Raw genomic sequence first — 144,179 nt, forward strand, 5'->3', positions numbered from 1 at the left:
TACTTTCTCGAGTTTTAGTTCCTAGGTGATTATTCTACTATGATGCAGATGTTGTAGAACAGTAGGATGTACAACTACTTTTACACTCATAATCACATGCACACCTTCCCATACAGGGTGCCATGGATGTGGCTGAGTTGGAGCATCAGGGCATGCTGTCCTCACACTGTCATCTCAGCTTGTTGTGTCCTATCTTCATTAGTCTTAAGGTTCTCCAATATCTATTACAGCCCTGATACATAAATCTAAGAAATCTCAGACCTGGACAAATTCAAGCACCCATCTGATGCCTGAATTCCTTTAAGAACACATACATCCCCAATGTCACTAATCACTGTAATTATTGCTAGAGCATATATAGTTAGGAGTAAAAAAAACTAATAAATTACTACTACTTTTTTTTCTGTGAAAGACTTATAAAACTGGGGATTAAATTAGTTAACCTATATCAACATGCCTAGTAGGGTGCTAGGAAGGTAGAGTGCACTCACAATTGTTATATTTAAATCCACTTATATCACGCCCTGTAAAGTGAATTTATAATTCTAGCTAGTTTATATAAAAGAATCTTAATCCAGGTACATTACTTACAAACTGTAAGCCTAGATTGGGCAGGTCTGGGGCTATTCTAATTTATTCGCCAGCTATATATAGTCCCTTGTTACTTGCTGTTTCTCCTGGCCATGTGCTCATGGTCCATATCCTCTTATGGTGACTTCCTCCACCTTGCCTTCTTTCTTCCCACGACCTTCAGCCCACCTTTCTCCCTCCACTGCCCTAGTCTCTCCCTCCATCATCCAGTCAAAGGCTGTAGCTTTCTATTGACCAGTTAACCTGGAGAGCAAGGTCCACACAGCATCACCTGTGCAGGTGAGGATCTGCTCATTGGGGGCAACCAGATCTTGAGAGCTAGTATTTAGCATTATAATACAAGCAGCATCACACAAAACCATTACACATACTTGTTCACATGAAGATTTTGGCTCTTGTCATTATGTCAAAAAGTTGGGGTTGCCGAAGGGTCATTGGTCTAATAATATTGTCATTATCAATTCATAACTTTTTAAATGAAGGAAAAATGATGATACTTCTGTCATATGCTAGACTCCTGTGGTTTTAGGGCTTTGGCTATGTCAATATGAATTTGTATAAATGCCTGTTTATTTAATTCCAACTCGCTCTGTTACATAAAGCTCGGTCCAAAACTAAAAATGTAAAATTCTAGAATCTTGGCATAGTTTCAATATATTATCTTTACAAGTCCAAGATACTTCAACTTCATTCATGCCTTTTGACTGACTAGACACCGAGAAGTAGGGAAAAAAACTATAAACATTGACATCTAAAGTATCCCATGTGTCTGTTTCATAATTTCATATATAGATAGAAAAAAGTAAAGCTGCATTTTACTTGATACTATAGTTTTTGTGCTATGTTTTCAAAGATTCTTTAGGATTTCTAATTCTATGGTATGATTATCATTAAAACAATCTGACTATAAGCAGTTTTGTTGGAGATAAATTAATTCAGTTTATGAATACATGACCTAAAATTTTTTACAGTAATTAGCAGCTCTGGTTTACCTGAAAGATATAGTTATCAGGAGCGGGTAACTTAATATCAGCGCATTCTAATATCGATGTTATTTAAAGCCATATATTAAGAGTCATAAGCATCTGTAGTGACAGAAGAGACATGCAGCAAAGTACTTGGAAAACTGGAATAGAATTAATTGGTTTTGGTCTACCCACTTCAAATTAGAAATAGCAACAGAAAAAAATTAAACACTAAATGTATTCGTTAGGCGGGATCAGCAATCCTGCTGCCCACACATGATCTGCAAGTAATTTGTAAATAAGAAAATTCATCACCTGGAGAATAATAAACTCTAGTTTTATGGCCCCAAAGACTAGACAAGTAAAAGCCGCTAATGAATGCACCACATAAACACAGGGGCAAAAATGTACATTGCTGAACAAGGGAGGATAACAAGAAGGCTCTCCTTTTTTTTTTGGTTATTATTAAAGAAGACCAAAAGATGCACGGCATGCATCTGGAGATTTCCCTGAAGTGTTAACACTGCTCAAAACAGGGTCACTTAAAAGGCATGGGAAAGTGTTACTACAAGGGACTGTGGGTCAGTGCTTAGAATGAGTTAGCATTTTACCAAAGAAAGGATGGGTGTAAAAAAAAAAAAAAACTACCAAAAACAGCTACCTTGATTCTAATTATTTCTTTCTAATTGCATATCAGAAAACTTTTCTAATCAATGATCATCTGAAACAATTTTAGCTTATCATCCTCAGATATGAAGTGATTGGCCAACACATTATTTATTGAGAAAATAAATATTGAATGTTATTTTAAGTATTGTTCTACTTTGGATGAATCTTTGATGTGGAAAACTACATTTTTTTTTCTCTTGTAAACTGTGGTTATGTAACACACTTTAACCCTGAATTCAAGCAAATGCACTCAGCTCTATACTATTCAACTGAGAATTTCCTTTCCAGTGACAGCTAAGAATTCAGAAGTAAGGTTAAATTCCATTGGACTGTTTATTTAAAATACAGAGGTTCATCTGCCTAGTTTGGAAAGAGGAATATGTAGTCCATTTTACAAAGAGTTTAAAGAACTAGTAATTCTTTAGGTCTTTATATTTGATTGTTTGATTGATTTTGTGTGTGTGTGTGTGTGTGTGTGTGTGTGTATGTGTTCATACCTGCTAAGCAAGTGCTCTACCACTGAGTGGAATTTCCAGCCTTTGTCTTTTCTTTTCTTTTCTTTTCTTTTCTTTTCTTTTCTTTTCTTTTCTTTTCTTTCTTTCTTTTTTTTTCTTTTTTATTTTTTTAGACAAGGTCTTTCAGTGCAACTTAGACTTACATGAAGCTCAGTGGTTAGCTCACATTGGCTTTAAACTTGGTATGTGGCCAAGGCCTGGGCCTTAAACTTCTGACCTGCTTCCATATGCCAAGTGTTGGCATCATGGGCATCCATCTTCAATCCTAACTCACGAGACACCACATGTCTAAAATGAGTCCTTTGTGAGGCAAAAATGGCTTTTCTGGTTATTTACAGTTAACTAAAAATTTTTAAGTACAGGTTCCAGGAAATTGAGATGGAAAGAAAAACTCACCTTTGTTTATATTCTCAGTGATTTGTTAACATTTGATAAACAGCATTTAGTTATTAAGTAAGGAAAGTAAACCTACTAGTAAAAAATAATTTAAAAGGCACCTGGCGCCTATAGCTGTTGCTTACACAACTTAAGAAAGGGTTTCCTTGCTTTTTGTGGTGCTTTGTGACAGCTTACAAGAAAACAAACCTCTTAAATGACCCTGGAATACTCATCTATTTCTACATTGACACTTATTATTTTTGCACCATCCATTGTGGATGATGAGTCAGTATGTAAGTCAGGCAGAAGGAGATGGAGTTGGAGACAGGGGGGCATTGGACTGAAGCCTTGTTTTGCCAATGCTTAGTTTTGAGTGTATCTGCAAACTCTGGGCCACGGCCTTGTGTACTATATAGGATACATGATGCCAACTGTGTGAGTCCATACACAGCAAGCACCATAAGTAGCTTAGCCTTGGTTCCTACATCTTTTGGCCTTTTTACCAGCTCAAAAAAAAAAAAAAAAAGAAAAGAAAAAAAAAAGAAAAAGAAAAAGAAAAAAGAAAAAAGAAAAGAAAAGAAAAGAAAAAAAAGAAAAAAGAATCCTCAATAGTTGAGGAGAGACAGACAGAGAGACAGAGGGAGAGAGACAAAGACAGAGGCAGAGTGACAGAGAGAGAAGAGAAAGAGATGAAACGAGAAGAGAAGAAACAAGAAGAGAAGAAAAGAGAAGGGAAGGGAAGGGAAGGGAAGGGAAGGGAAGGGAAGGGAAGGGAAGGAAAGGAAAGGAAAGGAAAGGAAAGGAAAGGAAAGGAAAGGAAAGGAAAGGAAAGGAAAGGTAAAGTAAAGTCACCATTGGAGGCAAATATCTCAACTGGGATATGATTAGACAACGGAGGATCTAAGATGTTTTGAGCACGATGTAAAAGCCAAGTGACAGATGTAAAACGACAGAGAGAAAGCAGGTCTGCATGCTAGCCAGGAGCATGGAACTGGAAGTGACATGCAATATTGATGTAGAAGCCAAGGTAGATAGTAGGGGAAAAAACAACATGAGAACGGCATTAAGGTTATATAAGAATCATCTCTAGAAGATGTACGTTGCATGATAGGCAATAGGGAGCCACTGCATTTTCTTGAGGGGGAAATGAATACCCAGGAAAGCTGGTTTCTTACTGTATTTTGTCATTAAACTGACTCTGTAAATGCAGTGACATCAATCTTTCCAAGGAAGGAAATAGAAGTTGAAGGCTGATGGTCTTCATGTCTGTGTGTAACCAGGGAACATGAAGGAAAAGCAAACGATTTCTTTCTTTGTTTTCTAGACACATGGTTCAGTGGCTCAGTGTTTTCCTTCACTTCACTCATTCCTTCTAATTAAAATTTAGATATAAAATAATGACCATCTTCAAGCCCGTTAGTCATTCTACCTGAATATGGCCCTAGATGTTGAAAATTAACAAAACAGGAGAGGAAGACCTATTTTTAATAAGATATTTGCAACTTGAAGGCTTCCTGTTAACAGGGGTGTTTCCCATCCTGTCCACATCTCTTAATAAGGTTCTCATTAAATTTTCTTCTAAAAAGAAGCTTTTGAATATATGTGTTTCCTGTTGGAATGCTGACTGATATAAAGCCTCTAGTCAAAGTTCTAGGAAGAATTTTATTTAAAAAAAAAAAAAGAAGCTATCCTAAATGAAAGAGAATAGGTATATTTTTTATACAAAATGATGTATGTGGCGTATTTTACTTTTCACACTGGTCAAGGTGAACTTCTCCCAGCCTACATTGAGCACAGGATCCCCTAGGATCTTACTTCCCCTAGGATCCTACTTCACCTAGGATCCTACTTCCCCTAGGATCCTACTTCACCTAGGGTGGAGAAGCTAAGAGTAAAGGTTAAGCTCATTGTTCCTCCAGGTCTATGAATTCCTGAATTAAGCAGGTGACCTGAATTAAGCAGGTGACCTGAATTAAGCAGGAAAAGATGCCTGAGGAGTGGAGCCAATGCCCAGCGTCAGACCACTTCCCTGGAAACTCACCTCTGGGGCCCAAACTGTTAAATGGTCTGACTTTCATTAAAGTTTGGGCCTCAATTGGTAAAATATTGTCCTGGCCTCGTTCTTTTCGCCTCTTTCCCATCCATCCCTCAGCTTCTCTGCCAGGACCTGGTTCACTGTAGCTGCTGGCAGCAACATCGGGGCTCTTTTATTTTTATTTATTTATTTATTTATTTATTTATTTATTTATTTATTTATGTATGTTAGCACAATGCATTAGTTCCATCTAAATCCCAAAGTATTGCTTCATATGGTGTCATCAGAGAAGTAACTTCAAAGTACATATTAATATACTTAGATTAGATTAAAACACCAGCAAGGTCTTCTTATTCTCATCTCATAAGCTTATTTTATTACCAGGCATGGTGGTATTGAAAGGATAGAAAATACAGCCTCACTCTCTGATGACCCCAAGAAGTCAGAAGTTTAAAATGCTATCTCCTCCAAAGAAACTCTAACTCCAGCCTTCTAAGGAGCCCCAAACACTTCACATTCCAGAGCCCGCTCTTTGTGCTCTTTGTTAGAAACTAGGTAAAAGGTCACATTCCAGAGCCCGCCCTTTGTTAAGAGCTAGGCAAAAAGGCCTTGAATAGGTGATCCTGGCCCCAGAAGGTAACTATGAGCTAATTATTTGCTTATCTTGCTTCTGTAAACTGCTTACGCCATTACCCACATCCAGGAGTTAACACAGCTATAGACCTCCAAGTAAATAGGAAACTAATTGGTCCACAGAGCGAGGGCTCTGATAATTTAAACTGATTGGCCTAAAAACTATAGAGCGGTACAAATTGATTGGTTCACACTAAGTGGGCTCTCGATGCTAGGGAATGATTGGTTTGTGATTCGCAGGCTTTGTTGTAAACTTATAAAAGCTGTCGCAGTTCTGCACTTGGGGTCCACAGTCCTCTACCCCTGCATAGTGTATGGCTGTGGAACCAACCCAGAATTCTGGAATAAAAAATCCTCTTGTTATTGCAACGAGACTGTTTCTCGTGAGTGATTTGGGCGTCGCCTTCTGAGGCATGGGGCGCTGGGTTGCCCTTGGTTTTGGGGGGTCTTACAGTATATACTGTTAATACCAGCACTCAGGAAGTAGAGACAGGCCAATCCCACATTTGAGGCTATAGAGTAAGTTGTAGGACAGCTAGGGCTACACAGAGAACATCCATCTCAAAAACCACCACTAACACCAACAGTTATTTCATGCAAATATGTGTTTCATTTTGAGTTGTATGTTAACATTATTTTAAAATAGAATAACATAATTGCTCTTATTAAGGATTAATGACCCAACTATGCTTTGAAACATAAAATAAAAAGTTTTCCTGAAGAAAAAGTGACCTTTTCTCATTAAGTATTCTGTCATTTTTTTTGTAGTCTCAGAATTAGTACTTTCAAACCTATTCAGTGAACTTTTGGCATTTATTTTAACTGTGGGCAAATATTAAATTCTCCCCAGAAATGAGCCCATTGGGACCTATATTTAGTAAATGATAAAAGCTGGAATTTATCTATAGAAGTCATTATTATGTTAAAAGTTTCCTACATGACTTCATTTAGGTACATAAACCTATGTTGTTATTTTTATTGTTTCAATTTCAAACATACGAAACTACTTGTTTCCCTTTTGTGATGGTTTGAGTGAGAATGACCTCCTACAAGCTTATAAGTATGAATGCTTGGACCCTACCTAGTTTATGGAACTTTTTAGGAGGTGTGGCCTTGTTAGAGTAGGTGTGTCATTGTGAATAAGTTTTGAGACTTCAAAAGACTCCCATCAGTTCTAATGTGCCCTCTCTGCCTTGTGCCTGTGGAACAGGATATGAATTCTCAGTTCATCCTGCTACCATGCCTTTGCTTGGCCACTGTAGGCACAAATTTTTTCCAACCTACTTTAATAAGGGTGCAACCTTTTCTCTAGTCCGCCACCCACCAGAGGTAGTGGAAAAGAAAAGTTATTAGGACACGGGAGAAGTAGACCTGTTTAGAAATATTTTTTTTTTGGGGGGGGGGGGCAAGTCCAATCTTTGTTGTCAGGATTTCAGCAGTTCAGTCCAGTAGCAAACACCAAATAGGAATCAGCAGCTGCAGTCCAGTCCCTCTCAGCAGATACCACACACAAACCAGCAAGGTCAGTTCAATCCAGAAGAAAATGTAAGACTCACCAACAGGCCCAAGGCCGCAGAAGAAGCTACAAGAAGCTGGAGGAACCTCACGAGAAGTTCTTTAGTGAGTTTCTCTCAATGGCATCACCATAAGTGGAGCGCAGCAATACAATGTAAAGCGAACCAATACAGGTGTGTTGTTAGCAAAGAATATCCAGGTAGAACAAAGCAAACTAGTAACCAAGCTCCCACTGTCTGTGGACTCATATTTATATTTCTTCTGAACATCACGTGTTTGCTGTAGCAAAACATCCTTTTACCTGTGTCTGCTTCAGGAAAACACTCTTTCACATGATTGCTTCAGCACGACATCTTTTCATAACTGACTTTCCAAAGAAACCAGAAGTTTCCACTTCAGTTCATCAGGTACTCTAACTTTTTAAAACCACAAGCCCAATTAAATGTGTTCTTCTATAAGTTACCTTGGCCATGGTCTTTTGTTCCAGCCATAGAAAAGTAACTAAGACATGCCCCAAAGGTAAGAGGTAGATTGTGATAGATTCAGAACTGTCCAGTACCATAGTCTTGCTTGTGTTTGATAAAGTTTGAAGTTAGGCAATATAAATGTACCTTTTTCCGTTGATTTAGTTATTCTATGCACTATGTATTTCTATTTGATTCTGCTTGCAGATAACTGATATCTCAGCACTGGGATTGGTTCAGCTACTCAAACTAATCTATGCAAGTGTTTCTTCTGAGCTTATTAAACAGGAACAGACTTGTGATTAATCAAGTGCTAATTATTCCTCACTCTTGAAACATATCCTCTTCTTGGTGTTCTTCTTGATATTACCCATATGAGTCTCCACCCAAGCTTATGTTGGGGTATCCTTCCTCCCCCCAAACCTTTCACAGGCTTCTTTCCTTTAGCCACACTCACACACTGTGGAGTGGCCATTTTTCTGGATATTTGAGGGATCACTCTGCTCATCCTACAGTACCTTCTGTAAAACTCTCTCCTTTCTGTGCAATGCTCTGAATACTCTGCCCAGAAGCCATGCCTGCCCCAGTTTCCCACTGGTCTCTTCAATTCAGATAGGCCTCTGATTTCTTTCTTACCATGCTGAGGAATGGAACATGTTTCTAGACAGCAGGCTGGAACAAGACAAGGAACAGTTTATTTTACACCTCTTGGGGACTTTGTTGTTTGTTTGTTGTCCAGTATCTTGATTTTCATTTCATTCCTTCCTATTAGAGATGGCAGTTTCTTTTGTAATTAGCCATTAAAGTGCAAATAGTTTATGTAAGTCCTAGATCGGAATACATCACCTTTTCCCCCTTTCACATACTATGGTGTTAGAGGTGAAAGAACGATGTTATTGTGATCCTCACCACCTTGAATTTTAGCTTTTCATAGTGAAAGATAGAAATGTTAGAATTTGTTTAAGCCATTACCATTTTGGTCTTTGCTAAAAGTAAAGTCTGATTAAGCAATTAATGTGCAAATCCATTCAGCCAAGCAAGTAACTTAGTCGAATTCACAGGAATTGGCAATGATGGAGTTGATTCATGAAATCTGATCTGTCTGTACTAAAAAATCATTATTCAATAGTTTTGCCTATTTTGGTTATGTATGTGTGGCGGTTTGAATATGCTTGGACCAGAGAGTGGCACTAATAGGAGATGTGGCCTTGTTGGAGTAGGTGTAGCCTTGTTGGAGGAAGTGTGTCACTCTTCGGGTGGCCTTTGGGACCCTTCTGCTAGCTTCCTAGGAGACAGGCAGTCTTCTAGCTGTCTTGGATCAATCCATAGAGTTCTCAGCACCTTTTATAGCACCATGTCTGCCTGAATGGTGCCATGTTTGATAATGGACTGAACCTCTGAACCTGTAAGCCAGCCCCAATTAAATGTTGTCCTTTATAAGAGTTGCATTGGTCATGGTGTCTGTTCACAGCAGTAAAACTCTAAGACAGTAGGTATCATTACCACACTTTTAAACATTCACATACTACTTATGTCATTGTTTACTTTAAAATTAGAAACTTTTAAAATCGAGCACTGCCTCTTATAATGACCACTAAATCATAGTTCTGATGTTATTTACATATTTTATCATATTATAATTTATTTTAAAATTATGATATAATATAATTTAATATATCATATAATTACAAATATATAATATATAGTATATTAGAAATACATACTCACTAGTACAAATTTGATATATCTACTAAAATATATTATTATAGATTATTAGTCTATATAATAATATATATTACAATCTATTAGTTTTATTTGTAGTTATATTCGTGAAACTTTTTGTCAGACACAACAGAGGAAAGACACTAAGAATATTCATAGAAGTTTATAGAAACAAGTAATAGAAAATTGTACAAATATCCATCAAATGAAAAATAGACAATTATCTAGCCATAAAGCAATGAAAATTCCTGGAGAAAATGTATATAGAGACAACAGAAAATTTCATGTCCATTGTAATTAAGACTCTATTCCCCAAAGAAACCTTCAACAGAACCCCATAACATAGAAATGAGGGGTAGCCTATAGGGTAAAAAGACCCATCAATGTCCATTTTTAGAAAAAGCAAGAGAAATAAAGGTCCCAAAGATGTTTGCTTTAATAAGCACCTAATGCCAGATGCCTAATACTGTTTTGTGTAGGTTAAATGCTATTTCTGTGCCATCCATAATGTCTGTTTCATTAAAACCCTTTTGATACTCTGGAAAATTGTCTGTAATATAATTATCACTTTAAGAAAACACTTTTTAGGTTGTCCTGGGTTCCTCTGTGTAAGGCGAGTAAATATGAATCATTTGAGTTATCTGTAACTCAAATGATTCCACTTGTTTTTCTGAACAAGAAATAAAGTTCTAAAAGCCTTTGAAGCAGAGATACTCCCACCCACTGGTAATTTGAATATATACTGTAGATTCTGAATCGTTATCTGTAGGGTGTCTTTTTCTTAGTAGATAGATGTTAAGACAATTCTTCATTGAATTATTTGCTCAAATAGTTGAGGAAAACTAAAACAAATTACTTGGAAAGATGAAATTTAATTGACATCAGGGATACTTATACCACATCATCAAAAAAAATCATGGCAATATCAGTAAGTGCCTTTTAAATTAAATGACAAATTGGAAGTGTTTAACAACATATGGTCTCTTTTCCTTGACATATATGATTAAGAATATATCTTTTTATCAAAATGTAAAATACCATCTGGCAAAAGTAACAATTATTCTATTGGCTTTATACATTAAATTAATTCACTGTACTTTAAAATGTAAATATTTTCCTTTTTTTTCTTTTCCTTGTGCTGGATCTATATTTATTTATAATACAAACTGCATAACTCAAAAAACTATAATTAGGCATAACAATTAAAACCAATTTTGAATTTTGAACAGAAAGCATTCTTTAAATTCATACCAAACATTTCTTAAAATTTTAAATGGCAACAGCCCTTTTTTAAAACATTCATTATTATAAAGCAGGGTTAATGAAAAATTTACTATTATAACTTAAGAGGCAGGCCATCAGACCTGCATTTGAGAGTAGTTGTCTGTTAAACTCTTTAAAATAGGAAGTATTTTTTTTAATAAAGTCAGGGGTCAGTGCATCTTATGGTTTTGAACATGCATGTAGTAATGGTAACAATCCAATCATTCAATAGACATGCCAAATTCAGAGGATACTAAATAAGCAACAAAGTTCCTCTCTGACAAAACACAATGTACACTATAGATTCAGTGATGTGAACTTTCAGCAACATAAGTTTTAGGAAGCATGTTAAATATAATCCTTTATGTTACAGTGTTCTTAAAACCATAATGGGCCTAACTTAAAAGAGAATCTGTTATCATTGGTGTATAATATTCCTATCAGATATGTTGCAATAAAAGTTTTGTTGTTTGCTTTTAAAGAATTTATTATTTCAAGAGGAATTTTATTTTTATTTTAAATGTGCTCAGTGCTTTAAAATATTCTTTTTAGGTAGAAGAGAATAGCTGGATAAATATGTCTAGGATTGGATATTAAATTTTAATTTCTACTCTTGACCAGAGTATCTTTTCTTCTTTAAAAGATACTAAAAAAAACCATAAAATGTAGATCAAAGGCAGTATCTTAGTCGGGGTTTCTATTCCTGCACAAACATTATGACCAAGAAACAAACTGGGGAGGAAAGGGTTTACTCAGCTTACATTTTTTACAATTAATTTATTTATTTTATGTAAGTATACTGTAGCTGTCTTTAGACACACCAGAAGAGGGCATCAGATTTCATTACGAATGGTTGTGAGCCACCATGTGGTTGCTGGGATTTGAACTCAGGACCTCTGCAAGAGCAGTCAGTACTCTTTACTTCTGAGCCATCTCTCCAGCCCACAACTTACATTTCCACATTGCTGTTCATTACTAAAGGAAGTCAGGGCTGGAACCCAAGCAGGTCAGGAAGCAGGAGCTGATGCAGAGACCATGGAGGGATGTATTCTTACTGGCTTGCTTCCCCTGGCTTGCTCAGCCTGCTCTCTTATAGAACCCAAGAACACCAGCCCAAAGGTGGTACCATCCACAAGGGGCTCTCCCTCCTTGATCACTAATTGAGAAAATGCCTCACAGCTGGATCTCATGGAGGCACTTCCCCAACTGAAGCTCCTTTCTACTTGATAACTCCAGCCTGCATCAAGTTGACACACCAACCCAGTCAGCACAGGCAGGTTAAGTAAATCAAGGTTTATAAGTGGGGATATAGGAGATTACACAAGATGCAGTAGATTGATCATCCCCACCCCCGAAATGCAGGATTCAGTGTGGGGGTAGTGAGGAGAGAAAGAACAACAGATAAGAGGAACTATATAGGTTTGAAGATCCTAAAAAGCATGAAAAAAAGGCATGATTTAAATAAACTGAACCTATTTTCAGTTTGATGAACCCAAAGATTCAGTCTGATGAGTCCTACAAACCACTGCCATAGTAAATATATATTCTTTCTTCCCTTGATTAAGCCTGCTAGTAAGACCCACTATGTAAAGTTTTTACTTTTGTTAATGTATTTTCAATTCTCTAACTGATGTTTTTAAAATAATTGTTACTTTTTAAAATAATTTTAAGGATTTTTTTTTTGTGTGTGTGTGTGACAGAGTATCATTATGTAGCCCTGGAACTCTGTTATGTTAACCAGGCTGGTCTAGAACTAACAGAGTTCCACCTCTTTCTCTCCATCCCCTTCCCCCCTCTCCCTCCCCCCCTCCCTCCTCCTCTTTCTCCTCTTCCTCCTTGTCTTAGTCAGGGTTTCTATTCCTGCACAAACATCATGACCAAGAAGCAAGTTGGGGAGGAAAGGGTTTATTCAGCTTACACTTCTGCATTGCTGTTCATCACAAAAGGAAGTCAGGACTGGAACTCAAGCAGGGTTGGAAGCAGGAGCTGATGCAGAGGCCATGGAGAGATGATTCTTACTGGCTTGCTTCCCCTGGCTTGCTCAGCCTGCTCTCTTATAGAACCCAAGACTACCAACTCAGAGATGGTACCACCCACAAGGGGCCCTCCTCCCTTGATCACTAATTGAGAAAATGCCCCACAGCTGGATCTCATGGAGGCACTTCCCCAACAGAAGCTCCTTTCTCTGTGATAACTCCAACCTGTGTCAAGTTGACACACAAAACCAGTCAGTACACTCCTCCTCCTCCTCCTCCTCCTCCTCCTCCTCCTCCTCCTCCTCCTCCTCCTCCTCCTCCTCCTCCTTCTCCTCCTCCTCTTCTTCTTCTTCTGTGCTGGGATTAAAGGGGAGTACCCTCATTTTAGTTAGTTTTACTAATTTCTGATGTTCTCTTTTCCCTTACTTTTAGTTCTTCAGAAATGGTTTCCATTAGCTTTTTTTTAACACATTACAAAGTTCCATTATGTAATGGATGAGTACTCTGGACTCTGAACACATTAAAAACTCATTTTAGGGACTGGAAATGTGGCTTGGTGGTTAAGTATATTTGTTGCTCTTCCAGGAGATGAATTCCCTTTCCAGTGCCCAAAGCCCGGAAAGCCACAACTGTCTGTAACTCTAGCCATGTGTGATCTGGTACCCTCTTTTGGCCTCTGAAGGCACCTGCACAGAAGTAGCATTCATTCACACAGGCACACTTATATACATAAACAAAAATAATAAAAATAAATCTTTACAAATTATCCTTCTACTATAGAAACTTGCTAAAATATTTGCAAATACACATATAGATGAGGTTTAATTGTGTTACCGTACAATACAGAGTAGTACCCTGACTAGACACCACATGCTAACACATAAACATCAGCAAGTGTCACCTCTTTTCCAACTTTTGGCCAATGGATTCATATGTACCAACACCCAAGGATTGCAGCCTATTCCCCAGAACTTGACAGTCTGAACTGTTGTTGAAGAGTCCACATACTGGACACAAAGAACACAGAGAAACCAAGCTGGTACTCACCTGGAAGCTTCATTCCTATTGGCTAACTTTCTTGGTGCTAAAAGATGCAATGACCCAGCCCTGAACATTGCAAGCTACAAAAACAATTGGCCTGACAAGATATTCCATCTGATGCAATAATGGTATGAATGTTATGAGAGTAACCAACACTTTCTGATTATATCTAAGGTCTGTTCTATTAGACAGAACTCATACCTAGAACTGTTAAAGGGTCCAAGAACTGTGTCTAGGTAGGTCATAGGCTTTAAGAAAGAACTCAATCCTGTTATTCTGCTAAATGGACATAGTGATGACTTCTAATACTGTTAGGTCATAGCATAGATCAGAGCATATCCCAACCTTCATCAGAGATGCTTCTTGTAGTAGATGCCAGTTAACACAGAGCCTCTCCATGAGACAATGCACGGGAGTCTGTGGAGTGCTCAGCCTTCAATCATACATTCATATCTCATCCCTTCCTCCAAGGCTCAGGGTCTTTTCAGAAGAGTAGATATGAGAGATTGCCAGCAGCAGAGGTGGTGGATCAAAGAAACTGTTTTCTAGACGCCACTGGGCATTTGCACATATGAATTCATAGTGATGTGACAACATGCATAAGATCTAAGCAAGCTCAAGCCAGACAAAATCCCAGCATAGTGGTGGGAAGATAGGTACCAGATCCTACCACTAGCAAAGGAAAGGGAGAGGAAGAGACAGTTTTCTTTAATTATGTATCCCTGATAGGTCAACCACATTCCCAAGTCTAGTTGGGCAACACAGACTGGCCTAGATGGGGAAGAGCAGTTCCAGGTTGGGAGGAGGAGCTGGGAAGCGAATATGTTTTTTATTTTCATCTCCAACAGATTTATTTTTAAAGGAATGACCTCAGGGAGAAAAAAATGGTACAGAAGTATGGACTAGAACGTAAATACAAATGTAAGCTGTTTTACTACTTTTATAACCACAAACTGTACATAGATTGATGCTCTGTACAAAACACAACAGATTGAAACGAGGTGTTCCCCTAGCAAGGCTGAAGATTCGGTGTGTGGTATTTGGAGTTTAGGATGCAGTCCTCGTCTTTTGGATGCATCACAGGGTGTTTGGCACAAGTCCATGCTTTTAACCAGATTTGAACAGCAGAATGGTCACCTGACCCAGGTAGAAGTAGATGAAGTGTTTGGTTTCTTATGTCACGAAACTACCGAAGTTTCGGCCCACAATGCAGTGCCAGGTAGGGTTGTACTTCTTGTCAAACTCCTTCTCAGTACGGCTGCAATATCCTTCTCTGCGTTGTTCTTCTCCAATGCCTGAGTAGGGCACTCCATAGAGTCCTGTTGCATTTCTTCCGACATGTCTGCATTTTTGATCACCGCCTTCTGGTCGCACATGATTACTCTGGAGCAGGGGCCAGCGGGCTGCTGCGAACTCCCGGGGAAGATGCAGCTGCAGCTGCAGCAGCAGAGGACAGCTGGTCGCTACAGGAACAGTGGTGTATCTCGCGAATATGTTTAATGTTTATTAATTCTCTGAGAATTAATACAAATACTGTTTTAAAATGTGTATGTTTATGTATGCACGTGAATGGGGTGCTCTTGGGAGAAAAGAAGAGGTCGCTGAATCTTCTGGGGGTGAAGTTACAAGCGGTTGTATGTGAGCAGCCCATTGTGGTTGCTGGGAAATGAACTAGGGTCTTCTGGAAGGGCAGCAAAAGCAAGAGTGCTAAGTTGCTGAGCCACCTCTCCGGGCCAGGTAAGTCTTAACCATTGTCTTAGGGTTTTACTGCCATGAACAGACACCATGACCAAGACGGCTCTTTTAAAGATAACATGTAATTAGAGCTGACTTACAGGTTCAGTCCTTTATCATCAAGGTGGGAACACAGCAGCATCCAGGCAGGCATGGTACAGGAAGAGTTGAAAATTCTACATGTTCATCTGAAGGCTGCTAGCAGAATTACTGACTTCCAGGCAGCTAATATGAGGGTGTTAAAGCCCACACTCACAGTAACACACCTACTCAAACAAGGCCATACCTACTCCCACAGAGCCACATGTATTAATAGGGCCACTCCCTGGGGCAAGCATATGGGACAAACCATCACAATCATATTGTGAGTAATAACCGTATTCCTTGTGAGTTTTACTAAAGGGAAATGATTCTGTAATCCGTTCTCTTCCACCATTCAGTTTTGATTCAGGAATGCTTTTTTTTTTTAATTAGAAACACTTTAAAGATGCATTTAAACATATTTGCGAAAGTGAGAGTAATCCATAAACATAGTTGAGTGACCTAAACGGAGATTGCATCTAGACCCAGGGTGTGATATAAACTTGCCAAAGTTAATTTCTTGAGTAACTTTGTTTTGAAATCACAAAGATAAAAGGTCGTTTATTGTTTAATTATGCAGAGAAGTAGTTTTTTCAACAAGTACTGAAACAGCAGAAAACAAGAGGCAGGAACACTGGAAAAACGTCCAATTTCCTTGAGATCTATAACCCTTTTTAAGCAGTGAAGGCACAAAGAGGTAAACTCGGATGCGGAGTCTGTTTATTTCTAGGCATCTCCCCTTCCACCCTTTAATTTTTGCTTTTCAAGTGACCAAGACAACATTAATTCAAGATTTTACTTTTTGAGAAAGGCCACAAAGGCGAAGGACAGAACCAGGCAGATGCTAAGCTCCACAACGCTAACGCCTCTAAAATTTCCAAAGCAGGGAGACCTCTGTGAAGCAAGATTGGCGCTGGGAGAAAACCAGGAGGGCGGAGCAGCCCGCCTGACTTCCGCCTCCCCGGGCCTGGAACCAGCGGCGGCCTGCGCGTGCGCCGTGCGCTCCCCCGCCCCCAGCCGGCTCCGCTCCCCGGCGGACTCCAATTGGCGGTAGAGGAAAGGAAGCCTAAGGAAGCCGGGAACCCGGAAGTACTTCTCAGCAGAGGCCTGGGCGACTCTTTTGAATGGAATCGGGCTGATTCATCGCCGGTTCTCCGAGCCAGGTCCTTGTTGAGTGTGAGGCGCTGCCCTCGCCGCCGCGTCGCCACAAGGCCAGGTAGGATGCAGACTGCGACTTCTCTTCTGACGGCCTCAGCCGAGCCCCGAGGCGGGCCTGGGACGTCCGGGAGCCTGCCTCGCTAGGCCGCCGCAAGCCTTGGGCTTTCCTGAGTCACGTTGCCCAGCCAGGTTGCCGGTGGAGTCCGGGGCCTGATGGGGAGCGCGGGCCCCTCGTTCCTCCCTTCCCTCACCTCCGGGTCTCTGGCAGGGCCAGGTCTGGATGTCATCTTGCAAACGTTTCTGCTTTCTCCTAGCTTGGGAACCTTTAACCCATCAACTGGCAGAACCCGTTGTGGTCTACTTGTGTTCGTCTTTAGTTCCTCCTGTATTGAAAAACTTCCAGTCTAGGGGAGAAAAGGAGTGAGGGTGGGTCGAATTTCGGGAGAGTGCATGTTCGCTTAATTGTTTGTCCTGGTAGCTTTAAAACCTTCAGAGAAGCATTACTTTTCATCCTGAATGTTTTCAGAATAAAGTTAGGTTATTCCTGCTAAGCTATTACTTCTATTGCTCCACTCGTGTACTGGTCTGTGAATTGATTACATTTCCATTTTTGAGAAAAGTAGAAATCTGCTAACGCTGCTGTGGGTTATTGGAACTCCTTTTACTGTGTGTCGAGCTCAGTGTCTGTCAAAGAATAATGCCAGCATTTCAAAAGAGACTTAAGAAATTTTGGGACTCTTCGTTTACTTATTAATTTGGAGGTAGGCTCTTACTCAATATCTCTGCTTGGCCAAAACTAATTATGCACCCCAGGCTTCTACGATTTTCCAAGTGTTGCGCTTAAAGGTGAGAGCGGAATGTGATCCTACTCTGTGTGTGTTGCGCTTGTAATCCTACTTTAGCACAGAGTGGGGGGAAAAAAGTTAAAATGACCACCAAGTTCCACTTCGTGGCTGGTAGTTTGTAATTGGTCCCTGTAGTGTAGCATGAGGGCGTGGCACCATTAGGAGGCGTGGCTTTGCTGGAGGAAGTATGTCACTGTTGGGGTGGGCTTTGAGGTATCATATGCTCTAGTGTGGCACAACTGCTTCGTGTTGATCAAGATGTAGAACTCCCAGCTCCTTCTCCAGCCCCATGTCTACCCGCATGCTGCCATGCTTCCCACCATGATGATAATGAACCTGTAAGCCAGCCCCAATGAAATGTTTTGTAAGAGTTGCTGTGGTCATAGTGTCTCTTCACAGCAGTAAGAACTCTAAGCACTAAGAACTCACACTTTTAATCCCAGAATTCAGGAGACAGAGGCAGGCTGATCTTTGAGTTGAAGACCAGCCTGGTCTACAAAACGAGTTCCAGGCCAGTCAGGACTATACAAGAGATCCTGTCTCACAAGCAAAAACCAAAAAAAGCAAAACAAAACAAAACAAAACAAAAAAACCCAAAAAACCCAAACACTAATAAAGATTTAATATAAAAGGCCCTAAAACTTAGCTAAGAAATACAGTTCTCATGTGAACACTCCCAATACTAGGGAGGAAAAGGTGGAGGAATCTCTGGCAGTTTGAGGCCGGCCTGATCTGCATAACTTATTATAGGCCAGGCTGGTGGTGGTTCTGCTTTTCTGTTTGTTTTTGAGATGGCTTCTCCCTACACAACCCAGGCTAGCCACTGCCTGATGTAATAATCTTCCTGCCTTAGCTTCCACAGTCCTGTGGAAACTGGACAGATTGTTCATGGAGATAATTAATAATGGTGCCCATCTTGCCATGTTACCTCATGGTTCGTTTTTAATGTTTAAATTGTATTGCTTAGGGCCTAAGATAGCTCAGAGATAGCTCAGTGGCTAAGCTTGTGTACTGCTACAGAGCAGCCAGGTTCTATTCCCAGCACCCACGTCTAGTGGCTCACAGTGGATTGTAACTCCAGCTCTGCAGATGTACCTGTATTGATACCCGCCCCCACCACATGATTAATACAAATAAATCCTATGTCTTAAAGTGCATAGGTTGTATATGTAGAGATAAGATATTCGGTGGCTCATCATTCACTATAGCTAAGGTGTTTTGGTGAAGAACTGAAAGTTGGACTTGGATTTGTCTAAAACAAAGTTAAATCGTGTTAAAAGAACAACATTTTAAAGTTATGATCTTTTAGTCTCACCTGTTGGATTTGGGACGTTCATCCCACCCCCTAAGATCTTTATAATAAAAACATTGCAATTCTAGTTAAAAAGCTGGGTTTTAACTTCAGGGACTGGATCCATCTTCTTTTTATACTTGCTATATAAATAGTATACCTAGTCCCTACATTCTGAATCATTTGAAGATCAGGAACAGGAAGCCTTTTTGTGCCTTTTTGGTTTTCAGTGTTACCGCAGTGCTCTTGTGATGATTCGGGACTAGCCATGAACCTTGCCTGAGTGTGCACCGAATCTGCTTGTGATGAGTTTACTGTAGTGTTGCTGCTCTTACTGAAGAATCCATACTTTTGCTTTGGGATCCTCAGCTGCCAACAAAAGCATTAGATTGAATGATCTTTATCAACCTTAAAAGAGCTGTAACCATAAAGATGGTTGCATGCAGTAAATGCACAGTGGCAGCATTTACCTAGGATATTCTGTCCAGGTTCTGTTAGACATTTTGGATGTATTGTGACAGCAGACTTAGCAGGGTTGTGTATTTTATAGATGAACTTTAGCATCTGGCTCCAGAACAAAATAACTTGTTCTACATAATACAGTAGGTAGATGATGCTGTCTGGATTCAAATCTAAGTTGATTGACTCTAGAGGCATTTTTTACTTTATATTACAGTTTTTCTGTATGGTAGTACTTAGCAAATATTTTGCTTAGAAGTTGTAATTAGTGACAATGTGGTAGATAGCTGTATTTCTTGTAAGACTAAATTTTCAGTCTTCTACATGGAGCTTGGAGTGGAATCCTGTTTTTTAATATTTAAAATACTGATTCACTGATTGGTGTTTGTGAGGGAGGGGAGGGAGACAGACACAGGTAGAGAAAGTGGGTTTGGGAAGGGGAGAAAAACCAGTCTGACCTGCTGGCCTCTAGAAGTCAGTTCAGTACTTCAGCCACTTGGGTTCTGGGGCTCAAACTAACACATGAGGCTAAGAAGCAAGCCCTTCAATTGCTAAGCCACCTTGCTGGTGGCTCTCAGTCTTGCAATTCCAGTACTCCTGAGGCAGAGGTGACAGGATTGCTGCACACATGAGGCCGGCCTGCGCTAGCAAGGTCCTGGCTGGTGAGACCCTGTTTCAATAAAACCCAAAAGGTGGGGGAAAAATCCTACTTAAAGAGTTACATTTAGTTTTAATTCTAGTTCTGATTGTACTGGAAAAAATAGGGACAAAGTTCCTGTCTTCTACAAATCAGAGAATAGAGTAATTGAATGTAGATATACAGTGAGATCCCGAATATGAAGTAGTTTGAAAGGATTTACTATTGGTTTGAGAATATTATTATTTATGTAGAGGAATGGGGAGTAAACCAGTAAAGCAGTGCTTCATGACTTTAAATAAAGTTCAGGTGTTTTTGATATCTTAGTATCCCTAGGAAATGTTTGGAAGGTTGAAAAAAATGTAAATTAATTCAACTTTGAAGGATCTGCTTTTTAGGCAGCCATTGTTCCATGTAGTGCCTATAAATATTTGAGAACTGATTTAAAGCTAACATGAACATGATATAAAAATAATTACATTTTAGTCAGCTGTTACCCTGAGAGATTAAGTGGCAAGTTATCAACCTTCAAGTAGATACTTGTTTTATACTCTTTGCTAATAGGGGTTCTGAATATTGCTATGTATGTGATGTTATACTGGGTATGTAAAACACTTCGTATTGTGGTAAGAAATGTGTTAAGAGAAGTTATATCAGGGGTAGAGAGAGAAGGGGCTCAGTGCTTAACAGCACTTGTAAGAGCCACAGGACTGAGGTTCAGCTCCCAGCACTCACATGTCCATTCACAAACGTTTGCACCCCTGTTCAGGAGGATCTGGCACCCTTTTCTGGTCCTCAAGGGGTACCAGGTATTCATATGGTACGCATACATGCATGCAGGCAAAATACACACACAAAACAAAATAGATTAAAGAATATACCAAAGCGAATATTATGACACTCGGTTTTTTGATAGGTGGGAACTTAGGATCTGGAAACCTTTTGCATTGCTTCTGTTTCTGAGAATTGAAGGTGTTTTCTTTTAGTTAGGTGCTTATGGCTCATGCCTTTGGTGGCAGAGGCAGGCAGGTCTTTGTGAGTTTTAGGCTTAGCCTGGTCTACAGAGTGAGATCAAGAACAGCCAGGACTACACAGAGAAACCCTGTCTCAAACCCTACCCACCAAAAAACCCCCAAAACAACAACAAAAACAACAAAATTCTTACTTCTCTTTTATGTTACTGTGTACAGTTTAACTCGTGAACCTTTTTTGCTGAATTCTGAAAATGTATGCCCCTGTCTCCAATATGATGGATTTATTTCTGTGAATATACCTGGTGTTCTGAGGCCTTCTAAGTGGCTTCAGAGTGAGAAAGAAGGGTGGCCATTCTAGGATGGTGAGTGCTGACTATAGAAGTAGCATTCATTGCTTGTGTTATGCCTGTGGTTGTGTTAAGTGTTTTTTCTATGTGCATTGATTTATTTATTCTAAACAGCTGTGTGAAACAGACATTCTCTTTATTCTCTTTGTGAATGAGAAAATTGAGAAGTAATGTCTGAAGAATGAGTATCAGAGCCTATACTTGAGGATTTTTTGGCAGTCCTGAGGATTACCTGCAGGGTAACAGCATTTACCCCCGTATGCTAAGGAAAGTAGTAGTCATTATTTAACTCATCCCAGTGGGCTGTTTGTGTTTCTTGCACCTCTAGATGATCTTATTAATGACTTAATGATATGAAATAAAGATTGGGAGAATTACATTTGAGATGTTAGTGAATTAATTGTACATGTAGCATACGTAAGTGCTTATTTTGTATTTTTCTGATTTTGAAAGTCTAGGTAACTCAGATGAACAGCGTCCTTTGAGTGTAGCTAATTGCTCACTGTTTTACATGCGTGAACCCTTGGAATATATGTCTCTTGTGAAGATGAATTCTGTATTTCAAATACCTTGATAGGAACTGGAGGTATAGTTCAGTAATAGAATGCTTGCTCTCATGGACAAGTCCTAAGTGCAGTGGGCTGTCCTCAGGACTGCCAAAAAAATCCTCAAGTGTAGGTACATTTCTAGTAGGCCCTGTTTTTTTGTTTTGTTGTGTGTGTGTGGGGGGGTGGAGTGGGGGTGCGTAAAATAGACCTGGTAAAATGTATCATTTTAACTTTTTGGTATGTAGTTCTGCAGTGTTTAGTATATTTGCTTTGTTGAATCACCATATTATTGCCAACCATTTCCAGAGCTTTTCATCTTCCCACTTGTAATACTTTTTAAAAAAACATTGATAGCTCATGATTTTGTTGAATGGAGGCGAGCCATCATATTTGCTTCGATTGAAAACATTTTTATTTTTAGATTTATAAATACCAATTAGAATTGACAAATGGGCTTACATGAAATCAAAAAGCTTCTATACAGCAAAAAACAAAACAAAAAAACTTAACAGTGAACAGATAGCCTGCAGAACAGGAGAAAATCTTAGCCAGCTCTACTTTAGGCAGAGGGGTTAATGTAGAATATATAAAGAACTACAAAAACTAAACAGCAAATAATCCAAACCACACCCCCCACACACATATGGTATACACACACATAAATAGATGTTTGTTAAAAAGCTGCCAGTCAACAAATGGACTCATGAGTTGAAAGAGTGTTTCTTGAAAGAAGAAACACAAATGGTCAATAGAAATTTTTTTTTTAAAGTTTTGTGGATTTGGTTTTGTTTTTTTTTTTTGTTTTTTTTTTTTTTTTTTGAGACTGGGTTTCTCTGTATAGCCCTGGCTGTCCTGGAACTCACTGTAGAGTTCAAGGCTGGCCTCGAACTCAGAAATCCGCCTGCCTCTGCCTCCCAAATGCTGGGATTACAAACGTGTGCCACCACCTCCCGGCTTCAATAGCTATTTTTAAGTTTCCATCACTTTAGCCACCAGAGAAACAACAAAGTAAAGCTTCTCTAAAATTCCACCTCTTCCCAGGCTGAATGACTAGCACATGAGTACACATGCTGATGAGAGTGCTGGGGAAGCGAAAGGTGGAAACTTGGCACTGCTGGTGGGAGTCAGACTGGTGTGACCTTTCTGGAACTCTTATGAGTATTTTGTTTGTTTGTTTGTTTTGTTTTGTTTTGTTTTGGTTTTGGTTTTTTGGATTTGGTTTTTTGGAGACAGGGTTTCTCTGTGTAGCCCTGGTTGTCCTGGAACTCACTCTGTAGACCAGGCTGGCCTCGAACTCAGAAATCCACCTGCCTCTGCCTCCCAGAGTGCTGGGATTACAGGCGTGCACCACCACCGCCCGGCTGAGTTTTTGTTTTTTAGAAACAAAATGGAATTAGCACAAGACCTAGCTTTGCTACTCCTGGGTATATAGCCAAAGAATCCTGTGGCCTATCATGGGATACTTGCATAGCCATGTTCATTGCTTCTGTGTTGACAGTAACAAGGAAATGGAGCTAATTTTTCCATCCACCAATCAATGAGTAAATGGACAATGGAAATGTGGGCCATGTAATGTGATTTTATTGAATTGTAAAGAAAAGTGAAATTGTGAAATTTGGAAGAAAATGGATGAAACTGGGAAACAGTACATTGAGGTCACCTATGCTCATCAAGACAAATATCACGTGTTCTCTCTCATATGCTGATCCTGTCTTCTAATTTTTATAAATAAGTATTTGTGTGATATTGAGTATGGGTAGAGATGAGGAAAGTTTACAGGGGTGTATTAAAGGGAGAAACAGCTTTTAAAAAGGAGAAATGAGTGTAACCACAAATACAGCATGAGGGTGGAATGGTGTAAGGTGGGAGGGGACATGGAGATGGGGAAAAGGAGTGGCGATGGGTGAGGGTAAGGTTTGAATAGGTTATTTTGTGTTTCACTCAAGTGGAATCACATGATGTCTCTATTGCTGTAATAAAAGTACCCCAACAAAAGCAACTTGTGGGAGAAATGAATCACTGTTATCTTACAAATCCAGCTGTTAGTCCATCCTCATTTTGAAGAAGTCAGGGTAGGAATTTGAAGCAGGTAGTTCCTTTACATCGACAGTAACAGAGTAAGGAGTGAGAGTATGCCTAGTACTCTGCTAGTTTTCTCTGTTCTTAACAGTCTAGGGTCCCAAACCAGGTAATGGTATCACCCAGTTTCTGGCTCCGTCTTGCCATATAAATAAAGGCAATCAAGACAGTCAAGACAGTCAGTTCTTTACAGGCCAGCCTGATCTAGATAATCACTCTTCTCAACTCAAGTGATTCTAGGTTGTGTCAACTTAGAAGTTAAAGCCATTACATATGTCACCTTTTAGGTCTGGCTTCCTACTACTCCATCCCTTCCCCCCCCCCCTCTCTCTCTTCCTTCTTCCTTTCTTCTTGTGCTACGGATTGAACTCAGGTCTTTTTATACACCTAGGCAAGCACTCAGTGGCTGGGCTACATTTCCAGCCTTTACATAATGTTTTCAGGTTTGGCCAAATTGTAATATACATGTGTCATAATTTTGTTCCTTTTTATAGCCACATAATATTCAATGCATTCTATTATATATGATAGAATTTGTTTATTCAACACTTGGTGGTCATTTGGACTGTTTCCATATTTTGACTATTATGAATCCCAATGCTATGCACATACATGTATGTGTCTTGTTTTAAAGACCTGTCTTAAATACTTTGTAGCATATTTCAAGGAATAGAATTGGTAGACCATATAGTAATTCTGTGTTTAAATTTTTGAACAACTGCCAAATTGTTAGAACTCTTTGGTTCATAAGTTTGAAAAAGTAAGGATATTGTTGTCTCAAGATTCTTAGTCTCAGATTATCTTTATAGAAATGCTTCCCAGTTGAGTGATTTTGCCCTTCAAAGGGACATTTAGCAATATCTGGAGACATTTTTTATTGTCACGTTAGTTATTTCTGCTAACATATACTGTATAGAGGTCAGAGATACTGCTAAACACTCTGTTATACACCAGGCAGCCCCCACATGGTTCTGAATGTCAGTAGTACCAGACTTAATATTCTGATCCATGGCTTGAAATTTGCTCTTATTATTAAATGCAAAATTGTTTGCTACTTTGCACTTGTGATCACTTGTGATCTGCAATAAAATGGAACTTTTTTTTTCCTCTTAGTGTTTATTCCTTTGCGATTATGAGTGGAAAATCTAAAGTTCTAAATTCTGAAGTGTGTCTAGAGAGGGAAGGAGAAAAGCAGAGAGAGTTACCGTGTTTTGTTGTGGGTTTTGACAGAATTTCACTGTTTTAGATAGGCTTCAAACTCAGCTTCTTATTGAAAGCTTTGAGTAACACTGTAGAAATTAAAAGATGATAGTGTTGCTCTGATACTATCCCTCTTTACATTTTATAACTCTTAGCACTTTACATGTTCATATTATTTTCATTATATTTGTGAATAATTAAATGATGAACTAATTGCAGGGATCATAAATGCCCAAGTTTTCAAGATAAAAGAAAAATAACACTAGTAGGATCCTATATGCACAAGCATAGAAATTTGTATTGAACCAATATATTTTATAATAAAGTGATTTTTAAACTTTTTAAAAATATAAGTAAATATTATTCTTTAAGAGACCTCAAGGAATACTGAAAGCTATAAAATGTCAGTCTTCAGAGTCTGTAGAAAAAGCACAGTTCATAAACACAAGGTGAATCATAAACACTTGATGCATAATACCTGCTTAGGTAGTAAATAAGTCTATGCTCTCGAGATAATTATTAAAACTGGGTTTTAGAGCTGACTATGTAAGAGTGTTTGCCTAGCATGGGTGGCACCCTGAGTCCAGTCTCCAGCAATGGGGAAACCGTGACTTATGTTTCATTTGCAGGATTTTGCTTCTTTAGGGGAGGAGGAGTGGCTAATAAAATGTTCTCAATTCTCAAAATAATTAAGTACCTTTCTTTTTTAGGAGAGAGAGGAAAGAAAACTACTTGTGAAAAATTGTATCTGCCAGAATTAGCAAGAATTGGAGTTAATAAGAAATTTGTCAGATTCAACAAATTGAAGTTTAACACCATAAGAATTACAGTTACCGAACAGGTGAGGTTTAAGAATGTATTTTATCTGTATCTGTTGTTTTAGGATTTGATAGATACTATGTAAATGTATTATTTTTTTAACAGGCATCAAATTATGAATATGTGTGATAACCAGATTTTAGAAGTTGAGTGATTTAGAATATTTATCAATATATTTCATTTCCAAATGTTAGTATTTTTATAAAATGTGTTCATTTTAAGTGTTTTAATTTGTTAAATATCTTTTCCTGTTTGCTCAGACATCTAATTTTGTGAAAAACACAAATTTGACCTGCCAGATTTTCTTTCCCTCTGCTCCCCACATCGCTCATGTATATTCACAGCATCTGGAGTCTGAGTAATGTCATCAGAAACAGCGCAGGGAAAGAGAAAACTAACACAGCTGGGAGCTGACTTTGGCCTAGAATGAATGTATGGATATGTGCATATATGTGTATGTACTCTGAAGTGTATGCTGCCACCTCCATTGATTCTTTATGAACTTAAAATGGTCCAAAATAATTTCTCTTCTTTAGAAATATATTTTAGAGAAAATAATCTTTAATATTTTAAAAAATACAGGGTTGTCTAAAAGGGATTGTATTGAATGACTGAGTTGAGGAACTTGATGGATATGTTATTTGTAATTATAATTAGGCAGATAAGTATGGTTGTGAAGATTAGATTTTGCCTGAAATACCAAATTTTCTTGCCTTTTCATTTATACAGATGAATTAATTCATCTGTTGTGAATCTCATAAACATGTTGTGTGAAAGAAAAAGTCAGACCAAAAAAAAAAAAAATCTATGATTCTGTTTTTATTCAGTTTGAAAACAGCAGAACTATTTTGTACTGTTAGAATCCAGAATCCCACCTATCTGGAGTGGTGGAGTCTGGAAGGGGCATGAGAGGAATTTCATGTGGCTTCTTGATGCAGGTGATGGTTACATCAGCCAGTGTGCTGTCCAGGTCTTTATCTTTGTGTGTGCTATTCTGTATGCAGACTTCAAGTTTTTAATGTTACAATTGTCAAAGTTGTTACCAATTGATTCAGCAAACATAATTGGACAGAATTGTAATAATTTAAGTATGTTATTTAGGTCTAGTTTGCAGTCTTTCTAATTGATAAAGCATGAGCAAAAATTCCTAATCTCTTAGCATTTAGATTATAATTTGTGATGATCTAAATTATACACTTAGGAAGAAGACACATTTTAAGGCTCAGTAATAGTTTTAAAGTTAAATTGTTTTCATTTTTCTTTTCTTTTCTTTCTTTTTTTTTTTTCTTTTTTTTGTTTCTTGGTTTTTGTTTTTTTTCGAGACAGGGTTTCTCTGTGTAGCCCTGGCTGTCCTGGAACTCACTTTGTAGACCAGGCTGGCCTCGAACTCCACCTGCCTCTCTGCTTCCCAAGTGCTGGGATTAAAGGCATGCGCCACCACCGCCAGCCCCTTGTTTTCATTTTTACATGCTTAGTTGCACTGTTCTTTGTATGAATAATTTGGTTCCTTGTTCTGTAGCAGAGGCCATGTGAGTACACCTGCCATTTCTTTCCTTTATTTCTTTTGTGAGCTTCTCATGTTTATGAGTATCTTCTTTAGTTATTCCAGATGCTGATGATAAACTGATGTCTCAAAGTTGTAATAATTAACTCTGAAATTGTGATTGAGAATAGCAGCTGTGAAGGGATGTGTAGCTCTACAAAGTCTGATATAAGTGTATCTGTGTGGGCTCTAGAACACTATCTCAATTCATTTTATGTTTATAGTATTTTCTTTTAATATAATGAGTTCATTTTTAAAAAGCCTTTGATGCTAATTCAGAGATCTGTAATCTACTTACAATGTCTTTCACATGTAGTTTTGATGATAACTGACAAGCTGTAAGTTAATTAGCACAGCACTTACTAATGAGGATGTTAAAATTTAATTTAAAAGTGTAGATTTTTATTTGTACACTCTGAACAAATTGAAGGGAATTCAATCATACATATGATAAGCATTCTAGGCACTTTCCCCCTATCCAGGTGTTTTATTAGATAACAATAAGAAAATATAATTAACTTAAGGATAGCAAAGTTTTGAAAGTATGCTAAGATTGCTTGTCTTTAAAACTGGGGATAACCCAAAACCAAAGCAGTAAAATAAGGTCTGTTAATTAGCATGGAAGACAGCTTCTTGAATTAATATGTGGTGTTAATTAACAGGAAGTCTGATGTTGTGTTGTAATTACCACCAATATTTTTGACATACTGAGTGACTGAAGGTGAATTATATAGATAGCAATTGAGTAAACACTTTTGTACTTAGGAACATTTTCCTTTGTTTCTGTTTTCTAGAAATATGGACAGACTTCTTAGACTTGGAGGAGGTATGCCTGGACTGGGCCAGGTTAGTATGCAGACGGTTTCTTAGTGTGTAAACAACAATCTTTTATGTAGTTATCTTAAGACAAAGAACCAACATATCACCTTATGGTAAGAGGCATATCTTATTGGTGGTTGCTAAATTGCAACATGAAGTAACACTGGAAAGATTTTTATCCTTTTCTCCTGGGAATAAGAATTTTAGATGTTTAGTTGTTTGGTTTAAAGTGTTGAGATATGTGAGCTTATAAAGTTTCTTTTTCAAAAGAAAATCAAAAAAAGAACTTAAAACATGATATTCTTGAGTTTATAATGTAAACTTTTTATGTTATACATGAAAAATATAATATGGTATAATTTTTTAGTACTCCTGAAAATCAATCTGTATGCAATCTTAACTAAATTTCTGCTAGTAATTATTTGTACATGGATGAATTGATAATAGCTACTTTTTTCCTTTCAAGTTTGATTATTTTTACGGTTTTTTATACTGTTTATTAGAACTCAGTGATTTGTCAATTGTTTCACTATTATTTACTGTGTCCATTCCTATTGGGTATTGATATCTAGGTAGGACTGTCAGAAAGCCATGTGCTTGCTCTCAGCTAAGGAATTTCATTTGTGCTGTGTTGAGGATCTTTCACACACACTAAGAAAGTGCTCTACCTCTGCTCGACATGCCCGCTGACTAGCCTCTTCAAGTTTGATCCTATTTCTGCTTCTCTGTTTCCTTAATTAATGGGAGTGTTACCAGGCACCATTCTCTCCCTGCAGCTTTAGTCTATTAGTTACCAGCTTTCCCTCTTTTCCTATGTTACTATCAGGATTTGGTCTTTTTTCCTTTAAATTAAAGTGTATTTAGAGGAAGAAATACAGTTTCGAGACTTAATAAATGTTTTGTGTGTGTGTGTCTATGTGTGTTTTAAAAGCACACCTATAAGAATCTTGATTAGTCTTGTCATGATTTGTCACTGAGAATTCCTTTTAGAAAGGTGCCATCTTTTTGTGATTCTCTGTTTTATGCTGCTGCAGGCTTACTTTTCATTTTTGTTAGTTTTGAACATTTCTTATGCTTATTACTAGCCAGTTTCATCATGGTACTTCCTTTTCTTTGATGATGTAATTCATTCTTTGTCATGGAGATACTACAAATTTATGTGCAAATTAAGTCATTGCCTTAGCAAAATTTTTAACTGAAGTTGAATCATATCTGAATACCAAATTAACTTTCCTTAATTAGTAGATATAATATTTATCTTGTAAATCTGTTCTGAAAATTTGCTGTATGTGAAATAATGGCCGCAGACTGAGATACCCGTTTCACAGTGACCTCTGCATGCCTTTGGAGAATATGGGAAACTCCAGTAATCTCTCCTGTTTCCAATTTATTTGCTAGTCTCAGGATCCTCAGTTTGTGTGTTTGTTAGAACTTTAATATGTGTTATTTAAGAACATACTATTTCATATATTTTTCCTTCTCCAGTTAGATGGCAAGTTCTCAGAAGAATAATGTGTAGAGTTCTTATTTTTGTGGTATCTTTTTAAAAACACTAGATGATCAGTTCTTTTGTTTCTCTTTTAAATTTTACTTTTGCAAGTCAGTGTGCTCACCAGCTTGAAAGTTCCACGTGCTTCAGTAGGCCCTGAGTATCAGGATCTTTATTCAGATCTCATTACCTGGGCTGCTTGAGTCTGCCACTGACCTACACTGAGCCCAGTCTACAGCTATTTTTTCCTTCCTCAAAACGGATCAATCCAACATCCCTCCCATATTTGTTTGGTCTTTAAGTGGCTAGCTGATGCCATCTACAAGTCATTAAAGAACTACTTACTTATCATAGTAAACACCACCTTTAGGGAAGTCCAAAGATTTTTTTCTTTGAGGCTTTGTGCCAAGAACTCAAAGAGCAAATTAAATAACCAGGATTTGTTTTCATACTTTGTCTAATTATTTGTATGGAAATAATTCAGAATTTCATTTGAATGTTGTTGAATTCTTATTTAATGCTAGTTGTTTGTTTTGCTATGGTATTGGGGATTGAGCCCCGGGCCTCTGGTGTGACAAATGTACTACCACTGAGTTACATCACCAGTTGTGGTACTGATGGTTTTCTTCTTCCCTGCCAAGAAAAATGATTGCGTATTAGGCTTCTGGACAGAGACCATATGAGTTTTGCTCTATGCTGTTATTGTTAATTATGTTTTTCTTTTTCTTTTCTTTTCTTTTTTTTCTTTTTTTTTTTTTTTTGAGACAGAGTTTCTCTAATAGCTCTGTCTTGGGACTCTCTTTGTAGACCAGGCTGGCATTGAATTCTGAGATCTGCTAGCATCTGCTGACCCCCACCCCAACCCCCGAGTGCTGGAATTAAAGGCATGCAAATCTACGCCTGCCTGTTTTAAATGGAAGAGTTCACAGAAATAATATAGGAATTTCAATCATGAATACTGGTGGTTCACTGTTTTTTAATTACTTGACCTTGATTATTTTTTTAACTATTGTGTATTGTGACAAGAATAATAATTAGTTTTGGGCTGGCGGTGGTGGCGCATGCCTTTAATCCCAGCACTTGGGAGGCAGAGGCAGGCGGATTTCTGAGTTTGAGGCCAGTCTGGTCTACAGAGTGAGTTCCAGGACAGCCAGGGCTACACAGAGAAACCCTGCCTCAAAAATGACAAAATCCAAAACCAACCAAACAAAAAAGAATAATTAGTTTCTGAGCATGCTAGTGATTGACTGTATGGATACTATTACTTTTGTATAGATACTTGTTTGGATGCTTTTTCTTTCCTAAGGCTAATCCTTACATATTATCAGAGGATCTGACCTCTTGTAAGGCTCTTTATATGTGTATTGTAATGTATGTATTATATGTATGTGTGTGAGTGTGCACACTTGAGGTCAACAGTGAATATCTTCTGTTGCTCTATTCTCTCATATATAATATATACTTTATTTTGGCAGTTGTATATATGTAGTCTAGTTACTCTCATTCCCTCACATTCATGTCTTTATGTTTGTTTGTGAACAACTAAGTTTAACCAGGCGCATCTATGTGACAACCATAGGATCAAACTATGGTTGGAGCCTGATGGGTTCATCTGTGGGGACAGAAGTGAAGACAATGACTGGTAATTCAGCTGTTGAATTCACTAGCATCCAGTAATTCCTCAGGGTGTGACTCCCTCTCTGATCCATGCTTGATTTGATGAGGCCCAGTATAGGCACCTAAAACTGCTGTGATGTCATGATTACAGTGGTTGGGTTGTGCTCAGAATATAGCATTCTGCAGTCTATCTCTGTCTTCCACCTCATAGATTCTTTTGTCCCATCTTCTGCTATGTTTTCTGAGCCTTAACAGGGCTGGTATAGATATCCTGCCATAGCAGTCATTTATCTGTGTGCTCACTGTAGGTCATTGTAAAGGAAGCATACCTGGGGTAGCATTTTTGGATTCTGTGGTATGGGTTAGGGGTTTGGTAGAGAGAGTTTGGAGTCCAGCCCTATTTAGAAAAAAATGTTTGAAGTTTTCTTTTTATTTTCTGTATATGGGTGGTTTGCCTGTAGGAATGTGTGTGGACCATGGGTGTGTAGTGCCATTGGAGACCAGAAGAGGTTATCTGCTGGGTAGGTGCTGGGAACCAAACCAACCTTATAATTGCTGACTTCCCCCTCCCCACATCTGGGAAGGGTTCTTTTACCGAGCCTGGTAGCCCATCAGTTGACTTTTAGGCTAGCTGGCAAGTAAGCCCTGGGTCTCCTGACTCTTTCCAGTGTACTGTTCGGGGCATGTGCTCCCATCTCTGGTTTTGTACACATGTGATGCAGAACTGAGGTAAGAGGATGATTTTAAAGAAACAATGTCTTCCAGACACAACAGGATTGATGCTCATATGAACTTGAGACTGACTGTGCCAGCGCTCACAAAACCCCTACAAAGTTTTTGTAAAGCCAGACTCAGGCCCAGCACTAAGTGGGGATGTAAGTAGACTCTGGGTCCCAAGAAGTTACCTGCAGTTGATATCCAGCAGTGTTACTGGGTATATCAAACACACTTCAGGGTATGCCCATGCCCCACAACCAGGGGCAGACGACGACGACGACGACGACGACGACGACGACGACGACAGTGTCTTTTGCTATACAGAAGCTTTTCAGCTTCATGAGGTCCCATTTATTATTTATTGTTCTTAGTGCCAGTGCTTTTAGAGTCCTCTTTTCCTGTAGCAGTGAGTTCAAGACTGTTCCCCACTTCTCTTCTAAAAATAATCAGTTTGGGGCAACTGGTCTTATGTTGAGGTCCTTTGATCCATTTGGAGTTGAGTTTTATTTAGGGTGATAGATACGGATCTATTTTCATTCTTTTACATTTGCTGTCCAGAAATAGACTTTATATTTATGGAAATTATATAATATAGGTGGGGTTACTAGTGAAGTGGAAGTAAAGTCAGTAAATGCTGTTGAATTAAGTGGCTTTCAGCATGGGAAAATGAAAATTAGATCCCATTCTTATATATGCACAAAGTATTTTTCAGGTGGTTGAACCATCTACACAGGAAACCAGCCTTTATAGTTTTGGACAGTATACCTATTAGACAATTATCAGCTCAAACCAAAGTAGACATTGTTAGGAATGGGGAATTGGAGCATTTGTACCTTTACAGAGATTGAGAAATTATGTAGCTGTTGTAAAAAAAAAACAGTGTGGTGGGTCTTTAGAACATTAAAGGTAGAATTTCCACATAATAAAACAGTCCTGCTTCTTGTTATGGGACCAAAGAATTGACAGCAAGACTACAACACATTGAATAATAGTGTTTAAAGCAATGTTTATATAACAGCTAAAAGACGGCAACAATCCCAATGTCCACCAGCAGTTGAATGGGTAAATGGGGTGTGGCTTTTGTTTGCATCATGGACCCATGTAATCAGCCTGAAAGGAATGCACTTGTGGTATATGCTGTAAGATAGGTTTACTAAGACCTGGCCTTGTAGAGCAGGGTGACAAATCCACTGCCTTTGCCCTCGGAGCACTGGGATCAAAGGTGTGTGCCACCGTGACTGGTAAACTCATATTTTAAGTGAAACAAAGCCAGACCTAAAAAGTCATTTTGTTAAATCCTTGCACCCTTAGGACAGGGCAGCACAGTTGACTGCCTTAGGGTAGTATTTCTAGAAAAAAAAAATTATTTTATTTTTTGTGAGTTAGGGTATGTAGCCCTGGCTGCCCTAGACTCTATGTAAACCAGACTGATGTTGAACTCACAGAGATTCACCTGCTTCTACTTCCTCATTGCTATGATTAAAAGTGGTGTGTACCACTATGCCTGATTAGCTGTATGACTGATTCTTTCCCAAAAAGACAGATAGACTCAACATTTAAAGACTAGCAGTAAAGGAAAAAAAAATACTGCACATTTAGCTGATCTACAAATCATTAAGAACTACAGAAAACAAGTGAGAAAAACACATTTTTTATTTGTAAGTTTAGAATGGCCAACATAAATATGATAAGAAACTTAGTGTCAGTAAATCAGAGAAATGGCAAGCACAATTAGTTTTGTGGTTTTCATAAAAGATGTCAGTGTCTCAGATTGGCCTGGAACTCACTGTCCTCCTCCTCTGTGTCTTTGGTCCTGGGACTTTAGTCAAATATTATCATTTGTAGTGGTTTGAATGAGAATGGCCCCCTCATATATTTGAATACTTGTCCCATATTTGGTAGAAGTGCTTGGGGAAGATTAGGAGGTGTGGCCTTATTGGAGGAAATGTGTCTTTGAGGTTTCAAAAGCCCATGCCCCTCCCTCCTCCACCTCTTAGTGGTTGTCTTAACATATAAGCTCAGTAACTGCTCATGTGCCGTGCCGGCCATACTTCCTGTCATGATGGTCAGGGACTCTAACCTTCTGGAGACATGAGCTTCCAAATTAAATGTTTTCTTTTCTAAATTGCTTTGGTCATGGTGTTTTGTCACACCAATAAAAATATAACTAACTCGATATCCATAGCAGTTTTAATTTTTTAAAAGAAGTCTTTTGTGTTGTATGGTAATTCAAATATAAAGGAAAAGGTTCTCATAAAAGCTGTTTTCTCTTATTGGAAGAGTGATGGATATGGAGTAGGAGGAGTTATTAAGGTTGTAATTCAGTGCTTAGAACATCAATTAGCGGGCTTATGGGACTGTTGGGGGAGGGGGAACCAGGAGAGGGAAAGCCATTTGGAATGTAAACAAAGAATATAGAAAATTAAAAATTAAAAAAAAAGAACATCAATTAGCAAATATCTTTTAAAAGAACACATTGTATAGGAACTAAAAATGGTTTAAGTCACTTTGGCATATCTAGTAAAGCTGAAAATACCCAAACTTATGTGATTCAGCAAGTACAATTTTTCACTGTAGAGATTCTTAAAACATGTATATCAAGGAACACTAGAAATATTGACAAACTGACAAATGTCTATTTGGGGCAAATGTATGAGGCAGTATTATGTAGGAGTGAAAATGAACTAGAATCTGTATATAAATATGCACAGTAGCCCTTATAAACATAGTACAAGAAAAATTAAGGTTGTTTAAAAACAGTAGTACTTTTCAAGCAGACAGCACTGAGTAAAGTACTACGGTTTCTATGGAAACACTCAGCTTTACCACATCCTACATTGACAGTAATGTTTTTTGTTTTCTGTTTGAGGTAGGGTCTCCTTGTGTAGCCTAGGCTGGTTCACGATTCTGAGTGTTGTGATTACAGGTGTGTGCTATGATGTTTCCAGCATGTTTTCCTGTTGAACAACTTACTGGCACACACTGGGCCTTTCGTCTTAAATTTGCATACTGAGCTTCTAAGTTTTCAGTTCATGTCATCATTTAAGACAGTTTTGTTTTCATCATACCTATTTAAAACCTGAGCACACAGGATAGGTTCTTCGTTACCACACACCTTCAAGGCTCTTGCTGGGATGTTGTCTATGTTAAGTGTTCTAAAAGCGTCCTATTGAGCAGTGTGCAGTGGCCTTCCCAAGGCTGCCTTTGGTATTACATCTTAACCTGCGCCCAGTGCTTACACAAGCCTTTCCCTCTATGAGAGAGAAAGCTGTGAGTGAGGGGAGCACTGGGGGACATGAACAGGCAGTTAATGGTGACAACAGCCTTCCTTTCCTCTTACTCTGGCCTTGTATCTACCCCCTTTTTATTAGAGTATATTCTTGCCCAGCTTGTCTCCCTGTTTATCAGTTCTTTATTTCTCTCTATATTGTAAACACTAGAGCTTGAATAGTTGGAAGGAAAATGCTTTAAAAAGTTGTGTTAAGAGGGCTGGAGAGAGTGCTTAAGAGTCCTTGCTGCTTCCAGAAGACCCCCGTTTACCAGCACTCACCCAGCTCTAAGGGATCCAACACCCTCCCCCTTTTAGCCTTCATGCACACTGGAGCACACATCTCTCTCTCACACAAATATAATAAAGCATTTTTTTAAAAAGAGCTGGTATGTGGCTTTCATCCCACTACTAGGAGGCAGAGGCAGGAAGACCTTTGTGAATTGAGGCCAGCCTGGTCTACATAGTAAGTTCCAGATCAGTCAGGGCTGTTACATAGAGAAACCCTCTCTCAAAAATAAAACAACAAAAACAAAATTTAGACAGAGACACATTGTGGTAGAGTCAGGGGTTAGCTCAGTAATGGAGCACTTAACAGACAGCATAGTTCCCTAGGGTTGACCACCAGGACTGCCAACAAGACTAAATAGTAAAAATAGCTAAATCCAGCTGTTGTAAAGTGTCCCACTCTATTTTGCAGAAAAGCAAATGTCTTATACCTTTGAGAAACTACTTAAAATGTATTCTGTTTCCATTATAACTGTCACTCTATAGAGTTGGTTTTAATTTAGTATGTTCCTTCTTCCCTGTTTCTGATTATCTTTTCTCTCCCATGTGTAGATTCTGCTTACTGTACACATTTACTGTTTCCTACTTCATAGACTCAAAGGGGCCCCTAGATATTTTATTGCTGATTTGCTACAGTGCTCTAGCGTGAAGGTTTTTGGTTTGATCTATAAAAACTGTAGTCACATAGACAGTAGGTACTTGGAATTATGAGGCATTGCTCATGGGATTTAGAGCAAGTGTGTGGGTCCTGAAAAACAATCTACTTAAATGTTGAACATTTTGCCAAGATTCCTGTCTAGAACTTAACAGAGCTGTGTCAGATGAGCACAGGGATAGTAGTATATTAGGTGTTCTGATGTGAGAGTTTTCTGTTCAGTCTTTTCACTCATTCTTCATACCAATCTTGCAAAGGTAGAGATAATTATTCCCATATTATGGGTTGAGTCATATACTAGTAGGAAGTGTGGTTGCAGGTCTTTCAGATGCCAAAACCTATGCTGTGTCAATGGTTAATGTTTCCTTAGGTGGATAAACTGTATTGTTGTTACAGCCTATATGCCTCAAAAGTTAATTAAAATTGAAGTACTCATAATTTATACTGCAAAATGTAGATGTTTTTAAAACTTTTAGAAAATGTGTTTGAAAGGGTTATTCTTGGGTTTAATGGTTAATACTGCTGCTCAAGCTGCCTTTAGTTCCCCACACCCACACCAGACTGCTGAGATCACTAGTCACTGCAGTTCAGGGGGCTCTGGCCTCTGTGTAACCTGAACTCACACCCCATGCCCTCACACAGTCACAAAGCTACAATAATGAACCTAAGTCCTAAAAATAGAAAGGAGGGAGCTCTTTTTTATTTTGGCACGGAATATTTGATTTCTATGATAGGAATACTTAAATCATGAGAATTTTATTTTATTTCCTGTGGTAATGTGTACATAGGCTTGTTGATTAGGCTGAAGTAACAAATAGTACAACTTTTAAAAAATATTTGCATTTTTGACTCCTAGAAAACCCCACATATTTCTTGCTACTCACAAATGGGTTATTGCTCTAAACTAATTGCCAAAATATGTTGTTTTACTAAAAAATTATTCTGGGAAAGAAGCTTCCCATTCTAATGCCATGGCCGTTAGGCTGTACCTTGACTTGTATAGTGAAAAGAGGCACAGGGAGCTGGTTTATTTGAATAATAGACTTGCCAATTAGCCATCAAGTGCTTCCATCTGGGAAATTGTTGATCAGATGGGTTAGCTGGGTTGTTTCCAGACTAGGGCATCATAAATGGCACTTGAAAACTGTCACGTTGATGATGAGGTTTCAAGTATTACACTGCTTGGTGCTGTGGAACCTTTTTTCCTTTTGCAGCACCATGTTTTTTTAGAACATACTGATCCCACTTATGAATTCTGTGGCATCCAGAGAACTTGGGAGACCTGCCACTGATGTAAAGTTCTGCTTAATCTGCTGCTCTGGCCTGTGCTGCTTTTAAAGCACAGTGGTAACAGCTTCTTCATGGCCTTCACAGTCATGTTGGTTGGTGATCTGACTGGCACAGGCAGGCAGTGTGCATTGCCTGTTGGCCATGTAACTGGCACACTGGCAAGTTTCTTTGTACTTTGCCATCAATAAAAGCTCATTTTCAAATGTCTCCTTTATAGAAGTATAGTAGCCTGAGGCCATGTGAGTGTTGAGATTTCTCATGTAGCATTTGTGTGAAATGGCTTTGCACTGTTCTTTAAATCACTTAAAGTAACTTACATTTTAAAATTTATTCAATAACTTAGGAGTATACATTGCTATAAATAAAAAAGTCCTTTCTCACTGTTGTCTATCTTATGCCTTGGCCTTCTGTACCATAGGAAGTTTCCCTTAGTTGATTCTTTAAATCTTTAGTGGATGTGTTTAGATCTCAAGAGTCTGACTGACAGTCCTGTGTGTTGGCTTGTGCCAGGCTTTTCTTCTCTTCTCAGTGGGTCCTGAATTTTGAACAACTTCCTGGTCAGTCTCTAGTTTGTGTAGGAAAGAAATCTGAGACTGCCCTCTCCCTGTCCTGGCACAGCTTGCTGAAGTCACTGGGAGAGGGAGTGTTTTTATTTGGGGAATGGTTGACAGTCATAGCAAGTAGTGTAGCGGATATGGTGGCTGGAGCAGAATATCTCAGATTATAAGCAAAGAGGACAAACTGGGGGTGGTGCCAGGCTTTGAAACCTCAAAGCCCACCCTTAGTGGCATATGTCCTCCAACACAGCCACACCTTTCAAGCTCCCCAAATACTAATACCACCTGGGACCAAGTATGCAAATGCCCATGACTGTGAGGGACATCTCATATAAGTTATCAGATATTTTGCAGTTATTAATGCAGGTGATGATCTTTCAAATGGTGATAGAGGTTCAAGTGAGAGGGTTATGACAGCAGTACTATTTCTTATTTGATTAATAATGGAAACATAAAACAAGCCCAAAGGTGAGTGTGGTTGAACATTCGAAATAGCTTGAGCTCACTCAGATTTGTAAGTGCCACCAGTCTCTCCACCTTTTACCTTCTGGACCTCCCTGAATTGTGTGTGGCCAATAGTAACAAAAACTATTTTTATATTAACTGGAGTTTGTGTTTCAACTGACAAAACTGTATTTCAAGTTGTTAATGGTGCTTTGCTTATCAGCTGGTAGTTAAATTTAAGCATAGTCACTGTCTTAATACAGGATTGAATGTATTTGAGTAGTATATGGCTTATCAGTAGAACACAGAAAATGGAAAAGCTCATGATATTTAGAATAAGCAGTTTATGATGTGAAATTTGTATGAGTTTGAATACCCTTTATGTCTAGTATTTTCAGTGATTTTGCTTATTTGAAACAAAACTAGAATTATATTAGCTAAAATGTATAACTTGGTTCCTTGGCCATAGATGAACTCATTAAAAGCTTCTTTCTGGTCAACACTTAGCACTGCCATTTGAATGTTTAACTTTAGAAGTAACTTATTCAGGGTAGTGAGATGACTCAGCAGGTAAAGACATGTGCTGCCAAGGCTCATGACCTGAGTTCGGTCACTGGGACTCACATGGTAGAAAGAGAGAACCTATTCCCCATGTTGTCTTCTAACCTCTTACATGTATGTCATGACATGTGCACAGAAGCACAAAGAAACAGAGATAGAACATACTCAATATAAAAGATTTGTTTATTTGTTTTATGTAAGTACACTATGGCTGTCTTCAGACACACCAGAAGAGGGAGGGTTTCAGGTCCCTTTACAAAGCCACCACGTAGTTGCTGGGAATTGAACTCAGGACCTCTGGAGGAGCAGTCAGTGCTCTTAACTACTGAGCTATCTCTCCAGCTCCTCAAATTATATATTTTTTTAATGAGGTGTTTGTTTGAAATCAGTGCCTAAGTTTTCCAAGTATTCACTTTAAGAATCAGTTTCAGATATGTTCTGAATTTGTATGGGGGGGGGGATGTGTTTGGTTTGTTTTCCTTTCTTTTTTAGTCTCTACCTAAAAAGCATATTTGTGTATTAAACTCAGCTCAAGGAAAAACAAAGTATTGAACTTTATCTCTGAATTTAGTACATATTTCTTAAGTGTACATGTTATATTGAAATTAGATTTGCTATTTTTTAGTAGATGCCAGTAATCTTAAGTATTAAAGGTTTATTGTTAGAAGTAGTAGGAGGAATAGCAGTTATGTGCCAGGCTCTATACCAAATGCATTCCATATGTTATCTCATTTAATCCTTACATTAACCAGTAAGTGCCATGTGGTATGATTAGCACCATTCACAAAAAAGTGAGTCTTACTTTTAAGCAATAAAGATGCAACCTCAGATGTAGGCTTTCTGATTCCAAAATTCATGTCATTGATAGCCTCACTGATATTTTCGTTTGGGAAAGGATTAAAGATTAATCAGATTGGTGCCAGGCATTGTCATCTTATATACTATATTTGAGGCTTAGGTAGTTAAGGTTAGCATTGTGAATTGCTATTCACAGCTGCCACCATAGTTGACTTTGCACCATAGGAATATGTTTTTCTGAGTGTATAAATAAGGTACACTTGCTGGGCATAGTGATGTACATATTAGACCCAGCACTTGGGAGTCAGGCAGATCTCTGTGAGTTTGAGGCTAACTTGGTCTACATAGAGAGTTCTAGGCCAGCCAGTATTACACAGTGAGGCCTTGTTTGTTTTTTGTTTTTTGTTTTGTTTTGTTTTGTTTTTTGTTTTTTGTTTTTTTAAGTTCATTTGAAGTAATTGGCAGAAAGAGAATTGGATCAGGAATGTGGTTTCAAAATTTGAATGTGTCTTTAGAGTTGTAGCTTGTACAATTTATTCATCTACCTGTATTTCCTCGTATTTATATTTGAACTAGCTAAAAGGCCAAGAAAACATCCTGTGTTTGAAACAAAAGAACAGATTTTCAGGGACATATCTGGGTCTCTGGAGAATAAATTAAGTCTTTTGAGACTGGATTAGTTAAGCAACAAACTGAGTTGTTTTAAAGCCAGGCTAGTACCACCTCTGAGCACTCCCACGTGAGCTTGATGGCTGTTCTAGCATACACAGCCATCATGTAAACGCCATTAGTTATAAAGTCTTCACCCAAAGCAGAACAAATTTTTTGGACTTCTATAGCTTAAGTAAATACATAGTTTTATTTACAAGCCTCCTAACTTCAAGTATTTTGTTATATATAACAAGGGGATGGGGAGGAAACAAAATAAAATCAGAGTGAGTGTCCAACAATGGATGAACAATTTTAAAAAGTGATTCATGTACATAATGCCGTATTTTCTAACAGAAGGAAAAATGAAATGTGGTAGAAATGGAGAACATTATTATGTGAAATAAGCCAGCCATAGAAACAAATAACACACGATCCTACATACATGTAGAAGAAAAAAGATCTCAGCAGAAAAGTAGAACTCTATATATCAAAGCATCATATAATGTCTCATAAGTATGCATAATTATTGTTTTGAAAAAAAAAAGAAAAATGCATTTAACACCACAACCTGCCAAGCATCAGAGCTTAGTAATAGAGTACAATGTAGAGTATCCACTGTTTGCTGTAGGGGATTAGTCTGATGCTGCTTGTATTCAAATTGTAAATTCTGTACCTCCAAGATTTGGTTGCACCCCAAACTAGGAGATCCTCAGGTATACCGCTTTTTGTTGAATAAACCTTGTCCTCCAGGTTATACCTGATTGGTTTGTAAAGATGCCTACAGCCTAGGCTGGGCAGAAGAAAGGTGGAGACGTTTGCAGGCTTGGAGTCTCAGGCAGGGATCACTAAGGAGAGAGGGAGAGGGGGTTGTGAAGGAGGAAGAAGGGGTTGTGGAGGAGGAAGAAGGGGTTGTGGAGGAGGAAGAAGGAAGCCACCATGGGGTAGGTGGATCATGAGTGTGTGACCATGAAGGCCGGGCCTTTTGGAGCAGGAGCAGCCCAGGCAGAACATGGCAGGTGATAGCTCAAAGGTATTGGTAGGGAAGCAAACAAAATAGTACAGAGCACCAACATCTGCCTAGCTCTAGTGCTTTAACGTATATTATAAATACAAATGCTTTGTGCCTTTTATTTGGGAACTAAATGGTCTAAGGTGGGGTAGAAATCCTCAAATAATATTTACAACAGTTTGCCCTCCTGGTTATACTTAGGATAAGGAGGCTGACCAGCCCCTAAAGACTGTTATTATAGGAAAATCAAAATTCAAAGTGTGAAGAGTGGCTTCTTCTGACTCCCCATTATTGTAAACATGTGTTAGGAGGGTTGTGAACTATCAGTAGAACCACACTAAGTCAGGGACTGTCTTAAAAGTAATAAATGCCAAGTAAAGGGTTCTGTGCAATATGATTCTATTATTAGCACCATAGAGAAAATGAAAACTAACATATAATGACAGCACAGCAGAAGTTATCTGTTAGTAAAAGGATCACGAGTAGCTTACCCAGCAGCATCTAAGCACACTGAATGATGGATGTTCAGCATCTTGCTTGTAGTGGTGCCTTTGCAAGTGTGTACAGTTGTTCCTAGATATTCATGGCTCACAAGTTTAGGATCCTCTACAGGTAAACTTTGGTGCACAAGTACCTTATGAAAGTTAATGGTATTTTTATTAGTATTTTTGCATATTTTTGCATAGACTCCTGAATAATTGAGGCCATCTCTAGATTGCTTAAGATATTTATTAATAGTCATACTATCTTGTCTAGGGAGAAAAAAAGTCAGTATAGATACAGCTCCCCCAACCAATAGCTTGAGCTTGTGTCAAGTTAAGTAAAACTAGCCAGCAGTCAAATTGTCTTACAGTTATTACCATGGTACATTTTTGGAACATTTTATCTCCTTAATTGTAGCTCTGTACCCATTAAACAAGAATTGCCTCTTTCTCTGCATTAGTTATTTCCTTGGGGGAAAGTACTGAGCAGAAGAAACTTGGGAAGGGATTTATTTTATCTCACAGTTTCTTGCTTGGGAAGGCAGACAGTGATGGTGGTTCCTGCCTTCGTGGCACAGAGAGTTTGTTACATCTAGTCTTATCAGGAAACTGAGTCTTTGGCCAGAACAAAGACTACCTATAGTCCTCTATCCCTGCCATATGGCCCTTAGTCTGATAGCTTGGCCCCAGGTCCACAGGGCCACAGCATTCCAAACAGAAGGACTAGCTGGTGATCAAGCGCTTATGTCCACGTGGGAGACAGTTTACATTTAAATTACGCATAGCACTCTTTCTCTACTTTTTTTGTCAATTACCATTGTACTTTCTATTTTTGACTGTGGTTACTTTTAAGCCCTTTTGTGACTGGGGCATATTTCACATGTATCATAAATTTCAGAGCTTTTATTCCTTGTTACTGCTGAGTAGTTTGTCATCATATATTGTCACTGATCTAGAGATAGTAGAACCTGGGAAAATTTTGCCAATAAATGAGGCTGACTAAAGACTCATGTAAGAGTCAACTTTAGTCAGAGTCTCAAATAATTTATACTTCCGGGGTTAAGGAAGGTCACCTGGGGGCTGGTGAGGTAGCTCAGCGGTTAAGAGCACTGACTGTTCTTCCAGAGGTCCTGAGTTCAATTCCCAGCAAGCATATGGTGGCTCACAACCATCTGTAGTGGGATGCCCTCTTCTGGTGTGCCTGAAGACAGCTACAGTGGACTCATAAAGTAAATGAATAAATCTTTAAAGAAAGAAAGGTAACCCAAGTAAAGCTCTCATGAGTTAATCTGTAAACTATCACAATGACAAGCCACTTGTCACAAAACTATGTTTTTCCATAAAGGAATATAAAGAATAGTTTGAACATTTAATTGAATAATAACACCAAGCAATAATGAGTAATCTGAAGTAAACTCTCCTATCTGCTATACTTGTGAGGGGTACAAAAAACATTCTAAGAACAATTCCACATTTTGAAGAAGCTGAGGTTTCTTCACAAGCACTCAGAATTCCCCTCACATGTCTCCGTTCCTGACCTGTGTTCTGACAATGTGTGTGTACTGCCTTCTGTTTGTCCATCCACTGTGATTAGTTGGGCTATCTCCCACTCTTGGCTAGTGTGACTAATGCTGCAATCAACGTTGAAGACATTGAGTCTGTATATTCAGGGCTTTTATAAATGTAATCAAAAGTGAGTTGCTGGTTTTTGAAAAACTGGTGTGTTGTTTTTCTCAGCAGTTCATTGCCTTATGAAAAGACTTAGAGAGGAGAACAGTGGCTAAGCAGTTTGAGTTCTAGCAGCTCTTTCCTTTGGGCAGTGTTCTCTTTCCTCTGCGCTGCACCTGTGCTGCCCATCTTAACGATTCTTAATGATTCAATCCTCCTGCCCATTCTTCAGCTAAGCTTTTGTGTTTACTTTTTGAAAACCTTTTTTTGAAAGATTTTTTGTAAAAAAATTGTTGAGTTTAGGGTTCTTTTCTGTAGGTACAACCTCCTTACATAATTTCAAGTATTTTCTGCCAATCTGTGACTCTTCTTTTTCCCTTCCTGGTGATGACCTTTGAAGAACAAAAGCTTTAACTTTGAAGTCGTCTAGTATTATAAACTTCTAAGTTTTCTGGTTTTAGTATTGTATTAGTTATATGTACATTGTCTTGTCTTGGGCTCTTTTTTTTTTTTTTTAATTTTTTTTCCTCCTCCTTTAGGAGCAATGTGGCCCTTCCATGTGTTTTGTTAAGTGTTTTCCTTAGTGTACTGGTGAAAGGACGCTTGTTTCCAGTGCTCTGGGAGTTTTGCTTTTCTCACTAATCCTTTTGGGTGATTCTGTAGATTCAGGTGCTTTTTCAATACACATGTCCCGATTGGTACATACAGGAATACATAAAATCTGAGGACCCCTAGAATTTTAAGATGGCTCAAGCTGTTTCAGTCTCCCTGTAAAAGAGGCTATCTTGCTTCATCTCATAGAGTGAGCGCACCAGATTTCTGGGATTCACCAACCTGCACTTTACCCTGGGAAACTAGGATGGCCATGGGCATGGCTCATCCCATTTGTTTCCCAGTTGTTACCTTGGCTTGGCTGCTACATTGTCACAAACTGTTGTTTTACTTGGCTTTCCTCTTTGCAGGTGAGGATAGAAATCTAAATTAGGTTTCTTTGTTTTTATCATCCCTCTTATGAGAAGGTGATGCCACAGAACAGTTACATAGTTCAGACTGGCCCTGAGTGCTGAGAAGACTGGCAGTATCACCATACCTAATCCCTCATTTATTTTAATGGAAAAATTGGTGTTGGAATAGATTTTCTAGTAGAGTGACTCTCAACGTTCCTAATGCTGTGACCCTTTAATACAGTTCCTCATGTTGTGTAATACTAGTTAGACTGTAAGAGAATGCACTCAAATTGAAGAATTAATTTAATTCAATTTAACAGATAAAGATATTGTTCTTAGAGGTAGTGGATACACAATGTGAGGTTGAAGCATATATTTTTCGGTGTGGTGTAATTAAAATTTGATGTATAGGACAAGTCTTCATAAGTGCGATAGTACTAATAATAGAGACAGATTGATCCATTTACATTGACATTTGAAACCTATTTTCTCAAAATAACATTTAGACTTTATGGAATATGTAATATTTTCAAGGCACTCTTGTATTTTATGATTATGAAGTGATTAGTATGTTTACAACTGTGTCATGTTATAACCTTAATTTTTCACATGCATAAGTGAGATCCTAGGTTAATTCCCAGTGTGTTTAAAAACAATGAAAAGTTCAGGAGCAGGCCATAGTGACACACCTGTAATCCTTGTACTCTAGAGAACAAAGCAGGACTCAAGCAGATTTGAAGCATATCTGGACCAAACATGGGGAGAAAAGGAAAAAGAAAATTAAATAGCTGCTTTGCCCCACAGATTGTAGCATTGTCTTATCAGCAGTAGAAAGTGTATAAAATAGTGTTTAACAGTATTATAGAGTAGTAAAAATGCACGGATGATCTTCATATAATAGTGATTACTTTATACTAACATAATAAATGAAAGCCAAGTTGAGAAATTATGTGAACGTTTAGTAAACAGTTTTTTTTTCTAGCACCATGTTTTACTTCTCAAAATGTACAGATACTCAGTCTTCCCACCTTCAATGATATTATCACCTCAGTTTGACAAACAAATTAATCATTTTCTAAAAAAATTTGGCAAGTCACAAATAGAGACAAAATCATATTATTTTTCCTCCCATCAACCCCAGATATTAATTCACTTTATTTATCTATTTATATATTTTCTGTTTATGTTTATGTTAATTATATATTTTTGTGTTCATGTGTTTATGTATTTTATGAGTATATTTACTCATTCATAAAAATAAACTGACCATATCAATTTTTGAAAGAAAGTATTTGGTTATTTTATGTGTATGGCTATTTTGTTTATTTTATGAGTATGGTTGTTTTGCCTGCATGTATATCAATGTATCAAATGCATGATGCTTGTAGAGGCAAGAAAAGTGGGCTAGATCCTCGTAGAACTGGAGTTACTGTAATCCCAGCACTTGGGAGGCAGAGGCAGGTGGATTTCTGAGTTTGAGGCTAGCCTGTTCTACAGAATGAGCTCCAGGACAGCCAGGACTCCACAGAGAAACCCTGTCTCAAAAAAACAAAAAACAAAAAACAAACAAAAAGATTAGTAAACAATTTTTAAAATATTAAGAATAATACTATGAGCCGGGCGGTGGTGGCGCACGCCTGTAATCCCAGCACTCTGGGAGGCAGGCGGATTTCTGAGTTCAAGGCCAGCCTGGTCTACAGAGTGAGTTCCAGGACAGCCAGGGCTATACAGAGAAACCCTGCCTTAAAAAAACCAAATCCAAAAAAACCAAAAAAAAAAAAAAAAAAAACCAGAAAAAAAAAAGGATAATACTACGTTACCTATATACGGTTATGTAGTAAATTTTAAAGAAGTGCATGATAAAGTCAGATATATTGGTGTATGCCTATAGTCCCAACCCTGTGAGGTTGAGGCAGAGAATAAAATGCTTGAGCCAGTGGTGAATGCTAATCACCAAATTAGAATAATGCTACTTCTTGGTATGGAGTTGGGATGCAGCTAGTCAAGGGAGGATACAGCTTCTTTAGTGATACATTATTTTGTAAGCTAAATGATGACTTATTACAGAAGTCATATTTTAAAGTTTCTTACATTGCTGTTCTCCTAGAGGCTCTTTCTCCTTAGGCCTAAGAAAGGTCACATATCTTAAGTACATGGCCCCTATGCCCAGTCTGCTGCCTATTTGGTTTGCTATGGAGTATTTGTTTCTTTAGCTTCACTTATCTTATTTTGTGGATATCCTTATTCATTTGTGGACCTAAAAGCTAACTTGTGTGATGTTTGGATACCACATTACTATTCAAAACTGTTAATTAATTAAGCTCTGAGTTTTATAATTTCAGATTTTAGGACAATTGGGGATCTTGGATAATTGCCAGTAAGAGTGAAACAAAAATTCACTGAAGTGAGATAAAATGGGTTTCATGTCTACTTGAATATGCTTGTAGTAAATCACTAGAGTGTTCTGTTGCAGGTTTAGTAAGTAGTCAGATTCCCAAGTTTTGAGATCCAGCCTAGAGGTATTTCATACTTACCTTCCTTAATAGTATTGATATTTACCTAATTGGTTAAGCCCCACCTACAACCATATTGTACTTCTCCATTTTCTTGTCCCCACATAGGCAGTTCTCCAGTCCTGACATGGCATATACTTCTTGAAACTGCTCTGACTGTGTCTTCCTAGTGCTGCTAATTCAGCAGGTTATTGTTAGCTATGCGGGTCTCTCCACCTCAGTGTCCTCAGTAAACCTCCTACAGCCAGAAACCCAAGAACCCTTTAAAATAATGTACAGTGGATAACTTCACTCCTGTGTTTAAACATTAGTTATGTTTACACATTATTTTGTCTTCACTGTTAGATAGAAGTTATACCGTTCTGCCCAAGATATAATGATTTTCTTGCGTGGAAAAAGGTCAAGGAGAGCAGTCTTTCCTCAGGGAGTATTACCCAGTTGTTTTGGTGCATGACGGAGCCATTCTGAAGCCCTTAACAAGGCACACTAGGAGTGGACAGAAAGGGATCTATCTATCTATCTATCTATCTATCTATCTATCTATCTATCTATCTATCTATCTATCTATTTGCCTCATGAGGTAATTTTGTTTGTTTTGTTTTGTATTTTTTAAACAATTTGAGCTCCTATTGTAGGTTCCTTATATCTTAAAGTAGCCATTTTATTCTATACTATTTTAATTACTTTAATGATCCATGCTATTTTGCTCATACCTTGTAGGACTGTTAAGATTTTTCTCTCTAAAAGTTCTTCTTTTGCTTTCTTTCATTATTTAGTAATTGCTGCTTTCTTTCTAGCCTTTTGAAATGGCCTCCTTTGTCTTCCTGTAGAAGTTATTTCAGTGTGTCAGGTCATGATTTAGAAATAACTAAATCTTAGTGGCTCAGTATGACAAAGCTTTCTTTTCAGTCACACTGTTCGATGGATCTCTGATCATCTATATTTTGGGATGCCAGATAACGGCATAATTACTCTTTAAAAGTTTTCATTGGGCACAATAAAGGTCAGGTAATTTCGCATATCTTTCAGTTGGTTCCTTGTTCACACCCTAACTACAAGAGGAGGGGGTCTAACACTTTTATGTGCTCAAAAGAACTTGGGAGTATTTTATACATAGCAAGAATTGCCACATGTAATGTCTCTACACCCGACTACTCTCAACCTACTTCTATATTTTATAAACTGTCTCACTGAATTAAAATTATAATAAACTGCAATAGTATAGAATTTGATGTGTTTTGAAATTAGTTCTGAGCTTCTGAAATTTCAAGACCGCTAGCTGAACAAACTTGCCTCAATCATTTTATCAACCTAACAGCAGTGGAGTTCTTTGCTTTATAAGTTTAGGTCAGTGGAGCTTTGCCAGGAATTATTACTTGGTATCTAAAAACAAAACTTGCTTTGTGTAGTGTGGTGGTACAAGCCTTTAAACCCAGCACTCACATTAATCTCAGCTCTTGGAAAATTGCAGCAGATAATCTCTGTGAATTCTAGGTCAGTCTGGTCTACTTAGTAAGTTCTAGGCCAGCAGGGGCCGCATTGTGGGATCCTGTTTCAGAAAAAGAAAAAAACAAACAAAAAAACAGTAACAGTAAAAACCAAATGGTACTTGAACCTCACCCCAGGTCAAGTCAGAACCTCAGGCTGGACCCAGGCATCAGCGTTATTTTACTTGACATAGTTTTGAGATATGTACAGGACTGAAAAGCACCACTATGTTCCTTGCTTGTTTTCTCGAGAGGCTCTTTGAACATCAGGTCTTACTCTGCTTTTATTATTCCTAAAGCTTACCACGTTTCCTGTTATTTTGGCCCCAAACCTGTGTTATATATTCATTTTTATATTTGTGTATAAATATAATATGTAGTTTTGGAGACACTACATTTTAAGAATTAGCACTACATCTAATTAGTTCATCATATACATATCTAGTGCTTGTCATACTGTCTGTCACACAGGTTTTCTAAGTCTCTATATTCTGATACTCATGCCCACATATCTTACATGTTCTTTTGTCTTTTTCTTTCATTAGATGAGATAAATAACATTTGGAAAACAAAGAAATGAGAGGATAACATTTTAAAAATACAAAGCAAAAACTGCACACAAACAGACAAGGTTATTAGTATTCCTTTAAACACCCCAGAGCCTGGCTCTTGAGGCTGCTGTTTTTAACAGCTGATCACCATAGCATCCGCTTAACCTTCTGCTTTTTTGATCAGTGATGCAACTAATCCAGTCTTGAACTCTGATTTCCCTTCCAGTGGTGCCCATTGCTTGGATGTCTGATAATCAGCTTCTTACAGTATGTGTTGAAAGAATACTATATTATGAGAATAGCATGTTAAAGGGAAACCCATATTTGAGACATGTCATGTGTAAGGACAGAGTGACAGGTTTCTGCCCCTGGAACAGAACTAGCAGGGTGTGGGCCTCCCAAAGTGTTGACTGTTGCTGTGGGCATATCGTTTGTTTGTATAATAGTGTACATATTTTTATGTTTCTCCTTCAAGGAATGCCTTCCTTGTTAATGTTGATGACTCCATGGTAATCAGAGACAGCAAGTCTGGAAGGGGAAGGTGTCCTGAAGGTCTCAGCAAATGATAACCTCTGGGACCTTCAGGACAGCCCTTATGGCTTTGGAAAAGAACTTTAAAAACATGGGTTTGAAAATATAGAATTTCTCAACTATGCAAAAATATAAGGATGCAGTGTGCATGTAAGGAGCTTCGCAGTTCTAAAGAGCAGAGGAAGCTACACTGTGAGCCAGCTTAGGAAGGAGATGAGATTTAGGGAGTGATGGTTGAAAGGCAAGCTCCCACCCAGCTTGGGTTTTTGTTGCTGTTGCTGTTGTTGTTTTTGTTGTTTTGTTTTGTTTTTATGTTTACAAAGGCTGGCAGATTCCTGAGTTCAGGGTCAGCCTAGGGCAGAGCTAATTTAGGTCTAGGTGTGGTTAGAATGTTAATCTCAGGACCGGGTGTCATCCAGCTAAGGAATTTATTCTTTTTTTTGTGTGTGTTTGTTTTTTAAATGTGCTTGCTGTCCTTTTCCTAAGAATCAAGTGCTGATTTGTGGGATGGTCTAGAGGGAACCTGGAATAAATAACTGGGTTGATTTGTAAATAAAAACCTGGGCAAAAAGTGGTAGCAGTTCTTTAGAATGTTTTCTAGGAGAACTGGGCTGTCTGGAGATCTTGGAGAGTGAGCATGGCACTTGAATAATTTTTTTCTAAGTGGATTTCTGAGCCTGGTCGGAAATCCCAAGAATTGCAGAGAGTGAACACAGCTCTTGTAGATTTTTTTTCTAGCTTCCTGATTTTGATCGGAAAACCCATGGATCATTTTTAAATGACTTGGTTGGAAGATCCAAGAATTTTTTTAATAGCAGCTTTTCTGACTTTGGTCAAAAAGTCCATGAGCTATCCAGAGAGCTTTTAGAATTCTTTTTTTTTTTTTTTTTTTTTTTTTTTTTTGAGCTTTTAGAATTCTTACTAGCAGAGAGAGCTGTCGCAAGCAGAAAGGTAGCTGTTTCAACCAGGGAGTTTTTTAGAAGAGCAAGAAAAAGCTGTCTAGAGCAGAGCAGAACACACACAGAGAGCAGTCTGAAAAGCTGTCTCAAGCAGACTAAAGAGCCAAGAGCTATCTACAGAGGGCTGTCTAGGGAGCCATCTTCAGCAGAACACAGGCTGCCAGCTTGGCCACGGTTTGACTCAAGTCATTTGTAGCCATGCTCCCAGACACCCCTTCTCTGAGAACCCCTCTCCAAGCCAAAGCCAAGTCTCCTCTGGCATAAGACAGATATAATATTTATACAAATTCCATGAACTAGAGGGATATTTTAATCTCACAATAATGAAATCCCATTGTATTCTAAGATACAGTTTTTGTATGGGAAAACATTGGTATCTTACCCTTTGCATAAGAGACCCTATTTCTTTCAGATGTGTCAGTGTTTTGGATTTACATTAAGCGGTAAACTGTTCATAAATGCAAAGTACAAGTAAGTTTACCTTAATGTTTGCCTGTTTGTGTGTGAGATGGCTCATGTGTGCACACCTGCACCATAACACATTTATGGAGATCAAAGAACAATTTGCAGGAGTCTGTTCTTTTGTGTGTGCATGTGTGAGTAAGGCAAGGAGGTAACACTGGGTGTCATTCTCAGAAACGCAGTCCTCTTCCTTGAAAGAGGGCCTTTCCCACTGGCCTGCACCTCACCCATTAGGCTAGACTGCCTGGCAAGTGAGGCCCTGGCAGTCTTCCTCTCTCTTTCTCTGCCTCCTTGGTGCTGAGATTACAAGCACTTTCCAGTGTACCCTACCATGCCTAGCTTTTTACATGGGTGCTGGGGATCAAATTTAGGTTCTCATGTTCACAAAGCAAGTAAGTACTCTACTAACTGAGCCAAACGACCAGCCCTCTTTATCTCCTCTTTTAAAAAGTCCTTTAGAAAAGCTAATTCATATTGAAACAGCATTAAATTATTTTTGACACCTAAGTTTCTGCAGGCTAACCAGCTAATATTCTTGTTTGGAAATCTTTGAACAATAATGCATAGGACAATTGCTACATGTCTTTTCTGTGCCTGATAGTGTGTGAAAGTCTTTTGTTTGCCTGAAAGTCTTACCTTGCTCTGTACTGTACCTTCTTGATTTGGGAAAGCCTTGCATATTCTTCAATTCTTAGCATAAGGGAAGATGTATCAAATTGGCTATTATGACTTATGTACTTTCTTGTATTTTTGTATTTATCCTACCTGTGAGAGTTTTTATTTTATTGTTGCTTTCTTGGGTGCCTTCTACTTTGTAAACATTTTAAAGGAAAATTGCCTACCTTTTTGTAGCATATATGACAGAAGGTTCCCTAAGCTTGTGATTATTAAATGAATAAATAAAAGCATGTTTTTCTATATATCTGTTGAAGTTTGGCATTTGTTCTACCTCCCAGCCTCATGCTCCCAGAAATAATACTTAGACTCCAAATATATTTACAAACACCTTGGCCATATAGCTAGGTTCTTCTCTGACTAGATTTGACTTAAAACATCCCATTTATTCTAACCTGCATTCTGCCATGAGGCTGATCACTTGTGCCCAGGTACCATGTGTCTGTCTTACTGCATTTTCCTGGTGAATCTCCCACATGGCTCTAACCCAGAGTTCTTTCTATTTTCTTGATGTCCTTCTATTTCCTGCCTAAGCCATAGGCCATAGGCTCTTTAATTGACAGGTACTGCATCCATAAAATATGCAAAATATTCTCTGTACATATTTCCCTGATATATGCATGTAATGAGTGGTAAGTTTGCCTAATCTAGGTTATGAAATAATGTTTTAAAAACGTCTCAAAATGATCACTTCATTTGTAATTTTGTGTTTATATTTTGTAATTTAAAATAAATTATGTACTAGTCGAACAGTATTTTTAAATGGGGCCAGGCGAGCAAAATAGCTCAGCTGATAGAAGTGCTTGCTGCTGAAGCTTGCAGTGTGAATCTGATGTCTGGAGCATGCACATGGTGGAAGGAGAGTACTGTCTACGAAAAGTTGTCCTCCAACCTCTGTATGTGTAGGCTAGTTCACATGTGTACACACACATGTGCACACACACAGATAATATAAATATGAAGAAACATGTGTGTAGTATCTGTTAATGGAACAGTTCTGATGCCTCAATGTTCTGCTGTAGGCAGTTCAAGATTTTGCCAACCAACATAATTTGCTGCTGTCAGAAGTTTATAGTTATCTTTGGGTTCATTTGAACTTCTTTTAAAAAGCAGTCATTGTACTTGATTCTTTCCTATTGTGTGGACAATAGTAGTAGTGACCCAGAACAGAGGGCATTTAGTTATTCTGGTAAAACACAGTTTATACATGTGTAATATGACTGATATTCATGACATTTTTTTACACACATATACACACACATTTTTAAATAGGTGAAAATTGTTTCAAAAATGACTGTCAGAGTGGTCGTGAAGGGAAAGAAATGTCAGAGTTGTGCGCCAGAAACTGGGCCACCAGTTCTTCTGTTACTTTGACCAGATCTTTTTATAACTAGATAATGGTGTTATCTCCCCATCTCTCCTCCAGTCTATCACTTTCACCCCACTGCCTGTTCCCCAGAAAGTTTTATATTTTTTAAAATATTGGCTCTAAGGCAGCCACTTAGTGTGTTGTACTGGAGAAGTTCAGCAGGCTTAGGATGGCAACATCTTCAGAAAGGAACTGAGTTTGTCAGATAAATTAGAGGACGTGACAGGAGGCGAGTAAGGAGGGCAAAGGATAAAAGGAAAATTGTATAGGAGAATGCTGTAATCCCCAGGTTTTATATCCTTGAACATTTGCAATTTTCACTATTTTCAGCTTTTAATAAATAAGCACATTTTTTTTGTTAGAGTTAGTTATTCAGGAGCCCAGAAGTATTTCAACAATGAGTAAAATTATGTCATCATAATATGGTAATTATGTATCAATTTATCACAAATATTTAGTGTCAAGATATAAGTATAAGTTTTCAGGTGTTTATTTCTCAGCCTGATGTTTTCATTAACGTCAATACTTTTAAAATTATTCAGATTTGAGATACAGTATATGCACATTAATTACTCTTTAATTATAGGACTTAGTATCTTATCTGTGTAATTTTTTTGTTTTAAATTCTTAAAAAAATATAGGGGATATTAGTATTTATAAATGTGGCATTTGAAAAGCAATGCATTATTATTTTGACATTTCCATTCTTATTTTCTTCCCTTTTTTTTGTCTCTCTCTTTCTCTCTTTTTTTTTTTTTTTTTAAGAATTAATGTGCCATCTGGAAACCTGAGATCATGCCATAAAAGGAATTTTGGCTTTTTTTGGCAACCAGTCATCAGGATATGCTGTGACTGCACCTTATCAGAATAATGAAACATAATTAGAAAGGTGTATTAACTCCTGTGCTTCAAAGAATTTTTATATTCGGAATTTTATATGCACTTTGAAAATAAAAATAAATCATTGAAAATTTACCTCAGTGTTAAGGTGATTAATTGTATAGTCGTTGGATTCTCAAGCCTGAATGTAAATGAAATTTCTTATGACTAAAATGGTTCTGAGCTATTTCTAAACACTGTATGCTGGTTTTTTATTGTGGTGTGAAGCAAATACAATTAGTTTATATGTTTATCTAAGGAGAGAGTTGCAGTTACATGGCAATTAACTTGCTGTGTTCTTTTCTGAATAATACAGTCTCTGGAACTGTCAGCCAAAGGATTCTCTCCCCCTCTTTTGGAACAATTTTAACTCTAAAAGTAACAAGTTTTTAAAAAATTAATTGAGAGAAAACAGCTGAAATCACGTAGTGAAAGAGTTAAGTCCACATGAAAGAATTCATTTCCACTTTAATGACCTAGCCTTGCTGGGTTAGGACGGTGGGGAACAAGCTTCTGACTTGCTCTCCTATTGCCAATTAACACCTCCTGGAACAGGTTGCTCCAGCTAGTCATTGAAGCTCAGGCAGGAGAAATAGTTTACATGCAGCTTGTTTTTCACACTAGTTGTTTAATACTCAAAAATTAAAGTATTAAAAGGTTCTTCCTTACCTTGCTGGGTAAGAGATAAACAATACAGCGGTAGTTAATTTTTATATGTTTGGATTTATGTATTATTTTATGTTTAGTTTTGGTTTTTAATTGAGGAAACTGAGGGTGGTAGTTTCACTAAGTTTATGAATTTTATAATAGAATTGAGGCCAATATTAGATACTATAAAATTTAAAATATTTTCTGTTAACTCTTTAGCATACTGTACATTTAGCTTTTGTTTTATATTAAGTGTACCTACTCAGGCTTTTAAAATTCATTTTGTTAATAAAAAATTAAAGTCATTTGTTAATAAAGTCTTTTTTAAAAGACATTTTAATACACTTAAAAGTGATTAAACCATTCTTAAATTCAAGACCCAGTATACACCTTAAACAGCTATAATAAAAAAGTAAGTCTATAACATTTTAATTGTAGTTTTGAAGGGTTTCATGTCATTTTTCAAAGTAAATTTATATTCTTAGATATTTGGAAAATGTTACAATTCACTGATACTATTTATTTTACATTTCTTTTATCTGACACTTTGGTTCATGATTAATCAGCAGGTATTTTAATAACATAATAAAATTATCAAAATAATTGATACCAGTTCACACTAAGAGGAAGGTGGAGTAATATAACTAATAGTGTTAACAAATTTGTTAAAAGGCCTGAGTAGGTAACACTTTGAGGTGATGGTTTTTAGGCTGTTATAATGGCAAATGCCTTTTTTTTTTTTTTTTTTTTTTTTTTTTTTAGCACTTAGTCAACAAGGGCTGCCCAAGTAAAAGTCACAGCTTTTTTATGCTAGATCAGATTTTAACCTTCTAAATGAGGAGAAAATAAAACAGAAAACTCATGTATCATTTAATTTAACCATGTTTAATGTTTGTAGATCTGTGTGGTCATTTGTGCTTAACTCATTGTGTATCGGTACACTTTGTGCTGTTGTAGAGTGCATGGTTTTACATCCCTGCTGGGTGAGTAGGTGTTCATGACTAACTAAGGGCTTGTTATGTTACCTGTGGGTCAATTATTTACAGCTATTTAGGTAGTTGACTCATATTTCTCCAGCTTACAGATGTAGATCCCCTGTCCTCACTTTAAAACATTCAAGCAAACAAATTTTGAGTAATTTTAAAGTGGCCAATAGGAATTGAGTACTACAGATTTAGTAACAAAAGCATTTCCAGTTCAAATCTTTGAATAAATTCATGGATTTATAGGATTATATATAAATCATATTCTAGTTTATACTTTTTGTTTTGAGACAGGGTCTTCAGTATACTCCACGCTGGCTATGCCCACACTGTGTAGCCAGGTTGGCCTCAGTCATGTAGCAGTCCTCCTGCCTCCATTTCCTGAGTTCTGAGATATGCTACTGTGCCTGGCAGATTCTCATTTTGAGATGGGAGCATTGCACCTTACTTTATGGGCCTGCTGGATGTGTGCGTGTGTGCACGTGCGCGCGTGCTTGTGCGTGCGCGCGCGCGCGCGTGTGTGTGTGTGTGTGTGTGTGTGTGCTGGCTTTCTTTAGTTCTGGATTTTTCTTTTTTCCTTGCTCAGATGCCTCCTTAGTAAATTCTAATGCTCTCACTTCTTGTAGAAGGTGTTGTTAAAGAACCTTGAGGTTTAACCTGTATCATATTCAGTTATTTAAATGTGCCTTAGATCCTTACTATGCTGGTAAAATAGTTGTCATAAGGTTAGTAGAGTTCACATGAATAGTTGGCACACTATAGAAGCTGATAATTTTATAGATACCTTTTCCCATTACTGTATGTTTTAATTGAGTGTAGATTTATCCTAACAATAGTTAAGCTTGACGTAGGGGGAAAACAGTTTGTATTAGGTTGTACTTACTTTTTTCCCATTATAGTCTTGGGATGGGAAAAAATGAGGCATGAGGGCAGAACGAGCTAAAGGGTCAGGAAGTGTCTGTGGGTCAGGGATAAAAACCACCTGCTGCTCTGAGGTACGCCTTGACACATCATTATCCTGACCATTTCTGGTTTTGTGTTTTCCCTCACTGAATCATTGAATCATGCTCTCACTGTATATCTCTGTCCTCCTGCCTCTGCTCCCAGAATGCAGGGATTCTTGACTTAAATGTATAATACACACATTTAATAAATGTATTTTACACACATTTAACTTATTTAATAAATATACACATTTAAGTTACTTAGTATTTGAAGTAGAGCTGTTAATATTATTATTTGCCTGGGGGAAAGCCATGAAATATCAAAATATTATCTTCCTCCTCTTCCTCTTCCTCTTTCTCCTTGTCTTCCTCGTCCTCCTCTTCTCTTCTTCTTCTCCTCCTCCTCCTCCTCCTCCTCCTCCTCCTCCTTCTTCCTCCTGCTGCTTCTGCTTCTTCTGCTGCTGCTGCTTCTTCTTCTTCTTCTTCTTCTTCTTCTTCTTCTTCTTCTTCTTCTTCTTCTTCTTCTTCTTCTTCCTACTCCTTCTCCTCTTCCTCCTCTTCCTCCTCTTCCTCCTCCTCCTCTTATTCCTCCTCCTCTTTTTTTTTTTTTAAAGACAGGGTGTCTGTAGTCCTGGCTGACCTGGAAATTACTATGTAGACCAGGCTGGCCTAGAACTCAGAGATCCACTTGTCTGTACCTGACAAATGTTGCTATTAAAGGTGTGCACCACCACACCAGGCTATCATAAAGTATCTTGATGTTTGAGACCTCTGCTTCTGAGATAAACCATTATCTGATTTTTATTGTGGCTTAAATTTGTTCAGTTTAAAATGTATTAAAGCGGTGGTTCTCCACCTGTGGGTTGCAACCTCTGGGTGTTGAGCAACCCTTTCACTGGGGTCACATATAAGATATTCTATATATCAGATGTTTAAATTACAATTCAGAAAAAGCACAATTATAGTTATGAAGTAGCAACAAAAATAATTTTATGGTCGAGGGTGTTATCACAATATGAGGAACCATATTAAAGGGTCACAGCATTAGGTTGCAAACCATTGTATTAAACTAATGATATGGGAAAATCGGGGTTGTATTTGAGAGCAAGGGATTTCAGGCTTATGACTCATGAATTTGAAAAGTGAAATTCAATGACCACAGAGGACATGTATTATAGATTCAGAGATAGGCGCTCAAGAGAGAGGGAAAGCAGAGTGTCAGGATTGTCAGTAGCTTTCGGAGGACTTGATGGTAGAAATTGTGATGAGAAATGGGAGTATCCTTTACTCGCTACTTGTGTGCTTTAGTGATTTAAAAAAAAAATCACTAAATGCTTTGTTAGAGTCAAATTTCTCAAGATAGAGTTTGATCCGGTTTGTTACTTTTTCCTATTAACATCCTCTACACACACACACACACACACACACACACACACACACACACACAGTGTTGTGAGTGTGTTCAGTGTTGTAAGTGTTGCTCTGTATAACTCACTGCACTCATCCAAATTTCAGAGAATACAGAGAGACATTAGTGTCCTTCCTCTGGGCATCTTAATTGCTTTTCAGTAGAAAGGGTACCCCACGTTTCTTTTTCCCTTTCTTAGTAGAAATGGTTTCAGATTCTAAAACTGTAAAGCATGAAAACTCAGCTATCAAGAAAAGTTGATATAATTGTCTGTTGGCATGCTGTAATGGAAACTGCATATTACTGTCCATCAGAATTATACTTTAGTTCTAGTTGGTGATAAGCTTTAGCTTTGAGTCTATCTATCTCAATATATGCTTTAACTGTCTCACAAGATTCTTGAAACTTTTATACTCACACACTTTAACTAAATACTTAAGGAATTGTAACTGGTCATGCATTTGGTAATTTTGTTTTTAATCCCTCCATACCCTGAAACAGAAACCTCAGATTTTCTTCATGGGATTGTATGATTTTGAAAACTTTAAACATATTTTTTTCTTCTTGCTCCCCCTAGGATGAATGCTTACAGCAGAAGTTTAGCATACAGTGTAAACATGGGAGTTCAGGTAGATACACAGTATTTTCTAAACTTATTTGACATGTATCTTAGTTAGGGTTTCTGTTGCTGTGATAAAACATCAGGACCAAAAACAACTTAGGGAAGAAAGATTATTTCATGTTGCACTTCCAGGTACCAGACTGAGGGAGATCAGGGCAGGACTAGAGCCCAGAGGCAGGAACTGAAACAAGCTGTGAAAGGGTGCCATATATGGGCTTGCTCAACCTGCCTTGTACAACTCAGGGCCAGTCTCTAGGAGTAGCACCACTCCTACCACAATAGGCTGGGCCTGCCCATATCAATCTCAAAAGAAATGCCCTGTAGACTTATGGAGGCATTTTCTCAACTCTGCTCTCTTAGTTACCTCTCACTTGTGTTAAGCTGACATCAAAATTAGCCATCACAACCAGGAATAAATGTTTTGATAGTATGTTTTGCATTTCTTCTCTCAAAAGTAAATATTTTAAAATCTCTGCCATTCTGTAGTATAAAACTTTTTATGTTAGGTATGAGAACTGAATTGAGTCAGCAGAAATTTTACTTAGGTATTAATCTAGTATGAGACTCAAGACATTAAATAAGTTGAAAAGATTAATTTCTAGAGAATTTGTTAACTTTGGTGTTTGAAGGCACTGAGTTCGGAATGACTTACTTGGAAATAATGTGATGATGGAGTTGGGGGAGTTACTGTGTTGTTTGAACCAATCAGCTCTCAGCTGTCTAACCTGAGCAGTCAGTTGATTAACTCTAGTTACTGGGAATCTATTTTAATTTTTTGTGTATCTTGGGCTAGTATAAGATTTTTCTCATAGTGAACCCCAGATTACTAGCTTAGATCATTTCCCCATTGGCTTATAGTTCTATTGTAGTTTGAAAGCAACGATCTTGAAGTTTTATCAGGACTCAGAGTTGCTGGAGGACCATTTTAGAACCCCGGTTTCTCGTTATTCAGTAAAAATGTGTATTGCTTACAAGTTTCCAGATGATTAAATGGAACTTATTTAGAGTTTGTACTTTGAAAACTCTTAGTCCAACCAACTGTGTTCTGACATTTTTTTTTTTCAGGTATTTAAAGCAGTGTATTATATCTTGGATCATTTCCAAACATCTTCACAATTTTCTTAGCATTTTATGTGTATTATGATTTCTGTCATGAACCTGTCCTGTGTAGCTCTAGAGTTTGAGACTAGGGAATTTTTTTTTTTTTTAAAGTGGAATCTCTTACTTAAAAGTCAAGAGCTGGCCAAAAATATGTATCCTTGAGTGCTTTAAAATCCTTTGCATTAGTAAACAGTAAGTCTAGCTGCTTGTTTTATGGATTGATGACTAGTTTAGCTTTCCCTTCCATCAAAGCTATGGAATCTCCCTGCATGCTAGTATATTTGGTGGCCATGCCCCTTTTGTAGCTTTCATTTTGTTACTTCAGCTTCTCAGCTTCATTGAGCTATCGTTGACAAAATTGGTCTTCAGATACACATGTGTGTGATGACTTGCTATTTTATGGATGGATTCTTACAGGCATGGTAGTTTTATATGCATTATCCCTTTTCCCCATGACTGGCCTATCTTCTCTTCTTTTCTCTTTTCTCTTCTCTCCTCTCTTCTCTTCTTTTCTCTTCTCTTCTCCCCTCCCTTTCCTCCCCTCCCCTTCCCTCCCCTCCCCTCCCTTCCTTTAATGTAGGCTTCTTCCAAGATTCTAAATTAAAATATCCTCCAAAGCTGTGCATGTAGTATACTCCTTTAAGCCCCTGCACTCAGGAGACAGATGCGTCTCTGTGATGAGGTCAGATGTAGTCTGGTCTAGGTAGTGAGTTTCAAGACAGGTTGAGATACATAGAGAAGCCCTGTCCCCATAGTAACAGATTAAGATGCTTGGCTTTAAACGTATAGCTACTGCTGTTTAATATGACAAAAGCAATCAGAAGGTGAGGCTTTCAACAATGTTCTTTAATAGTAGGTTAAGTACTTAGGTTTATTTGCATTATTTAAAGACAGTTATGAACATTTTGGTTTCTGCAAACATTCGTTGTTTATTCAATTTTTAGGAGTGAAGAAAGATAGGTCACAAAGTTTGTGCAACCGTAATGCTATTGCTATCCATTGTTCAGCTGCTTTTGATGGATTATACCAGTTAATATTGCTATCAGTGTTGAGCAGTGTCTTCGTTATTATCCTTTCCAAAAGTGGACACTGTGAAAACTTGTCTTGTTGGGGAAAAAAAGTCTTAATGTGTTAATTGGTATTTCTTTAATTAAAGAAGGTCAGCTAGGGAGGTTGGATACATTTCATATTTATATCATTTTGTATTTTTTATATAACTAGCTTCTATATTCTTTGCCTGTGTTTCTGCTAAGGCCTTAGTAATTTTTATAATTTACTTAATGACTTTTTTGACATAAATGAGGCAACTAAATTTTCAGAGTATTTTGCTTTTTAATATTCAGAAATTTTGTATTGTTCTTAATTGTATATTTTATTGAGTCAGTTTGTTTTGTGCCTGTCATATGTGTTCCTGTACCCTGATCACATAGACATTCATCATTAGAAAAGTTTTTGCCATGCTTTGATTTTCTTTTTTAGTGTAACTCTTTAATCTTCCTGGTTAATGCCATAGCATGGTATAGAGAAGCGAATTTAGTTTGAAGTGCTTCCATTTTTTAAGCAGGATATAATATATTCAGTTCTATGGTGACAACTTGGAAAGCTAATGAAATGCAATGTCTACAATAGTATAGCAGTCTGGTTAGGCTCAAGATAGAGAGAAGCTGAATTTATCAATATACTGATTAAAAATGTTACAGCAGTTAGTTCTAAAAGATGCTTTAGAGTCAAATGTTTTAATAGTGAATGCTTTGATTTTTAAATGCTAGGTAATGTTAATGTATACACACAGCAGGATATCAAAATGGAAAGCTTTGTAATTCCAGATTATTCTATAAATCTTCATAATCGTATCAAAACCTAATAAATTTAACAGGAAGGAGGAATGGCTGAATGTCACTTTTGTTCTGAAAAACAAACTGTAAATACAGACTCAACTGATTTCAGAAGTCCAGAGAAGATCTGACAGTGTGGTGTTCCTCTGTTCAGCAGAGCAGCCCACGCTGAGTGAACCATGGCAGCACTGCAGCCGCTACAGAAACATTCAGGCCCACACTGGGTATCCCACACCCAACATTCAAAATGTTTTGAAGTCAAAATGGTACAGCGTTCAAAGAAATTTCCAATTTGTAGCCATTTGGATTTTTTGGATTGTGGGTGCTTAACTGTCTTAGACTACAGATGTTCTGAAATGTGAAACATGTCTGGTCCTAATCATTCAGTTAAGTCTTTTTTGTTTGTTTGTTTTTGACTGACTTTCTTAGTGTTTGCTTTTTTACTTTTAAGCAACATATGTATGAATTTGTACTTTAAATTCACTTAGAGGTTGTTCATCATTGATTTGTCAATAAATAGTTTTATTTCATCTTACTTTACATCATTTAGTATTTAATTTTTTTTCTTGTATTTTGATTACATGCATGCATGTGTGTGAGTGCATGTGTGTTTAAGACCTAAAGTTGGGTGGCTGTAGGTGAAGCTTTTTTATTGTCTAGTACACTGGCTGGCAGTGACTTGCAGTGCACTAACAATCCTGTTCCTAAAAACAGAAATACCTGACCTCCTATAAGTCCATTGGCCTTGAACCCACAGGCTTCCCATACAGCCTTGAGCAGATCTATAATGCACCCCTGCCCCTGGGCTCTCCAGTGCCTAACTGTCAGTCTTGTAGACACTTCCTTTCCCCCCACCCCCCACCCCCCAAATGACTTGGTAAGATATGGTTTCATTATTCAGCAGTTAACTGAATAATGGAGTTCAAAGATCTTTTCAGATTTTTATTTTTGGAATAATCACCAATGAGCTCTATCCCTCTCCATTTGTAAGAGAGAATGTTGTATTCTATGTCACTGTTAGGAACCTATAATAATGTTATATTGTCCTTGTTTCTTATTGAGTAACTTTAATTCTTACTTTTTAAATCTTGTCTCTCCTCCAATGGTATATTACAAAGAAAGTCATATTCTACTTACAATAAGATTTTCTAAAATGTTGCTCATTATTCCAATTTTTAGACAAATTATTGAATTATGAACCCATATGTTGGTCCACAGAACTATTTACCAAAAGACACTAGTTGTAGGCTCTCTGTAATGTCATGTTTTTCCCCTCTTGAGGGCTAGGCAGGTCATCTTTGTTGTTAAACTGTTTGAAAGTTTTTACATTTCTCTCTGAACTTAGTTTGCAGGGTCTTTAATGAGGTCTCTTCTTTATTGCATCTTTTAGTCTTACTCAGAATAGGTGAGTGTTTAGAAATACTGTAGCCTTCATATTCACTGCTTTCAAGGCCTTTGATGTATCCCAGTCCTCCCTGCCCCCCTGCTTTTTTCTGTCTCTGTAAATTTAACTTACCAACTCTATTTACTTCTAGCCAGCACCCCACACCAGGATTTTTAGTGTCTGACTCACAAAATCAAGAGATAAAATATGTGGGCCACACCTGAGCAATCAGGAGGCTGAAGGTTTTGAAACCAAGCTGGATCCCTTGGCAAGAACTTGAAGGGAGGGCAGGCAGAGGAGAGAAAGGGGAGAGCAGGACAGTGCCCATCACGGGCTGTTGTCCTGCAGACAGCATTCATACTGAAAAGAAGCAAGGGTCTTAGTTTTCCCTAACGCAGGGCTTTCTGTAGCATGACTCTGACCCCTGAGGAAATAGGGTGTAAGCAAAGCTAAGACCTCTCTCCATGTGCGTGCGCTTGCTCCCGCTCACAAGTGACTGTTGGGAAATTTCCTGTTTAGTTCTATTAGCTTTCAGTATCTTCTTTATTAATTTTTTCAGCAAATATTACTGAGTTCTTGCTATATGCTTTGCTAAGTACTGATTATATATAATACCCAACAAAGGCAGGTTTTTCTTTCATTGATGACTGAAAAAAGTTTCTAGTTTCTATCAGTAATATATTTAAGGTAAAAATGTGGTCTTTTTAAAAATAATTATTTTCTGGCAAATTGAAAAAGGCTATCAGATGACATACACAATTTTTAAAGTTGTTCAGAGTCCAAGAAATAATTTGAATATGGTGTTTATCATCTTAAGATTAAAGTTTAGCTTCCACAAATGTATCATCACATTTAACTTGATATAATCTTCAATTTTTTTAAATCTTTCTTTAAATTTCTTATTTCTTAAAATTCTTATTAAAGATTTATTTTTATTTTATATATAGTGGTTTTGCCTTTGTAGCACATATGTTTAGTGTCTTTGGAGGTCAGAGGGGATGTTTCATCCCAGAAACTTGAGCTACAAACAGTTGTGGGCTATCATGTGTGTGCTGGAATTCAAGCTTGGGTCCTCTGAACGAGCAACCAAGGCTCTTAATCACCGAACCATCTTTCCAGCTCCATTTTGTAACCTTCCTTAAGTTTCTTAGCTAGAGGAACAAAGTTAGCTTATTAAAGCTTCTATAGCTTCATCAAAAAGTACTTGAACTTACCACAAAGTTTTCATTTTGAAAGTTTATTTGAAAGAAACAGAGAAACTGCATTCAGTGTTAAATGAAGTGTTGGCGCTTGGGAGCTGGCTGTGCTGTAATGCTTCCAATGACGATCGTAAGATTTTTTTAACAGCCCCAAAAGGTGACTAATTCAGTGTATAAATAGAAATACATGTAGATTGTTAGTGGAGTATGAATAAACAGTTATTTAATTTTAACAAGTACACGCTTGAAAGCAAGAGAAAGTGAATGGTTAACATATTTGACATGGTATAGATGACATGGTAAAACCAGTCAAACTAGTCAGAAACATTGGACAGAGCTTGGGAATCCTGAGGAAGAGGCTTAGAAAGGATTATAGGAGCCAGAGGGGGTCAAGGGCACCACGACATGGCCCACAGAGTCAACTAAGCAGGGCTCATAGGGGCTCACAGAGACTGAAGGGACAATCATGGCGTCTGTATTCGTCTGACCTATGCCCTCTGCATATATGTTATGGTTGTGTAGCTTGGTGTTCTTGTGGGACTCCTAATAGTACGAACAGAAGTTGTCTTGGACCCTTTTGCCTGCTGTTGAAATTCTTTTCCTCCTACTAGGTTGCTTGTCCAGCCTTGATAGAAGGGTTTGTGCCTAGTCATACTATCTTTGGTCGATATCCCTGAGAGGCCTGTTCTTTTCTGAAGGGAAACAGGAGGAGTGGACCTGGGTGCAGGGAGGACTGGGAGGAGAGGAGGGAGGGGAAACTGTGGTTGGAATAAAATATATGAGAGAAAAATAAGTAAAAATAAATAAAAAAGAAACTATTTTATAGACTGCCCAGTATTAAAAAAAGAAAAAAACTGAAATGATGTGTAGTGTTTGGCATGGAATTGTACTTACTGGCTGCTGGATGAGGCTATCTAGAGGGCAAAGACCAAAGGTTGCAGGTGCAGCTCACTGTGACAATCAGTAGAGATTTGTTTCTTTTTGTGAATAAATAGCAGCTTTTAGGAAGAAACTTAGTTGGCTCATTTAATTTGTAATAGCCTTAAAGGCAGTGGTCAGTCACTGGAAATATTTTCATGCCTACCCAACCTTATCTAGTTTGTTCACACCTGAGGTGGTTGTGCTAAATTTGTTGTGTGTGGGGACAGCAACAACTTCATTAGGCAAGTGCAGGGAGTATGTTGTTCACAGCTCTCTCACCTAGGGATTAGAAGTCTTTTTCCACTTTCCCTCCCACTGTATCTGAATCTGCAGAGTGATCCCCTTCCCTAATCTGCATGCTGTCTGCAGTCAGAGCTGAAGCAGCTCTGAGGATCTGCTGTGTTTGTAATCCTGCAGTTTATCAAACTAGTCCAATAGCAGGTGGCATCAGAGTATATTGTGTTGTGGGATATAGAATGTTAACTAATGTTACACTAATTGGCAGTAATTATTTTGTAGCCAAGGTAGATGAACACTGTGGAAGTATATTCTATGCCCATTGAAAAGTTGTCAGGATACTGAGTTTTAACTGTTGCTTTCATGCTTGATATTTGTAAATATTTCATGATTATTTATATTGTAAATGGACAAAAATTGATGTTTCCTGAAGCTTTCATAATAATGAAGTTTATTTACATGTAAGTTTAATTTTAACTCCAATATTCTGTGTATTATAGTAATTGATGGACTTGTTTCTAGGGTCCACCTACAGATGCTCCTGCCGTGGACACAGCAGAACAAGTTTATATCTCTTCCTTGGCGTTGCTAAAGGTAAGGACGGGAGTTCCTTGGAGTTCCTTGCCCAGAGCTTCCTTTGCATTCACTTTTGGTATATTTGTTGCCTTAATTCCCTCTGGCATAAGGATTACCTAAGTACTAGTTAGGGTGTGTCTGTAAAATAGGCTTTTTATTTCCACAGAAGCAAAATAGGTTATTTGGCAACATGGGTGTGTGTGTGTGTGTGTGTGTGTGTGTGTGTGTGAAGATTTCAAATAAATGTGCGTTGTGTCCATATATCTTTCTCTTTACAGATGTTAAAACATGGCCGTGCTGGGGTTCCTATGGAAGTTATGGGTCTAATGCTTGGTGAATTTGTTGATGATTACACCGTCAGAGTGATTGATGTGTTTGCTATGCCACAGTCAGGAACTGTGAGTATTACTTATGTTGGCTGCTGCATGTCTTTTTCTTTTTCTTTTTTTTTTCCTTTTTTTTTAAATTCAAAATAATTTTCATCTTTTTATGTTTTTCTTTCTTTGCTTTAGGAAGCAGCAGTCACAAGATTAGTAGTACAGATTTTATCTTGTGTTGAATTAAATCATTAGTCCTTTAAATACACCCTGAACTCTTAAAAACTGAATGATGGTAGTACTAAATTACTTACTAGATTTAAAAATTAGTTGCTATAAAAGTAGGGTATTACATTTATTACTCTGAACATTTGATGAAAGTTTTTAGAAGCTGTATAAAATTTGAATACATGTGAATTAGTCTTCCTGTAAGTTTCTATTGTTTTGAAGTCTATGTGCTATATATATATATATGGTAATAAATGACATTCAATTGTTAAGTATCAAAATATAAACTTTTGAAAGCAATCTACTACCTGTAGTGGCAATTTTTCTTTCCCTTTTATTTATGCCAGTAGATTTTTATAAAAAGTAGTATATTTATCATTTTTTGTTTGGATTAAAAAAAAGATTTATTTTATGTATATCAGTACACTGTCTCTATCTTTAGACACACCAGAAGAGGGCATTTGATCCCATTACAGATGGTTGTGAGTCACCGTGTGGTTGCTGGGAATTGAGCTCAGGACCTCTGGAAGAGCAGTCAGTGCTCCATTGAGCCATCCCTCCAGTCCTGTTTGGATATTTTTTGTGATTGTTGTTTATTAAGGTATTTGTTTGTGAGATAGGGGGTCTTACCGTATAGCCCTTGCTGGCCTGGAATTTTATATGTAGAGTAGGCTGCCCTCTAACAGACAGAGATCGTTCTGCCTCTGTATTGGAATGCTGGGATTAAAAGTGTGTGCAATGGTACCCTGCTGGATTTAAAGAAAATGTGAAAAGATGTTATTAAAAGCCAGTACAGTCGCTTATGCCTTGAATCACAGCACTTGAGAGGTGGAGAAAGGAGATGAGGAATTCAGTCTTCCTTGTCTTGAATCGTCATTTTGAAGCCATGTGCCCCTACATTGAAATACCAACTCAAACCAAAAATTGTCAGCATTAATTCTACTTACTTTTCAAAACATGATATGTACCATTTTCACTTGTGCATTGTTTTTGTTTCTCTAATGTTTTTGTCCTTTACCAGTATTCGTATTAAGGCCGGTGAGGCTTAAAGGTAAAAGCTGCTCATTTTGTTTAAAGGCCCTTACTATAAGCTTGCTTTGATAAGGTGCATACTAAGGAACAAATTATAAACATTTAAGTGATGCCATTGTATGTGTATACACATACATGCATATATCTACATGTATACATATACATATACACACATGAAACAAGTGTTTTCTGCAGGGCAGCTGCTATAGTATGCAACATATTTGCAAATAATACAAAACAATATGAAAATCTACAATACTTCTAGATGAGGTTTTTGTTTTGTTTTGGTAAATTGATTTGGAATTGTTTTGTCTTTCTGAAAATCCATTATACTTTTTGTTCATATGGCTATGTAAACACTGCTAACCACAGATTTGTATTTAGATTTAAATCTTAGTCTGCTGTTATATCTTCTTTTTTCTATCAGACTATATAAATACATAAATATCAACTTACTTTTGTTATAGGTAGTCCCTGTGTAGAAAATTAAGATAATAAATGATTCTTATACATTATTACTACACCTCCATGTAAAAGCTTGCTTGATGGTGTGAGATAGGCTGTTTTGATTCTTATATTCAGCCTGTGTAGTAGAATCAGAAAGTATTTCATTTGGCTCAAGAGTCAGAGACCCTTTCTGTAAAGAATGTCTGCATAGTCACCTCCTCCACTGTCTCCCTCTCTCCTCCTCCCCGCGCTCTACCCCTCCTTCATGTCTCTGCATTTTCTCTCTTCACCTTCTCTTTAATGAAAACAAAACCCCCAAAATAGTCTTAGCCCAGCAACAGTGTGCATCTTCCTTTTTTCCAAAGATGCCCTCTTTGGAGTATGGTGGGATTCAGTATGCTGTTTGCTTTGGTGGGAAGGAAATGCTGTTAAACTGCTTGCTTAGCTAGATTAGACTGAGATTCCTGATGTTGGAAGAAAGCCTTAGGAGGTAAATCACACTGACCTGTAATAGATCATCTTAATATTAACATTTTATTAATGTAAATTCTTATTCTGTATGTTAAGATCATATTTTTTAATTAATTAGCAAATTAATGCAATATTTAAGAGAATTGATTATGTGGTCTGTGTCTAGTAGTGAGTTTTTGTGATTGCTGTTTTATGAGACAATATATGAATATTCTTCAAATTATTTATATTATTCAAAAAATAGTACTGCACAATAACTAAAGACATATAGTTCTTATCCTGTTAGAGAATGGTATTAGGCAGTATGCTTGCCATAGGTAGGTATAACTGAAAAAAATCATAGTTTGTCAGTTATTTGGTACTTCTTATAGATACAGAGCAACAACCATAAACTTTTCCCAGAATGTTGTCTCAATCATTAGCTAACAGCACTTTGGTACTTGACAGTTTCAGAAATTAGTGATTTGAGTAGCTATGAAATACATGTATCAAAACCTATAAAATTATAATACAAAATTGGGGGTATGGTTTTTTTTTTTTGTTTGTTTTGTTCATTTACAGTATGTTTCTTCTTTTCTAATTTAATCAGAGAAAAATCTTTTTTTTTCTAATATAGGGTGTCAGTGTAGAAGCAGTTGATCCAGTGTTCCAAGCCAAAATGTTGGATATGCTGAAACAAACAGGAAGGTGGGTATTTTTTTTTTTTAATGAATGAGAAATATTTTTGGAAATGTATCTTAAAGCTAATAATATTTATAAACATCATTCCTAGGGGAGGAATCAGTATAGTTGATCTGCCTGTGTGGTGCCTCTTGACATGCTGAATGGAAGTCTACCAATCAGATAACTGCTTGTATTAAGATTCTCAGCTGTCATGTCATAGGCTTAGGCTATACTGTTCCTCTGTTTAGCATCACAATTATGTTCTCTTCACTTATAAACAACACACCTGGTATGTTCTGTGTATTTGAGAATTGCAGTTGAGTGTTGTTCTGAATAACTGTGTGTAGACATGAGTTTTAAAGACAGTAATCCAAGTGTTTTTCCCTTCAAGCTAAGTTTCCCAATAGTTGTCATTCTCTTGCTCAGATTCTTCTACTGTGAAAAAACTTCAAAATTAATGTTAGCAAAAGGCTCAGCAGCTGAGCAGAGCAGTGCAAATTGGTTTTTGACTGAGTTCCTAGTTCTACTGCTGGTTTAATTGATATTTAATCCTTTCACAACAGTGGATCCTGGTGTCCATTGTTAAAAAATGTACTCTGTGCCTGGAAAATCCAGCTCCCAGAGCTAAGGAGTTAAAGAGTAGATATTTACTTGAATACTGAAAGGGTAAAAACTGGCTCTGAGAAAGTGTGGTAACAAGGTGAAAAACTGAAAGCCTTATCTACCACTGCTAATGTGAGTCTCTTAATGATAGCCCTTCTTTGTCACACTTACTCATTTCCATGTTTGCTGGAGAACATGGTGTCCGGCTTCAGAGTTTCTAATGGTGCTTTTTCACACCTGTGTGCTTTCATCTTTTCTTAATTTATACCCTGTTAGTGTGTTGTTTCTCTCCTCTCATCATGCATTGCTGTGTTCTGAGTCTGAGTGCCCTTTGTTTCAGGCCCGAGATGGTTGTTGGTTGGTATCACAGTCACCCTGGCTTTGGCTGTTGGCTTTCTGGTGTGGATATCAACACTCAGCAGAGCTTTGAAGCCTTGTCGGAGAGAGCCGTGGCAGTGGTTGTGGATCCCATTCAGAGCGTAAAAGGAAAGGTAGAGCCAGTTCCAACTTCATTGCTGGCTACTGTTACTGTATACATGTGTGGAATAAGAATCTTTATTTGAAAGTGTTCTTAACTACACACACACACACACACACACACACACACACACAGAGAGAGAGAGAGAGAGAGAGAGAGAGAGGAATGTTTTTTATGGAAATTATTCAAGACCTTAAATGTATATCATGGTATTAGTAATTTAAAAAAAATTATGTAGGGGTTTTATTTTTAGTTTACAATCATGAATGAATGTTTATCCCTAATTTTAAAAATTTCATAAATTATAAATTGTATAAAAGCCTGCTTCATACATTCTACTAATATTTAATAAATATCAGCATATCTTAAAAATGTTATTTTAAAGGGCTTTGTTTTTCAACCATTATGCAGGATATATTTTGGATATTCTAAATATTTTAGACAATGAAAATTTGTCCCAAAGACTTGGTAATCAACCATTCATGTGTTTGGAGTGAGGACCCAGATAAATGATTAAATATGCTGACTGATTCTAAAAAGAAGTTAGCTTGCAGAGCACATTGGGTTATATTGTCCTTTGTTGAAATCTCTTTTGTTCTTGTTTAGTTCTCTCTCTCTTTTTTTGTTCGTTCTTTCTTTCCCCCTTTTTTATTTCTTTCTCTCTAGCCCCATATGCCATTTTCCTATTTCCTGCCTCATGACAGCAGGGTGCAGCTCTATTATCACCTTCACAGAGCTGTCTGCAAATGTGAGAGGCAATTCGATTTTGCTCAACCACAGGGAGAGTGGATTAGAAAAACTACAGAACAGAGAGAAATTGGCTAGGTGGTTACTGCTTTAAAATACTGCTGCGGTGTCTTGTTTGAGCATGTACTTCCATTGTAGTGCAGAATAATTGTTAAAGTAAAATCACAATACACTTACGGAATCCTTTTTATGCAGGCTTTTACAAATAATTTTTAAAGCACTTAGAAATAAATATTAGCTTGATATCTCTCAGACCTGGAGTTTATAGTGGTGTGGATTACATTTACATCTATGCAGCAGCTGAAGCAAACTAAATGTGATTGTTAAAACACAGATGCTTTGTGTTACAAATTTGAAATGGAATGTTTTCTGATAACATATTATTATGATGTATAAAAATTGAGGTCTTATTTAAAGCTTGATCCTGTGAGATGTAATGTAGCTTTTCAAAGGCAGAAACTGTCCCCCAAAACAGTAATAGTACCAACTGATATACTAGGCAATTTAAGAAAACTTGGAATGCTTGCTGTATCCTTGTTTTAATTTATTTGCCCTTTATTTTACTAAGTAAATTGTTACTTAAGCAGATGACGAAGTTGAAAGTCCTTATCGTTTACCAGATTTAAACGATATCAGATGAAATGTTTAATGTATCTTTTCAGTAACATAATTTAATAATAATTATTGTTCTAGAAATAAAGAATTAAAACTTGTGAAGCTCCCACTACAGTAATTTACAAGCTATGTTTATGGCTTATCTCTGAAGGATAATTCTAGAGAGCAGTTTTACCTTCAAAACTTGCATGAAAGTATTGTATAATATCAAATTTCCATTAGTTCTTACTAGTTGTAATTCATATTAAAATGAAAATATTTAAAACTATACTTACAGCAAAGGACTTGACTTTTGTATAATTTTTAAAATATATGCAAAATTACTTTATGAAATCATATGTATTATTACTTTGCTTTATTTAGTCATAAAATATTGTTGAATTTTTTAAAATGTAATTATATATGGTCAGTGATCCTTACTGCCTGTTATATTCAAGTTCATAGAGCTGTGTCACCTGCACTGTAAGAACACGTCCTGTCAGTATGTAGTCCATCTGTATGGCAGCTGAATGTGGTTGTAGTTTATTACTTTTTAATTGTCAAGAGTTTTGACACTACAAATCAACTAAATGCTAATAAATCCATGATGGGATATTTTATTTAAATCATGAAATTTAAGAATATAATTTATAAAAATAAAGAATTCCATGTTACTTTTCCTTCCTAGTATGTGATATATCAAAACTGTCAAAATATTTAATAAAACTGTGATTAGATCAAGATTTAAAATGATAGTCTACATTTAAATAACTAAAGTTGAAACTCTGTCATACTTTTAAAACCTCTTTCCTATATATTTTTATTTTTATAAATTCCACTATTACCTATATTTTTTAGCAATTCAGTTAAGTATGGATTCTTCATCATCTTAATTCATTACCGGTAAGCTCAGTTTGCTTTTAGGGTGACTTGAGTATGTTTTAAATTGAATAATATCCAGATATTAAAGTAATAACCGTTTGGACTTAATCCTAGAGACAGGCACCACTACTGTTCCTGTTGCTATTATTATTACTGGTAAACATAAACAGAAATCCAACTCTACAAAATTACACAGCACTTAAGCCCTTTTATTTGCTCTTGAATACTACATTTTATAGGCCCTTTATAACCAGAGTAACTCAGGAATGGTATGTGAGCACTAGAGGTCATTACACAGCCTTTTAAGTTCATATGAAGAAGTTATCACTGTCTTCAGCTTCTTGTAGCCTAGATCAGGGGAGAGGACTTCAGTTTATCTCTAATTTTAAACAGTAGTTCATATTATTTAAAGTAGGTGTTACAGGTGATTTTTTTTTTCATGTGGTAAGAGTTATATTAATTTTAAAATGTTAGATAAATTCATTCCCTTGGACATTGGTGACATCCCAAACACGAAACAACAAGACCACCATCATAATAAAATATATTATAGGATAAAGACCCCATATCACATGCCGAGTTATATAGCACAAATACTTTTAAATGATAGATGAGAAAACTCTTTGTCATTTAAATTGTGGAGAGTAAACTCATAGAGATTACCAGTGAGCTTTTGATTTCAACTATTTAATGACATAGTTTCAACATTCTGCTTTAGTTTTCAGTTTATGTGTAAGGTACACATACCTAAATATTTTGTACTCAGAGCTTCAAATAGCACAGTGGTAACCTCTTGCCTAATTTGCCATGTAGTCATCCAGCACAGTAGCTTTACAAGTTGATTCAACATATAACACTGCTACACTTCTTTTTCATATGGGGTTACTTTGAGCAACATCTGAAAACTACTGTACAATATGCTCTTAAAAATATTTATTCTTTAAAACATTAAATTTAGAGAATTAATTTTCCTTGACTAAGTTGCTTTTAGTGAATGTGTAGATGCTGTCTATTAACTCTAGCAGTCCCAGTGCCTGTTTTCTGTTGAAAACTTATAGAAACTAATGACCATGTAATGTAAACAGTGACTGGGTTTTTCTGAAACACGTTTATTTAACCTGATAAGAAATTTTCAACAAGCTTTAAAAATGGAAGCTGATTCCTGACCAGAATCCTGTATTTGCCTCTATATAGCAAAGTCTACTTTGGTAGCATACATGGTTAATGCAGAGTAAGTTAGAAAGCCCGGAAAGGAGCAGGGTAAGCTGTGGCTCCGTTACAGGCTGGACCCTGCCCTGTGGAGGAGTGGAGGAGGAACACTGCACTAGGTGCTTCCGTGCTAGCTTCACCCTTTCACAGATACTGGGCTTTAAAGGAGGAGAGCTTTCTCCAAACATGGAGCACTGGAAAGAAATACAAATATAGGAGAAAGTGAATTAGGAAATGAATTATTTCTAAGGGCTTTCCTGGGTTTTTTTTTTCTTCACATATTTAGGAGTTATAAAAATGTAATTTTCATGTTAATTTTAAAATTGTGGTAGTTTTAAGTTACTTAAATAACAGCAACAGCTCTGTTTTTTCTTATTAAAAATCATACATATAAATTATGTAAAAAGACATGATTAAATAATGAAGAGCAACATGGCCTTAAACCAGTTACCTATTTTTGGTGAAGCTTCGTTTTATTACCTGTAAAGGAGGAACTTTTGTATCCATTTTGTAGTATTTTGAATATATTGGGGTAATACAGACACTGATTAGAGAGTATGTATCATATATACATAGTGATATTGATGTCTGTTAGTTGCCATGTGATAAATGGCATTTTTTTTTAGTGTAGAAAGTAAGAAAGAACTAACTTTTTAAAAAATATAGAATATTAATATCTCTGGAAATCCTACTAAAAATAAATTTGCGCTAACCCCTAATTTGTTCATGCTTAGGAAAGTGATGGTAACAGCTACAAAAGAAGAGGGCCTTCTCATTTAAGAATTTCTTTTTAGTAGGCATATAACATTTCAAGGATATTTTCTCCGAGTATATGAATGGAGAGTAAAGGGGATATATTTTGCTGAAACTTTGGTGTATGGACTTGAACAGTTTCATGGTTTATGACAGATATAAGAATACCTATCAAATTCTTGCAGGTATAGTACATTTATAATAATGGCACCTTTAGATTTAAAATACTGAAGGAATAAATGTTATATAGAGGTAAAATTTATTTTAATCTAAAGCTTGTGTGTTAATGCACCTGAGCTAATTAATGTTACTCCATTACTTGCTATTTGTTTTCAGTGGTGTGTTTAAAAATAATTTGAATGCTGCAGCTGTATTGGTTTAGGAAAAATGGAATTTAAGACAATGTCCCATTACTTTTAAGAATATTATAGACTTTTGACTTACTGAATTCCTTTACTTCTGTAATCATCTAATTATCTAGCCATTCACCAGTGCTGACAAGCACTGTGTGCCAGGTATGCACTAGAGATACAGACAAAAGGAAGCTCTGCTCTCACCCTTGGTGTTAGTTTGTTAGTTTGTTAGTTTTGTGTGGGCAAACAGTGGGTTTAATTAAGAATCTTTCCTGCAGCATCACATGTTAATTTTTAAGAACATATCAATGACTTTAGCTCTTAAGGAGGTCTTTCCAAATCTAGGCCTTAGTTTTGAGAGGATTAATGTGTTTCTATAATTTTCTAAAAAGAATAGAATTGATTATAGCAAATTTCTTCAAAGACATCAGGTATTGTTAGACTATTAGCAATAGGGAAACAGATGTTTATAGCCCTGTTTTACAACTGGACTTAGTGTATAGTTTTTATTCTAAATGAAACCTATTCTGTGAAACTTCCAGCTTAATCTACCTCTAGATGTGATAAATGCATGGAAACTAAGCAGTAGTATGGAAATGATAATATATTGTCAAACCTAATGACAGGTTTTAAAATCACGATTGATAGCATTCTTCTTTCTATATGTAAAATAGTACACAAACATTTTTTCTTGGAGTTTTTCATCCTGTTATGTGTTTGTTTTATACCATTTTGATGGGCTTTATAGTTTTACCATAACAACTGTTATGGAATTGCTATCTATTAAGTGAGCCATAGACTCTGCTTTTGTACAAGTGAAATTTAATCTTTTCTAGGTTTTGTGTTAATGCAGTTATTACATCACGTAACTTGCTAATAACTAGTATACTGGTTTTAGCATCCTTTTAGGCACAAATCATATTCTCTCTCTTACACATTATAGTATATTATTTACTTAGAGTTATATAGCCTTAGTGTCTTCATTTATAAACTGATGCATTTTGGAAATGCATTTGGAAAGATAATTTCTACCTATTAATAAGCAAACTTTAATATTGTTATATGTATGAATTTAGTTGATGTTTTTCGTGCTGAATACATTTGCCTTTTGAGTAATGCTAGTTTGAAGGACATAAGGCTAGTTTGACTTTCTTTAAAGATGATGGTATAGTATAGACATAGACACCATACTTGCATTGCTGTGTTAAAGCCATTAAATCTTAGTCTTTAGTAGCTAGGGTTTTTTTTTTTTTTTTCATCACTTACTTTACATGGGCCCATTAGTAGGAACATCGCTTTTATCATCACAGTTTGATATTAGAATAAGATCTAAAATCACTTGTTCATTTTGTGTAGGCTGACTATAGCTACCAGAGACAGTTGGCACTCTTGAGTTGGTATCAGCAGACTATAGGTGTTGGGCTCTTGAAGCTCATTAGAAGTCCCCTAAGGAGTTCAATATTAAGTGTGCTATTTGTCACCTGTGTGCTAAGAAACATCTATCATTCATGAGTAAAGATTCTAGACATTTGCCTGTGTGTGTGTGTGTGTGTGTGTGTGTGTGTGTAAAAGAAAAGGGCCATGGATTTTTAAGAAAGCAGAGACTATGGGTGTGCGCTGGAGGGTTTGGTGGGAGGGAAGGGAAGGGCTATAATTTCCTTATTATTTTTTTTTTTTTCATGTATCAGGTGTCTCAGGATAACAAATTTATAATTATGATTTCATTTTTAGGGTAACTCTTACAATGTTTACCCTCACAGTGCTGCTCATTGTTAACTGTGTCAGGTTGGCTGCTATACAGATCATAAACCAAATTGTTAACTGTGGTAACACTCAAATGTGATTACATACATGACAGACTTATTTGGAGAAAATACCCATATGGATAAAGGCTTGAGGAATGTGGTTCTGGGTAGGTTTATAGACAGTAGTTGAATTACAGTTACTTTTCAAAGGTGTCTTTGTTTTGGCAGAGATGGCTAAATTCTTGTTCCATGGTTATGTTTAGTCATTGGCTGGGAGCAGCCCTGGGGATATATTGCCTGGTGTCACTGCCCAGTGGATTAAAAGGTGCAGCAGCTGGAATTTAGAAGTCAGCTGTGCTGTCCACAGCAGGTTTTATTAGAGAGAGAGAGAGATCTAAAGGGAACAGCTCTGTGACTACCACAATTAACAGGAACTGTAATGACAAGCACGCATATATTATTTAATCGTATCACCAGTTCTGTGAAGTATCATTCATGAGCAAACAAAGAGATTGAGTCATTAACTAATTTGTCTTAGGTCACTTGGCCAGCAGGTAATAGACCTAGAATTTTAACTTCGAGAGGAGATTGATTCACACAGGTAGGCACTCAAATTCCTATACTGTGCTGACTATATGCAAACACTAAAAAGTTGTGCTCAGTTTCCTTCTTTGATTTAAGTAAATTCTTTCACAATGTTTTATGAATCTCAAAATGTCTAATTACCTTTGCATTGCTAGTTTCTAAAAATCAATTTGTTTTCATTAAGGGATATATGTTCAAAGCTTGTGGGTTTACTCTTGAATTTTGATACATGTCTTCACTTGCCAGAAAAGTACATTATGCTAGATCTGCCCCATTCCTCTTCTTCCCAGTATATTGAAACTGTTCTGCAGATCTGTAGCTACAGTAAGCAATTCTCTGAGGATGAAACTGTACATTCACATAGGAACTTCTTTTCCAGAGCTAAAATTGACATTTTATAAATAATTTCCATGTTGCAAACTTGAGACCAAGAAATCACAGCAATTCAGTGATATGCGTTTGGCATGACTCAGTTTTAGTTCTTAGTGCTTTTCATTGGAAATGGCATAAAAAGTAAGATATCTTTGAATTTTTTATGCTGTGGGCTTACAAGAGATGGAAAATGTTTTTATCTTATAGATGCATGGCAGTGCATAGCAGCAGAAATAACGAAATGGTCACAAATCCCCACAGTATTCCCCAGGTCACAGTCATTCTTAATTTTTAAAGAATCTAAAAAATAAGCATTTGATGACCGGCCATTTCCAGGCAGCAGTGTTTGCTGTGGCTCTGCTCTTCTGCCCCTGCGTCTCATTTCACAGTGGTTTACTGAAGGACTCTGTATGCCACTTGGTTTACATGCGTTTAAGTATAGAACTTAGCTGTTAACTTTTTCTTTTTCTAAGTATTTAGCATCACTTTTGTTCTTAATCTTTTCCTTCCTTCCCTCCCCTCCCCTCCCCTCCCCTCCCCTTCTTTTTTTCTTTTTTTCTTTCTTACTAACTTATAGGTGTTAGGGTTACCTATATAGTTGTAAAAGATTCTAAATATTTACATCCTCCTACATTTGAACTCAAGAAAATGACTATGTCATAAATGTTTTATCATCAATTCTTCATTTGTTGTGTGCTTTTGAAACACTTCCATTGGCCATTGACTTCAATGGAAGTACAGTTGGAAATGCCCCTATAAGCCACTATGACAGGAGGAGGAAAATAATAGTAACCTCTGCTGGAAGTATATATATGTAATAAAATATCTTTTCATTAAATTACATTGAGTTTTGCTTTAAAAAACAAGCTTTCTTTGAATGCAAAAATCAGGGTTGCAGTTTGGTGCTTTAAAAATTTAGTCTGTTCTTTTAGTGACGTAGAGAAACATGGATTAAAAAGTAGCATATTGAATGAACTTATACACACACACACACACATACACACACACACACACACACACATTCATATAAGAAGTCAAGAATATGGATTAAACTGAATCTGAATTACAGCTTAAATCCTGAGCCAGATTCATCATTAAATGGGAATGATAGGCCTTTGACCCTTGGGTGTGCTTGGAATAAACATGGAACTCAGTATTGTTTTCAAAACTATTTTGCTTTTGTAAGCTGAGACAGATGTACAAGAAAGATGCAGTTTTTATTTTGTATTGGCAGCTTCCAAATATTTAGTATCTATTTCCAAGAGTTGCAATTAGTAAAGCAACCATGGTACTGAAGTCTGCACATCCCACAGCTAATTATATTTGCAAGGTCAGAGTGAATACATATTTTCAGAAAAATAAAGGGTTATATAAATATGTGTCTTCTACTTGGCTGTTATATCACAGTTTGTTGATCTGGAGTATAATGTGTACAATTCACAAATTTGTCTGATAACAGAAAGTGGTGTGTGATTGTGTTTATTTTACTAACCAGTATATTCACAGCAATCACTTCCAAATATCTCTCCAGTAAAGATGTGTTAATTACAAAACAGACAAGGTCTTCTATTATATTAAAGCTACTAACAAGAAGACAGCAGGAATCACACATGTAAATAGCATCATCAACCCCTATTTTAGTCCTCTGTTTTGATCTGTGAGTTGCGCATAGACCAAAGGTGCTATTAAAGACTGAGTGTATGAAATAGGCAGCATTATATGAACAAAATTTATTCAACAAGAAAACAGACCTTTAACATGAATTTAACAAGCCTGAGAAATTATAAACTATCATATGCTGCAGATTCATGCAGTGATAATAAACAAAAAAAGGAAAGTAAGAGGTTTCCCTAAGCTAGCCAAACTGCTAATGGTTTTGTTATAAGCTGTCTACTGTTGCGCTGACCTCTGAAAAGTCTCAAGGCACTTGTACCAGAAAAAATTAACTGGTCAGGCTGGTAAATGGAGATCCAGTGGGTTTTATGGCTTCGATATAGACAGCAATTTTTTATCTTTCTTCCTTCAGTGTGGGGGTTATTGTTGCTATGAGGAGGTGATTTGGATGTAGTAGTCTCTTTTTTTTTTTTTTTTTTTTTGATGTAATCTTTTTTTTCTTTTTTCTTTGGATTAAATTTTGAGGCTCACAAGACAAACTGGTTTCTTGTATACATATTTCAAAGTAAGCCATAAAACAAGCATTAAAATAATGCTTTAAGAATGCATTATTCTTCCTTCTCCTTACCTCCAATGCTTTCATTCTTGGGGGTTCTTTGTTTAGTATGTTGCATTTTGGTTTATTTTCCTAACAATGAGTGACCACTTGCTGTCATTCTGTTGCATCATTCTGTAAATACACAAACACAGAGAAACACCCTGAGCTTAGACACACCTCCAAGTTCCCACTAGGGCTTTTTCTTGAATCTTACTGTGGCATAATTAACACCTTCTTTACCCATTGCTCATTAGTGTACTGGACATTAATGAGTCTATTTTGATAGGTTGTCCTAAAGGAGAAATCTACTTATTCTCACAGCAGAGAAGGCAATTATAAAATTGTACAGAAATTAAAATGTAGAATATATTGCCATATTTACTTTTTATTGCATGTTAAATCTAATTTTGGTCTGCAGGTTTTTGAACATGTTAGTTTCCTTAAGACAGTTGCTATAGTGATGGCAGAAAATTCCTTTAATTTTAGTGTGATCATTTCTGTTGCTGCTCAGGAACTATCAATCTGAGCATGTCATTTCATATGGGTCATAATTTGCTAGTTGAACAACATATTAAATTCTTAAAGCATTGTTGTAAAGTACTCTTTTTTTTTTTTTTTTTAAATTTCAGGGTTAAAAAAATAGGTCATGGTATCCACTTAACTGTAATCCAGCTGGCATTTTCATTTTCTTTTATGATGCTTCACACCTGCTTACACTATTCCATAGAAATATCAAATTTTTTCATGAAATTTGCTATCTCATGTTTTAATTTGAAGACAGTTGGCACACAAATTTATGTAAGCATTTCATTGGGATATAATATGAATTTTTCATAATTTACAAATTTTTTTCCTAGAAATTATTTTTACTGAACTCTTAAGGATGGAATCATAAAGCAGTTGACAAAAGCAATGATAGGCTGTTCTATATTTACAATTAGTAGTTAAAAGCAATTGTTTAGGGTTCTGATTAAACACTTGGCTTTGAAGCAAAAGAAATTTTGGAAAATGTTCCACCACAGAATTAAAAGCAACATCAAAACTTTACTATTATTATCATTAGGACAATAGGAGTATACAGAGACCTTAGACTATCTTGTAATGCTTTGGTGTAATTTTATGTTTTCTATAACTATTACCTTTAGAGTCTTCCTAGAGTGTAAATAACACTTCATTGAGACAGGGTCTTACATGTTATCTCTGGCTGTCCTCAAACTCACAGAGGTCTATCTGTGTCTGCCTCCTCAGGAATGCTGGGATTAATGGTGTGAATGCTGGTATTATAGGCATGCACCACTAGGCTGGGCTAAAAAAACCTTAAAATAGATTTTAGAATTGATTGTATTTCAGTTAGCTTAACTTGAGAATAATAGTTTTTAATATTTTAGTGTATTAACACAACAGTTGTATAACTGAAAACAAATCCAGATAACAGTAGCTTTGAAAACCCTGATAGTTTTAGTTGTTTAATACTTTTGAAGCGAATCAAGAAGTGCTATATTGTTGTATCATATTGTCTTGGAGAAGTGCTGTATCTTAGTACTACATGGTTTCACCTGAACGGTCACATCTTTAAAGCTTCTTGTTCTTTCAAATTTGAAGGCTGAGCCTGTCAGCAATTAGATAGTGGAAAATAGCTGATTCTTATTAACCTCTTCATATGGAAGAGCTAAATTACATGGTATGGGTTATGAAGCAATTTGAATCTTTAATAGACAAATGAATTTTTTTCTATGAACTTGTAATCTATTGTTTCTGACTGAGAGCATGAGTGACCTTGGTTTTCTTATATTGTACTTCCTATCCTTGACAGTGGCTTATGTTTAAAGCCATCAGACAAGGTATAAAGTATTTCAGAGTCAGGAGAAGCAAAGGGTATTTGACTGGTAGAGACTACATGGGCAAGTGACGTGCTGGCTGCAATTTTGTTGTCATTTCAAGTACAGTGATGGCGTAACTGATGTGACAGGACTGGGTCTTAGATGTAGTCCCTTAGCTTGTGCTCACTTTCAGTTTTAGTTTTCCCGTCATTCATTTTGACTAGGAAAACTTTAGGTAACAAATAAGCACAGCAATGAAGGTTATTTGTTGTATGCTTAGTAATGACATATTTTTAATAATAAAGATGCTAAGTTACTATTTTGCTGCTTCATGAAGATTGCAATAATTGGTGTCACCTTACATTACAGGAGAGAGGGTGGTATACCGCCGGCACTATCAGCAGGAGGCTCTTTTTATTAATATTATAATTAAATGATTTTCTGGAAATAGGCCAGAAACAGATGCAAGTTGATCGTGCCTTGTCCACTGTTGCTTGGCACCATCACTTGTTTTAAAAAGAAACTGACTTGACACCTTGTTTTACAGGTTGTTATTGATGCCTTCAGACTGATCAATGCTAATATGATGGTCTTAGGACACGAACCAAGACAAACAACATCAAATCTGGGCCACTTAAACAAGCCATCTATCCAGGTAATGATGATATTTGGTAATGTGTTAAAAGTTTGTTTTGTTATTTAAATGTGCTGTCATCATTTTAAGATATAATTCTTAATCATTTTATTTTTCTTAAAAGCAGTCTTTTTTTCTTATTGTTTTAAAAGAAAACACCAGCTCCTTTTGAGGCTATGAACTGAGTCTGTGCAACAGAACAAAACTCATATGTGTGTATGTATAAATATATATATGTATCAAGAAAAGATGGAAATACTATTGCAAAAAGTTACATTTGCCTCATGAGAAAATTTTTAGTAGAATTTTAAATTTTTATCATGGGAGTATAAGATAACTTCTCTTGATATCTTTTCTGTAGTTAGCGTCTATGAAGACCAATAAAAGTTTCAGGTGGGAGCAGTTAGCTAACCTAGATTGGATTCTAAACAGTCTTCAAAGCAATAAAAAGTAAGGCGGAAAAAGCAGTGTATTTTAAGAGGGCCCAAGAAACAGCTCTTAGGTAGTATTTAATTCTTTCTACCTTTTTTGTTTTATCCCACCTTTGGTTAAAATCCTCTAACACATATAAACATTATTTTTGATAAATTTATATTTTGTTTATCTAGTGATATCAACCACTGTTCCTGTGGTTCTTTGGTATTCAGATACTCAATACCCCTTTGAGTGATAGTGTTTTCTTTGTTCCATTTACGTGCCTCATTGTTTCAATACAAGTCTTTATAGTATGTAGGAAATTATGTTAAATGTGTTTTTAAGTGCACAGTCTGTGTGTCTGTGTAAGTAATTATTTCTCTAAAGATTAATTAATAGGACAAAAATACCATGTTTGATTAAATAGGACACTCAGGACAAAGACATTATAGTAGCTACTGCTATTCCCCTTCTGAAATGTTGTTTTGCCTTAAGGTCTTTGTCTTTGGGGAATTGTGGCATTAACAGTTCACCATGGTCCAGCCTTGGTTATTACTTGATAACTTTGAAGTTTTAGGCAGTTTTGCTGTTAGCATTCATTTTAGTTCTTCATCATAGTGAAATGTTTTGTCTCAAAGAAATGAAATATGTTGCTTTTGAAATACATTTTTTTAACAAGGTAGGGCGAAACTATGGAGAATAATGAGTATGAAATAAACTACCAGTGATTTTGATTGGGCACAGACAAGCCCATACTTGCATGTTCCAAGAGAATATATTATTGGGTCTGTTTAGCCCGTGATAATGACCTTTCTCATACACCCCCATAGCATCATCCTGCTTCATTATTTTCTACAAAAGGTTAAATAGCATCTCACAATCTAGAATCATTGTGATTACTACTACTACATGCTATAATTCTGCCAGAAGCTTTTACTAATTGCAAGTCAGCAGCCACCTGTTGCATAGTTCCTTTTTTAAATGAAAACACTGCCTTTTAGCGTAAGACAAAATCGATATTGAAATCTGTTTCTTCTGCACTAATCCATTTGGTAGTGTTTAATCCTACCTTCTATCTTTAATTAAAAATGGACCCTTTGAAACAGCTTTCCAGCCTAAGTTAAATGACTTTTATACAAAAGCTAACGTGGCATTGTTTTTCCTATTAAGTTCGTCTTGTCTTCCAATTGGAATCTGTAAATATATTTATTTCATGGTTTATGTAGCGCACACTGGAATGACATCTATCTGGTGCTTTACAATTTTAAGACAATTTCAACACTTAAGTTTACAAATGGGATCAGGCCAAAAAGAAACACACCTTAAAACACCTAAGTTTTGTACGACAGGCTAGATAGCAAGTCCACAATAGAATGTGAAGGTATGTATGTCAAAGTTTTATGTTGTGAATTAGGAACCTTTCAGAAATGCCTTTTATTTTTTAAAGGAAAATTGGTTGGTGTTAAGATGGAACTTGTTCCCAAGACAACGTAGAAGTGGTAGAAATCTGACCACAGGCATTAGCACACATTCTGGAAGTCATTGGTGATTTTCTAGCACTACTTTCTCAGTTACACTTAATGACAGTCAAGAATGTTATGATTACATTGTAAACTATTTAATACTCACTGGAAAGTTTAAATGGAAGTTGTGTGTGTGTATGTGTGTGTGTGTGTGTGCACGCACGTGTGCGTGTACACCATGTATGTGTTTGATACACTTGGAAGTTGGAAGAGGGAGTCAGATCCCTTGGAACTAGAATTTTGTATGGTTGCAAGCCCTCAGGCGAGTGCTAGAAATTGGACCAGGTCCTCTGCAAAAGCAATAAGCTCTTTTAACCTCTGAGTCACTTCTCCAGCCCAAGAAAATACTGTATGTGTTCATGGCAATATTGAAGTAGTTAACAATAAATTCTATTTTCATTTTTAGAGAAACCACTGTTTTAAGTATAATTTCTATACAAAACTATATTATTTTGCACCTGGAACATTTGACCATTGGTGATTAGAAATGGCAGTATTTATTTTGATGATTAATTTTTTTTAAGTATTACATTAAAAACCTGTTGGTTTTTTGATATTTCAACTTCTTAAATGTCACAATTAATTTTGAAGTTGTATCCTGTGTACATTTAGTAAACATTGGTACTGAGTACATGCACCAGGCTTTGAATCTCTTAAGTGCAGCCCTGAGCATGCTTGTCTTGTGCAATAGAGTTAAAAGTATTTGAAAACATTATTTTCAATAATTATAAGATATAGAGCTATAAAACAGCAGCGGTGAGACAGTCATAGGTGTTTTCCAGATGAGGCAGCTGAAACCCAGAAAACTGAGCTGCTTAAATTGCTCTTGACATATGAAAGACCTGTTAGACTTTTTCATTCTTTTATATTATAGTTGGACATTTCATACAATTTTGGCATGATTGATGTTGCCTGTATGATGCTTTGGTTTGTTTTGAGACAGAGTCTCACTCTTTGTCTAGATTGACTTCCACATAGACCAGGCTGGCCTCAAATCCAGAATTCTGCTGAGTACTGGGATCATAAGTATGTGCTATAATGCCCAGCAAACTGACTTATAAAACCCCTGCTCTATTCACAGCAGATAATGTAAGGAGATTTAACCACAAGTATACTGGATCTAAACCAGTGGTTCTCAACCTTGAGTTCTCTATCTCTTTGGGGGTGGGGGGTCAAATGACTCTTTCACTGAGGTCATCAAAGACCATCAGAAGAACATATTTCTGTTACAATTCAAAACAGTAAACAGATTACAGTTATGAATCAGCAACAGAGATAACTTTGTGGTTGTGGAGCGGGGAAATCCCAACATGAGGAACTGTTAAAGGGTCATAGCATTAGGAAGGTTGAGAACCATTGATGTCCGCAGTCCTCCTGTGTGAGGTCAGGTGCTTTAGTAGGTGAGTAAGTAAAGTTGTAAGACTGCTGACTACTGTTTCATCATGTTCTTGCTAATCTTTCAGGGTGTTTGTGTTAAGTTTTATTTCATTATGAGAGTAATATAATTGAAAACCAAATAGTGCCACCCAATACTAGGTTGTTTATTTCATTGGTACTGGTGATTAATGTTTGAAATGAAGGCCTGTCTTTGGATTCAGTGACTGGCCTCTGGGTTTATTGGTTGTAACCATTGTTAGTTTTGCCACCGTTCAGTATTTAGAGTAGCTATTGTATGTTGCACAAAGATTGTGGTTACAACCAATTTTCACTACCCAGCCAGGCTGTGTCTGCTTTGAGAAGTATTTAGACTTACCTAAATCTCCAATCAGAAGATAAACCTCCTAATGTGTGCAAGGGTAAGTTCGGGTTGAGGGAATCCGTGAGCAGTTACACTTTCTGATTGCTATGGTACAGCATTTTTATTTAGTAAAAGGTGATTTACAACATCTGGTAATTTTTGAGATAGATAAGGATTAAGTAGATTCTCTTAGTGACTAAATCTCATACACCAACCATATGAAATCGACTTTGTATTTCTACTTGAGATTAATTGCTCTCTATTGGCTTTATAGGCTATCTTTATAGAAGATATAAGTAATGTGGTAACGGATTATCCTAGGAATTACCAAGGGGTTTGATATTTAATTTTTATGTTTCTAATGTCCTTTTTACTCATCTGTCATGTACACATAGAGAGAGCCTCCTAGGTTGTTGTGTTAGAATGTATGGGGTGTAAAGTGCATGCTACGCAATCACTAGGTATTTACTTCCCACCTTTTTTTTTTGCAATTTTAAGACTTGAACTGTAAAAACCCTACTTAGAAAATGGTGGTTATTTGGTTAGCTCTGTCTTTATTTCCCAAAAGTTAACTCCAAATCACTTTGATTTTTTTTCTTTTACATTTGTTTAAAAAAATTATAATTCTATCTATGCCTTTGTGTTTTAGGGGACTAATAGTGTATATTATATATATAAAATACCATTGTGAACTACAGTTGAACTTAAGTTGCTAGCATTAGATACTTAAGCAATATATAACATAGTTTCTTTTTCTTTTACTTTTTTTAATTGAAAATAATTCTTTTTTTCTACAGTGTGTTCTGAGCACTGTTTCTCCTCCTCCATATGCTTTTAGATCATTCCTACCTCCCCATCCATCTAACTCCAAGCCCTCTTTATAAAACAGGCAGAAAACAGATACATGAAAATAGAAAACAAAAAGCACAAGAAACACATATGCACACACAACACACACACACACACAAACAAACAAAACACAAAATTGGAAACTATAATATACAAGGAAAAGACCAGTCAAAAAAGAAGTGTTCAAACAAAGCAATTTGAGGCAAAAATACCATTGAATTAGGTTTGTATTGCTTATCTGCTGCTGGGCACTGGACCGGTGCTTATTTCTGCGTGGTTTGTGAGCCTCCACTAGGGAAAAATACTTTTTCTTTTGCAAGTGGTTGTCAGTTGGACATAGCTTCTTGGTATGGATGGGAGCTTGTGCATACTTCCCAATCAGCACTGGGTCCTGGCTGGCTCGGACCGCAGGCCGTGTGCTTGCTGCCACAGTCCTATGTCCTCGTGTCATCCATCCCCTCGGGGGTGGCGTGTGATGAAGATATCTTTTAGGACTAAGTCTCCAGTCTCTACTTCCTGCACATTGTAGAGTTGTGGGTCTCTGTGTTTATGTCCCACCTACTGCAAGAGCCTGAAGCCGCTGATGAGAGCAGAGACATACACTTAGGCATAGATGGGTCTAGCAGGGCGTAGTTGGGAGTTGTTTTATCTATTTATCTTGGAGGTTGTGTCCAATGAAAATAAATTCTGATAGGTGAGATTTTGATTTCCTGTCACTGAAGAGCCTACGTGAAATGGAAAAGGTAAAGAGCAAGTTTCTGGAGCTGGGCATGGCTCAGCCGCATGGACACGAGGGCCGGACAGTGTGTTTGAGTTACCGTGGTAGAAGATCCTAGAAGCTCATTCGTCAGCCGCATGGCTGAACCAGTACGCTCCAACTTCTGTGACTAGGCCTTGTCTCAAAACCTAACTGTGGACAGCAGTTTAGGAAGGCTCCTGAAGTCGGCCCCAGAGAACGAGCAGGTGCAGGGAACACTCATATGGATACAACTAGTGAAAAGTGAATTTAAAAAAAGGGACCCCAGACTAATGTGGATGAAGAAACATGCAGACTATTGATTTGTTTTATAAGACAAATAAATGTGTTCTTGATGAATTTTAGATTTTTTTCTTCTGAAAAAACACATAAACCATAAAATCAGAAAATAGTTCTGAGTAGTTTGTGACAGGCTGTGATGAGCTCAGATGTCATTGCTGTGACCTCTGCATGGCTGTGGAAAGTTTTCAGCTTGTGAAGTGCCTGTAGTGCTTTAAAGAGTCCATCAGTGGTCCTTAAGCTGTATCCTTACGCCTGCAGCTAGGAACGGTGTTGTAGTTTACTCTTCGTTTACAATAAGATTCCTTCTCGTTTTATTTAAAAATGTATTACATTTTATTTATTTTGTTGGGAAGGGATTTGTAGGAGTCAGTTTTATTCTTCACCATGTGGTCCAAAGATTGAACTCAGGTCTCAGGCTTGGCAACAAGGGCCTTTACCAACTAGTCCTTCTTACTGGCCCCAGAATGCCCTTTAAGATCATGGAAGAAAAACTGGGCATGGTAACAACACAGACCCTTAATCTCAGGACTCTGAGACAGAGTCGTGCAGATGTCTATGAGTTCAAGGCCAACCTATTGTACATAGTGAGTTTTAAAACTGAGCTGCATAGTTAGACTTTGTTAAGTAAGTAAATACATAAATACATACATACATAGATAAGAACGATATGGATGCACCATGCATAAGATATATCAACAACATGATTAGATGAAACATTAATTTATCATTTTAAAAATTGTTTTTTTAGGCATTAATTCACGGATTAAACAGACATTATTACTCCATCACTATTAATTATCGGAAAAATGAACTGGAACAGAAGGTAAGTCTGTGGAAAATCTTTTTCTTCTTCTTCTGCATCTGTGATTTATTTTATGCCTGCGTGTATAGTTCTGTCCACTCGCATGCCTGTTGCCCTGGGGTCAGAAGAGGCTGTTGGATCCTGGAACTGGAGTCGCACTCTAGTCCCAGAGCCACAGCAGCATGGAACAGACTGCTGCTCTGAGGTTTGCTTAGTTTGGTCTTTCTTTTCTTCACATGTTATAATGTTTTCAATTATCAAAAGAAAAAATTAACTTTCTTCCAGTGGTAGTACTTCATTGAAGGCAAATTCTAGAGTATGACTTTTGAGAAAAAGTTATCTTAAAATTATAAACTTGTGGGGAGAGGTGGCTCACTGGTGCTGCTCCTGAGGACCTGGGTTTGGTTCTGAGCATCCATCTCAGAGGGCTCACAGCTCCTCTGCACTTTAGGTCCAGGGAACTGATGCCCTCTGCTGGCCCCTACAGACACATGCGTATGCGTACACATAGCCAGGGGACATTTAAGGAAACACAGAACAATAAAATACAAACTCAGTTACATGAGATGCCTCAGCAGGCACAGATTCTTCCTTCTCCCTTTTAGGCATGATAGCAGGAGTTGAGTATCTTGGACCCATTGGTAGGGCTAGGACTAGCTGCCTTCAGTTTTGCTCTAGCCTTCACATGCATGCTGTAGTCTATGTACCCACTCAAAAATAAATAAATGTAGTAAGAGAAAATTGAGAATTTGTAAGGCAGGTGAGGTGTCATAGCCTTTTGAGATGCTGAATCACATCAGAAAGTTTATGAGTTTGAGGTCAATAATGTGCCCCACCCCCCAAAAGTACATGTGTGTACACATAAACCCCTTCTCTAAATTTTTGAATGTGTAGTCATCTGGTCATTTATATTGTTAACTGATAATCCAGCTCCAGTGTATTTGAAAACTGGACATGTCCATGAGTTTTTTCATAGTTTTGCTTTGCTTTTTCAGTCCTGTCAGTAAGTAGTAAGTATTAAGTTTTTAATAGCAAACCTGTATGTAATATGAGAATTCAGTGCATCCTTTGATTCATTTTTGTTTTTGTTTTTGTTTTTGTTTTTGTTTTTGTTTTTTAACTGCTGTGATTAGATATTTTCTAGACCCTGGTGATCGTAAATATAACTGAATAAAGTGAAGAAGAAAAAATGTCCATAAACACTATAAAAGTAGTGTCTTCTCATGCAAGGGAAGAAAGATCTTTGTTAAAACAATGTGAGACGGTTGTTTTTAGTCAGTGTATTAGGAAAGGCATCTGTCTCTTAACTGACAGAGGTACCAGAGAGAGACAAAGGCATGGATTTGGAGCACCAACATATATTAGTATAAATTTAGGATATTTCCAGCTGGTACTTACTTGAATGAATAAACTTATATTTAAATTCATTAATTTTTGTAAAATTGTTTTTACAGAACAGAGAAAAGAAATATCTAAGTCAACAAAATAATGTTTTCCCTGTATTTTTAGATGCTGTTAAATTTGCATAAGAAGAGTTGGATGGAAGGATTGACACTTCAGGACTACAGTGAACACTGTAAACACAATGAATCGGTGGTAAAAGAGATGTTGGAATTAGCCAAGAATTATAATAAGGTAAAAGTCATTTGTTTCTTCACAATTTTCCACATGTGTAATTAGGTACTGAATGGTTAGACAAAATAAGTAATTAAAAATAGAGAGGCCTCTTTTGTAGGTTTGATAATAAATACTTGATGTATAGGCAGTCTGGTCCCTCTGTAGAAAATACGTACAATTTTTCATATTGAAAAGCAATTGGGTTCTTCTTAAACAGGCGGCTGGGAAGCTGGAGAGATGTCTCAGTAGTTAAGAGCACTTGCTCCTCTTAGGGAGAACCTGAGTGCTGCCTAGCACGCATGTAAGGCAGCTGACAGCTGCCTGTAACTCCAGCTCCTGTGAGACACACACACACACACACACACACACACACACACACACACACCAACCAACATACAGAGTGACACATAACAAATCAAATAATTCCTAAGCTGGCTATGGTGGCACATTTAATAAACTATTACAGTTTTTTATTTAATCAGTGCTTACTGAAAACCTTTTGTGTGCCAAGCAGTGGGACATGCTATAAAACACAAGACATAAAAGTCCCCATTGCCCAGAGAGCTCTCTTTCTGTAAAAGAACATAAACAGACAGCATAGTGCATTGTGGTTAGTGCCACGGACAAAGAGCAGTGGCTAGGGAGAAACTGGCTTCGTATGGGGCCAGTAAAAATGTGTCTTATCAAAAAAATCATTAGGTTCAATCCCCTGGAAATATTTGTAATGCTAAAATATAAGTGGGTTATTGGGCTGGAGAGTTGGCTCAGTCGTAAAGGTCTGAGCTGCATCCGCAACCCATGAAAAGAAGCTTGAAGTACTGCGTGCTGCAGGGAAGAGGAAAGGGTAGCCTGGCTGGCCAGTGCTCACGATGGCCAGGACATAGATTCAGCTGGTGTCCAGCAACAGGCGGATGTGTAAGATTTCTGTGTGTGTGTGTGTGTGTGTGTGTGTGTGTGTGTGCGTGCGTGCGTGTGCGCGCATGCACAACAAAATACTATTTTTTATTTAGAAAGAAAGAAATCCTGCCATTGTATCATGATGATCCTGGAAGACATGGTTAAATGGAATAAACCAGATAGACACATAAAGACAAATCTTCACATGGGAAGTCCAAAAAGCTCAAAACTCAGGAGTAAAAAATATAAAACTGCTTTTAGAGTCTTGAAGCTGGTGTTAGGAGATACTGGGAAAAAAAGAAAAGGCATGGGGTATGTTTAAGAAGTGGTAAATGTAGTTAGAGTGTATATGAGGAGGAATAGAAGATAGTTGCAGAGTTATTTTTGATCAGAGGCATGATACACCTGGATGCTAACTTTAGGAACAGTGAGAGGAGATTTGAATGGGACTTAACATTAAAAGGCTGTGTTGTGTTGTGTTGTGTTGTGTAGTGACAGTGGTAATGGAGACAGATAGTAGACAAAGCATGTCACCGATTGGGTTGTGTAAAGAGAGGAAAACTGAAGATGAACTTAACATTTCCTGCTTACTAAACTATTGATAGCAATAACCTTTTCAATGTAGGCAGAAAAAAAAAGGAATGAAGAACGTGTTTTGATCATTGTTTTTGTTTCTTAATTGATACTCAGAATAGCAGGTCTCCTGGCGGTGTCTGGTCCATGCACTCACTCTTCTGCCCCTCACCCTGGCTGTGCCCTGTTCTCCCCGTTTCCCTTCTTCTACTTCCGTGTCACATATTCTCTTGCCCTCCCTGCCCACTTACTGTTTCCCTCCCAAGCTCGCTTTTCAGTTCCATGATCTGTACCCAAAGATACTCACATATCAAAGTTCAAAGCTTCAGATTTTAAACAATTTGAAATAGTGAGAATTAATAGTAAAATCTAAAACTCAAGATTTAGGAGGTATAGTTAAGACTGATTATTGAAATTGTAATATTTCTGTTTTTAAATTAAGCACTTTATCATATAAAAAATACTATACAAGAGAAAGTGTGTAAGAGTCGCCAGATTTTGTTATCAGCAAGTCATTTTGAAAGAACTGAGCTTTGAACTAAAGGTAACAGAGTCTTCAAAATTAAATTTCAGGGAGAGGTTAGGTCGCGTTTTGACAAGCATGTACTAGAGTGTAACATTCTAGTGCTGGAACCCCCTAGTACTAGATTGAGAGTATTTTTTTCTTTCTGGTGTTGCTTTCATGCTGTAGAGATGCAAAAGCAAATGTTGCTATAGGCCTAGATGGAGAAAGAAGTAGTTTATCGTCTAAAATAGTTAGCCTTTTGTTGTTAAAAAATAAAAGCTGTAACAAGTTGCTATTCAGTAGACTGTAGAAATGGTTTTTATTTCTCTGTAACATTACATTTAAGTAAATTTATATTTCCTTCTGCCAGAAAATAACCTATTTATGGTTACTGCTGCCCATCCATAGAAGTTTTTTTCCTATATTACAGTTTAAAAAATCTCTGTAGTACTAAAAATCTTGTGAGGTTTGGTTAAAAATGAAAACAGTGTGTAAGCTGTGATATGAAGAGTCCAGATTTGGGAATGTAATTCCCTCTATGATTGAAAGAAATACGTTGAAGTTTTTATAGTAACACTTAAAATATACAAGGAAAGGCCCGTGCTACCACAGTTCTTCATGGCATTCTTTTTAATTGGTTGGCTTTTTAAGCTAAGGTAATTATTGTTAGATGCCAGTCAGGTCTTAAAGTAAAAGGAGTTTGAGGATAATTAAATTCTTATGTTCCAAGTTTTCACTCTCAAGTCTGAATTCCACATAGGAGTTCTGCTTGATGAGTACTCTGGGTTTTCTAATTACTGAGCTACAGCACCTGCAGCACTGTGTTGCAAACCTCATCTATACAGGCCACAATGCTGCTGCTAGATTTGAAAACTGCTCCTCTGTCATATATATTTGTAAATGAATGTATAGGTGTAAAATGTATTGCAAAAGATCATTTTAAGAATAACATAAAAACAAAATTTTTCCTTTTAATGCATATAGCTCCGTAAATTCTGAGACCTGACACCTAGCTTATCAGATATATTGACTAACTTAATAACCTGAAAAATGGGATATCTTTATATTTCATATAAACTAAATATTTTTGGTTTTCTATATTATATTTAGTAGGTATAAATTTTTGTGGTCATATAATTAGACAGAAAAACAAAAGAAGATATAAATATTGAGGAAATTGGCCAAATTAACATTATTTGAATATAATGTGATATATTGTTTGCAGTCACACAGAAATTCAAGAGAATAAAAAGATAATTGTCAAAACTGTTTTATCAGAAGTGATGTAGATGGTTAAAATGTTTTTAAAACAAAAAGATAAAAGAATTATGGAAAAAAGGTATTAAACATGACAAAGTTTCAACCTTATTAAAGAAAAAAACCTATGAAGTAGACATAACTTTCAATATTAAAAGTTTATGAAACATACTATCAGTGGGAGAGTAATATTTTACAGGTTGTATTTTATGTGTATATATATATATGCATGTATGTATATATATATATATGCATGTATGTATACATGTATGTATATATGTGCACCATGTATGTTTATTGTGTGCTCCCCTGCTGCCCAGGGAGGCCAGAAGAGGATGTCTGGTAATCGTAGTTACAGGAAGTTTTGAACTGCCATATGGATGCTAGGACTTGAATAAGTCCTCTGGAAGACCACTAAGGGCTTTAACAGCTGAGCCAACTTGCCCGTCCCTTGAAAGTGATCTTTGTTTTAAATATATGTCGTATGTCATATTGTTTCAGTAACATTGTCATCTTCAGGATAGGAGCTAGGGAACTGTATGCTTTAAGGCTTAGAACTTGAGAGTGAGACTCTGATTATCTTTCTGTTCTATGTTTATTGTATTGACATACGTCTTTTAAGTCATCTTAAGTGCATTGGTGCTAAACCTTAGCCATCACAATTTCCTTCCCTCCTCCCCTCTGGTTTTTTGGCTTTGTTTTGGTGTCTGTCCTGGAAATCTTGTGTAGACCAGGCTGGTCTCTTGAACTCTTAAGAGAGATCCTTTTGCCTCTACCTCCCAAGTGCTGGGATTAACGGCATGTGCTACCACACTGAGCTTACCAAAAACTTTTAATTTTATAAAAGTTGAATTACAAATTGTTGTTACTCTATCTACATATGAAAGGAAAGTTAAGTGTTTACATACTCATGTGATCTTTGTTTTGTATTCCTTATTTACTGTTATGCTTTAAATTGGATTCCCTGTTAAGATTTTTGTAAAAGATCTCTGTTGTTCCAGTTGTCTTGAATACCACAGATTTGACTTTCTTACTACTTATGATGCATCATTTAAAAGTAATGAGTTTCCTTTGGAGCTAATGTTACTATGAGTCTTGGCTTGGTGGGGCACCCCTTCAGTCCCAGGATTTAGGAGGCAGAGACAGAGAAATCTTTTCAGTTAAGAGACAGCCAGCGCTACACAAACACCTCAACAAACAAAACCAGATGTTGCTATGAAGTCTGGATAGGACTTGGCTGGAGTCAGACTTTCATTGCTTATCTCTTCTATGACTAGAAATAAGGTGTCACAGAAACATTTCCTTTTCTCTAAATCAGGATTGTCTTGAGGGCTATGAATGTCCTGTGAAATCCCTGACATGTGCACATCTGAAATGATGGGCACAAGTGTTTTCACTGTCATTCTGTTTTAAAAATTAAATTACATTTGTTTGTAGGTGGGTTATGGATGCGTGTGTGTTATGGCGAAGTTGTGGAGGTCAGAAGGCAGCATATAGGAGTTGGGGATTGAATTCAGGTTGTCAAATTTGGCAATGCCTTACCTGCTGAGCCATCTTCCTAGCTGTTTAATATCATTCCTTTTGCTTTTTAAAAAAGATTTATCTATTTTTATTTTATATGTATGGGTGGGTTTTTTGTTTTGTTTTGTTTTGTTTTTGTTGAGTTTTTCCCCCTTTTTTGCATGTTGTTTATGTACTGTGTGTATACCTGGTGCTGATGGAGTACAGATAAGGGAGTTAGATTCTTTGGAACTGAAGTTAATGAAGGGTTAAGAGCAGCTTTGTGGATGCTGAGAACTGAACCTCTATAAAAGTCACAAGTGCTCTTAACCACTGAGCCTTCTCTCCAGCCTCATTAATGTTTCTTAACTACTCCATTTTTTGACATCTAACTAATCAACAATCCATTCAACTATTCAAATCCATCCTTATTATTTTGCTTCTTTATATTTCTACTATCACTGTCTTAGTTCCCAGTTAGTCTTCATGTCTTTCTAGTCCCTCCCACTTAAACCTAGTTCTCACAAAGCCACATGGTCTTTCCATAATCAACATGGTTGTGTTACCAGAGAAAAACAGAAAGAGAACAACATGCCATGTGCTCTGTGTTATCTTAACTAAAAGGCCAAGATCAGTCTGTACTATGTGTATAGAATCAGTATATAATGATCAACCTATAGATTGAATAGATATCTGTAAAGTATACCTGCTGAGACCAATTTCTAAAACAAAGAAAACTTGTATTCTTTCAAAAACAATACAAGCCAGTTCAAAAGTGGGCAATGACTTGAATAGTCATTTCTGCAAATGGCAGTAAGCATAGGAGCTTCAGTCATTAGAGAAATGCACATCAAAACCACAGTGTGAAGCCAGGTGGACTGGATTATAATGTTGACTCCTAGGAGGCAGAGGCAAAACAACTATGACATAATCTGGCCTACACTAAGAGAGTTCCAGGATATCCAGGGAATGGATGACCAAAAATACCCATAGTGACACATCACTTCTCTCAGTCAAGATACTGAAAAGTAGAAGTGTTACTGAGGACCTAAAAGAATTGGAATCTGATTACTACTAATACTGCAAAACAGAGCAACTGTAGCTGGTCTCTGAATCTCATTTCTTTCTTCTTTGTTTATTCTCTGAGCATGGCTACTAATAAAGCACAACCCCCCCCCCCCCAACGACCAACAACCACCCACCTCTGTCTCTTGGTGCCCTAGCATTTATAGGCCCTCTGAAAAGTTCCCCAAAACCAAATGTCACATGATCACAGAAACTATCTGCAGCTAGTGTAACCATGCCTCTGGTAGAGCACGAGGCAAATCATAGTCAGCTCCTGTAGTCAGTCCCCTACCCCCCACACCAGGGATTAAAATAAAATCATATTTTTATAATATTTCTGTTTTTTTTTAAAGAAACCAAATTTTCAGAATTCTCACCATAGGCAACTGCTGTAGAAAACAGTTCAGCGATCTTCACAAAGTTAAAAATACATGTAACTTCATGGCTGAATAATTCTACTCCTAAAATATGCACAAGAGAAGCAAAACATGTATTCAAATGAAAACTGTACACAAATGGCCATCAGCCACTATTCACGGTGTGAAAGGTGATTACTCAGTGTCTGTCAGCAGATACATTGTGACATAAATAAGAAACTATTACTTGGCTGCATCAAAAATAAAGTATTGATTGATTCATGCTACAATGCATACAATCCTCTAAGACATGGTAAATGAAAGAGTCAGGTACCAAAGATTGTGTTGTATGATGCTTGTATGAGGTATTCTGTGCCACAAACAGGCACATTAGTGGTTCAGGGTAAGAGTAGCGTGCAGGACATAGCAGCCTAAGTAGTTTTATTTTTGGGATAGTATAATGATTTAGATATGGGTGATAGTTATATAGTGTAACAAATATACAAAATGGTTTTTCTTTTAAGTAGTTAGAGTAAAATTTACCTTAACTTTTAAGATATAAATTGGTTCATGTCACTGCTTTGCTTTTTATTGATATGTGTCTGTGTTTTGCTGGCATACACACACACACATGCACACACACACACACACACACACACACACACACACACACACACACACACGCGCGCGCCTAGAACCCATGGAGCCAGAGGAGACCATTAGATTCCCCTGGAAATAGAGTTAGCAATGGTTGTGAGCTGCCATGTGGTTGCCGGGAGGAACCAAACCCAGGCCCTCTGGAAGAGCAGCCTTGCTCCTAACTGCTGAGGCCTCCCTCCAGAGTGCACTCCTTTGCTTTTAAAAGCATTTTAAAATTGAAATCTGTGCCCTTTATTGAAGGTCAGACCTGAACTGGCTTTTGCTTGCCTCTCAATAATCTATTTGTCTCAATGCTAGATGGTTGGCCTGACTTATATCATTGTTTCCTGGTCGGCCACTGAAAAGGCCATACCTTTTCAGCAAACCTTCTTTCCTTCTGAGATAGGACCTAGCTACCCAGCCCCACACCAGCCTCCTGTCTCTGTTTCCCCTCCTTTCCCTCCCAGGTTTTGGATTACGGATATGTTCTTACTTTTAAATTTTAGGTTGGTTCTTGTTGTTGTTGTTGGTTTTTTTTTTTTTTTCTTAAGTTACTAAAGTTCTCTGAATTGAGCAGTCTCGTCTCATTTTATTTCTAGCCCAAGCAGTGAATACTCAGCAAATTTTTTTGAATAAATAGTATACTTGTGTTTTTCTGCCATAATTATGAATTTATTAAACAACAAATTATCAGAAGTGACTCTTATTAGCTAATATCATTGTAAAGTGCCACCAAAATCTAAGGAACTGCTGTGCCTTCTGGGGCACCTTCCCTGCTGCTAAGCTTCTGCTTCTCCTGGTGTTAGCCTTGCTGCTGTCTCCTCCTTAGGTCTGACTGCCTCAGATATTGCCACCTCACCATTGGCCTTTCCGTAGTCGTCCTCGTCTGAGTGAGCTACTTTTACTTACCACTGCGCTCCTGTCCGCTGTTGATACCTTTTGTTTTGCTGTGCTTTGCTTACGACCACACCATAATTTGAGATTTAAACACAAGTAAAGCCCAAGTGTGAGCTCCTTGAGAGAGAGACAGGCTTGAGAATTCCTTGGTAAAGATAACGTAAACTCACCAGGAAACTAGTGCCCAACTTATATACAAAATGTTGACGGGATGCTTGGCCAAGTTGTTTTAAGAGTAATATTTGTAAAAACATAAATGCTACTGAATATGGCAGCAGATGCCTTTAATCCCAGCACCTGGAAAGGCAGAGGTGCGTGGGTCTCTGCATTTGAGGATAGCCCAGTCTACAAAGTTGTAGGACATCGAAACCCTGTCTCAAAAATATACATACATACATATATAAATACATACATATATACACACACATGCATACATACATACATACACACATACATTGCTATTTAGTAGTAACAGTAGTCAAAAGTGTTATTGTTCTTTATAGTCAAGTCTCTTCCTTAGAAAGTTTTACAAATTGCTTCATGTTTGTTTATTTTGTTTTCCAAAATATACTTTGTAAAAAAGGTATTTATTTAGACTTTCTGCTTCTGTAACCTATAGTGTTGTTTTGGTTCTATTTGCTATGAAAAATAGATTTAAAAATCACAAAACGAGTAAGCACTTAACAGTCACAGGGCTTGCTTCCTGGTGAGGATGGTGCCTGTTCTTCCAGCATCTCTGTCACAGTAAGATACATGCTTTCCTGGGAATGTTTGACACCACGGACTTAAGTGGGATCTTAGCATGTTGTAGAAAGAACAAGAACACCAATAAAGAGCAAACAACAGCCAAAGGGCTATTCAGAAAGAATATGTGAAATAAGACGTCTTAAGGGATGGGAGAGGAAAACAGGCACTAGAGTAATTAATTGTACAGGTAGGTATTCAGAAAACTGGAGTTGCTCTGTGGAAATCTGAATGCTTGTAACATCCAAGGGTTCAGACTATATTCAAAGATAAATAATGATGAAATTTGAGATATTGTTCATTTGAAAAATTTGATCATTAGTAGAAAAAAGAGAATGATGTTAAAGTATTTATAAAAGTCTCTTTAAACTAGAGGGTACATTTGAGGGGATGGTGATCACATAACAGACCAAATTCCAAGAATTTCTTAGAACTGTGCAGACCGTGCATGATGGGATAGCCATCTGGGGGTCTTTGTTGATAAACTGTTAGAAACGTTTCTAGTGTGAATAGCCACAAACATTTTCAGTGCTTTTTTGTTGGTTGAGTAAACCGAGGAGCACGAATGCAAAAGCAAATTTTGAAGCCAAATCACAGAAGTTGCCATAAACACAGAAGTTCCCTAGTGAGGACACTGCCTGTGCCTGAATTTCATTTGTTACTGCTGCTACCATTTCTTCATTTTTCCTGGGGACTAGCCAGATTAGCACTGTGAATGAAGAAAGACTGGTCTTGCCCAGATGGGAAATGAGATATAGGTAACTCAGGTAGGAGAAAGGACAGAGGACTTGGATGCCGTGACCTGGTCTGTCTTACGCTGGAAACGATGTGCTTACGTCTTCTGCCGTGGGGGTTGCAACCTTGGTGTATGCCTAAATCTGCAGCTGCTCCTCCTCTCCCAGATGGTATCCATGGCTGGGAGTACTTTTTACCATCTGCACTTCTCAAAGAGTTTGTGAACTCTCTTTTAATTATTGGGAATAGAAAAACTAATTGGTAAAGTGGTTAAATGTTGAAGAAGATTTTTAAATTTTATCAGTGCTTTTTATATCCTCTTTATCCTTTCAATTAATATTAAAAAGCTTTAAGTGCTTTTGACTTTCATCTTTGTGTATTTGCTCTCTCTGATACTTGCATTTTATCCAGAATGCTCTCTAATGATTATTTATATGAAGATGAGGATTTTGAGCCAAATTCCAAACCTCTTGCCTCCTTGCAGGCCTGTAGTAAGCACTGCTCTCTGTACGTGTGTAGACCAGCTAGCACTGAACGGGCATGGAGTGCACACTAACGGGCGTGGAGTGCACACTGAGGAGAGTTGTTCATTCATCTAACATGTTCTCAGATGAGCAGAGGAGAGTGTCACAATTGTCAGAGTAGTTTAGAAAGTAGTTTAGCCTTTCATTGCTTCTGTTTTTGTTAAGGCATTGAAAAGTGGGAAAGTCATTTCCTCGTTAGAAAATACTTTCATAACTAGCCAGCCAATAGAGTGACATCTGACTTCGAAAATGAGCGTATTCTCTGTCTGGGGAGTTCTAGGTAGTGTTGGTGAGTTTTCTTTTTCCTGCTTTCAGGCTTGAATGTATTTCCTAATGTTACAAATAAGCACCCTCCAGTATTCAGCAGACACAAGAGATATTCACCATCTTTTCTCTTCGGCAGGTTCTACTGGCGAAAATTCTCTAGATAGTTTGTCCATTTATAAAATTAGACACTTGCCATCTTTGCTCATTTTCAAGTTCTCTGTTTACAAAACTATTAAGAAGGTGTGAAATACAGCCAAACTTCCCAGTTTATGGAAAATGTCTGATGATTGCATTTCCTACATGTTCATTGTTCACACATGAAGAAATTTGGCAGCTGTGAGATTATTAAGTTTAGAGTGTCCAAATCAAATCCTCAGTGGGATTGGTTTTCCATTTTCTGACACTACATTTTACCCCCTTTTATTACCATCTTTGTGCTAATGCTGTGGTAGCATTTTTGGAGGTTGGTGATCACTAAGTTTTCTTCATCTTGTTTATCAGATGCTATGAGTAAATTATTCACCAAATACAGGTTCTGTCCTGAGGCTGTAATATACCCACACTGCTCACATGCAGACTTCTTAGGTTAGGATGCTTCCTGGAGAGCTTTGTGGGATGTGTTATTGAGAGTTCAGTGCTGCCATTCAGGCCTAACTGTTGTCATTGTTGTAGGGTTTTACAAGAAAGCTTTGACTAGACACAAAGAATTTGTGGATAACTCTAAAGTAGTAGAAATGTTTTTCATGTTCTTTTAATTTGGTTTTTAACGTATGTAATTAACTTGATGCTAAAAACTTGAAATTCTTTATGGTTACTTCATGTGGAATTATGATTTTTTTCAAAATGTATATTGTAGAGATTTAAAGATGTGTAGAGATTTACTTATAATGCATGTGTTAGATCAAAACTCAGCAGGTCTTTTTGGTCCTTAATGAGATTGAGTAGCTACTAGATACACGCAGGCTTGTTGAAAGACGTGAAAGAGAAATGGGAACTTGGAGAAGGAAGCTGTTGGGAGGTGGGAAGGGGGGATTAAGCAAAGAAGGATTCCTCAGGACTCTGTTTCCTTGTCTCTCAGTGCCATTTCTTGAGCCAGTGTGCTGTTGTTTATATTTTCTTAAGTGTTTCTAAACGATGGTGATAATAGTTTTCAGTACCCTGAAGATGGTTCTGGATTGAAACAAAATTACTTTTCCAACAAATTGTTTGAATAAAAAAGTGTTCTGAATGAAAATTATGATCACCTTGCTTTGGTGATTATTCTTCAGTGGGAAAAGTAAATTCAGAATTTGAAACTCTGTCATTTGTGTTCATTCACAGGCGGTAGAAGAAGAAGATAAGATGACACCTGAACAGCTGGCAATAAAAAATGTTGGCAAGCAGGTGAGGAGAGGAATAGGTTACACAGTCACATGCCGACACTCTCGCATAACTATAAAACTATTTTAGGGATCTACTTTTTTTCTTGTTTGTTTCTATTACATTTTTTTCTGTTATTTAAACATACTAAATTCTAAAGGCTACTATATTTATTTGATGTCAAATTCTCTTTGCTACTTAAAGAGAAATAATATACTAAAAATAAGTGAAAGGAACCTTGGGTCCAGATCTAATTTTATGATAGTTGGGATAAAATAATAATGATGTGGTAGATTTATTTATTTAATAATCATTTCTTAACAATGCATCTTTTTCAGTAGGTAGGTAGTACTCCTACAGATTTTCTTTATGTATAACCATTTTTATAGGTATATTTTTGTTACTTTATAGCTGATTCCCTGAGAAAGTTTAGAATTCTATTGACTGCACTGTGAGAAAGGGTTTAAATAGTGATTCTTTTGCTCTTCTAAGATGAAATATATATTTAAGCCTGGTTATCAGAGGATGGGGGAACATACCCAGCAATTAAAAGAATCTACAGATTAATTAGACTGTTTTTCTAAAGAATGTTGATTACATTTTCCCCATTTCATGGAACATGGTTATCATATTGCTGATGTTGGCAGAATCTTGATATTTCAGATGCAAGACACTAAGCTGTCTTTGCTTTCAGCCATCCCACCATATGCTCTGATCCCATCACATCTCACACGATGGAGGTTTGGGCCAGGACCATTCTTGGATGGGAAATCTCTAAGAATCACCCAGCTGCCACAAGAAGTAATGTAGATAGCTGATAAACGAGTTACCAATTCACTGTAAAACCAATTAATCCCACAGAGTAGTAGGGCAAAGGTCTCTCTCTCTTTATCGTATATTGGAAAGAACTAAAATATGAGTACATTCTGAATGTTACAGTTTAAAAATGAGTACCCTCAAACCAAAGTAAAATAGTTCATCTTATTTTCCAGTCTGTGTGATATTAGCCTTGTTTTCATTTTCAACTACTTATTTTCATCTAATATGTTAGATTTTCAGTTTGGAGCCTTACCCTTTCTAGAACTCACTAAATAAATTACTTTCTGAAGCTGTGGTTTCTAGTAATGTCTATCTTCTTTAACAGCCCACAGGAAAATAAAAGGACTCAGTTTAAATTGAAACTGAAAATGTATAATTTGACATGGTGTAGAAATCAGAATGGTTTAGAAATTAGAATTGCCAGGCAGCAGTGGGCAGGCCTTTAATCCCAGTATTTGGGAGGCAGAGACAGTTGACTCTCTGTGAGTTCAAGGCCATCCTGGTCATCCTGTGAGTTCCAAGATAGCCAGGGCTATTACACACACATACATACACAAACCTGTCTCAAACAAACAAAATAAAAGAGATATCATCAGAATCTATGGTGAGTTTGGTTTTTTGAGTCGGGGTTTCTCTGTGTAACAGCCCTAGTTGTTCTGGGACTTGCTTGTGTATAAACCATAATGCCATCAAGCTCAGAGAGATCCTCTTGCCTCTGTTACCAAGTGCTGGAGTTATAGGCATGACCACTGAGCCCAGTTTTAAAATGTGGTAAAAATAGGTCACTGGCCTCTTTTTGTACTGTTGGTCTTTCTTAGGACCTTCACCTGTATTGTGTTAAGGTTTAATTTCTAAATACTAATATAGTCTAGTCATTGGGAATTACTTGTAACATGTCTTGTCTAAGTTGTAAGAAATTGGTGTATTGGAATTATGGATAAGAAAAGCAGATCTAAGACATAATCCAGGGAAAAAGACTTTGTAAAGTTATGAATCTTAGTTATTTTAAACACATGTAAGAAATGCTTTAAAATAGTTTCTTATTACATATAATACTTATCTTTTAAACTTTCAAATTTAGATGAAATAACTTATTTGTTTTTAAACTTAAGTAAACATTTTAGTTTATTATTATAATGCAATTTTAAGTTTCATTTTTAACCTGTCCTATTTAAAATGGATCTGATCAGATTTAAGAGTTGTGCCTGTGTAAGTTTCTCTGATAAAATTTTCTAGAATAGCTGGATGAAGCATTCTTAATGTTTTAGAATTAGTCCAAATTATACTTAAATTTTTCAATTACAGTGGCTTTTGATCCAAGAATATCTTTGAGTCATTTTCTTGAAATATTAAGATTATATGAATTTTTTTTACAAAGATAAAAGTAAGAATTCATATTGTAGCCTTATTGATGCCTTAAATCAAGCATCATTAGACATTAAAATATAATGATGACTGGATATATCCTTACCATCAGAGCATATACACATGCATAAATGTACCTTGTTAAAACCAGGTAATTGTGAGTTTTACCTGTTCTCCTTTATGAAAACCTGTGGTGCAGACCTGTAGCTAGCATTGATTGCATAGATCAGACTTTTATTGGGTAATGTTTTATCTTCTTAACACATTTAGAAACCACAAGAATGTAACAATGTGTTGGAAAAGCTGAATGATAGTGTGTAAATTTAGGCTTCATTACTAACTTAATCTGCTCTTGAAAACAAATAGTTTACCAGTAATACAGCTATCTTTTCTTTTATTTTGCATTTTTATTTTTCCTTTTAGGATCCCAAGCGTCATTTGGAAGAACATGTGGATGTGCTCATGACTTCAAATATTGTCCAGTGTTTGGCAGCAATGTTGGATACCGTTGTATTTAAATAAAGGACGTAGAGAGCTCTCAGTGCCACTCTGAGTGTGTCGTCCTCCCTTGTTCCTAATGCTTACAGTCAAGGGAACTGAAGGTGATCTGGTGACATGTGGGACACCTGTGCCACCTCCATCTCAGTTGTGCACTTGCTTCTGTTTATTTTGTCCGGGTTTTGCAGATTTCAAAGTTGTTCAGGAATACATCAAAGTGAACAAATTTTGTTAAGATCCCATTTACTATTTGAAAAAAATCAGTAGCACAAATATATTTTGATTGTTGCTTACAAAATAAAATACATTTACAATCCATGTCTCCCGAGGTCTTTTTGGCACTGGGTGGAAGTGACAAAGTAACATTTGACAGCGCTTTGGAAATCTCACACAAAGCTATGTTTCTCTTTGCGTTTTGAAATCTAATAACTGCATAATATCACTGTGATAACAAAACTTCACAAATTAATGATTGCCATTAGTGAGTGGCTTCCTCATTAGTGAGAATCCAGATAAAATGGCAGAGGTTTTTTTTTTAAGCCTTTCTATCAGTCCAGCATTATAGAGTCATGTCTTAGCATTACACTTTCAGGATTTCAGAAAACTGCATTTAAAAGACAGGCAATTTTATTTTAACCTCTCACAATTTGAAGCTGTCTAGGAGTTGGCTGCTGGAAAGACCACTAGATTCTCATGTAACTCAGTGGTAGAAGGTATATGTTTCCTTCAAAGGTAAATTGGGGGGGGGGGCACTAGTGTAAATTGAATACCATGAGTTTATAAACAATAGTTTTGTTTTCTTTCCTAAATTAAGTTTGTAGTACTCAGTGGTTGATACCATAGTATTGATTATTGGCAGTTATCATAGCTTCTCAAGTAAACAGATAACCCTACCCTCCTTGTTAATATTTATTTAGAAACAATTGAATACTCCAAGGAGTATCTAACAGTATAAAGACAAATATTTAATTCTAGGTTGTATCCTTGTAAAAAATACAGTCAAAGTATTTCTAATTCCTCATTAAAGGAGGATTATACTGGGTCACTTGCAATTTTACCTACTGGGGTTACCATAAATGCTGCAGTACACCAAATACTGTCTTAATAAACATTTCTGTCTATGCAGTTAACCATCTGATGGACTTGTCCAAAACTGGAGGTAGAATTGTTTCCTATGTGTTTTAATGGATTTTTGTTTGCTTTCCTTTTTCTGGTTGAATGGCTCTGGGCACTTCTTGCTTGTCCCATCTTTTAAATGTAGTGATAGTGACTTGTTAATTGCAACATTAAGTTGTCAGGATTGCATCTGATCATTTAAAACTAAAGAAAAAGTGGAGGGTCGAATGTACCCTTTGGACTAATTCACACTTATGGGCATTTTCCTTTCTTTTTTTAAATATAGGGCTTTCACTTTATAATAAATGACAGCTTTCACAGATATTGGAGAATTAGTTAAGACTCTGTGTGTGTGTGTGTGTTAAATTGAATGTGTCCTTTTAAAAAAGAGACGTAAGTATTTCTAGGCCTGGGTTCAGTCCTTGGGCTGAGTTAGAGTCTGTGGGTTTGCTCCTGGTTTGCCTTGTGGGCTTCCTTGATTTCCCAGGTTCCACTCCCTCCTGCCTGCTTCATGTTGGAAACAGTATCAGCTTCGGAACCTTGACACAATCCCTCACACCAAAAGTCATTTTTTTTTTATATTTTTAAGTAATCAAAATCAGGTTGTTCTATTAGATACTGTACCAGCAGCCTGATAGGGAACCATCTTGTTAAACACAAGGTAACCCCACCAATCCCAGCACCAACACACACTGGCAGTGAGGAGTTGAAGCTGCCCTAGTAACAGTGCAGAGATGTAGCTACACACTATTAAAAATGATCTGCCTGGATCTGTGCTATGGAAGCTCATATACACAGTCCAAGTCCCTCCTTAAACCTAAGGTTAACGTGACTTTGATAGAGTCCTCATTTTCCTTGTTGAATATACACCTTTCAAGGCAAAGCCTGTATGTGAGGAACCACTAGGTTTGGGGGCTGAAAATAGGTCACAGTGCCTGTTCACCTCCAAATCCAATTCCTTAAAAACTATGGACTGTGCCTTCCTTTTCTACCCTCTTCACACTTAGATGGGCACATTGTGATTCCTTGTGTTTTTAAGAAGCCGGTTCGGAGTGGCCATGATAGCAAACGGCTTCCAAAAGCTTAGGTCTGTCACCTTCCTATATGTACTTAAAAGGCTTTGTGTCCTGTTCAAAGGGCAGGGTGAGGTGAGAAGCAGGAGGGGCCGAGGAGAGACACTTGGTGACAGAAGCTAATGATACAAACAGGAGGACACAACCAGGTAAAATGGGGCAAAAGTAGCAGCAAAGATTAAGGGAGGAAACCATCAAATACCATCACACCTATTCACCCTACCACCACCAACAACCTCCTCTGTGCTCCAATGCCCGCCCCGCTAAAATCCAGCTTGTTTATAAAGAAGCTTCCTGGATAGGAGCTGAGATTTGCTTTCAAAGGGAAAACGGGTCTGGCATTATTTTTCTTCCAGAAAATTGCTTCTACCTGATTTTGAGACATCTGATTATCAACCTGTCCAGCCTATAGCCAGCAGTGCCAGGTCTTGCTCCTGTGCCCTGTGGGAGGCTGCAGCTGGTACCCTCTGCAGCCAGGCTCCCAGCCTCTGAGGGAGGAGGTGCAGTCTGTGCTCAGTGCTGGCCGCTGCAGACCACACTCTAGCACATCTTGAATCTGTTAACTCTTTTCTGACCATACCCAAGTTCCACCCAGCTTCGAACTCTGCTGCTCTGACGGGGCTACTCTGCAGACTGAAGGCAGAGGCACCATCTGGAGGATGGAGGAGATAGATTCCCAAGCCCCGCCTGCCTCGGCACGGGTGGAGTGCGAGCCTCTCCGTCCTGAGCCAGACAGGTCGCCCGGCACTCTCTTAGTTCCCCTGAGCTCGCCGCCTCTGGACCACCTTGCTGGCGGAGCTGAGCTATGCCCACGGTTGGCTCTGCATTTCTGCTCCTCTCGCCTTCAGGGACGAAAGCCACAGAGCAGGTTGGCCATGCCTGGACACACGCATGAGCTCTGGGTTTGTAGATCTCAGGTTCTCTTGGGCCGAGGCTAGCAACTGGCCTCCTGGGAAGCAGATACTAGGCGATCTTTTCTCTCAATACCTCAGAGTTGCTTGGGGCCTCGTGTTACTAGTGCCAAAATCTCCTTAAATCGATTCTTTTCGCTAATCCTCTTTTAAAAATTACTGGCATGGATTCTTTTTCTCTCCCTCTGGATTATGTAAACATTACACACACACACACACACACACACACACACACACACCAGTAAGATCATCGTGTTGACACCACTTCCACTCTGTCTCCCCAGATCAACGCTTCTAGCGAACCCATTTGCACTGGGGGCTCAGCCCTCTCTTTTTTCTCCTGGCGAGGCTTATGAACCTGTCACCAAGCCAGTGCCTCAGAAAAGAGGAAGTGCAGTGGGACTCAAAGGATACATGGCGCCCGCCCCCAGCTAGCTGCTCTTCAGATGATCTGCAACCAAGTTGGCTGATAAAATATTTAGTAACGACCCAGTAAACAAGACTGCAAATACATTAAAGCACTTCAGCGCGACGGCTTATGATTATTTCAAAACTTAAAAAGGATATCATAGATTGTCCCTGTTTCTGTCCCCCTGCCGGAAACCGAACCTTCCCGAGGTGGGTTGATGGGTGGCTAGGCTGCTTTGCCTCCTCTCTAAACGCTGTGGCTTTCAGCCGGGAGGTTTGTTTATTTATTTATTTAGCCTTGTAGTTTAAAGGTGGGGGAGGGGGCGTCAAGGACACGCAATACCTACTCAACAAAGCACAGGCTCAGGTGTGTATGCTTCTGTGTATTAACTGGAAAAGACAGACTCTGGAAGTTTTACAGGGCGAGAAGAGGCCACCGGCTCGCGCTTTGTATACTTTGCACTTGAAATCGTTACATTCAACTGAATATTTGGCTCATTCAGATCCGAAAAGTCTCCTAGCATCATCGAATTCCCTCCTCCGCCCCTCCTCTCTAAAGAGAGAAGGGGGGGGGGTAAGGAAATGTTTAGTAAATTGCACATCTTTGAATCTTCCTAAAGCAGTGGTCACAAAGCTTAAAGGTGACATAACAGAGCTCATATAAACCAACACACTTTCCCCACCCCCCAAGCCAACAATAAAATCATCCCCTTCAATTTGCCATGATCGTCGCGACCAGGAGCCAGGTGATTATCCTAATTAATGTCTATCTAATTAAATTACTGTCAGCAGCTAACCAATGGCAAGAGCCGTTTCATCGGCTGCATAAGCAGCAAGATCAAAAGTGAGCCTTTTCTGATTGCTGCATAGTGTCAATTGGCCAATCTCTTCTCCCAGGGAAAAAAAAAAGTAAATCAAACCTTTGAGAAGCATTTGCTGGTTGAAGTGCTTTCTGTCTAGTGAGGGGTCTGTGGATTCCTAGTTTATGATAAACAGGACTTTAAAACCCAGGGACGGGAGGGCCAGCGTTCAGGTTCTAGAGCTATGCAGCTGGAGCACTGCCTCTCTCCTTCTATCATGCTCTCCAAGAAATTTCTCAATGTGAGCAGCAGCTACCCACATTCGGGCGGATCTGAGCTTGTCTTGCATGATCATCCCATTATCTCGACCACTGACAACCTGGAGAGAAGTTCACCTTTGAAAAAAATTACCAGGGGGATGACGAATCAGTCAGATACAGACAATTTTCCTGACTCCAAGGACTCACCAGGGGACGTCCAGAGAAGTAAACTCTCTCCTGTCTTGGACGGGGTCTCTGAGCTTCGTCACAGTTTCGATGGCTCTGCTGCAGATCGTTACCTCCTCTCTCAGTCCAGCCAGCCACAGTCTGCGGCCACCGCTCCCAGTGCCATGTTCCCGTACCCCGGCCAGCACGGACCGGCGCATCCCGCCTTCTCCATCGGCAGCCCCAGTCGCTACATGGCCCACCACCCGGTCATCACCAACGGAGCTTACAACAGCCTGCTGTCCAACTCTTCGCCGCAGGGCTACCCCACGGCCGGCTACCCCTACCCACAGCAGTACGGCCACTCCTACCAAGGAGCCCCTTTCTACCAGTTCTCCTCCACCCAGCCCGGGTTGGTGCCCGGCAAGGCGCAGGTGTACCTGTGCAACAGGCCACTTTGGCTGAAATTTCATCGGCATCAAACGGAGATGATCATCACTAAACAGGGAAGGTAATGCTACTTTCTTGGCTGCCGCTGTTCCAGGCGTGACCCTGGGCGAACGCACCCAAGATGTGACCGCCGCCGGGCAGCGACTATGTGGGGTCGGGGAGCGGAGTGGAAAGGCGCTCGGGTGCGTCCTGGAGTTGGCTGGTTTTGGAAAAGGGGAAAGTGGAAGGGATAATAACCACCATGGTGCTGTTGGTGGCGGGGAGCCTGCTATGCCAATGCGGTCAGAGAACTAGTCAGTGGCTGGAGCGGGACGAAGAGCCGCGGCCAGGCATTCAGAGCAACTCATCCAAGCTGACCCGTGCCGACAGGTGGAGAAGCAGGCCGCCACCCCGGCTCTCCACCGAGCCCTGCTACCTGTCGGTCCCCCACTCCAGAGCGCTCTCTGCTCTCCCCGACTTCGGCCCTCCGTCTTCCCTTCTCCCAGTGCCCCTTTTCTAGATCAGCGAGCATTCGTTCAGACACGCGGCGAGGACAAGTTTTGCTTAGCGTTCTGGCGCCCCGCTTCTTGCATTTAATCCTTAACATTTATTTTCCTTTTTCCTTGTTTTTTCTCTCTTTTTAATTTAAACAGGCGCATGTTTCCCTTTTTGAGTTTTAACATTTCTGGTCTCGATCCCACCGCTCATTACAATATTTTTGTGGATGTGATTTTGGCGGATCCCAATCACTGGAGGTTTCAAGGAGGCAAATGGGTTCCTTGTGGCAAAGCGGACACCAATGTGCAAGGCAAGTCCTTCCAATTAACACGTTTTCTTGACACTTATTTAGGTGAGAATGATTAATTAAAGCCTTTTGTGGACTGGCTCGTGCGACTTTTTAAAACGGTCGGCCAATGACTTCCTAAGAGAGGGACAGGGGACAGACTGAGCGGCGAGAAAGGGGAGGATTATGCAAAAGCTATTTTAATCATTCCCAGTTAATGGGAAGAAATAGCGGCAAAAAAAAAAAAAAAAAAAAAAAAAAAAAAACCCAAACAAAAAAAAACCCAGCTAATGGTCTCTGTGAAGATGTGTGTGTGTGTGTGTGTGTGATATGTGGTACACAGTTGGGACTGGACAGTAAAGCCATTTTAATAATTCCCAGCTAAGAGAAGAAAGTATGTCCCCCCAAAACTGGTAATGGGTTTAATTTTTGAATAAGGTGTGTGTGTGTGTTTCATGTGCTAAGGAGTTGGGACTGGGCAGTGCCCTGAGCAGCAAATGTAAACAAGCTATTTCTTTATTAAGGAAACCGGGTCTATATGCATCCGGATTCCCCCAACACTGGGGCGCACTGGATGCGGCAAGAAATCTCTTTTGGAAAATTAAAACTTACCAACAACAAGGGAGCATCAAACAACAATGGACAGGTCAGTCTCTCTCTCTCTCTCTCTCTCTCTCTCTCTCTCTCTCTCTGACACACACCCTTCTTTAGTTTACAGCAACAGGAAACAAGGTAGAATTTATTCCTATCAATGAAGACTTCAAAAATCATAATTCCGCTTCCCCAAATTATTATATTTAATCCATAAAATTGCTCTCTATGCCTCATATCTGACCTTATTGTGGGATTCACCTTTCTAAAAGCAAATGCTGGTTGATTTTGAAAGGAATCCCAGTTGAGATTTGTAGGTTGTGAAAAATCTTTGTTCCTCTTCTAAGGAGGACTAGGGGAAAGGGACAGAAGCCTGACATTCGGGCTTTCCCAGTGCCCAGAGGATCCGGGCTTCCAAAGGTGCCTGGGCCAGTGTGTCCCGGCCACCAGGTCACCAGGAGGCGAGTCCCACAGCCAGTCTGGAGCAGCGGCTCCAGTTGGCTCAGGCCGGCCCAGATCGAGCCCCGAGGCTGGTGCGAACAGGCGCGCGGTAAAGGCGCTCTCCTTTTTCTTCGCTGGACAGATGGTGGTTTTACAGTCCCTGCACAAGTACCAGCCCCGTCTGCACGTGGTGGAAGTGAATGAGGATGGTACAGAGGACACCAGCCAGCCAGGCCGCGTCCAGACGTTCACTTTTCCGGAGACTCAGTTCATCGCTGTCACCGCCTATCAGAACACCGATGTAAGGAGGCTCGGGTCTGGGCACGGGCGAGTGGCACCTCCATACTCCCTAGTCCTCCATCACTCTGCGCAGACTAGCCTGGGCCACAGCTGGCCCTAGAGCAAGGTTGAGGGTAGGGGCCTGCTAGGCCCTTCCTCCAGATTCCAAGCTGGTGGGAAAGCTCTGCCTGCTTGCTTCCAGCTCCAAGATACCAATGCCACAGCAGTGGCTTGGATCCCTATTTCCAGGACCAATGCTTTAGTTTGGTCTTTAAACTAGAATACATTAAAACGTGTTTTCTTCTTTTCGAAAATGTTTTTGTCCTCTCAAGAAACAGGCAGATCTATCCTGTGAATTCTATTAACAAGCTATGAAACCTAAAATAAAACGTTTCTAAAACCTCAGAACTGGTGGCTAAAATGAACAGATACTACTGTTCTGAGAGTTTAAAACTGAAGAGAGTGCATATAGATATGAAATGTCCGTGCTCCAATAAAGTAAAATTACAGGGGCGGATGGAGTTTTCTAGCACGTGAACTTTCGAAGTATTTACAAAAGTTGATTTTAGTAGCTGTTGTGACTCTAGAGGTATAAAAGCTCTGTGTTTCTGTGTTTTGTCATGTAAGTGAAAATACAAGAAATGAAATCATTATTTCAAATCAACTTAATTTCAAGATGCAGTTTGCAGTTTTTGTTTGCTTGCTTGGGGGTCGGGGTTGAGAATCAGAACTAGCCCATTTAAAAAAATCTCTGGTTAAACTCTGAGAACAGTAATGAGATAAAGTTTTAAAGGACTTTTTAAATGACCATTTGAATCAAATTATAGCACATAGGAGTGCTAACTGAAATGCTTTTAGATATTAATTTAAGCCTAGTTCTCATAACATTCCCAATACTTTATCACTTTCCTTTCCTGCTAGTTTCTTAAATTTTTGTTAGAGAACTTTGCTATTTAGTGACTCAGTAGGCCCAAGCCCCTGGCAAGTGGCAGATGATATATTCTCAAACACATCCCTTCTTGTGTAGAAGATGAGGTCACAATCTTCCTTCTCCTCTTTCAGATTACACAACTAAAAATAGATCATAACCCCTTTGCAAAAGGATTTCGAGATAACTATGACACGTAAGTAGTTTTACATGTTTTTTCTTAGATAGCTGCTGAACTGGCCATTAGCTTAGGGTGTATTGTTGTGTTTAAGGGTTTTGAAAGTCAAAATGCGTGAGAAAATTGTTGGAGATCTCCCTTCCTTATTTTGATGATGCCTCCCCCCTCTGGTGACCTCTTGGCTTGGTATTTGTGTGATTTTGGTTTATTAAAAGTTTCCTGTACTCATTTGTAGCTTTCTTTCAAATTCCAAGGTGCTTGGTAGCCTCTGTGTTGGCTGGGGGGCTGGGGGAGCTGCTGCCCTGTCCCCAGCTCCTGCTGTGCTGTGGCTGCAGGAGCTCAGCTTAGATTGTCTGCCTGACAATGGCTCTGGCAGTTGTTACGGTCTCCTTGGCATATGTGACTTTTATTTACCCATTTCCAAGGTTTATATGAAAGCATTTCCTGTGACGTTTACTATGGACTGAACAAAAATGTGCACTCACCAGGCACGTTTGTGAGCAGAACTTAATTTACAGTCACTACAAAGCTCTGGGCAGCGCTGAGATATGGTTGCCTCCTATTTGTAAGCTTCAGAAGAAAAATGTCTTCGCTTACTTTTTGTATCTGTGGTTTAATTAAATGTGTTGGTTCCCTTTCTTCAGCAACCCCCTCCCCACCCCGTACCTATCTCTATGTCTTCTCCAGAGTAAGGCTGTCCTCTGGGACAGCAAAAGGTGTAAACTGAATGCTTTCTAGATTTGTTCTGGGATTTTCGCTTAGGGACCACAGTCTGAGAGTTTTCAGATGGTGTCATACAGCAAGATGTAAAGTGGTATTGCGCGATTCACCTACTTTTTATGACTAGAAAACATAAAGAAAAAATATGCACTTTAATTTCCTGGCTTTGGGATAGAGGTAACATGTTCAAGTCTTTGACTAGGAATAGGTTAAATGTGTGGAGAAAGAGACAGGTAGCCCTTTCAGTCCATTCTGAAAATGTCTAACTGAGAAAGTCAGCGATATCTCCTAGCTCCAACTTTCTTACATGTTCCCCAAAAGCAGTTCAAAGGAACCCAGCCTCATGAATACGATTCTCTGGAATAAAACTTTGCCACTCCTGGTCTTAAAATACTAAGAGAGAAGTGGGCCCAATACAGTGGAAAGAACATGGCCCAAGAGACTAGAGATGCTGGAAGAGAGTTGTATAGATTTTGAGCTTTTAATTGTGTTAAGAACATCTGTTCAAAGCATTTATTTCGCACAAATCAATTCAGTAATCCCAAGTGGTCTGAGACCTGGATGGGCATCTAAACTATCTTTTTCAGACTGCTTTTTTCTTTTAACAAATATTGTGGTGGTGAATAGAGAAGATATTTGTACCTTGTTAATTGTTTCCCTTCCTGTCCCCCTCCACTTTTTTTTTAAATTGAAGCTGGCATTAAGTTTCAGGAGAGGATTTGGGGGAGGGGGTGTTACACAGAATGCACCTGAGTAGCCATAGCTACTCTCGTCTGCCTTCTTCCTGTGGCTGTCTTCTGTTAGAGAAACCCCTTCCTTTCTGAAATCCATGCAGTAGGTTTCTTATCTGCATAAAAGTAATTCCTGGGTTTTGGGGAATGAGAGAAAGTTGAGTAGCTTTTAACAAGCTCTTTCCTTCACAAGGTTGGTAACGTGGGCCTTGTTGGATCAGAGAGCAATGTGGGAGGGTGTGAGAGTTCAGAGGATTCTAGAAGGTTGCTTGGCCACACCCTGGGGAGTCTTCTCCCCTTGGGGTTCAGATCTGACAATACTGAGGCACTCTTTCAAATACTGTTGACTAAAGATGCAAACACTTAAGTGTGAGCTAAATAGAGGTGTGTATATGTGTGAGGAAACACCATCCATCTCCAATTCGAATGGGATCTCCTAGGCCCATTAATAAATATTTATTTTATCTAAAGTAATTCCCCCAAACACAATCTCTCTTGATTAGTGGGCAACTTCTCGAACTTTCCCTTGTCTCGGTTTCCTCATCAGGAAAGTCAAGCCATACATAGCACCTGAGAGGATTGTTGAGAGTGGCATGAATCTATCTGTGCTCACGTAAATAATTTCTACCCGTACAGTCAAGTACATCTAAACTCTGTGAGGGTTAGCCATTGTTATTAGTGGTAGGCTGTTTGAAGGAGGGTGATAACTGTAAGAGTTTCTCCAGAGAGTCTTTCTCTTCCACTTTTTCTTCTAGTAATGGGCCAAAAGCTGGGTAGAAAGATGAGAATAACGCACTGCTTTCTAAAGAATTTTATTGATCAATGAGTCCTTCTTCCAAGTAGTAGTTTCTTGTTTGCTTGCATTAACAGAGGTGGGAGTTAAAGGGCTTACATAAGGGAAAGACAAATAGTACCTTAGAGGATTCCAGCAGCAATCCTCTGGGGCTCTGAAGGCCAGTGGAAGTCAGCCTTTGAGGATATTACCTGGATATGTAGGTCCCAATCTTCCCCTTGCTGATTTCCCCTCTGGGGATTTCTTAAACTACTCCCACCCCTCAAAAAGAAAGGATTCGCCTGAACAACTCAATGGACCCAGGAGGTCTTAAGTGGGTGGAGAGAGGGGGTCACTTGTTTAGAAATTTCATTCAGAAATTTATCAGAGAGAAAAGGCCCAAAGGGCAAATAGCACCTTGGTGCCTGGATAATGTGTTCACAAGCGCTGGCTAAGTGGATTTAGGCCCCATCTTGGTCCCGGTGCATTTAGCGGGAACAAGGGACAATGGAAGACCTCCACTCTTCACTTTGCATCCCGCTTAGGTTGCACCAGATGAACTGGTATCTGTGCAGTGTAGGCCAGGGAACTCGCGGGTGTGTGACCTTCTGCCATGTGCATCCTGTATGGCAAGCGCAACCTACAGCTAGACGGTGTGCGGGTGGGCAAGGTGGCTTTCCCTCCAGGACCCTAAAGGGACCTCCGCGCCACCCCTCGGTTCTCTCTGTCTCCCTCCCCCCAGGATCTACACGGGCTGCGACATGGACCGCTTGACCCCGTCGCCCAACGACTCCCCGCGCTCGCAGATCGTGCCCGGCGCCCGCTACGCCATGGCCGGCTCTTTCCTGCAAGACCAGTTCGTGAGCAACTACGCCAAGGCCCGCTTCCACCCGGGCGCCGGCGCGGGCCCCGGGCCGGGCACGGACCGCAGCGTGCCGCACACCAACGGGCTGCTGTCCCCGCAGCAGGCCGAGGACCCGGGCGCGCCGTCGCCGCAGCGCTGGTTCGTCACGCCGGCCAACAACCGGCTGGACTTCGCGGCCTCGGCCTACGACACGGCCACGGACTTCGCGGGCAACGCGGCCACGCTGCTGTCGTACGCGGCCGCGGGCGTGAAGGCGCTGCCGCTGCAGGCCGCGGGCTGCACGGGCCGCCCGCTCGGCTACTACGCCGACCCTTCGGGCTGGGGCGCGCGCAGCCCCCCGCAGTACTGCGGTGCCAAGTCGGGCTCGGTGCTCCCCTGCTGGCCCAACAGCGCCGCGGCCGCCGCGCGCATGGCCGGCGCCAACCCCTACCTGGGCGAGGAGGCCGAGGGCCTGGCGGCCGAGCGCTCGCCGCTGGCGCCCGCCGCCGAGGACGCCAAGCCCAAGGACCTGTCCGACTCCAGCTGGATCGAGACGCCCTCCTCCATCAAGTCCATCGACTCGAGCGACTCGGGGATTTACGAGCAGGCCAAGCGGAGGCGGATCTCCCCGGCCGACACGCCGGTGTCTGAGAGCTCGTCCCCGCTCAAGAGCGAGGTGCTGGCCCAGCGGGACTGCGAGAAGAACTGCGCCAAGGACATAGGCGGCTACTATGGCTTCTACTCGCACAGCTAGGCCGCCAGCCGTCCGCCCGCTCGCCCGCCCGCCCGTGCCCCCGGTCCCTCAGCTCGGCCCCACGTCCTCCTCCCCAGGCCCGTTCTAGCGCACTCGCTCTTTCACTTGACCCTCGATGACCGTCCGCGGGGATAAGTGCAGGTCTCCCACTATGATTTTAAAACTCTTTTCTTTTTTCTTTTTCTTTCTTTCTTTCTGCACAGCCATCTCCGCAGTTAGCGCACCGACCTTGAACCTGGCTGTGGTTTTCCAACTTTTCGTCTGTGAAGTTATGATCCTCCCTGTCTTTTTTCCCCCCTCTCTCCTTGTCCCCCTCACCCTCTCCTTTCTCTTGGAATGAAACTCTTCAACTTTAGGAGACCTGGGCAATCCTGCCAGGCAGCAGCGATTCAGACCCGCCTTGTCTTGGCCTCCCTATTTAACCATAGGATGTTGACTCTAGAACCTGCACCCACCCAGCGCGTCCTTTCTTATACCCGAGTGGATGGATGGATGGATGGATGGTAGGGATGTTAATACTTTTAGTGGAACAAAGCCTGTGAAATGATTGTATATAGTGTTAATTTATTGTAACGAATGGCTAGTTTCTATTCTCATTGTCAAGGCACAAAACCAGTTCACGCTTAACTTTTTATTCTGTTCCTTTCTTCTCCTTTCCTTTTTCTCCTCTCATTCTTTCTCTCCCCCCGCCCCCTTTGTTTTCTTGTGAGTTATTAAAGATATTCTAAGAGGCTCTGGAAACATGAAACACTTCATAGTGGTGGTTTTCTCACTTCTCAGTTCGTTGCATGATGTAACCAGTATGTGCCCCGATGCACACAACATAGCTAAGGAGAGTCCACTTGAACACCTGTAAAAGCTAGTTGTCTGTTCCTCGGCAAGCCGATAAGTGACAGGATGGCTGCCAAGCAGACTTAACTGGAGTTTATGTGTTCCTCCCTTCCTTCTAAATGGAATGGCTCCACATCAGCAATATTATTTTGCCTTATTTGTTTTTCCCCAAAGTGCCAAATCCATTACTGGTCTGTGCAGGTGCCAAATAAGCTGATAAACTGTTTCTGACTATCTTTTCAGTCCCCACTCCACCTTTATATGCTGTAAATCTTTGTAATGAATAATCTACTAATGATATAGATGACTGAATTGTTGGTAACTATAGTGTAGTCTAGTGCAGATGAATTGTGTGAGTTGTATATTTTACTGCATTTTAGTTTGAAAACGATTCCCCCACCACTTAGAGACAGCTGAAATTTGACTTTCTTGGGAAAACACTAGCATTATTGCAAGTAAGACTGATTCCCCCCAAGTCTTGTTATATTTGATAAGGAGCATTAATCCCCCTGGAAATAGATTAGTAGGATTTCTAATGTTGTGTAGCAAACTTATACTTTTTTTTTGTACTTTAAAATCAATGTGAAATATGCATCATACACAATATTCAATCTAGATTCCAGTATATGGGGGGATTTTTCTTAATAGGAATTCAGGGTCTAAACGTGTGTATACTTTGGCTCTTCTGTAAATCAAATGTTGTGATTTTTATATTTGTTTTGTTTTGTCTGTGAATCGAATAATTTATACAAGTACACACTCCACTGAGAATCGTTTTGTTTTTTGCTCGTTTGTATCGTCTGTGTATAACAAGTAAAATAAATCTGGTAAAACGCTAAATATGGTGTTGAGAGCAGTTTACAGTTTGCAAAGAATTATTATAGGTTATGGCATTTAGGGGTAAAGCAAAACTAGCCCCTCTCCCCTAGCCCTGGGCAGTCTAGCAGTAGCCAGTTGTTACACCCCATTGTAGTATATATAGTACCACCAGGGATTACCTTTTTCCTACTTATTTACAGTTATTTAATTCCCCAGGAGTGTAGTTCTCTTTGCTGCTGTGTGCTTTTTCTAGGAAAATATATGAACTATCTTTATCCTAGCCCCCATTCTCTCTGAAGCTGAAGTGACAGGAAAAGGAGGGTCTGCAGATGAACTAAGGATTTCTCTAAAGTTCACCCAGTAATTTGTGAGGCATTAGGTTAGAATAGGGTGCAATAGAAGGCAAGTCAAGAAACATAAATTGTTGCCTGGAGAGCTGAAAATTTCGGTTTTTACCAAGAGGCCTTGGAGTTGACTGGCGAATTTTTATAAATGCAAACTCGGAAGGTCCTTCATCTCTAGAGAGGGAGGTTTGGGGCATTGTTCCGGGTGTGTGGAGAAAGACCCACAGAACCAACACACCGAAAGGTGGTTGTTAAAGAACCCAATTAAAAACTTGCTTTGGAGAGGGGTTGGGGATTGAGGCTGATGCCTGGAGTCGCCTAGGTGTCTTCTGTAATGGGATCCTTGAGGCAGTTTTACTGCAGGTCAGGTCCCCACCCTTGAGATCAAATGGCTATGAGGAATTTCATCAGAAAGTTTGCAAGTCTGTCTTTACCTCTTAAGAGGCGAATTCTGTACTTTTGTCTCCAAAGAGGGTGACTCCTGAAAGGGACAAGAAAATGGTTCAACCTTCTCCTTTAGTCTCAGTTGGCCTGGGGTGACAGAACCGAACTTATCAGTACCCAGAGAGTGTCCTGAAGAAGCTTCAAAACTGCAATTATGACAAGTCGAGGGGACGATTACTCGGACTTGCCTTCCCTGGACAATCCCGCCGCTAGACGGCGTTCCGTGCAGTCTCTTGTGCCACGGAGAGGGGAAAAATGATGACTGATTTTTCCTTTGTTTTTCCTTTCCCCTCTTTTCACCTAAGAAGTAAAGACGACGACCAAAAAAGCACCCAAACCGGTGTGTGTGTGTAGGGAGAGGAGTGGAGCGGTGTATTCCCGTGACCGTGCAGCCTCTCGGGGCTGCGCTCCGAGCCGAGCCTGTCTGTCCGCCCGCTCGCCCGCTCGCCCGCCGGCCCTGGCCCAGCAGCAGCACGTGCTGCCCCGGGCCGCGTGCCCGCCCGCCCGCGGGGTCAGGGCTCCAGGGCGCGTGGCCGCGGGCTGGCCGAGCGCGCTCCGACCCCAGGCCTGCTCGCGGGAGCGCGCCGCCCCGAGCGCCCCCCCCCCCATCCCGCCCCCCGCCGCCTCCCCGGTCCCGGTCCCCGCGAGGCCCGGAGTGGTGTCAAGTGCGTAAGCGAAGCCCTTAGCATCCGAGCAGAGATTTCACAGGAACGAGGCGCCTCGTGCTGAAAGACGCGCCTTAGCTGCTCTTAGCAAGCTTCAAAACACCGGGGAGGTCGTTTCCCTCGCAGCTCCGCCATCTGCTGTGTGGACTGAGTCAGCGTGAGGTAAATCTGCAGCCACGCGCTCCTCTCGGGGGCTGTGCGCTCTCTGGTCCCCCACCCCCGACAGCACGAGCCCGGCCCCTCGGCGGGAGAAGGCTGGGTGTCGGCGGAGCCAGGGGACCGTGGCTGCGGAGCGGCCCAGGTCACGCCCCAGGCGGCTTGACCAAGTCGTGGGATGGCCAACCCTCACCGTCAACTCCGGCCCCTCACTCTTCAATGGTGTGTGTCCACACGACGGAAGGCAGGAAGGAGGCGAGAGCGCGCCACCCTGGCCTGCCTGCGCCCGCTTTCCGCCCGTGGCCACCCACGCCATCTTGCAGGCCTCCAGCCTCTTAGCCCCGCGCTGGCCCTCGAGGGCGGCTGGGCCCGGAGGCGCCGCCCCGGGGCTTCACCCGCCAGGAGGAGGCGGGTGCGGGCCTTGCGACCCGAGGGCCTACCCAGGCCAGCGCACGCACGCACGGGAGCCCAGGCCTTAGGCCTCAGGCCTAAGCAAGCTGCTCAGCCTGGGCCACGACAAGCAGGACAGTGGGCACGCGGGTGGAGGGCAAGCCTGCTGCAGGGCCAGGCCGTCACCACCTCCAGCTTCAGGCTCTTCCTGCTGCCTGCTGCAAAGTCAGGCCTCAGCACTCAATAGCCTTCAACCTCGAACTGCATTTTCTTTATTTTTTGACCTGCCGGAACTGACCCATTTAATTTATAAATCATGTTGTCCCTGGTTTTTAAAACAAATAAAGGGAAGCTATTAATCAGTTAGGAACTTAGGGCATACGGACAGCTTAATATCCTTAAATTCTGAACTTATATTTTCTGACAAATCCGATTAATAGTTTTTCTTACGTGACTCACGTTTTGAGGGGTGATATTATTTATTCTTTCAGCCCCGAAGTTTTAAAGGCTCTTTTAGATTCAGGTTAGGAAGAACGCTTTATTGAATGGAGCCCATTGACATTCCTAAAGAGCGTAAAACTATACTGGATAGTCTGACAATGCATGTTCATAAATGATTTTATAAAAACATTCAACTTGCTCTCAAGTGCATCACCTTGTGAGCATGTGTCTGAATAGTCAGTCACAGGGATAGAAAAAAAGTAGAACCTATGATCCTGTGTTAAAACAAACCTGTCTAGATTACTTTGAAAGAAACAGCAACACTAGATAAGCTTCTGTAATGAACTGTACAACTTTGAGGCCAGTAACCCTATTCAGATTTTAATTTAGTATGGTGGCAACTGTGTGGCTAATTTTAATAATTTAAATGAGTAATATTGTAGCCAAATATGAAATAATTTTTTAAAATGTTTCTGGGACGCTTTAAGTACTTCAAATCTTTGTAAATTACTAAAGTCATTGAAGTTAGATTTTCTTTTCCCAGATCAAGAAGATGAGAGTCTCTCTGGGAAGACAGACAAACGTGCAAGAGTTTAGCCATTGCATTATATACTTAGCATCAACTGTTTTGAGAGTTGTATGTCTTTTTGTTTTCCCTCTTTGGCTTGTGTATGAGGTTGTCACACTTAGAGAAATTTAGTCACTTGAAAAGAAAGTCCCACTGCTTTCACAGTGAAGTAAACTTGATGGTGTACAAGTCATTGGTCTTCTCTGAGCTGATTATGTGTGCCTCGCCTGTATTTTACACCCACAGTATGCTTTGCCGCGGTGTTCAAGGCATGGCGTGAAGAATTTGATTTGAATAGTTCCATTAATCCGATGAGGGGTGGGTGGGCATGCTTAATAGACCTTCTACTGATAGCTCCCCTTCTTACTATGCTAACTCTGAAATAAATATAAAACCTAGGATTGGGAGCATAGCATTTAAAAGACCCTTGCTGATAATATTTAATCCAATAAATATACTAACTGTGACATTCTTAGTACAATGAAGCTGAACACAAGCTGATTCTTCACAGATGTTGGACCTGTTACTTGTCACCAGATCACTTATGAACATATCCTGCACTTTCTACTTCAATTTTGTTTTTCTTAATTGTTTTGGATTTCAAGTCTTTAAAAATATCTTCACTACAGAGTGTTCATTGCATATACAGAGAAGCATTTGTATTTTGTATCAGGGCACACCTTTTTCATGAGGATGCTGATGGAAATTAGGATGGAAAGGCATCTCTGGAAAGATGCTTCTGGTGGTTTTAGCCAGTATAGCTAATGCCAATAGGAAGCAAAATGTACAAGATTAATTTCAAGGTAACAGTTGGACCTGTGTTTTAATGAAATAGTTTCAAGAAATTGTAAATTAATTAAACTTAATGGTTGAAAATAGAACAAATTTTACTTATATCAGATTTATTACTTACCTTATGTCCTTTAAGGTTTAGCTGTAGTATACTTCTGCTTGAAAAAGTGTACTATGTCATCTTATCATTCAGATGTCTTTTTAAAAAAGTCAACAGCATTGTTCTAAACTACAGGGCCTTCCTCACTCACAGCTGAACTCTCAGGAGGTATTTGTCATTTATTTTGCTATTCCTACCATGAAAGAAAGGCATTTCAATCTTAGGAAAATTCAGAAGCAATTTTTTGGTTTTCAGTTAATTCAGTTTCATCTTAAAAGTTCAAATTTAGCAAAGCACATGTTCCCTTGTTCATGCCAAGTGTGATAAAAACTAGTCGAAAAATAAAACCATTGCAAACAAGTAGAACACTGCACTCCACTGCACACTGTACAGACCACATCATTTGTGGGCACATAAGTCTGCTTGGAGAGTTAATAGAAAGCCCTGCTATCTCAGATAGATTTGAGTTGTGCTTTTTAAATAGCTTCTTTCACTATGATAAGCACATGCATGAACATTTAGACATTTGTAATCTTCTATCATCAAAAAGTTATTCTTCCTGGAATATCTTGTTATGCACAGGCTATAACACTTTTTCTTGATTGTATCTACAGTATGAATGCGTAAAGTCACCTGCCCTCTTTGTAATGCAGTCAGCTATAGGCTACTTGGTGGAATTCCAAATTTAATCTCTCTGTTATAATATGAACTTACCATATATATGTATATATGTATGTATATATATGTGCAGCTTAATATTCTTGAACTTCCATGAATAAAATATACATGGGCCTTATGTAGATTAAGTTTAGGCCATCTGCAATCAGCACAATAATTTTTTTGCTGTTCTGTTATCATATATATTTCTGTTATTTCAGACGTCTTGTTAGATTAAGAATTTGTAGAAGACAAAGAAGTATTTCTAACTAAAGTGTTTCCAAGGTAGCTAGTGCATTTATAACTTCTTGTGGTTTTGAATGAAAAATTAAAAGTTTGGATATAGTTTTACCAAACAATAGCAGTGTTTACTATTTAGAAACATTCTTTTGAGAAGACAGAAACTATAATGAGAATTTATCTTTTCATGGCTTACTTAACATGGAATGCTACATATTTTGTTCAAATAAAATCTTTTTCTACCTCTGTTTTAATTTGCTGTTCCTTAAAATGACTACATTGTTAATAATTCTTACAGCTCATTCACCTTTGGCATTCATTCTCCTAATTTATGCTCACATTCTGCTTTGTTCCTGTGGAGAAAGTCAAAGAAACATACTGCCTTCTTCCTCAACAAATGTGCCCCTCCATCTCTGTCCCTCTCTGACACTCATTTTGCCCTTGTTGCAGCTCTTGCCAACAACTCTTTTTTGAACCTACTCTTTTTTTTCTTTTGCTACCACCCTCAACCTGAATCTTTATAAACTCTCTCCTGACTCATCAGTTTGCTTATTTAAGGTTACAACTTTTACACTTTCCCCAAAAGCAATTTTAAAGTATCGGAGACAAATATTATGTGCAATGTTCCTTTTATTTACCCCCTCCTATACTTAAAATTTATGCCTTTTCCTCTATGTGTTTCTGTATTCAGTTCATCTGGATACTCACTTTCCTAGGATCTAGTTTCTCTTTGTATTTGGGAAAGGACTATCTAATGTTTTGGTGCATTACTGGTTTGAATGCTTTTTATATAGAACCTCCTTAGCTATGTGAGCTACTGCGTTTATCCCTGATCTCTTTTGTACTTAGGATCCATCTGTCAATGCTTTCTTTGATCTTTTTCAATTCAGCTTCCTCATTTGTATGGACACTACTACAATCTTTCTTACTGTGTTCGCCAGTGTTCTCTTAATTAAAGGCAACGGCCTCGTTACCATATAGTTTTATTTTCTTAGCTATTTTAGGGCATAATTAGCCCTTTTGTGACTTGATGTCATAGATTTTGTAACTCCTTTACTTTCTCCTGCTAGCTTTTCTTTTCTGGCTTTCTCTTTTCGGCTTGCTCGCCCATTCATTCATCCATTCATTTTTTTAAAAAAAGTTTTGAAAATGTTTGCTTTTCACTGTGTCTAACCACATATACATCTCTCATAAGAAAATTTGCTTATGTCATGTCCCAAGTGATGTGGAAGGATAGCTGTGAGAAAGACTATCTGGTAGTTTTCTTCTCCTATAGAGACAGTTCTTTCATTTATTTTACAGCTCTGTGTAAGACAGTTGGATTGGTTGGTGGTAATGGACTTCACGAGGCTTCTAGGAAATGGTAATTGAAGATTTCATGCAGAATTCTTTACCTGCCCCTACCCCCACACTGTTCTTTGATTTCCAGGTGGTGAAAAAAATGCCTACTTTAATTTTTTAAAGCATTATTATTCACATACTTCTTCATCTCATTGTCTTCACCTACCTGATGATTTTTCTTTTGCTCTGATATTTTAGTTGATAGTCTACATTTCCCTGTTTGGCCTTCATTTTGGAAGGTCTGATATAAAGGTCATGTTCTCTTTATTCTTATCTCAAGTGTAACATGATGAGGATTAAAATGGAGGCTTTAAAAGTTAATTTTTCTTTGTGTTAATTTAACCCCTCTAAGACAGCAATATGAGATTTATGTATCACCAAAAAGCAAGAGAGTTCACGACTATACAATTATATGTACTATATATTTTAAAATTTTAAAATAAGCACATCATCATTACTCCTTTCTATATAGTCATACATGGTGTGTGTGTGTGTGTGTCTGTGCGTGTGCGTGCGCGCACTATCATGATAACAAAAAAGGCAAAAAAAATGAGTGGAGATTTTATATCGCACCTTAGAAACTACTATGCCCTCCTACCAGAGCCTACAGTACACCTTTAACAATCTATTTGTGAAAATAATTACTTCCAAATAAGGATTAGCAGCGTTTAAATTTATTATTGCTTAATTTGCACACAGTATAATTTACATTTGAATAAGAAGCTGGTGAAATTTACTATGTTAAAAAATATTCATATAAAGTAACTAAAAATTTGAAGTTGATGCCATGGGCATTTATAATATAAGTTACTTATATTAATTGGTTTAAAAAATACAGAGTTCTAGGACATTTGTATCTTAGTGGCTTGTAGAAACAGCACAAGTAAGATATTTTATTTTTATTTTTTGTTGTTTTTTGATAGTGTCTCATTACGTAGTTCTGGTTGGACTGCAATTCACTGTGTAGATAGACCAGTCTACTCACAGAGATCTGCCTCTTACTTTTCAAGTTCTTGTGATTAGAGGCGTGTGCCACTGTGCCTGGCTAAAAAGAGGACACTTTATGATGATCTGCACCATTTTCATTTGGAAAGTAAGATCTTTAAAATGCATTTCAGCTGTAATGAATTGGTCTGTGGATATCTGACTTTTTTTGTTGTCTTTTTGAGACAGGTTTTCTCTGTGGAGCCCTGGCTGCCTGGAACTCACACTGTAGACCAGGCTGGCCTCAAACTCAGAGATTCACCTGCCTATGCCTCCTGAGTGCTGGGATTAAAGATGTGTGCCACCACTGCCCAGCTGATGATATGGCTTCTTAATGAATTTCAAATTCAAATGTTATGAGCTAGGATAGAGTTCCTGCTAGAGAGGGTCTTTCAAAATTTGTTTGTTTGTTTGTTTGTTTATTTTCCCCGAGACAGGGTTTTTCTGTGTAGCCCTAGATGTCCTGGAATTTACTTTGTAGACCAGGCTGGCCTTGAACTCAGAAATCCACCTGCCTCTGCCTCCCAAGTACTGGGATTAAAGGCATGCACCACCACTGCCTGGCTCAAAGTTTTAAAAATGGAAACACACGAAGCCTCACAAAATATCTTTACCACATTCAATTCGTATCACTATTTTAACTGATTTGGATTTTATTGAAAAGAAAATTATAAATATGACCTAGAAAGCATAGTTCATGAATCTTTTGGGTAGTGGCTTTGGCTTTACATGTGAGACACTAAGCATTCTGTTACAAGTACTCCGCTGCAACTCAGCAAGTATTCTGTTAATTTGATATCTAAGCAAGTCCCTTTTCTCTCTTTGTCATATCTTTTTATATAAATTTTAGTACTTGGTGATTAGAGGTGTGTGTTAGCATGCCATGGGTCTTACCTAATTTTTTTTTTTTTTTTTTTTTTTTTTTTTAGTGGTAAGAAAGATTGAATGCTTTATCTTAATTTTTTGCCTACTAATGGTGGCAAATGGTACCTCTCCATTATAAATCTCATACCTAAGGACTAGTATAATTGTAATTAAAAATTAAAAATGATCACATAGATTGAAGACTGATCATTTATTCTAAACATTTTCTTTCCAAATGGTGTTATTATTAAATCCAGAACCTCTTAGATGCTAGCCAAGTGCTCAGTCAGAGATATACTTTGTAGCCCTTAAAATAACTATTTTCTTATTTAAAAACTACATTTTAAAGGCTTACTTATTATATTATGTGCATGGCTCTTTTTCCTGTGTGTATGTGCATCATGTGAGTGTCTGGTACTCTTGAAGGTCAGAAGGGGGAGGTTTTGATCCCCTGGAACTGGAATTATAGAGGGTTATGAGCCAGTATATAGGTGCAGGGAATTGAACCCAGGTCTTCTGTGAGGGCAAGTATTTTTCCACTGACCCTCCTCTCTAGGCCAGTGTCATTTTTTTTATTCGATATATTTTTTATTTACATTTCAAATGATTTCCCCTTTCCTAGCCCCCCCACTCCCCCAAAGTCCCATAAGCCCCCTTCTCTCCCCCTGTCCTCCCACCCACCCCTTCCCACTTCCCCGTTCTATTTTTGCTGAATACTGCTTCACTGAGTCTTTCCAGAACAAGGGGCCACTCTTCCTTTCTTCTTGTACCTCATTTGATGTGTAGATTATGTTTTGGGTATTCCAGGTTTCTAGGTTAATATCCACTTATTAGTGAGTGCATACCATGATTCATCTTTTTTTAAAAGTCATGTATCAGTATGGTCATCTTTTAGGGGAGCAGTTTAGTTTCTTGAGAATAGTGATCTGAAGTACACTGTTTTCTCACTTCTTGCATAGATACATTTTCTTTCTTCAGCTCAGTATGAGAAAAAAAATGGAAAGTGCTGCCTCTGGGAATCTACATCAGCTGGATATCAGCCTTTACCTGGGAAAATGAAATTGGAGAATGTTCTGGAAGTATTTTCTGTTTGGCATTTGATGTCTAAATATGTCAGGTAGAGTAATTTCTTCTTATCAGTACAGGCCGGATGCAAAGCTGTTTAGTTACTCAGATGGCTTCATGGTTTACGGCATCCACCCAAGTCATTTACTTTGAATTGTCACATCACTCAGCAAGCAGACAGTAGCCTACATATTTGAGAAGTTTTATTCAATATATTATTATACAAATATAATAGAAACTTGCATTTTTTATTCATTCAGATTCAGATTCCCCTGAAGTATGGAGGGCTATTTGATATTATTATCCCTGGGAAAAGTGTATATTATGTGCATTTATGTTTTGTATACTACTTATATATGGAAGAATTATAATTACAGGATGAAATAAGACCTGTTTGTTTGCTGAGAAATATAATGGAGCTTATAAAGCCTTACCAGCTGTCAGATTCAAAGTGCCTAAAATCCAAAGGCTAAAAGGAAAGGCTTGGCTAGGTGTGAATGTGTGTGTGTGTGTATGTAATTTTTTTCCATGGTCATGCTATGTAGCCCAAGATAGTCTTGAGTTTCCCACTTCTTTGCTTATAGTTGCCAAGAGCTAGGGAAGCAGAAGTGCAGCACCACACCCTACTTGATTTTTGTCATGCTCAACTGAGCTTCTGCTGGGTCTGCAAATCTGCAGCTTCTAGGACTTAAAACTAGGAGAACGAACCTGAAGAAAAATTAAACTTATTGATTCTTATTTCTTGGGCTCCTATTTCTACTATTCACTTTTCTCAAATGCAGTATGTCATCTGTGCTGGAATTAAGTATTTATTAATGCTCAAGAAACTAGGCAGTCATGTGACCATGGCTTATTATAACTCACTCCTAAATTTAGATGTGTTCCCAGATTGAAAAATGGTAAAAGGATTAGAACAAATGCACAGCTTTTAGTTTATTCCTTATTTTGGGTTCTATTTTTTGAAGCTACATTTTATCATTCTAATCATATTATATCTATTCTTTTAAAATAATATATGTTAGAATATTTTAAGACCCTTAGACTTTGTGTAAATTATACCTCTTTTGTTTGTTCACTTAGTATTAGTCCTAAAAAATATATATAGACAAGTTTTTATTATTGAGGCATTTCCTGTTTTTGATTTATCTGTATACATTGCTTCTCATTTGTTTCCATCTGCCAATCTTTTGATTATTTTATTTCTTAGTTTCACTTGTTAATAAAAAAGGGAAATTATGGTAAAAATGAAATCTGTTTATTAGTGAATGCAATTTGGCAAGAGAGAAGATACAATATTTCTAAAATAAAATCTTTGGACTAATGGGTTTTATTTATGCTTGCTCTTTTTGCAGTTTAAACTATAATTAAATGAAAAGGTTTTAGTTTGTTCTTGGCAAACCAAAAGCAACACTGCCAATCTGATCTCCTTTCCTTAGCTATCCTAATGAGTATGTCTCACTAAGGTGTACTGTTTAATATGCAAATACCTGAACCAAACCTCAGGATTTCTCTGCTATTAGCCAAAGGCTCTCCTGGCTAGACTTCAAACTAAATGTCACACTGGCTCCCCCTCCCCACCCCCATATGGGCTACTCATTGAGGGAGGAGTGATAATAGGCAATATTACACTTCTTTTTTTCTTTGATGCAGGCGATGGTAGTGGTGTGGTACTCCAGTAAGGTTTATTATAGCTAAGATGAACTTTCTTCTTTTCATTGTGCTGTTGGTGTTTTTCTCAAAAAGTAGCATCTCTTTACAGAAAGACAAAAACCTGAATATTCCCTATTATATAAATTGAAACAGCAAGAGCTTCTTATATAGGTGTGGTTACTATTTAGTTTAGTGAGCCTTTGATGATTGCTGTGATTGAGGCACATGTAAGACATTGGAAACTTTAGGATGAATTGAATGCATGTTTTCTGTGGTTTCTGAAAACTGTTCTACATGATGGAAAATCGTTAAGTGATGAGTACCAGACATAGCATAGAAGAAAATCCTTGAGCACATAGGACCTGGTATAATTATATCCAGGAGGGAATTGGAATCATGAGCACTTTGATGAACAACAGTTCAGAACATGGACAGACACTTGGATAGACAAATAATTGTTAGTGAGGTCTGGAAGATGGAGAAAACAATTGGTGTGAGAGTCTAAAGAAAGGTCTAAGCAGTTAAGACCACTGACCACTCTTCTAGGGGACTTGGGTTCAGTTCCCAGTATCCACTTTGTGACTCAAAACCACTTGTGACTCCAGTTCCAGGGGATCAGATGACCGACCACTTGGTCTCCATAGGCACAACACCTGCACCAACATATAAACACACACACACACACACACACACACACACACACACACACACACATGAAAGAAAAAGATTAAAAAAAGAAAAAGGAATGTTGAAGATTGGGGAACAGAATGTGCCAGGAGGCAAACAGGAGGTAATATTGGAGAAGTGTGGGAACTTCTATACTCTAGCTTAGGATTAAAAAGGTCCTGGATTTTATCCCATCACTGAAAATGGGACTCTGACCAGTAGAAATCACTGTGATTAAATGTAAATGACTTCTAGTATATACTGTCAGAAACAGTATGTATCATTATACAACTTATATTTCCTGCTTAATATATTTTGGCTGTATTTCCATCCAGTACATACTATTTCATTCTTTTAAATATCTTTACCATTTTGTTGTTTGGAGAAATCATAACCGACATAACCAACTCTTTATGACTCTCAATAAATTGTAGTTATTGCTAGGTTTCTGTTACTGTGAAAAATATATTTTGTATATTCATCCATATTTTCTTATATCAATAGGATAAAGTTCTAAAAGTATTTTCTGGTATATAAGCTATATAAAATTTGTAGTTACTCTCTAAATATATGAAGATTTGCTTCTCAATTTTCTTATCAGTTCCAGTTATGTCAGTCTTGACATAATTAAAATTTTTATAGTATTGATAAATTTAGAAATTGGCATCTAAAATTGGGAGGTATCTACTAACTAGGGAACATACAACTGGGGATTTATAATCTTGGAATGGGATAGCATAAGGAAAGACATGAAAGAGTAAGGTGAGGTGCCTTTCTAGATTGTCAGTTTTTCTGAAGAATTTGGGAAGAATGGGGCTGGAGAAGTGACTTAGCAGTTAAGTGCACCTGCTCTTCTTTCTTATAGGGGACCTAGGTTCAGTGCCCAACATCCACTTGGCAGCTCACAGCTGCCGGTAATTGCAGTTCCTGGGGACCTGATGACCTCTTCTAGCTTCTGTGAGTGCCACACATACACCCATACACATCAAAAAGAAGAATTGGGAGGAATGTATATTATTTTCATTTTAAAACAAACTAAAGCCGGGCGGTGGTGGCACACGCCTGTAATCCCAGCACTCTGGGAGGCAGAGGCAGGCGGATTTCTAAGTTCGAGGTCAGCCTCGTCTACAGAGTGAGTTCCAGGACAGCCAGGGCTATACAGAGAAACCCTGTCCGAAAAAACCAAATCCAAAAAACCAAACCAAACCAAACCAAAACAACAACAACAACAACAAAAAAAAACCCTAAAAATCTGAAAGTAGAATACAGAAATAATGTAATTTTTATTAATAAACTGAGCATTTATTCATGCTCAGTTTAGTTTCATGGTTCATGGATGAGAACATTTTGCTTATTGGAATCTAGTATACAAATGCTGAGTTGGGGATGGGGGTGCATACCTTTAATCCAGCACTTGGGAGGCAAAGGCCAACCTGGTCTACATAGTGAATTCCAGGACAGCCTGCTAGAATTACAGAGTAAGACCCTGTCTCAAAAAACCAAAATACCCAAACCAAACCAAACCAAACCAAACCAAACCAAACCCAAACCAAAACCAAAAAATCCAAATGCTATTATATTATCTAACAACTTATTAGAGAATGCATTACCAGTGTTTAAGAGAAAGGAATGGCAAATAATTTATTTATTCAAGAATTTTTGATTGAATTATAATATGCTAATCAAAAGGCATCATACAGTTAACTCATTACTTTGTCTTTTCAGTTTGTAAGCAAACTGTTAAATTGCCATAAATAACATAATTATAACTTGTTAAGTACATGTTTTGCTCTTATTTTTTATTTTGTGAGACAGTTTATTGATACATAACCCAGTCTAGCCTTGGTCTTGCAGTTCTCTTACCTTGGCCTCTTGAATGCTAGGCCTATAGGCTTAGGTTTCTATACCTTCCCCCATTTCATTTTTAATAAAAGTGTTGCTTTTTAAATGTTAATATATCAGTTATTTTCTGTTGCTACATACTGTATTATTTCTTAAGTGATAGATGAACAGAGACTAATTCATTTTGAAGATATATTAAAAAGTAAAGAGGCCGGGCAGTGGTGGCTCACGCCTGTAATCCCAGCACTCTGGGAGGCAGAGGCAGGCGGATTTCTGAGTTCGAGGTCAGCCTGGTCTACAGAGTGAGTTCCAGGATAGCCAGGGCTACACAGAGAAACCCTGTCTTGGAAAAAACCAAATCCACCCCCCAAAAATCCCCAAAAAGTAAAGAGGCACTAACAGCTAATAAAATGATCATGAATTTTTTGTGTATTATTTCTAATGAGGACAGGATTCTTGAATCTCGGGAAGTATTTTTACTCTATCAGGATGCCCTGGTATGCAGATATGAAACAAATAAATATGAACCTGTTCTGTTGACTCCGGTAAGACTCCAGTTTCCTGTTCACCGACTTTCTCCCTGTTTCTCTGGTACCTCCTTATGTTGGTCCTACCAACAGCATCTCTATACTGAGAATTATGTACAGAAACATGTTCTTCAGGTGCCCTGCCATAGAACACACTAGATGAAAACTTCCATACTGCCTAATTGATCAGGCCACACTGTTTAACCTAGGAAGGTAGTAATCACTGGATTTAATGTACAAAATTCAAAAGGTGCAAGGTTTTATTTGCTGAAGTGAACAGAACTTTACTTTCATTTGTCTACTTACATATACTTTATTGATTTATATGAGCTGGGCAAAAAATAGTAAATTCAGCTACTCTGTGGCTTGTGACAACCTACTTGTTGTGATTCATGCATACTTTGTCTGTGAAAAAAATGGAGGTAGGATCTTAAGTAGCCCACATTGGCTCTAAGCTTGATATGTGTCCAGATATGGCCTTGAACCCCTAATCCTTCTGTCTCTACCTCCCATGTCCTGGATTATGGGTGTGTGCCACAATGTCTGGCTTCTATGGATTAAAAAAATGTGACTTCAAAGAAATTTTACACTTGCTAGAAGCTCTGGCCTCTGCTACTGACTGATAGGTTTTCCTGAACCAAAATATTCATTCTGATAGAAGAGATAAATGGTGATTCTAAGATGTTCTGCTACAGTCTGTTTTTAAAATATCATTCTTTTATGATCATGCTGGTGATAGATCTGTCCACTATGCAATGACGTGACAAACGAACGATGCCACTAATGCTAGTTCTATGCTCTAACTGCTACTTTTGAGGGGTTGGGAAGCTCAGAGTGCTTGCTGCTTCTGGAGGACTGGAGCACTCCTTAGCAACCACATCCGGTGGCTCACACACCTGTGACGCCAGCTCCAGGGACACGTTCTGACTTTTGTAGGCATCTGCACACACACACACACACACACACACACACACACACACACACACACACACAAATAAAAACAACTCCTTAAAAATTGTTATTGAACTTGAAAACTGAAGGAGCTATGTGTTCCTATTGATGCTCAAAGCTTTGAAGTATAAGCCTAGGTTAAAAAAGATAGAAACTTAAAAAGATAGAAAACTGACAGATTTAATAATCTTGTTTTTGTTGATATTTACTACTTTGAATTATTATAGTACTTGTCACCAATAGGGCTCTTGTAACCTTGAATGTTCTGGGTAATCTTTAATATAAATATGTATGTCTCTCCACATAGCCTTGGATGGCCTGAAACTCAGAGATTATGCCTGCTTCTGCCTCCTGTGTCTGCATTTCTGTTCTAGGATTAAAAGCTTACCCACCATGCTGTGCTCTAATTAGCTTTATAGTCCCGAATCTTACAAAGGTATTAGCTCTATTAACTTATGAATCCATTTTATTTTATTTTCAATGTTCTTTTGCACTTAACTAATTAGGCAAAAAAGATGTATTATTTTATATTTTGGGGGGATTTTCATAACTTAATATGGTTCTGATTAGCAGCATATGAATTCTCTGACCATTTAAGTAATATTTTTCTTAAAGAAAATATTTATGAGATGCTAATAAACTATTAAGTGAACAAGTAATACAATATGTGATAATTTTTACACCCTTGCTGTGGTGTGTAAAAATTTAATACAAAGTTGGTATATACTTGATAACAATTTACATGTTTATTTTACCATCTGGTAAATGTGTAAATGATATTTTGAGAAGCACATTTCATATTCACTTTGACAACTTATTCTTGACAATATGTGCCCTATCCTATGTATTGACTGGAAAGATCTTGGAAATTTTTGAAAAGAAGAATTCTGGAAAAACATTCATGTCCTGGGTTGTTTGTTTAAAAAATATTTAGAGATTTAAGCTGTAGTTTTAAGTACCAAACTGAGGAATTGCTATTTAGGGTAGAATAATCAGAGCATCTTCATCAAACAAAATTCAGTACTAATACTATAGGCCACATAGGTAGCAATAATAGGCATGATTTGTGTGTTCAGAAAAGATCTTTGGCATCTTTTCTAGGGTGTTTAGCTTGCTATCATTTGTGTCTAAATATGGGAGGATCTTTTTTTCCCTCAGTGTGTTGCAGTGAACCTCAAGTGAATAGCTTTTATCAAATATTTTAACAACATTTATGATATTGTGGCCTTCTGCCTTTTTAATTTCATTCTTTTTGCTTACTGGTCTCACTGGAATAAATTTTAGGTATTTACACAAAACAAACAGATAATTTCCTATTTAGTTTTGTCATATGAATTCCTTCTTAGCTGATGATAGGGAACTTTTGTGAATTTTTATGGACTATCTCTACATCCTAATCACACACTAATCACCATCTGCCCATCTGTAATGAAGGGGTTTGACAAGAAAATTGTAAATGCTGGCTTTAAAATAATAATTCTTCAACACAAAATCTTTACTTTGAGATAAAAATACAACTCATATATACATATATTATAATTCATTTAATTTTATTTTATGTGCATAGGTGTGAAGGTATCAGATCCCCAAGGGAACTGGAGTTAACAGACATGTGAACTGCCATGTGGGCTCTAGGTCTTCTGGAAGAGCAGTCAGTGCTCTTATGCATGGAGGCTTCTCTTTAGGCCCTAAAAACTCTAATTTTATTTAGTAAATTTAGAGATCAGAGTACAAGATTATCAAGATTTTTTTTTCTTTTTTTATTAGATAAATTCTTTATTTACATTTCAAATGATTTCCCCTTTCCCACCCCCGAAAATCCTGTAAACCAGCTACCCTTCCCCAATCAACCCACCCCAGCTTCCCTGTCCTGGTATTCTTCTAAACTACAGTATCAAGTCTTTCCAGGACCAAGGGTCTCTCCCCCATTTGGTGTCCAACAAGATCATCCTCTGCTGCTGATGTGTTTGGGGCCATGGGTAACCCAGGTGTACTCTTTGATTGATGGTTTTGTCCCTGGGAACTCTGGGAGTACTTGGTGACTCATATTGTTGTTCCTCCTATGGCACTGCAAACCCCTTCATTTCCTTTGGTCCTTTCTCTATCTCATCCACTGGGGACCCTGTGCTTAGTTCAATGGCTAGCTGAGAGATTCCCCCTCTGTATTTGTCATGCACTAGCAGAGCCTCCCAGGTGACAGCTATATCTAACTCCTGTCAGCAAGCACTTGTGGGCATCCACAATAGTGTCTGGGTTTTGTAATTGTATATGGGATGGATTCCTAGGTGGGGTAGTATCTGGATGGTCTTTCCTTCAGACTCTGCTCCACACTTTGTTTCTGTATCTCCTTCTATGGGTATTTTGTTCCTCCTTCTAAGAAGAACTAGAGTATTTATACTTTGTTCTTCCTCCTTCTTGGGCATCATTGATATGTGAATTGTGTCTTAGGCATTCCAAGCTTCTAGGCTAATATCCACTTATCAGTGAGTGCATACCATAAGTGTTCTTTTGTGATTGGGTTACCTCACTGAGGATGATATTCTACAGTTCCATCCATTTGTTTAAGAATTTCATGAATTCATTGTTTTTAATGGCTCCATTGTATATGTATACCACATTTTCTGTATCCATTCCTCCTTTGAGGGATATCTGGGTTCTTTGATCTGGGCTGCTATGAACATAGTAGAGCATGCGTCCTTATTACATGTGGGAGAATCCCCTGGGTATATGCCCAGGAGTGGTATAGCAGGGTCCTCCGATAGTATTATGTCCAGTTTTCTGAGGAACTGCCAGACTGATTTCCAGAGTGGTTTTACCAGCTTGCAATCCCACCAGCAGTGAAAGAATGTTCCTCTTTCTCCACAACCTCTCTAGCATCTCCCTTCTCCTGAGTTCTTTATCTTAGCCATTCTGATTGGTGTGAGGCGAAATCTCAGGGTTGTTTTGATTTACATTTCCATGATGACTAAGGATGTTGAACATTTCTTAAAGGTGCTTCTCAGCCATTCGATATTCCTCAGGTGAAAAATCTTTGTTTAGCTCTCTACCCTATTTTTAAATAGGGTTATTTGGTTTTTGGAGTCTAACTTCTTGAGTTCTTTGTATATACTGGATATTAGCCTTCTGTCAAATGTAAGATTGGTAAAGATCTTTTCCCAATTTGTTGGTTGCCATTTTGTTCTGTTGACAGTATCCTTTGCTTTACAGAAACTTTGTAATTTTATGAGGTCCTATTTGTCAATTCTTGATCTTAGGGCATAGGCTCTTGGTGTTCTGTTCAGGAAATTTTCCTCTGTGCCTATGTGTTCAAGGCTCTTCCTTAGTTTTTTTTCCTATTAATTACGGTGTGTCTGGTTTTTATGTGGAGGTCCCTGATCCACTTGAACTTGAGCTTAGTACAAGGGGATAAGAATGGATCGATTTACATTCTTCTGCATGTTAGCCACCAGTTGAGCCGGTTGAAGAGGCTATCTTTTTTCCACTGAATGAAATTAGCTCCTTTGTCAAAAGATCAAGTGACCATAGGTGTGTGGGTTCATTTCTGGGTTTTCAATTCTATTCCATTGATCTACCTGCCTGTCACTGTACCAATACCATGCAGTTTTTAAACACTATTGCTCTGTAGTACTGCTTGAGATCCGGGATACTGATACCCCCAGAAGTTCTTTTATTGTTGAGAATAGTTTTAGCTATCCTGGGTTTTTTGTTATTCCAGATGAATTTACAAATTGCTTTTTCTAGCTCTATGAAGAAGTGAGTTGGTATATTGATAGGGATTGCATTGAATCTGTGTATTACTTTAGGCAAGATGGCCATTTTTACTATACTAATCCTGCCAATCCACGAGCATGGGAGATCTTTCCATTTTTCTTCTTCAATTTCTTTCTTCAGAGACTTAAAGTTCTTGTCATACAGATCTTTCACTTGTTTGGTTAGAGTCACCCACAGATATTTTATATTGTTTGTGACTATTTTGAAGGGAGTCATTTTCCCATTTTCTTTCTCGGCCTATTTATTCTTTTAGTATAGGAAGGCTGCTGATTTGCTTGAGTTAACTTTATATCCGGCCACTTTGCTGAAGTTTTTTTATCAGCTGTAGGAGTTCTCTAGTGTAGTTTTTTTGGTTCACTTAAGTATACTATCATATCATCTGCAAATAGTGATAATTTGACTTCCTCATTTCCTATTTGTATCCCTTTCACCTCCTTTTGTAGTCTAATTGCTCTAACTAGAACTTCAAGCACTATATTGAGTAGATAGCAACTTTGTCTAGCCCCTGATTTTAGTGGGATTGTTTCAAGTTTCTCTCCATTTAGTTTGCTATATATTGCTTTTACTATGTTTAGGTATGGGCCTTGAATTCCTGTTCTTTCCAAGACTTTTAGCATGAAAGGATGCTGAATTTTTTCAAATGCTTTTTCAGCACCTAACAAAATGACCATGTGTTTTATTTCTTTGAGTTTGTTTATGTAGTGGATTACATTGATGGATTTACATATATTGTCCATGCTTGCATCCCTGGGATGAAGCCTACTTGATCATGGTGAATGATCATTTTGCTGTGTTCTTGGATTCAGTTGGCAAGAATTTTGTTGAGTATTTTTTGCATCGATATTCATAAGAGAAATTGGTCTGAAGTTCTCTTTCTTTGTTGGATCTTTGTGTGGTATTGGTATCAGCAAAATTTTGCTTTATAGAACAAGTTGGGTATTGTTCCTTCTGTTTCTATTTTGTGAAATAGTTTGAAGAGTATTGGTGTTAGGTCTTCTTTGAAGGTCTGTTAGAATTCTGTGCTAAAACCATCTGGTCATTTGCTTTGTTTGCTTGGGAGACTTTCAATGACTGCTTCTATTTCTTTAGGGGTTATGGGACCATTTAGATGGTTTATCTGATCCTGATTTAACTTTGACATTTGGTATCTGTCTAGGAAAGTGTTCATTTCATCCAGATTTTCCAGTTGTGTTGAGTATGGGCTTTTGTAGTAGGATCTAATGATTTTTTGAATTTCCTCAGTTTCTGTTGTTATATCTCCCTTTTCATTTCTGATTTTGTTAAATTGGATACTGTCTCTGTCCTCTCTGGTTAGTGTGGCTAAGAGTTTATTTATCTTGTTGATTTTCTCAAAGAACCAGCTTCTGTTTTTGTTGATTCTTTGTATAGTTCTTTCTGTTTCTATTTGGTTAATTTCAGTCCTGAGTTTTATGGTTTCCTGCCTTCTACTCCTCTTGGGTGTATTAGCTTCTTTCTCTTCTAAAGCTTTCAGGTGTGCTGTTAAGCTGCTAGTGTATGTTATCTCCAGCTTCTTTTTGTAGGCACTCAGAGCTATGAGTTTTCCTCTTAGCACTGCTTTCATTGCATCTCATAAATTTTGGGTATGTTGCATCTTCATTTTCATTAAATTCTAAAACATCTTTGATTTCTTTCCTTATTTCTTCCTGACTAAGGTGTCATTGAGTAGAGCATTGTTCAGCTTCCACATGTATGTGGGCTTTCTGTTGTTTTTGTTGCTATTGAAGACCACTCTTACTTACTCCATAGTGATCTGATAGGAGGCATGGGGTTAATTCGATCTTCTTATATCTGTTGAGGTCTGTTTTGTGACCAATTATATGGTCAATTTTGAAGAAGGTACCATGAGGTGCTGAGAAGAAAGTATATTCTTTTGATTTAGGATGAAATGTTCTATAGATATCTATTAAATCCATGTGGTCCAAAACTTCTATTAGTTCCACTGTGTCTCTGTTTAGTTTATGTTTCCCTGATCTGTCCATTGAGGAGAGTGGGGTGTTGAAGTCATCCACAATTATTGTGTGAGCTGCTATGTGTACTTTAAGCTTTAGTAAAGTTTCTTTTACGAATGAGGGTGCCCTTATATTTGGAGCATAGATGTTCAGAATTGAGAGTTCTTGGCAGATTTTTCCTTTGATGTGTATAAAGTGTCCTTCTGTGTCTTTTTTGATGACTTTTGGTTGAAAGTCTATTTTATTGGATATTAGCATGGCTACTATAGCTTGTTTCCTGAGACCATTTGCTTGGAAATTTTTTTCCAGCCTTTTGCTCTGAGGTAGTGCTTGTCTTTGACACTGAGATACATTTCCTGTTGTAACAAAATGTTTGGACCTGTTTATGTATTCAATCTGTTCTTTTATGCCTTTTTATTGGGAGAACTTAGTCCATTGATGTTAAGAGATATTAAGGAATAGTGATTGTTGCTTCCTGCTATTTTTGATGTAATTTTTATGTTTGTGTGGTTATCTTCTTTTGTATTTGTTGAAAGAAGATTAAGTTCTTGCTTTTTTTTTTTTTTTTTTTGTTTTTTTGTTTTTTTTGGATTTTTTTTTTTTTTTTCCGAGACAGGGTTTCTCTGTGTAGCCCTGGCTGTCTGGAACTCACAAATCTGCCTCGAACTCAGAGATCTGCCTGCCTCTGCCTCCCAGAGTGCTGGGATTACAGGCGTGAGCCACCACTGCCCGGCCTTGCTTTTTTTTTTTTTTTTAAGTTACCCTCCTTCTGTTGGTGTTTTCCATTCATTATCCTTGAAGGGCTGGATTTGTGGAAAGATACTGTGTAAATTTGTTTTTGTCATGGAATATCTTGGTTTTTCCATCTATGGTAATTGAGAGATATGGTGGATATAGCAGTCTGGGTTGTTGGCATTTATGTTCCCTTAGGGTCTGTATGACATCTGCCCAGGCTTTTCTGGCTTTCATAGTCTCTGGTGAGAAGTCTGGTATAATTCTGATAGGTCTATCTTTATATGTTACTTGACCTTTTTCCCTTACTGCTTTTAATATCCTTCTTTATTTAGAGCAGCTGGCATTTTAATTATGTGATGGGAGGAATTTCTTTTCTGGTCAAATCTATTTGGAGTAGGCTTCTTGTATGTTCATGGGCAACTCTTTCTTTAGGTTAGGGAAGTTTTCTTCTATAATTTTGTTGAAGATATCTACTGGCCCTTTAAGTTGGAATTCTTTGTTCTCTTCTATACCTATAACCCTTAGATTTGGTCTTTTCATTTCGTCCTGGATTTCCTGGATGTTTTGGGTCAGGAGCTTTTTGCATTTTACATTTTCTTTGACTGTTGTGTCAATGCTTTCAATGGTATGTTCTTCATCTGAGATTCTCTCTTCTATCTCTTTTATTCTGTTGTTGATGCTTGCATCCATGACTCCTGACTTCTTTCCTAGGTTTTCTATATTTCGAGTTGTTTCCCTTTGTCATTTCTTTATTGTTTCTACCTCTATTTTTAGATCCTGGATGGTTTTGTTCAATTCCTTTCCCTGTTTTGTTGTGTTTTCCTGTAGTTCTTTAAGGGCTTCTCCCTGTTTACTTGTGTTCTCCTGTATTTCTTTAAGGGAGTTATTTATGTCCTTCAGCATCATGAGCTGTGATTTTAAATCCAAATCTTGCTTTTCTGGTGTGTTGGGCATCCAGGACTTGCTGTTGTGGGTGAATTGGGTTCGGGTGGTGCCATGTTGCTTTGATTTCATTTAGTAACATTCCTACGTTTGTCTTTTGCCATCTGGTTATCTCTGGTGTTAGTTGGTCCTGCTGTCTCTGGCTAGTGCTTGTCCCTCCTGTGTGCCTGTAAGCCTGTGTCAGCACCCCTGGGTAACCAGCTGTCCCCTGGCCCGGAGTGCTGTGGGGCTGCCCAGCTCCCTGGTTTAAGTGGGACCCTGGCATACCAAGTCCCAAATGATCTTACACTCAGGTGTTCCCTGAGTTCCTGGCTGTAACAACCTGCTCAGTCAGAGGTATGAAGATGGTGGCCTCACCTCTAACCGTGGGACTACCTGCAGAGGAGATGTTCCCTGGCAGGATAGGTGCACAGACAGCTATGGTGCTGCCCAGCTCCTGGGTGCAGGTGAGGCTCTGGAGGACTGTGTCCACAGTAAGACTGTGATCTTACACTTGGGTGTTCTCTGAGTTCCTGGTGGCACCCATCTGCTCAGTCACAGGAGCAAAGATGGTGGCCTCAAGAATATTTTAAGACTGAATTATATCATCAGCTATTCCCACTCATTACTGTAGTTTTCTCCTTATGGGATTTCTGCCTCCATGCTCTGCTCACATACCAATTCTGAGACATATGATCTATGCACAACTTTACCCACAGCTATGAAAGTTACATTACTCCTGATGCATTTTAAAGCTTATAACCGCATTCTTTAACAACTATGCACGATGAGTGGCCCTGTGTTTTCCAGTTGAGGGACAAAAGTTTAGACTGAGTAAACTTTCCAATAACTAAACAGCTGTTGAGTTAAAGCAAGGTTTTCATGACAGATCTGCATTGCCTGATACCTTGCTCTTTTCATTATACTTCTGTCTCAGATATTTAGTGTGGAAGGTGAAATATATGTGTTTGTATATATCTATAATCAGTTTAGACATTTAAATCGGCTAGCATTGAACCATGATCCTTCAGTCTCAGTATCTTATGAAGTAGAATTAGAGACTTGCATCCCTGTGCCTGCTGGAATCTGCTCTGACTGAAGTGTTTTAAAGTTCTGTAAAGTGTCATTTTGTCTTGGAAGGCTAGGGCTGCCTGAAATAGGCATATACTTGGGTAGGAACTTGGAGGAGAGGGGAGAAAAGGAGATAACCTTTTAGAATTTGTATAGAATTTTAAAAACTGACTCTTTTTGAGCTATTATTATACATTCAAATCTTACCTTAAACTGATTCATTTAGGTTTATTATTTTTAATTAATTTATTTTTTATTATTATATTCACCACAATATATATTTTTCTACCAATCATAAAAATGATGGACATGTTATTAAATAAACATAAAAAGATAAAGTCTTTTTGTTTGTTTGTTTTGTTTTTAGTAAAGCTTAAAATCTTGGCCCTTACTGTGATACAAACCCAAAATAAAAACAATTTTTAGCCATTGGAGTTCATTGTAATAAAGCTGTACTTCAGTGTCCCTCTTATCACCAAACTATTTTACCTCCATAGTAGCTAAGCTAAGAGTTGACAGTTCTTCTGCATCAAGGAATAAATTGTAGTCATAATTATTTGGATACAGGTTCCCTGCTATGATCAAAGCTATTTGACTTGAGTAATTGTCATCATTCTCAGCCCACAGAAAACAGGTTACATTCATTGAAAAAATGATGTGTGTATTAAAATGGTCTACCCATGAAGTCATCAACTGTTTCTATGAGCAATGATTCTGCTTGGACAGACATTAGTTGAGGTTAAGATTCTGGTTCATTGGTTGTGATGATTTTGAAAAGCATTCATCTCAGAAAAAGAGTAACTTCTAAGGTCATCTTCTTCAAAGTTGATACAATAATTATAAATATCAAGCAAAACATTCAGTCTCACTCTTTGTTCTCTTACAAGCCAGCCACTTCCCAAATTAATTGTTTACATTTCTTTTGGCTGTATAAATAATTTTGAAATATGCAAGCTGTTCTGAAAACCATAGTATAGTGTAAAAACATCAAATAAACAATACTACTACTAGAGAGGCTGAGATAGGAGAAGCATGATTTCAAGACCATTAGGTGGTACACAGCAAGACACTGTCACGTACAAACAACCAGAAAGTGTATATGGATTGTACAATATTGGACATAATTCTCCAATTACCAAATTAGAGAGAGACCACTGGGTGTCTGCCAACAAGTTTCTAATTCCTCATATTTTTGAATTTCAATCAATAGGATATGTTGGTAATGTTAATTTTCATATTAAGAGATTTTAAGGAAGAGTGATTATTACTTCCTGTTATTTTTGTTGTTAGAGGTAGAATTATGTTTGTATGGCTTTCTTCTTTTTGGTTTGTTGTAAGATTACTTTCTTTGCTTTTTTGAGGGTATTGTTTCTCTCCTTGTGTTGGTGTTTTCCATCTATTGTCCTTTGTAGGGCCGGATTTATAGAAAGATACTGTGTAAATTTGGTTTTGTCATGGAATATTTTGTTTTGTCCATCTATGGTAATTGAGAGTTTTGCTGGGTATAGTAGCCTGGGCTAGCATTTGTGTTCTCTTAGGGTCTATATAACATCTGCTCAGGATCTTCTAGCTTTCATAGTTTCTGGTGAGAAATCTGGTGTAATTATGATTATAGATTTCCTATAGCTGTTTAGTTATAGGAAAGTTTACTCAGTCTACCTTTATATGTTACTTTACCTTTTCTTCTACTGCTTTTAATATTCTTTCTTTGTTTAGTGCATTTGGTGTTTTGATTATTATGTGCCTAGAGGACTTTCTGTTCTGGTCCAGTCTGTTTGGAGTTCTGAAGGCTTCTTGTATGTTCATGGACATCTCTTTCTTTAGGTTAGGGAAGTTTTCTTCTATAATTTTGTTGAAGATATTTACTGGCTCTTTAAGTTGGGAATTTTCGCTCTTTCTATATCTATTATCCTTAGGTTTCGTCTTCTCATTGTGTCCTAGATTTCCTAGATGTTTTGGGTTAGGAGCTTTTTGCTTTTTGCATTTTTTGACTGTTGTGTTAATGTTTTTTTTTTTTATAATATTTTCTGTACCTTGAGATTCTCTCTTCTATCTCTTGTATTCTGTTGGTGATGCTTGCATCTGTGACTCCTGATCTCTTCCCTAGGTTTTCTATACCCAGAGTTGTTTCCTTTTGTTATTTCTTTATTGTTTCTATTTCCATTTTTAAATCCTGGGTGTTTTTGTTCATTTCCTTCACCGGTTTGATTGTGTTTTCCTATAATTCTTTAAGGGATTTTTGCATTTTCTCTTTATGGGCTTCTAGCTGTTTACCTATGTTCTCCTGTATTTCTTTAAGGGTGTTCTTTATGCCCTTCTTAAAGTCCTCTATCATCATCATGAGATGTAATTTTAAATCTGAATCTTGCTTTTCTGGTGTGATGAGGTATCCAGGACTTGCTGTGGTGGGAGAACTGGGTTCTGATGCTGCCAGTTAACCTTGGATTCTGTTGCTTATATTCTATGCTTGCCTCCAGTCGTCTGGTTGTCTCTAGTGCTGCCTGCATTTGCTATCTCTGACTGGAGCCTGGCCTTCCTGTGATCCTGGTTGTGTCAGAACTCCTCAGAGTCCAGCTTTCTCTGTGATCCTGAGATCTTGGATAAATCAGGACTCTTAGGAATCAAACTGTGTTTGGGATTCTGAGATCCTGGTGTGACCAAGCTTCTGTGATCCTGTGATCCTGGCCGTTTTAAAGCGCCTAGGAGTGGTGCTTCCTCTGGGTGATGTGGGACTGGCTGTGGAGTTTGTGCCCAAGGTCTGCTCAGAGCACCGGCCCAGACCAGAAGGAACTGGTGCTACCAGGGGCAGAGTTCCTATGTGCCTGAGTCCTGCTGGTTCCAGTTATTCCCAGTGTTGGGACAGATGATATATCCTCACCTCTGATCCTATGATCCTGCTAGGTATATTTATTAAGAAGTGGATTTGAAATTCAAATCTAGTATATATAAATCAAATAATAATGCATTTAAACAGAAGCAAAATTGGTTATCAAAGACACTATGGGAACTCTAGAAATCAGCTGAGTTTAAAAAAACA

At 38.2% G+C, this 144,179-nt stretch overlaps 2 protein-coding genes and 1 pseudogene across 2 annotated transcripts; 2 read left to right on the forward strand and 1 right to left on the reverse strand.

Annotated features, from left to right (window-relative positions):
* Positions 1-14,870: 14,870 nt before the first annotated feature.
* LOC127684177 (dynein light chain 1, cytoplasmic-like) lies at positions 14,871-15,143 on the reverse strand (annotated as a pseudogene).
* Positions 15,144-16,607: 1,464 nt separating this feature from the next.
* On the forward strand, positions 16,608-104,471 carry Psmd14 (proteasome 26S subunit, non-ATPase 14). The gene is made up of 12 exons (XM_052182568.1): positions 16,608-16,798; positions 25,831-25,961; positions 28,277-28,328; positions 65,973-66,044; positions 66,305-66,424; positions 69,138-69,208; positions 70,128-70,278; positions 82,085-82,192; positions 88,483-88,557; positions 90,046-90,171; positions 101,433-101,495; positions 104,079-104,471. Exons 3-12 carry the CDS (start codon positions 28,281-28,283, stop codon positions 104,175-104,177), a joined length of 933 nt encoding a protein of 310 aa, XP_052038528.1. The 5' UTR covers positions 16,608-16,798; positions 25,831-25,961; positions 28,277-28,280; the 3' UTR covers positions 104,178-104,471.
* A 4,234-nt stretch (positions 104,472-108,705) lies between these two features.
* Tbr1 (T-box brain transcription factor 1) lies at positions 108,706-116,337 on the forward strand. Its single transcript, XM_052181139.1, has 6 exons — positions 108,706-109,397; positions 109,969-110,123; positions 110,624-110,745; positions 111,274-111,432; positions 112,473-112,534; positions 115,482-116,337. Exons 1-6 carry the CDS (start codon positions 108,706-108,708, stop codon positions 116,335-116,337), a joined length of 2,046 nt encoding a protein of 681 aa, XP_052037099.1.
* The last annotated feature ends 27,842 nt before the right edge of the window (positions 116,338-144,179 follow it).

The sequence above is a fragment of the Apodemus sylvaticus genome, chromosome 5 (genome assembly GCF_947179515.1).
Source record: "Apodemus sylvaticus chromosome 5, mApoSyl1.1, whole genome shotgun sequence".
Lineage (NCBI taxonomy): Eukaryota > Metazoa > Chordata > Mammalia > Rodentia > Muridae > Apodemus > Apodemus sylvaticus.

Coding starts and splice junctions, on each gene's coding strand:
- Psmd14 (XM_052182568.1), top strand. CDS start 28,281: ATGGACAGACTTCTTAGACTTGGAGGAGGTATGCCTGGACTGGGCCAG. Junction 66,425..69,137: donor CTATGCCACAGTCAGGAACT/GTGAGTATTACT, acceptor TTTCTAATATAG/GGTGTCAGTGTAGAAGCAGT. Junction 82,193..88,482: donor TAAACAAGCCATCTATCCAG/GTAATGATGATA, acceptor TTGTTTTTTTAG/GCATTAATTCACGGATTAAA.
- Tbr1 (XM_052181139.1), top strand. CDS start 108,706: ATGCAGCTGGAGCACTGCCTCTCTCCTTCTATCATGCTCTCCAAGAAA. Junction 110,124..110,623: donor AGCGGACACCAATGTGCAAG/GCAAGTCCTTCC, acceptor TTCTTTATTAAG/GAAACCGGGTCTATATGCAT. Junction 112,535..115,481: donor TTTCGAGATAACTATGACAC/GTAAGTAGTTTT, acceptor CCCTCCCCCCAG/GATCTACACGGGCTGCGACA.